The sequence below is a fragment of the Jaculus jaculus genome, chromosome 9, assembly GCF_020740685.1.
Source record: "Jaculus jaculus isolate mJacJac1 chromosome 9, mJacJac1.mat.Y.cur, whole genome shotgun sequence".
Classification (NCBI taxonomy): domain Eukaryota; kingdom Metazoa; phylum Chordata; class Mammalia; order Rodentia; family Dipodidae; genus Jaculus; species Jaculus jaculus.
Window position 1 is genome coordinate 114,847,410 of NC_059110.1, and position 131,997 is coordinate 114,979,406.

At 48.9% G+C, this 131,997-nt stretch overlaps 6 protein-coding genes and 1 non-coding gene across 12 annotated transcripts; 3 read left to right on the forward strand and 4 right to left on the reverse strand.

Annotated features, from left to right (window-relative positions):
- Window positions 1–670: 670 nt before the first annotated feature.
- On the reverse strand, window positions 671–778 carry LOC123463795. Its single transcript, XR_006639179.1, has one exon. It is a non-coding gene; the product is annotated as a U6 spliceosomal RNA (small nuclear RNA).
- Window positions 779–9,211: 8,433 nt separating this feature from the next.
- Window positions 9,212–18,123, forward strand: LOC101609560 (tubulin gamma-2 chain). 2 transcript variants are annotated; one of them, XM_004655352.2, is made up of 11 exons: window positions 9,212–9,323; window positions 9,641–9,753; window positions 9,940–10,107; window positions 10,757–10,825; window positions 11,173–11,252; window positions 11,901–12,027; window positions 15,200–15,286; window positions 15,374–15,523; window positions 16,185–16,337; window positions 16,418–16,579; window positions 17,741–18,123. In XM_004655352.2, the coding sequence occupies exons 1-11, from the start codon at window positions 9,275–9,277 to the stop codon at window positions 17,936–17,938; spliced, it is 1,356 nt and encodes a 451-aa protein (XP_004655409.1). In that variant the 5' UTR covers window positions 9,212–9,274; the 3' UTR covers window positions 17,939–18,123. The 2 variants fall into 2 exon arrangements, with proteins under 2 accessions (XP_004655409.1, XP_045014659.1); XM_045158724.1 differs by having other exon boundaries at window positions 17,725–17,857.
- A 1,180-nt stretch (window positions 18,124–19,303) lies between these two features.
- Window positions 19,304–29,250, reverse strand: Plekhh3 (pleckstrin homology, MyTH4 and FERM domain containing H3). Of its 2 annotated transcripts, none has more exons than XM_045159583.1 (13): window positions 28,657–29,250; window positions 26,214–26,269; window positions 25,789–25,868; window positions 25,485–25,676; window positions 25,241–25,398; window positions 25,012–25,132; window positions 23,911–24,217; window positions 22,704–22,911; window positions 21,862–21,989; window positions 21,444–21,576; window positions 20,818–21,264; window positions 20,167–20,358; window positions 19,304–19,669 (listed from the first exon to the last, which is right to left on the reverse strand). In XM_045159583.1, exons 1-13 carry the CDS (start codon window positions 28,816–28,818, stop codon window positions 19,493–19,495), a joined length of 2,361 nt encoding a protein of 786 aa, XP_045015518.1. In that variant the 5' UTR covers window positions 28,819–29,250; the 3' UTR covers window positions 19,304–19,492. The 2 variants fall into 2 exon arrangements, with proteins under 2 accessions (XP_045015518.1, XP_004655407.2); XM_004655350.2 differs by having other exon boundaries at window positions 21,853–21,989.
- A 2,649-nt stretch (window positions 29,251–31,899) lies between these two features.
- Window positions 31,900–33,731, reverse strand: Ccr10 (C-C motif chemokine receptor 10). The gene is made up of 2 exons (XM_004655349.2): window positions 33,708–33,731; window positions 31,900–32,975 (listed from the first exon to the last, which is right to left on the reverse strand). The coding sequence occupies exons 1-2, from the start codon at window positions 33,729–33,731 to the stop codon at window positions 31,908–31,910; spliced, it is 1,092 nt and encodes a 363-aa protein (XP_004655406.1). The 3' UTR covers window positions 31,900–31,907.
- Window positions 33,732–34,388: 657 nt separating this feature from the next.
- Cntnap1 (contactin associated protein 1) lies at window positions 34,389–51,692 on the forward strand. 2 transcript variants are annotated; one of them, XM_045159595.1, is made up of 24 exons: window positions 34,389–34,605; window positions 35,491–35,592; window positions 35,690–35,883; window positions 36,405–36,552; window positions 36,699–36,902; window positions 37,295–37,479; window positions 38,290–38,433; window positions 39,279–39,540; window positions 40,360–40,509; window positions 40,780–40,951; window positions 41,440–41,546; window positions 41,664–41,783; window positions 42,788–42,991; window positions 43,163–43,319; window positions 43,410–43,537; window positions 44,002–44,187; window positions 44,773–44,994; window positions 45,409–45,648; window positions 47,106–47,459; window positions 48,698–48,825; window positions 49,257–49,350; window positions 49,487–49,762; window positions 49,864–49,911; window positions 50,305–51,692. In XM_045159595.1, exons 1-24 carry the CDS (start codon window positions 34,539–34,541, stop codon window positions 50,607–50,609), a joined length of 4,197 nt encoding a protein of 1,398 aa, XP_045015530.1. In that variant the 5' UTR covers window positions 34,389–34,538; the 3' UTR covers window positions 50,610–51,692. The 2 variants fall into 2 exon arrangements, with proteins under 2 accessions (XP_045015530.1, XP_004655405.2); XM_004655348.2 differs by having other exon boundaries at window positions 49,517–49,762.
- Window positions 51,693–51,918: 226 nt separating this feature from the next.
- Window positions 51,919–110,137, reverse strand: Ezh1 (enhancer of zeste 1 polycomb repressive complex 2 subunit). 3 transcript variants are annotated; one of them, XM_045158610.1, is made up of 21 exons: window positions 110,120–110,137; window positions 88,735–88,825; window positions 86,725–86,852; window positions 86,434–86,562; window positions 84,587–84,706; window positions 80,856–80,976; window positions 79,316–79,492; window positions 78,085–78,187; window positions 77,380–77,543; window positions 76,756–76,847; window positions 68,764–68,944; window positions 65,825–66,021; window positions 63,246–63,337; window positions 61,970–62,010; window positions 61,169–61,294; window positions 57,297–57,475; window positions 56,412–56,507; window positions 55,943–56,024; window positions 55,285–55,365; window positions 54,145–54,229; window positions 51,919–53,877 (listed from the first exon to the last, which is right to left on the reverse strand). In XM_045158610.1, the coding sequence occupies exons 3-21, from the start codon at window positions 86,839–86,841 to the stop codon at window positions 53,817–53,819; spliced, it is 2,244 nt and encodes a 747-aa protein (XP_045014545.1). In that variant the 5' UTR covers window positions 86,842–86,852; window positions 88,735–88,825; window positions 110,120–110,137; the 3' UTR covers window positions 51,919–53,816. The 3 variants fall into 3 exon arrangements, with proteins under 3 accessions (XP_045014545.1, XP_045014546.1, XP_045014544.1); XM_045158611.1 differs by lacking the exon at window positions 110,120–110,137 and adding an exon at window positions 104,572–104,624 and having other exon boundaries at window positions 86,461–86,562; XM_045158609.1 differs by lacking the exon at window positions 110,120–110,137 and adding an exon at window positions 104,572–104,624.
- A 14,371-nt stretch (window positions 110,138–124,508) lies between these two features.
- Window positions 124,509–126,223, forward strand: Ramp2 (receptor activity modifying protein 2). Its single transcript, XM_045158984.1, has 4 exons — window positions 124,509–124,638; window positions 125,053–125,121; window positions 125,541–125,646; window positions 125,782–126,223. The coding sequence occupies exons 1-4, from the start codon at window positions 124,524–124,526 to the stop codon at window positions 126,035–126,037; spliced, it is 546 nt and encodes a 181-aa protein (XP_045014919.1). The 5' UTR covers window positions 124,509–124,523; the 3' UTR covers window positions 126,038–126,223.
- Window positions 126,224–131,997: the final 5,774 nt, after the last annotated feature.

Genomic DNA, 131,997 nt, shown 5'->3' on the forward strand with positions numbered 1-131,997 from the left:
GACCTGGAATCCACTATGGAGTCTCAGGGTGGCCTCAAACTCATGGCAATCCTACTACCTCTGCCTCCCAAGGGCTGGGATTAAAGGTGTGTGCCAGCATGTCCTGCTGTTCTATTTTATTTTCATTTTTTAAAATATTTTATTTTTATTTATTTATTTATTTGACAGAGAAAGAGGGAGAGAGAGACAGAGAGAATGGGGGCACCAGGGCTTCCAAGCACTGCAAATGAACTCCAGATGCTTGTATCTCCTTGTGCACCTGGCTAACGTGGGTCCTGGGGAACTGAACCTGGGTCCTTGGGCTTTGCAGGCAAGTGCCTTAACCACTAAGCCATACCTCCAGCCCCTTATTTTCATTTTTCAAGGTAGGGTCTCCCTCTATCCCAGGCTGACCTGGAATTCACTCTGTAGTCTCAGGGTGGCCTTGAACTCACAGTGATCCTCCTACCTCTGCTTCCTGAGTGCTGGGATTAAAGGCGTGTGCCACCTTGCTCTGCATTTTGTTTTGTTTTGTTTTTCTTTATTTATTTTTTATTAACATTTTCCATGATTTTAAGAAAATATTCCATGGTTTGTTTTGTTTTTAGACAAGGGCTCATGTAGCCCAGGCTGGCTTCAAATTCACTATGTAGCTGAGGATGACCTTGAATTTCTTCTTCTTCTTTAATACAGAACGCTTCACAAATTGGTGAATTGGCGTGTCATCCTTGCTCAGGGGTCTTGCTAATTTTCTCTGTTATCATTCCCATTTTAGTATATGTGCTGCTGAAGTGAGCAATGACCTTGAATTTCTGATCCTCCTGACAGGTATATGACAAAACACTTTGCAGAGGGGTTGTTTAGCATAAAATCAGGCTTCCTTTGATTTTGTTGTTTGTGTTTTGAGGTAGGGTTTCACTTTAGCCCAGGCTGACATGGAATTCACTATGCAGTCTCAGGCTAGCTTCGAACTCAGTGATCCTCCTACTTCTGTCTCCCAAATGCTGGGATTAAAGACATACATCACCATGCCTGGCCCCTTCATGTTTTTTCTTTTTTTTTCTTTTTTTTTTTTTTTTGGTTTTTCGAGGTAGGGTCTCACTCTGGTCCAGGCTGACCTGGAATTAACTCTGTAGTCTCAGGGTGGCCTTGAACCCATGGCGATCCTCCTACCTCTGCCTCCCGAGTGCTGGGATTAAAGGCGTCTCTTATTTTTCTTTTGAGGTAGAGTCTCACTCTAGACCAAGCTGACCTGTCATTCATTCTGTAGTCCCAGGCTGGCCTTGAACTCACAGCTATCCTCCTACCTCTGCTTCTTCTTTCTTTCTTTCTTTTTTTAAAATTAGTTTTATACAGTGTGTATACAACCATGTTGGTACCATCTTTAGCCTCCTCCTTGTCCTCCCCCCTCCGAAGGCACCCTCCTCGTTGGGGAATGTGGGTCATGCATTGTGGGGTTAGCCATCAGTTATGGGTTAGAGGCAATGTCTCTGTGCACAATGTCCCAACTTGTGGCTCCAACAATCTTCCTGCCCCCTCTTCCGCAAAATTCCTTGAGTCATATTGGGTTGATTTAGGTCTACTTTAGTGATGAGGTCTTGGGAGCCTCTGTGTCTCTCGATCTCTGGTTTGGTAGGAGTTGAGTGTTCTCTGTGTCTGCCTCCTTCACCCTTGTGCTGGTACCAGGTTCACCAAGAAAGCAGCACTTTTGCTCATTTCCCCAATTACTCTATGGTTTCAGCTGGGGCCCTGGTGAGGTACGATGGGCTGATACCTCTGACTCTTGAGTGCTGGGATTAAAGGCATGTACCACCATTCCCAACTATTTTAGTTATCTAGTTAATTTATAAATATTCCACTTATTTATTTGAGAGAGAGTTTGAGAGGCAGATGGACAAAGAGAATGGGTGCACCAGGGCTTAAGCCACTGCAAATGGACTTCAAATGCATGTACATCTTGTGCATCTGGCTTACATGGGTACTGGGGAATCCAACCTGGGTCCTTAGGCTTTGTAGGCAAGTGCCTTAACTGTTAAGCCATCTCTGCAGCCTCTTTTATGTTTTACATTTTATATTTTTTGTTCTTTCAAGTGGGGTTTTGCTCTAGCCCAGGCTGGCCTGGAATTAGTCTCAGGGTAGCCTTGAATTTATGGCAATCCTCCTACCTCTGCCTCTCAAGTGCTAGGATTAAAGGCATGCGCCACCTGTCCACTTTTTTGATGTTGTTCTTTTTTTTTTTTTAATTTATTATTATGTTGGTGGTGGTGGTGGTGTTTTGGTTTTTCGAGGTAGAGTCAGGGTTCCACTTTAGTCTAGGCTGACCTGGAATTCACTCTATATTCTCAGGGTGACCTTGAACTCACCACGATCCTCCTATCTCTGCCTCTCAAGGGCTGGGATTAAAGGCATGCACTACCACTCCTGGCTTTTTTTTTTTTTTAATTATTTATTTATTTGAGAGTGACAGACACAGAGAGAAAGACAGATAGAGGGAGAGAGAGAATGGGCGCGCCAGGGCCTCCAGCCTCTGCAAACGAACTCCAGACACGTGCGCCCCCTTGTGCATCTGGCTAACGTGGGACCTGGGGAACCGAGCCTCGAACCAGGGTCCTTAGGCTTCACAGGCAAGCGCTTAACCGCTAAGCCATCTCTCCAGCCCCACTCCTGGCTTTTTAAAACTTATTTTATTGCCAATTTTCTTTTCTTTTCTTTTCTTTTCTTTTTCTTTGGTTTTCTGAGGTAGGGTCTCACTCTAGCTCAGGCTGACCTGGAATTCACTATGTAGTCTCAGGGTGGCTTTGAGCTCACGGCGATCCTCCTACCTCTGTCTCCCCAGTGCTGGGATTAAAGGCGTGCGCCACCACGCCCAGCTTATTGATAATTTTCAAACATATACACACCATGTTTTGATCATAACTCCCTCCAATTACTTTCTTTTGTTCCCCCTTCCCTGTCCCATTTTTACTGAACCCCTTCTTCTATCTAGTCCCTCATGTATTTAGAGGTAATCTTTTTTTTTTTTTTTTAATCTCCTTCATCATTCATGACATGTTGATGGGCCCAATATTATGCAGGTCTTGGGAAGGTAACAGCTGCCACTGTGTGTCTGACAGTGTCCCCAAGCACTCCTCCCCATCCTTTGCCTCTTACATCCTTCCTGCCACCACTTCTGTTATGGTCCCTGAGCCTTGGGGGTTGAGAGAGATGTCTCACTTAGGGCTGAACATTTCACTGTCACTTCTCTTCAGAGTGTTGATGAATTCTGAATCTCTCTAGTAGTCAGCCGAAAACAGAAGCTTCTCTAACCAAAAGTAAGAGCAGCACTAATTAATAAATGTGCATAAATATAACTAGAGGACAATTTTGTGGGCATACCATAGCCATTTAGCCAAACAACAGTAGGAGCTTCCCCCTAAGGCTTTTGACCTTCATAACCATAGGCTTTCCAGGAGGCTTTCAGTACCAGACATGAATTCCCTCCCGTGGAACAGACCTCACATTGAATCAGTGAGCAGTTGCTTACTCCCATAATAGACATTCCCCTGTTGCAGTAGTGGGCACATCTTGCCTGGCTGGCCAGTTGTGCAGTTTGCAGTGGGGATCCAGGCTGTTAGGAGAGAAAGAATGGGCACACCATGACCTCTTGCCACTGCAAACCAACTCCCGATGCATGGAGCCACTTTGTGCAAATGACTTTACATGGGTACTGAGGAATCAAACCAAGGCCATCAGGCTTTGCAAGCAAGTGCATCAACTGCTGAGCTATCTCTCCAGTCTGGTCTTTGTTTTTTATGGGGGGGTGTATGCAGATGGCATGCCTCGTACACCCACATGTGGAGGCCAGAAAACTTCAGAGGTCCCCTTACATTACTAATCTGCATCTTACATTGAGATGATGTCTTACTGATTCTGGAGCCTTCCTTTCTTTTTCTTTCTTTTTCTTTTTCTTTCTTTCTTTTTTTTTTTTTTCTAGGTAAGATCTCATTGTAACCCAAGCAGACCTAGAACTCACTCTGTAGCTCCAGGCTGGCCTCACATTTTTACAGCAATCCTCCTATCTCAGCCTCCGGAACGCTGAGATCAAAGGTGTGTGCCACCACACCCTGCTGCTATTCATTTCTGTGAACCCTAGCAGTTGTCAGCTCTCTGCTCCCCATAGGACTTGGGTTTTTGCTGTGTGTGGCCATACCCAGCTGTTTAAGAGGGAGCTCAAGACTACCTCAGGGCAAATCAGGCCTCCTGACGCCCTCAAGCCTGTGTGGGATGCACTAAGCCATCTCCAGACCCATGAGGGACCTTTCTGAAATGCAAATCTGATTCTGGCTCTGCCTGGAAGACTCTTCAATAGCTTTTTACCCCCCAGGACCCACGTAAGCCAGATCCACAGGATGGTGCATGCATCTGGAGTACCTTTGCAGTGACTGGTGGCCCTAGTGGGCCAATTCCCTCTCTCTCTCTCTCTCTCTCTCTCTCTCTCTCTTTCTCTCTGTGCTTCTTTCTCTCTCTCTCAAATAAATAAATAGAATCTCATCCCAACACTTGGGAGGCAGAGGTCGGAGGATCACCATGAGTTCAAGGTCACCCTGAGGCTACATAGTAAATTCCAGGTCATCCTGGGCTAAAGCTAGACTCTATCCCGCAAAAAAAAAAAAATAATAAAATAAATAAATAAATAAATAGAGCTGGGCGTGGCCGTGCACACCTGTACCCCCAGTCCATGGAGGCAGAGACTAGAGAATTGCTGGGGCTCACTGATGGACTGCAGCTTCAGCTTAAGGGAAGGACCCTAATCTGTTTGTTTTGTTTTTTTGGTTCTCCGAGGTAGGTTCTCACTCTAGCCCAGAATGACCTGGAATTCACTATGTACTCTCAGGCTGGCCTCAAACTGATGGTGACCCTCCTACCTAGGCAGCCTCCCGAGTGTTGGGATTAAAGGCATGCACCACCACCTACGGCTCTGAAAAAAAATTTTTTTTAAATAAAACAAACAACGACAACAACAAATCTTTACTTGAGCTAGAATGTACAAAAAAGAAAGTCCTGAACATTTAATACCCTTGTTAGTTTATAAATTTCAGACATATATTATCAAAGGCAGACTAAGGCCTCAGACAAAGGAAGGCCACAACCTACTAATTACCATAACCTGGATCAGAGAACTTGGAGCCAAGAAAATGAAAATCAACACTCAATGAGCAAGTCATGGGTAAATAACCTTGGGATCCTGAATCTAAAACACATGAGAACCACCCTGAACCTAGGTTCTCTGCTCAACATTAATAGAAGTTAGATCTGCACCCCAATCTGCAGCACCATAAAGATTCCAGTGTGATTTTTCAAATGACTTAAGCGCTCATTTTGCTTCCCCTAAACAAGAGCTTTCATCTGTAGCAACAGCCAAGCAGTACGTCAATCCCGAGCTGCATCCTGGGAAGATAACAGGAGCAGCGATGCAAATGCACCCGAGGGTTTACTATGCACCAGGCAGGTGTTAAATGCTCACACATCATTTCATTTAACTGATACCCAGGCTCAGCTCTCAGCGTAGAAGCATAGCCGGCTAACGACTGGAGGCTGTTAGCTCTGCCAATGCACACCAGTCTCTCAGTTCCCACCCCATTTCCACTAGACTAAGAGGTGGCTTCTTGGCGGAAACTTACACTGTTATTTCTCCAAGTGTGCATGTGTATGGGGGGGGGGAGAATAGAGGAGGGAATCCACACGTTCTAACCTGCTTGCCTATAAACTGGGATTTGAAGAAAGTTTCTCCGCTTCTGGCAGGTTAGGAGTCGGAGTAAGGCACTGTTATTAATTACAAGAAAGGGTGAAATTTAACTCTGCCGTTTCCCAGGCATTCATAAAAGTGCTTAGAGCTTGTTTTAAAAGCAGTAAACCACCGAGCCCTGCCAGGCTCACACGGTGGGGAGGCAAGTTGACTCTCATCTCTGAAAGGCACCTGGGCAGAGGGCCTGGCCAAACCTCTGAAGGTCGCCAGCCCTGCGGGCGACGTTGTCATGTCAAGCGGGGAGGGTGCCTGGAGGCCAGCTCAGGGCCTCTGGCTCCACCCTTCGACTTCAAAGGGTGAAGCCAGGTCCCCCTGGGGTCGCCTGCTGAAGAGTGAGAGGGCCTGGGGGTCCGGTGGGGTGAGAGGCAGCACGGGGCAAGCCAGGACCTTCTGCAGAAGCCCAGGCATAGCAGCTGGAAGGCAGCCGAGTTCTCTTGTGAAAAAGAAGAGGAAAAAAAATAAAAATAAAAACTCGTCTGAGCATGACTTGGCTGTGGTGTTTTTGCCAGTTCCTCCACAGTGGCTCCCAGAGAAAGTCTGCCAGACAGTCAGGGGACAACCTGACCAAGCGACCTCAAGAGATGCCAGAAGCCGCCCCAGCCAGCATGCAGCAAGCAGGGGCTTGGAATGTTCCAGCGAGTTGGGGGAGGTTGCCCCAACTCCTCAATAATTGGTTCGGAGACAATTGGCCATCCATATGGAAAAAATAAAGTCGATCCCTATCTCACAGCAGGCCTCCAAATAAATTCCAGATGAACTGAAGACCTACAGGGAACATGCAAAACTACCTCGCAGCTTTTGGAAGGAAACATAGGATAGCTGCATGATGCTGGGGCGGAACGTGCAAAGCATTACAGGAAAAGATGGATGACTTTGTCTACATGACAGTCAACATGGTAGGCCACAGCTCAGTGGTGTGGCGTGTGTGTTTTGCCTTGAGTTTCCCCAGCATGAGGGAAAAGAATCAAATCGTTTCTGTTCTGGGAGTACAAGCATATACCTGGCTGTAGAACAGCTTTTGTTTGAAACGGGGGGTCTCATTCTGTACCCCTTTATTTTATGTGTTTACTTCTGTGTGTTTTGAGACAGGTCTGATGTCACCCTGGCTGTCCTGAACTCACTGTGTAGACCAGGCTGTGGGTTTCTGGAAGCCTAGTATGTACAGGCTGATGTTTGTAGGGACAGAGACAAGAGCATTTCTCAGAAGTTCAGGGCCCAGTCAAGAATAGCAGAACACGAATCCACAGTGAGAAATCCTGCCTCCAATGAAAAGGACAAGTGAGGACTAATCCAAAAGTTACCTTTGATCAACCCCACACGTGTGGTGACATGCAGGTGCACACACACACACACACACACACACACACACACGAAATAACTAAAAGAACTGGAAATTTCACCACACATCCCATTCAAAATGCATACAATTGAACAAAAAAAAAAGTTCGCACCTGAGAATCCAAGTGTAGACATAGGTGTGGGAAAATTAGACCTCAGTGGCTCACTGTCCAATATCAACACCTAGGAGAAAATACTCCAAGCTGAGGTGGAGGTGTTTCCAGAGGGACATCCTCCTTTGTGCTTGCTGTGGGCTAGGGCTGTCTTAGGAAAGAGAATAAACTGGTTTTACTTATCAAATGAAATACTATAAGGCAGTTAAAAAGAACGAAACAGCCAGGAATGGTGGCACAAGCCACCCAGCACTTGGGAGGCAGAGGCAGGAGGATTACTATGAGTTTGAGGCCACCCTGGGACTACAGAGTGAATTCCAGATCGGCCTGGGCTACAGTGAGACCCTACCTCAAAAAACAAAATAAATAAATAAAAAAGAGTGGAAGCAACCCAGTGGCCATCGGGAAATGAGTACATATAGAAAAAAACGGTATATATGTTCAAGCTAGATATGGTAGTACAAGCCTTTAATCCCAGCATTTGGGAAGCTGAGATAGGAAGATTGCTGTGAGTTCAAGGCCAGCTTGGAGCTATAGAGTGAGTTCCAGGTTAGCCTGGGCTACAGTGAGACCCTGCTTTGAAAACTACCACCCCACCCAACACATACCAAAAGATATATATATTCAATGGAAAATAGTTCAGACTTAAAAGGGAAAGAAGGGCTGGAGAAATGGCTAAGCAATGAAAGGTGCTTGCATAGCCTGCCAGCCCTGGTTCAGTTCCCCAGTACCCATGTAAAGCCATAAGCACAAAGTAGCCACATGCACCTGGAGTTTGGGCAGTAGCAAGAGGCCCTGTGTGTCTATGTTTTTTTTTTTTTAATTTTTTTTTGTTCATTTTTTATTTATTTGAGAGCGACAGACACAGAGAGAAAGGCAGATAGAGGGAGAGAGAGAGAATGGGCGCGCCAGGGCTTCCAGCCTCTGCAAACGAACTCCAGACGCGTGTGCCCCCTTGTGCATCTGGCTAACGTGGGACCTGGGGAACCGAGCCTCGAACCGGGGTCCTTAGGCTTCACAGGCAAGCGTTTAACCGCTAAGCCATCTCTCCAGCCCGTGTCTATGTTTTTTTTCTCTCTCTCTCCCCCTCTCCCTCCCTCCTTTTTTTTCTTTGCAAGTAGATAAATAAAAAATGTTTTTAAAAATAGAAGGGAGGGCTAAATGGCTCAGCTCTTAAGGCACTTGCCTGCAAACTATAACAACCCTGGTACAATTCCCCAGTACCCACACAAGCCAGATGCATAGAGTGGCACATACATCTGGAGTTTGTTTGCAGTGGCTAGAGGCCCGGGCACATTCATTCTTTCTCTCTCTCTTCCCGCCCCCCTTCTCAAATAAATACACAAAAATACAAGTACAAAAGAAAAGCCAGGCATGGTGGTGCACGCCTTTAATCCGGGCACTCAGGAGGCAGAGGTAAGAGGACTGCCATGAGTTTGAGGCCACCCTGAGACTGCATAGTGAATTCCAGGTCAGCCTGAGATAGAGTGAGACACTACCTCGGAAAAACAAAAAAAAAAAAAAAAAAAAAAAAAACGAAAAGAAAGAAAAAGAAATACAAAAGAAGAATGTTGCCTGGTTTGAGAGTATAAGAGCACTTGCCTAGCAAGGACCTAGGTTCGATTCCCCAACACTGAAGAACAAAAGAAAAAAGTAAATTGGCTTGAATCCAGTCCCTTGAGCTAGAGGATCAGAGCGGCTCACCTGCCAGTATGGGTAGGTGCCTCCACACATCTGGAGCATCCTGGCCGCTTCTCCCTCCCCTCCTCCACACCTATCAGATGCCAAAAGGTGTCCCCTGCGCAGGCGCACAACGGTGAGCAGAGGCGGGCGGGCCTCCCTCTGCGCCTGTGCTGGGTTCCAGCTGCGGCTGCGATGGTGAGAACGATGCCCGGGACGAGCTCCGCGGCCCGCCGCCTGGCTCCCGCACTGCACACGCGCAGACCGCGCGCCCTCCTGCAAACCCCCGGGGAGGGCGCTCTGCGCGGGCCCTGCGCGCCCGGCTGCCGGGCCTTCTGCCCCGCTGGGCCGGGACCGGCGAGCCCGCGTCTGGACCGCGATGCCCCGGGAGATCATCACCTTGCAGCTGGGCCAGTGCGGCAACCAGAGTGAGCAAGCGACCGCTGCCTCCCCTCCCCCGCCAGGCTCTGGGTCTACCCCATTGGGCTGCATTCAAGTGCCCGGTACCCACCAGCTCCCTGTCCTGCCCATGAACCACTGCCCCGCCCCCCCCCCACCGGCTGACTGCGCGTGATGATCCAAGCGAGAGTTGCCCCCTACCAACTGGGCTGGGATGACCCCCAGGCCCAGGTGTCCTGGTCCATCCTCTTGAGTGTGACAGCCCCTGAGACGATCACTGGGCTCCTCAGGCCTCAAGGCTTGAGCAGACCCGGGGGTCTCCCCTCTCCTCCCCCTCCCCCCGCAGTTGGGTTCGAGTTCTGGAAACAACTGTGCGCGGAGCATGGTATCAGCCCCGAGGGCATCGTGGAGGAGTTCGCCACCGAGGGCACTGACCGCAAGGACGTCTTTTTCTACCAGGTGCCCCTCAGCGACTTGGCCGGGGCTGGTAGTGGCCCAGGGGTCCTGAAGGGAGGGGCAGAGGCCTGGTACTGGAAACCCACTGAACAGATGGGACCAAAGTGGCTGGTTTGAGGAGGTGGGGGCGGGGCTCAGGGCTGTGCGTATCCCAGCTCATTGAGCCCATTCCTGGCCTCCCGTTGACAGGCGGACGATGAGCATTACATCCCCCGGGCGGTGCTGCTGGACCTGGAGCCCCGGGTGATCCACTCCATCCTCAACTCTTCTTATGCCAAGCTTTACAATCCCGAGAACATCTACCTGTCGGAGCATGGAGGAGGAGCCGGCAACAACTGGGCCAGGGGATTCTCCCAGGTGTTCATCCCAGAGTGCCTTGGTGGTACCAACGTGGGGGCAAGGTCAAGCACATCTGGGAATTTGGCCATGCACATCTGGGAATTTGGGAATGGCAATAAATAGGGGTTAAGATGCTTGTCTGTGAAGCCTAAGGGACCTAGGCTGGAAGCCCCAGAACCCAGATGCACATGGTGGCACAGTGCGTGCATGAGTCTGGAGTTTGTTTACAGTGGCAGGAGGTCCTGGAGCACCTATTCTCTCTCATAAAAAAATAAAAAAGAAAATATCTTTTAAAAAGAATGGCAATAAATAAAGAGATAGATTCACTGCCAACAGTGACAGCCAGGGAGTGGCTTATGCAAATTTTGTATTAAGTCATTCCCAAGGTAGCATTTCAACACTGAGGGCCGCTTTGAAGCTGTGTTTCAGGTTGGCAACAGTAATTCAAGGTAGAGTTCTTGGTGCTAAAAAGAGACCCTTTAATCTTGAACTCACCACAATTCTACTGTAGCCTCCTCCTCCTCCTCCTCTTTTTTTTTTTAATCTTGTTTTGTTTTGTTTTGAGACCGGATCTCACTCTGTAGCCCATGCTGGTTTGAAACTCACTATGTAGAGAGAGAGAGAGCCTTTGGCCTAACCCTCCCTCCCTTCTCACATCTCTATACAGGGTGAGAAAATCCATGAAGATATCTTTGACATCATAGACAGAGAAGCAGATGGAAGTGACAGTCTAGAGGTGAGGTGGTTATAGCACTGAAGTGTACCAGGGGGAAAGATCAGGCGGTGGCCTGAACACGTGAAGTCTTGGACACATTCAGTTCAACTTCCATGCTTGAGCATCAAATATGGGGTACCGAGGTAGATAAGGCACCATCTTTGTTCTCAAGGAAATCATAATCTCGCTGGCTTCAGCTCGTAGGTGTGAGTTCCTCAGTTCCTACCTGGTCTCTGAAGCTTCCGCGGGAGCCTCGGCCTGGATGGATAGGAGAGCCTCACCTGTGCATGTTGGGAGTGGGGAGTGAGACAAGCCGGAGGTCTCTCCCCCAGCTCCCTGGACACTACCTCTCGCTTTTTCTCCTTCAGGGATTCGTGCTATGTCACTCCATAGCTGGAGGAACGGGTTCTGGTCTGGGTTCTTACCTCCTAGAGCGGCTGAATGATAGGTAGGTAAGCCTGCGTTTAGGGAGAAGGCATTAGCTTTGGTTCCCTGAGCAATAGCTTTCCATGTTGCAAGCCCCTGCCCCCTTTTAATCTGGAGCTGGAAGGTCTGTTACCCCCAACCCCTGAGTCACTGGGACTACCCAGGAAATACCTTGGAAGCAATAACTGGTTGGGGAGATAGGAGGTTCCCCTAGGGAGTAAAGGGGACCTACAGAATATGATGTCTGTGGCTTGTGTTTTTTTTTAAGTTTTATTTTATTTACTTATGTATTTATTTGAGAGAAAGAGGAAGATAGAGAGGGAGAATGGGCACAGAGAAAGAGAGAGAGAATGGATGCATCAGGGCACAGAGAGAGGTCCCCAGCCACTGCGAATAAACTCCTGACACATATGCCACCTGGGGAATCCAAGCTGGGTCCTTAGGCTTCTCAAGCAAGTCCCTTAACCGCGGAGCCATCTCTCTAGCCTGTGGCTTGTGTTTTTGCCTGTGACGATTCAGATGTGCTCATACTCCTTTTGTACAAGAGCTCAGTGGCACTTGAAAAGGAATGGTCCCTCTTGTCCCTAGAGAAGAAAGAAATTGGTAGCCCATGGAGGCCCTTTCAATTCCTTATGTTATTCTCCCCCTTTCCCTTCTTCCTCACTCTCAGGTACCCCAAGAAATTGGTGCAGACGTATTCAGTGTTTCCCAACCAGGACGAGATGAGTGATGTGGTGGTCCAGCCCTACAACTCCCTCCTCACGCTCAAGAGGCTGACCCAGAACGCTGACTGTGTGGTGAGCAAAGGAAGACTGAGTCAGGGACTTTGCCCACCTTCCAAGGCCAGTCCTTGCCCTTCCCTGGCACTGACCCACACAGAACAAAAAACCCACAACGCCATTCATATCTTCTAGGCCAAATTATGAACTTAGGTTCCCAACTCTTTTGCAGCAAGTCTCTCAACAAAAGAATATACTCCCAGGTCTGGAGAGACAGCGTAGCGGTTAAGGCACATGTCTGTGAAGCCTAAGGACCCAGGTTTAGTTCTCCAGGCCCCACATAAGCCAGATGCACATGGTGGCTGGAAGCCCTGGTACGCCCATTCTCTCTCTCTGACTCTAATAAATAAATAAAAATAAAATCTTTAATTTTTTTAAAAAAAGAATATACTCCCAGCCCACCATGTGCCCCCTCTTTGCCTATGCAATGCCTCCTCATATATATATATTTTTTTGAGGTAGGGTCTCACTCTAGCCCAGGCTGACCTGGAACTCACTCTGTAGTTCCAGGTTGGCATTGAACTCACAGAGACCCCCCCAACCTCAGCTTCCTAAGTGCTAGGATTAAAGGTATGCCCCGCCACCCCCAGCCTCCTCCTATTTGAACTCAACTCAAGGGACATTTATTTATTTATTTGAGAGAGGGGGAGAGAGACAGGAAGAGAGAGAGACAGACAGACAGACAGAATGGACTCATCAGGGCCTCCAGCCACTACAAATGAACTCTAGATACATGCACCATCTGTTCATCTGGCTTATATAGGTCCTGAGGAATTAAACCTCTGTCCTTTGGCTTTGCAAGCAGGTGCCTTAACCACAATGCTCTCTCTCCAGACCAAGGGTCAAAGTCATATTCCTTTGTGTATATTTCAGATTATTGATTAAACTTTCAATTTAATTATTTAGAAACAGGGCCTTACTTGGTCATGGTGGCTTGTGCCTATGGTCTCAGTGCTCAAAAGGCTGAGGCAGGAGGGTCACTGGTAGGTTAAGGTCAACCTGGGCTACATAGTGAGTTTCAAACCAGCATGGGCTACAGAGTGAGATCTGGTCTCAAAAACAAAACAAAACAAGATTTAAAAAGAGAGAGAGAGAGAGAGAGAGAAAGAAGAAGAAGAAGGCTATGGTAGAATTGTGGTGAGTTCAAGGCTAGTCTGAGACTACATAGAGAATTCCAGGTAAGCCTGGGCTAGAGCAAGACTCTACCTAGGGGTAGAAAAAAAAAAAAAAAAAAAGAGGGGGCTGGAGAGATGGTTTAGTGGCTAAGGCAGTTGCCTGAGAAGCCTAAGGACCCAGGTTTGATTCCCCAGAACCCACATAAGCCAGATGCACATGGTGGTGCATGCATCTGGAGTTCATTTGCAGGGGCTAGAGGCCCTGGCATGCCCATTCTCTCTCTCTCATAAATAAATAAATGAAAATAAAATATTTTTTTTTTAATTTTTATTTATTTATTTGAGAGCGACAGACACAGAGAGAAAGACAGATAGAGGGAGAGAGAGAATGGGCGCGCCAGGGCTTCTAGCCTCTGCAAACGAACTCCAGACGCGTGCGCCCCCTTGTGCATCTGGCTAACGTGGGACCTGGGGAACCGAGCCTTGAACCGGGGTCCTTAGGCTTCACAGGCAAGCGCTTAACCGCTAAGCCATCTCTCCAGCCCGAAAATAAAATATTTTAAATGACAGGAAAAGAAAAAGAAACAAAACAGAATCTTGCCCAAGCTGGCCTCAAACTTGTGATCTTCCTGCTAGCTTGATTACAGGTGTGTGTCATTGTGCCTGGCTTCCTTCTTCCCTCCTCCCTTTCTTTCTTCTGTTTTTTTTTTTAAAATTATTATTTATTTAATTTATTTATTTGAGAAAGAGAGGGAGAGAGAATGGGCACACCAGGGCCTTCAGCCTCACTGCAAATGAACTCCAGATGTATGCGCCACCTTGTGTATCTGGCTTATGTGGATCCTGGGGAATTGAACGTGGGTCGTCTAGCTTTGCAAGCAAGTGCCTTAACCACTAAGTCATCTCTCCAGCTCTCCTTCCTTCTTTCTTTATTTTAATAGTAGAAATAAAACCCAAGGTTTCTTGCAGGCAGGGCACACTCTCCCACCACGGCATATCCCTAGTCTATTGTTTTAATACCTGTCGCCCTCCACTCAACTGCAGGCCCGATGAGGGCAACAGTGATGTTTGCTGTCTCAGAGCCAGAACACATGTGGGCACTCACGTATTTGTTTACTGTCATCATATGTTGCTTTCTTGTCCAAAAGTATCTCAGGACATGACAGAGACAGTACCTTCCATGGGTGTGTGTGCTCATATGCACGTACATGTGTGTATTCATATGTGTGTGCAAGACCAAGGACAAGCTAAAGTTGTATTGAGGTATCCCATCCACTTCTTCTTCTTCTTCTTCTTCTTCTTCTTCTTCTTCTTCTTCTTCTTGTTCTTTTTTTTTTTTTTTTATTTGTTTTCAAGGTAGGGTCTCATTCTAGTTCAGGCTGACCTGGAATTCACTCTGTAGTCTCAGGGTGACTTTGAACTCTGGGTGATCCTCTGACCTCTGCCTCTCAAGTGCTGGGATTAAAGGTGTGCACTACCACACCCAGCTCCATCTATTTCTTTAAAAAAATTTTTTTAAAATTTACTTATTTGTTTGTTTGTTTGACAAAGAGGGAGAGAGAGAGAATGGGTGCGCCAGGGCCTCCAACCACTGCAAACGGACTCCAGACGCATGCGCCCCCTTTGTGCATCTGGCTAACGTGGGTCCTGGGGAATCGAACCTGGGTCCGTTGGCTTTGGAAGCAAATGTCTTAAGCACTGAGCCATCCCTCCAGCCCTCCATCCACTTCTTTTTGAGAAAGGGCCTCTCACTGGCCGGAAACTCACCAATTAAGCTAGCTTGATGATCTGCCAGTGAGCTCCAGACATCCCCTTGTCTCTGCTTCCCCAGTGCTAGGATTACAAGCGTTCACTACCATGCCCAGTATTTACGAGAGTACTGGGGATCAAACTCAGGTCTTTATGTATGTGAGGCGAACACTTTACTGACTGGACTGTCTTCCCAACCTAGTACTTTCTTTTTAAGGTAACAAACCTATTTCTTGGTTTTGCAGTTTAGCAGAAGCTCAACTATATCTTATTTCAATGTCCGCTCTCTCCTCAGAAGGCATCATGACCCCCTTCTGTCCTTCCAGGTGGTGCTGGACAACACTGCCCTGAACCGGATCGCCACAGACCGCCTGCACATCCAGAACCCTTCCTTCTCCCAGATCAACCAGCTGGTGAGAACTCCTGTGGAGTAGAAGGACCACAGGGGAGCAAGGTCCCCACCTAGGCAGAGGCCGGTGACCCAGCATCCCTGTCTCCAGGTGTCCACTATCATGTCGGCCAGCACCACCACCCTCCGCTACCCTGGCTACATGAACAACGACCTCATTGGCCTCATCGCCTCCCTCATCCCCACCCCACGGCTGCACTTCCTCATGACCGGCTACACCCCCCTCACCACGGACCAGTCGGTAAGAGCAGCCCTCCGTGTCCCCGGACCGGTTGGGCCTGGCCTTACCTTTCTCATCTCCCCGCTGTCCCGGGAGCCGCCCCCTTGCAGCACGCTGCTATAACTACTGTGCCGTACTGCCTGTCAGCATGGAGACCGGACTGGCACACAGCTGGACACGTGCTTGCTCAAGCCTTGTCTCCTTTGGTCGGGGAGTTGGCCTGGGTGGGATCAGCTTCTGTGTCTACTAGAATACGATTTTGCTGAGCTGAGGAGGGAGGACCAAGATCCTAATCCACGACAGAGACACAGGGCAAATCTGATCTAAAGATGTTCCCTGGGGGACGGGATAGCTCAGCAGTTAAAGGTTCTTGCTTGCCAAGCCTGACGGACTGGGTTCAATTCCCCAGTACCCACATAAAGCCAGATGTACAAAGTGGCACATGTGTCTGGAGTTTGTTTGCAGTGGCAGGAGGTTCTGACGCATCCAGATTCTCTCTCCGTTTGCCTCTTTCTCTCTGTCTCTCAAATTTAAAATAAAATAAAATAAAAGACCTTTCCAAAGGTCTACACCACTCCCAATCTGATGGGAACATATATGACCAGCCCCTCCTGTCCGTGCATCTCTGGATTGTCCCCAGTGTCCTGATCTGGCCCTTGTGGATTTCCTCCCATCCCCTCAGGTGGCCAGTGTGAGGAAGACCACAGTACTGGACGTCATGAGGCGGCTGCTGCAGCCCAAGAACGTGATGGTGTCCACGGGCCGGGACCGCCAGACCAACCACTGCTACATCGCCATCCTGAACATCATCCAGGGAGAGGTGGACCCCACCCAGGTAGGTGAGGCCCCTTCACCCTACCATCTGGATCACGGGGTAGAGGAGAGGCAACCACCACCTCTCTGTGCCCATCCCAGGTCCACAAGAGCCTGCAGAGGATCCGGGAACGAAAGTTGGCCAACTTCATCCCCTGGGGCCCTGCCAGCATCCAGGTGGCCCTGTCGAGGAAGTCTCCCTACCTGCCCTCAGCCCACCGGGTCAGTGGGCTCATGATGGCCAACCACACCAGCATCTCCTCGGTGAGTACAGTCTCCTGGCCTGCCTTTTCTTTTCCTTTCTTTTTAAAAATTATTTATTTATTTGAGAAAGTGACAGAGACAGAAAATGGGCATGCCAGGGCCTGTAGCCACTGCAAACTGCATGTGCCATCTTGTGCATCTGGCTTTATATGAGTACTGGGGAAGGAAACTCAGGTCCTTAAGCTTTGCAGTCAAGTGCCTTGGCTACTGAGCCATCTCTCAGCCCTTATTTATTTATGTATTTTTGGGTCTTCATGGTAGGGTCTAACTGTAGACAAGGCTGACCTGGCATTCACTATGTAGTCTCACATTGGCCTTGAACTCATGTTGATCCTCCTACTTCTACCTTCAGAGTGCTGAGATTAAAGGCATGTGCCACCACACTGGCTTTCCATAACACCCCCCCCTTTTTTTTTTCGAGGTAGGGTCTCATTCTAGCTGAGGCTGACCTGGAATTCACTCTGTATTCTCAGGTTGGTCTCAAACTCACGGTGATTCTCCTACCTCTGCCTCCCAAGTGCTGGGATTAAAGGCGTGGGCCACCATGCCTGGCTCCCAACCCTGTTTTGAAATTTTTATACATGTATATATTATATTTTGATCGTATTCACTCCATTCCCTTCTCTTGTCACCCCCCACCACCACCACCACTGACCCTAGACCCAACTAGTCCCACTTTTATTTTTTGTTTTGAGGCAGGCTCTCACTCTAGCCTAGTCTAACCTGAAACTACCTCTGTTGTGCCGGGCTGGCCTTTAACTCATAGCGATCCTACCTCAGCCTCCTGAGTGCCTGGATTCCATTTCTACTTTGACTCCTTTGTCACTGTGACCCACTGCATTTAATTAAGGTTGCTTGCACGGGCATGGACAACTTACCAGTGGCCACACCACTGACGAAAATGTCTCTCCTTCCCCCACCCACCACTAACTGTCAATAATTCCCCAGGGAGAGGCAGGCTTCATGAGCTCCTCTGTCCTGACATGCTTTGGAAAATTTTTTTTTGGGGGGGGGCCACGCATCAAATTCAGGGGCTTATGCTACACACGCTCCTAGCTCCTGGTTTTGACCACTCTGTTCCACTGTATACCTTCCTCCCCTCCCCCTGGTCCACTCCATATCCTGCACTCAATCCCATCCTCAAGAGTTCCTTCTCTTCAGCTCTTTGAAAGTTCCTGCCAGCAGTATGACAAACTGTGGAAGCGAGGGGCCTTCCTGGAGCAGTTCCGCAAAGAGGACATCTTCAAGGAGAACTTTGAGGAGATGCACAGATCCAGGGAGGTCGTGCAGGAGCTCATTGATGAGTACCATGCAGCCACGAGGCCGGACTATATCTCCTGGGGTACGCACGAGCAGTGATCGCTCTCCCTGCTGCCCAGTGATAGGAAACACAGGCTGCCATGCTCAGCCTCCTGACCCGTCTTTACCTCCTCACACCTCTGTGTTCACCTCCAGCCCCAGACTTGGTCCCACTCCCTCCCTTCTATTTATGGCTCTTAATATGCTTGTTGAGTTCTAATAAAGTCTTAACGCTTGATAGTGAATCTGTTCAGGACTTCATCTGTAAATACGGAGGCTGGTGAGCAGATTTCCAGGCATGTGACAGTGGGCTGGTTTTCCACCTGTTTGAACTTCTTACCACTTCGTCCAGACCTTGGTGTGTGTAATGTTTCTCTCTTCCATTTCTAGGCATATGAAAGTGGGCTGGCTGTCATATGTTACAAATTCATTTTTTTTTCAGGGTAGGGTCTCACTCTAGCTCAGGCTGACCTGGAATTCACTATGTAGTCTTAGGGTGGCCTCGAACTCACTGCGATCCTCTTACCTCTGCCTCCTGAGTGCTGGGATTAAAGGTGTGCACCACCAAGCCTGGCACCTATTACAAATTCTTACTACTTGGTCTGGATCTCGGTGTGCCTGAGCCATTTTTGAACCAGGCTGTCTAATTGGGAGGTTGCCTCTTCTCTCAGAATTACTGAGAGTTCCTGATATCTGCTGTCTCCTCAGTTCCTGAGATCCTGCCTTCAGGTGTGCCAAGTTGCCTCAGCCTTCTTCAGAGAGGCAAAGAAACTCAGGGTCTAAGGAAAAAGAGCCCGTTGCGTGGTGAGGTCAGAAAAGTTGGGACTTTGGATTCCCTTTGCTCAGGACCATTGGGGCTTCAGGAACTCAGCTCCACTTAGCCCAACCTGCTAGGAAGAGAACTTGGGAGGAGGCCTGAGCACATCTTGTTATTTTTACGTGCCAGAGACATTCTTGGGTTTTGCACACTGTGCGCCCCCCTCACCCAACCATCTCTCCGTTCCAGTCCCAAAGCCGTGGGTAACTAAACTGGGCCCAGAAGCTGAACATCAAGGTAGGAACTGGGGAGTGCCAGTTCTGATGACTCATAGCCCTCGGGCCTCAGGCATGATAGGCGGCCATCCCTACAACAGTCAGTGGAGAAGACAGAGTGAGTAATTGCCAGCTTCTACTATTGCCTTGGGTGCCTGCCCCACCCACCATCCTATTGCAGCATACTGGTCAGGAGGAGGTTAAATCCAGAAGGTCAAGAAGGGTGGAGTTCTGTGGTATCCACACACTCCCCTCAGTGCCCAGTGTGTGGGCGTCCCCAGGGGCGGAGCTCTGAGCTGTGGAGTTCCAACTTATCCCACTGACAACACTCCCACAGGAAGGGTTTGTGTAAATAAGATTTTTTTCTCTTTTTTTTCTTCTTTTTTTTTTTTTTTTGTTTTTTGCTTCTGTTCTACAAATAAATTAAGAAACAAACTAGAAAACTGTCCACGCCCATTGCAGTCCTTGGGTGTGGGTATACCCTGTCCCTGCAGGGCCAAAAGGGTCCATGGTTTCCTCAAGTCTCGGAGCAGTCCTGGCCCAGGCTGGAGGCAGGAAAGAAGTCGTGACCTCTTGGCAGGCTCAGTCCTGCAGCTGCCCCAAGCAGCCGCACTGTCCCTGGGGCTCGTCCAGGTCTTGGTGCTGGCCGGGAGGGGAGGTGCCTGGCAGGTCTTGGCATGGAGGAACAGAGCTGCTGCAGGGCCTCTCTGGGGAGGGGTTGGCCAAGTAGGCATTCACCAGCTGCATGATCTCTTCCACCTACGAGAGTGCAGAGGGCAGTGCGACAGGGGCCACTGGGTTCTCCTCATTTTTTTCCCCCTCCTCCATCCAGGCTTCAGTTTCTCTACAGGGTTCTGCATGCGCTTCTGGTCCTAACAACTTTTCCTGCCTTATCCTCTTCCACTCATTGTGCGCCAGGCATTCTCCCTTCATTCTGCTCCCCTAACATTTGCAGTTCCCACTATCTCTACCTGTGTCCCGGATCTTCCTAAATGTCACCCTCTTTAGAGAATCCCTTGACTGTCCCGGTGCTGTGGGCCCCTCCAGTTAATTCCTGTCACATTACTCTTTCCTTTGTAGCCTTTATCTCTCTTAGTCTTTGAGTCTTTGTTTATGGTCTGACTTCCTCCACTCTGATGTTAGCTCCCTAGGTTTCTCTCTGACCATGTCTGGTTCCCTACTGTCTACTGCTAGACCTGCCTATGTTTCTTGACTTCTATTTTTCCCTTCTTCCCACCACCCTTCTTCTTACCCACCTGGGGACTCTGCAGGAGGAGCTGGCTTTCGCCCACCCTCAGTGCCAGGGTATGGGGTCCTATTAACTGGCAGGCGGCCACATGGCCATAGCTGACACTGTGGATGGGCTCTGTCTCACCAGGCCTGGAGAGGGACATGGCCTTGGCTCCCAGGCCCAGGCATAGCTTCTGTGGAGCACCTCCACCAGGCTCCTGTGGACAGAGCAGCAAAGTTAGGGTTGAAGGAGGGGACCCCCCCCCCTACAGCATCAATTTTTTTTTTTGAGGTAGGGTCTCGCTCTAGTCCAGGCTGACCTGGAATTCACTATGTAGTCTCAGGCTGGCCTCGAACTCACAGCGATCTTCCTACCTCATCCTCTTAAGTGCTGGGATTAAAGGTGTGTGCCACCTCACCAGGCAGCATCAATTTTTGGTAGGGGGAGATGGCTGTGAGTAGGAAGCTTTCTGATGCCCCTGTGAGTCACAGCACTTGGGCCCAGGCTCCAAGAGGGGGAGGCCCCAAGGGCTGGTGATTCTTGGGATTTGAGATGGGCAACTGTATTGGAGGAGGTGATCCTCAATTGTGTGGGTGTGGGTCGGGGGTTGCTGTGGCTCTGGTGCGAAGGTGTGGGGCTCGGGCCGCCAGAGTCCCTTCTCCCTTCTCCCCCTCACCGTGCTCAGCTCCAGAACGTCATACCGAGCAGCTCCGAACCCGGGACACTGCGCCGCCAGAGCCAGGTAGGTAGCCATGGCCTCAGCTCTGCCCATGCCCCGCAGCCGCTTCCAGCCGCCCAGCACCGCAGCCGCCGCCGTGCCACCTCCCGCTTCTTCGTGGGGTGCGCTTCCCGCCAAGCCTCCACGCCGGGACGCACGCTCCGCCCGCCTCTTGGCCAAGCCGGGACTCCAGAGCGCCCCAGCCAGCAGGGCGGTGGAGGCGGGCGGCCTGGGCGCAGGGTGAGCCGGGGGTTCCCGCGGGGGCGGCGGCAGCAGGCGGTCCAGGCGGGGCAGGGGCGCGCGCGGGGAGAAGTCCCGGTGCAGACTCTGCAGGCGCAGCGCCGCCAGGGCGCGCAGCGTGTCGTCGGGCGGGGGCGGCCGGCCTCGCAGGAGCAGAGCGTGGGCCTGCCGGGGAGGGGGTCTGCGTTAGCGAGGGAGGCGACACGGGACAGTGGGACAGTCACCTCTCGGAGCATATGGAATCTGAGGTCTGGATTGGGGAGAAGTGAGGGGGGGGGGAAGTCTCGGATTAGATGAGATAGCCCGGGGTAAACGGGGGAGGGGGAAGGGAAGGAGGTCCTCACCTGCTCAAAGAGGAAAGGCAATTCGTGACTATCTGGGGACAGCCCCTCAGGGTGCAGAGGTCCGTGAAGACGAAGACACAGTCTCCATCCGGAGTCCGATGAGTCCTCCGGCCCGGCTTCTTCGGAGGCCAGACTGCAGAAGAAAAGGATGAGATGTCACAGAGCCTCCAGGGCCATAGCATGAGATGGGCGGGGCACGTGTGTGGGGAGGGGGTGGGGGGACAGGGGTGTCCACGTGCCTGGGGGGCGGGGCCCTGGCCTGGACAGCCTTGAAGCTAGAATGCACACCGTAGGGTTCTGTCCATGAGCCAGCGAAGCCATGGCAAGCCTCCGTAAACCTTTTGCTTAGTGATTGACCGAAGCTAAGTAGATGGGCTAAGATGGAGCAGGGCTGGGGCTGGACATTTACTTCTCAAACCTGGTGAGCACGTCGGCTACGAGGGTCCCCCCAGCCAAGGCCCGCTCCTGGGTCCCTCTCTGCTCGTACAGTGCGAATGCATTCCGGCTCCGGGCCAAACCCAGACGTCCCACCAGCTCCCGAGCCACCTACTCGCGAGAGGGGAAAAAAAAAGGATCGAGGGGAAAAAAAGGATCGGTCAGGAGAGATGGCTTAGCGGTTAAGGCGTTTGCCTGTAAAGCCAAAGGATCCCGATTCAATTCTCTAGGATCCACATAAGGGGGTGCATGTGTCTGGAATTAGTTTGCAGTGGCTGGAGGCCCTGGTGTGCTCATTCTGTCCTTTTTCTCTCTGCCTCTTTCTCTAAAATAAATAAATAAATAAATAAATAAATAATAAATATTCTATATATATATTATATTAGATATATTTAAATATATATTTTATATATTTAAATATTTTTAAAATATTTTTAAATATATTTAAATATATTTATTTTATATATATATTTAAAAGATCGTTTAGGCTGGGTGTGGTGGCGCACGCCTTTAATTCCAGCACTCGGGAGGCAGAAGTAGGAGGATTGCAGTGAGTTCGAGGCCACCCTGAGACTCCATAGTGAATTCAGGTCAGCCTGAGCTAGAGTGAGACCCTACCTCGAAAAACCAAAAATGAATAAATAAAGATCGTTTTGGATTCTGAAAAGATCTAATACAGCTGTCGGGGTGTCTCTTCCTCTGGTCACTACCATGCACTCTTTTACCCAGGGAAGGAATCTGAGATTTGGGGCAAACCTAATGTCAGGAACCTGGAGAGCCGGGCATTGGGGTCAGGGGAGTTGGTGTTCTTTTGTCTGGCCTCACCTCTCCAGCTGTGGTGTGTGAGTCGATGGCCACCGGACAGGCGCCAGCTCCGGGGCAATGCACAGTGCACAGCAGCTCCTGCCTGCGGCTCAGCGCGGAAATCTCTGCCAACGATGGCACCAGCTCTCGTCCGCGCGTCCGGCCCAGCGCTTTCCGGATGAAGCGCGCGTACTCTGCCAGTTCGGAGTCCGGGAGTGCCTGCTCCGTCCTGAGTCAAAAAGAATCCAAGGACCGATACTCCAAGAGCGCTCGCTCTCTCCCTCTCTCCCCCACCCCACCTTCTTTTACTGTAGATTATTTCATGTGGTCAGAGCCAGAAACATAGAGCTCAGTGGTGTAGAGCACGTAAGTATGCTGGAGGGCTTGGGCTCAATTCCCCAGCCTGGAAACGGCAATGATCTCATTTGGTCAGTTTCCTCCCCTCCAATTCGAGTTCTTTGAGGGCAGCCTACACGTATCTCCAGTACTTTGCAAGGATCTGAATTACTGAGTTTTCTGTCAGCTCTCACAATTATCCTTCCCACTTCTGACTTCTTGGTGATCTAGCGATCTTGCCAAACCCTTTGCTAAAATCCGAAATTGAGCCACATTACTATCCTTTCCCTAAACCCTGTCTTTAAAAAAATTCCTGCCAGGTGTGGTGGCACATGCCTTTAATCCCAGTCCTTGGGAGGCAGAGGTAAGAGGATCACCGTGAGCTCGAGGCCACCCTGAGACTATAAAGTGAATTCCAGGTCAGTCTGTGCTAGAGTAAGATCCTAACTGGAAAAACAAAAACAAAACAAACAAACAAAAAACAGGGCTGGAGGGATGGCTTAGCCGTTAGGGCACTTGCCTGTGAAGCCTGAGGACCCAGATTCGATTATCCAGGTCCCATAAAAGCCAGATGGTAGCACATGCATCTGGAGTTCGTTTACAGTGGCTAGAGGCCCTGGTGTGCCCATTCTCTCTCTAATAAATAAATAATAATTTTTTTTAAATCTCTCTACGCAAAGGGCAGTCCCTTATTAGAATTCATCTGGTCACAAGTGGGATATGATCTTGTAATTCCCATAAAGGCATTGGATATATTATTAGCACCAGATTTGACTTTGGGAAAGTTTCTCTTCATCTCTGGATCTCTGTTCTTCATTTGCCAAACCCTTTGTTAAGATCTGCCCTTCGCCTTCCAGTCCTGTAGACCCTTGGCTGAAGCTACCTCTCTCACCTCTCCAAATGTCCCAGCAGGTGTCCTCGAACAGCTCCACCGGGCCTGAAGGTGCAGCTCATGCAAGTGAGGAGCTGCCAGTACCGCAGGGCCGCAGGGTCTTCAGCAGCAGGGAGCCCAGGGGGACCCGAAGGGCCAGAGGTCTGCTTAGCTAGTTGCAGGAAGAGCTCATCCCGGAGTGCAGGCAGGTCTCCGCAGGTTTGGAGCACACCCTGCATCAGGGGCCCAGGCCGCTGCGCCCCCTCCAGTGCCTGCAGTGCCAGGAACAGCCTAACCGCCTCCTCTCGTAAGGGTGCATAGCCTGGGCCTGTGGGAGGGTGGGGGCGGAGGGATGGTTTGGAGAAGGGACACAGTGCTGCGTCCTGGGAAGAAGGCATGAACCAGAGGAAGGTGGGAGGTTGTATAAGGACAGGGAGAGGGTGGCAAGGGAGGGAAGGGACGAATGACAGGAAGAGTGAAGGGAAAGGAATGGTCCCATCGGGCAAAACGCTCAACCCTTGCCTCCCAGGAATCCCCTCTCCCTATCCTGCTAGACGTTTGGTCAGTAAAGAAGAGAGTAAGACTCAATAAAGGATGTAGATTCAAACTACAGATTCTCTTACTGCGTACTGACAGCCAACACTATAGCAAATAAATAAATTGATTAATTAAAAATAAAGGCTGGTCTGGGCATCCAGGGGTCTTCTGTCTCCCATTGAGCTCTAGCCGTAGGAGAAGTAGAGCTGGATAAGGACAGCACGTTGCCACAAGTGGTGGCTTTTCCACCATGTATCAAGGTAATATGACCTGGTCTCAAGAGTGTAATGAAAATGAGAGGAGAGAGTGCACTCTATTGCGGGGCCATCAGTGATCAGCTGAGACCTTTAGAGGTGGCGGGATGGGGGGGGGTAGGAAGGGGGGAGGGGAAGGCTGTTTTCCTGTGTCCCTCTCCACCCTAGGGCAACTCCCATGTTCATCTACACCCTTCGAAAAGTCAGGACACGGGAAAATCCCTGGGGACTCTCAGGTCCATGCTAGTTTACAGCACTGCGATCCTAGGCTTCAGATCCACCCGATCTCACCCCACTGCACCCGAGAGACTGGGGCCTACGGTCTACTCACCTGGAGCACTGACTCCATAGGGCAGGGGCAGGAGTGGGGCGTACAAGGCACCACTGGTGTGCCTCAGGATCGGGTTCCGCCTGTAGATGAGGGCCACCGCCTCTGGGTCCCCACAGCTCTCCTAGAGGTCAGGGAGAGAGCGGTCATGATGGAGGAAGGGAGCTCTCATTGAGCCCATAAAGCTTTTAGGCCCGCCACCCTCCTGGTTCTCGCTGGAGACTTTTCTCACCTGTATGTCCCTGAGCAGTAGTTGAGTGGGGGTCTCCAGTGGAGCCTTGGAGGCGATCACTTCACGCAGTGCCGCCCCCCAGCGCTCGGCCTCTGCCTGGCGAGGAGAGCAGAGCCGCATGCTGTGTTTCCGGCCAGACACAGTCACCGACCACAGACCTGGTGGAAACAGAGGCCGTGGAAGGCAATCGGGGATGGAGAAGGCCCCAGCCCGGGAGGTTGGACGTCTCCCAAGAGGGTCTCACCGGTCTCCTTGGGCCTGCGCTCCGGGCCAGTTACCGAGCACAGGCTCGTGAGCACCAGGCTCCCGAGGCGCCTGGCCCCCTTCCCGCTGCTGCTGAACTGATCCAGAGAGTCTCTCGTGAGCACGAACCAGGCACGTCGAGGGGGCAGCCATGGTCGCGCCCCTCCTCCGCGAGGCTCGCGGTACAGCCAACCTGGGAGAAGACAGGAGGAAGGGAGACTTAACAGGTGGAGGGATGGTTTGGAGAAAGAACGTGGAGGAGAGGTGGGATTGGGCACCTCCAGATTGTGCGCAGGGATCCCCACCTTTCACAATGACGTCGGGGTCGTCCTCAGGCAACCCTTTTTCTGGGATGAGGCTCCAGGTCTCTTCCCAGCTCTGCAGCCTGGGCCAGAGAAGAAAAGTTGGGCGAAGCTGCTGGGCCTCCACTCTGCCTCCAGGGGGCTCCTTAGTAGGGGCTCCCCGGACTGCCAGGGGTGCCTGCTCCCAAGCTGGGCACACATCCTCCAGACTGTGGGAACCGCGGGGCCGTTCTGACCTTGCACCAGAAATAGCCAGGACCCCCCCCCCTTCCTCCCCGCGCCCCCGGCTGGACCGCCCCCCCCGGGACCCCAGCCAAACCACAGCGTCCGGCGGCACAGGGCCTCTCCCTTATTGCACAACCCCGCGAACGAAGATGGCAAAGATGGGGGTCCTGGGAACTGGCTGGGATGGCAGAGTCGAAACTCACCTGTCTGTGACCTGCCCGCTCCTCGCTGGCTGAGTCAGTGTCACGTCCAGGGGACCCTGGAGAGATGGGCAGGGAAACCCAGCTTAGAAACCCAGGCAACACCTAGGGCAGCATGCACCTAGGACAGCGCAGATCAATCAGGGGACCGAAGAAGCAGCTCAGAAGTTGGGGTCCTGACTACGCGGTGAAAAACCAGGGTTGCTCTGGAATGAATCTCCCCTCCTACGGGTCTCTATGGCACACACAACGTAGCTGCAGCCTAAGAAATTAAGAAATCGAAGCTCTCAGACTTGTCTCCTTTACCCTTTGGAAACGCACCGACGGGTGGGGTAGGGGGAAGGAATACAGGGCACGAAGTCAGACCTGGCTTCCAATACCAGCTGGATCACTAACGCACTACAGGACTTTGCCCAACTCCCCTCCCGTCTCCTGGCTTGAGTTTCCCCATCTTAGAAACTGGAGCGGTAACCAGGTCTTCTCCTCATTCTCCTCTCCTCTTCTTCTTCTTTTTTGGTTTTTCGAAGTAGGGTCTCACTCTAGCTCAGGCTGACCTGGAATTCATTCTCAGGGTGGCCTCAAACTCACGGAGATCCTCCTACCTTGGCCTCCCGAGGGCTGGGACTAAAGGCGTACGCCACCACGCCTAGCTACCCCCCCCCCCACTTCTTTTTTGAGGTAGGGTCTCACCCTAGCCCAAGCTGACCTGGAACTCTATAACTCCAGGCTGGCCTCAAACTCATGGCAATCCTCCTACCTCGGCCTCCCAAGTGCTGGGACTAAAAGCGTGTGCCACCACACCCAGCTTCCAAGTCCCTTCTTGATGTGGCGGTCTCCTGAGGTTTTCTTTACCCACACCCTGGCTGGCCAGGGCAGAGCACAGTGATGGATGAAGGGGAAACGGACCCTTTTCTCATAAGGCTTTCTCCAATATTTTTGTATATCCATTCTCCTTATGACAGCTCTGGGACTCCGGTGTGAGCAGACATACTACTTACTCCCTTGCGGGGGCTCTGGGAGGCCCAGCCAGGCTGAGCAGCATACACTGCGCAGGTGAGGGGTAGTTTGGGGATTTCTGCCACTCTTTTATACACAACCCACCCCAACCCTGCCCCACAACTTCAACTGTAGATAGCCTGGGGTCTAAGAGAGGCCTTAAACCCAACCAAGAGCCAAGCTAGGCAGGAACTATGCCATGGTCTTACTGCTTCCAGACTGCTAGAGCCTGGAGGTGGGGGGAGGAGGGAGACCAGGGACACCTGTCCCCAAGCTTGGAAGAGGGGGTGGAGGTGGAGCGCGAGGGAAGCCATGGCATGTTTCACGGAGCAGATCCTGTCCATGCTAAAAGTTTCGTGACACCTGGGTCCTGCATCTTCCCTAGGAGTCCACCCACCTCTCCCCCCCCCCCCATTCTTTTTGGTAAATTCTGAGCAGGACACCACCATGAGGCAGGTACTGATCACCCCTCAGACCAACTCCCCTAATCTCAGTGCCCTGCTTCCCTCCTCCTCCCCTCTATATTTATCTGCCCTCTGCCTCGCCAGGTGCTGGCGCCTGCGCTGGCGGCGGTACAGCCCGCCCCACCCGGGCACTGAGCCACCGGGTCTGCTGAGGACCCCTGGGCGGGGGATGGGAGCCTGACCGAGGGCACATAGCACACACAAGAGTTTGGTAGCCAGTGGTAAGGTAGGGGCATGAGGTAGGACTTGTTGGGAGATGGAGGTCTTCCACACCAATCGCACCTCAGTTTCCCCATGGAGAGATGTGTATGAATCCAGCAGCCAAGTGTCCTTCACCAACACCCCCCTTCCCCCAGGATTTCCCAAGAGCCTCACCAGAGAACACCGAGAGTTCTGTCCCAAGAGGCCAGATAATGAGGAGAGGTCCTCAGAGGGCCATAGTCCCCAGCTGTCTCTCCGTGGGGTTCCCGCAGCGGACCCCAGTTCTAGGAGACCTTTCCCCCCTCGCCCAGGTTCCCTGGGTGGGAGCTCCCGCATCTGGCCCCAGCGCCGATGAACTGGGAGCAGAGCGGACCCAGGCGTTCGAGCCGCCCAGCCGGCCTCGCCACATTCCTTGGCGCTGGCGGAGGCGGAAGGAGACGGGATGGGACGCGGGCCCGGCGGGGAAGGGAGAGGCAGGGCCAGGTCGGGCCACGCGTGACGCCTCCCCTGCCTCAGGGGCCCCAGCAGGTGGACAGCGCCCAGTGCGCGACGCGAGGCCCCCAGGCACATCCTGAGTAGGGTTGCTCTTGGGGTTCCCGGCGGCGCACGCGGGTGGGGGGGAGAGTTGGGGGGAAACCTCTGGTCTCCAGACTAGAATCTTTCCCCCACACTCCCAGTTCGCCAAGAGAACGGCGTTTGGCTGGAGTCTGGAGCGAGATCAGGCGTGACGGCCGGTTGTAGAGAAAGGGGACTGGACGGGGTTCCAAACCCCCCGGGGCACTTACCCTCCCGCCGCCCGCTGGACTCGGGGTCCGTAGCTCAAAGGTCTCCTCGTCCTCGTCTTCGTCCCCGTCCCCGCTAAGCTCGCCGTCCCCGTAGTCCCGGTGCAGAAGAGTGAAGCCTCGACGGCAGCAGAGAAGCCACCACAGCCCCCCGGGGAGAGGCATCCGGGCGAGCAGCCGGGGGATGGGGGCGCGGGCAGCTTCGGCCGAGCCGCGGGGGGATCCGAGAAACCGGCGGGGCTTCGACTTCCAGCAGGAGAAAGAAGAGGCGGGAGAGGTAGGAGGGGGTACAGGGAGGAGGCAATGTCCAGTATACTGGGGTGCAAGAGGATGTTAGCCAGAGCCTGCGGGGGGGGGGGGCGCTCAATGTCTGAGCCCCCGGAGGGGGTTGGGGGGGAGAGCTTCCAGGGCCGGGGGAAGGGAACAGGGAGCAATGTCCGGAGCTGGGAAGTAGTGTCCGTGGTAGTGTCCAGCCTTGTAGGGGGGCAGTGTCCGGTGCAGTGTCCGTGGTGGGCAGTTGTCCAAGCTCCAGGGAGGGTCGTGTCCGGTAGGGCGTCCGGTGGCCGGGGCCCGGGCGGCGCGCGCTGCGCTCCCTGCAGCCCCGGGACTGGCGCGCTGGGGGCGGGAGCACAGCTCCGGGGACCCCGCCTCCCGTGTCTCCCCCCCCACCTCCACCCCAGACACCCCCCTCCCTCCCCAAGTCCTCCGCCTTCTCTTTTCTCTCCTCCCTTCTTTACAGGGCAGGGTCCACGTTTCGTCACAGCCTCTTCCGCCCAATCGCTGGGCCTGGCGCTGGGCGCCGTCACCAATCACACGCAGGAAACCGCGGCGGGTTGCATCATGTGCCTCTGGCCGGGTGACAGCCGGGAGGGAGGGGGAGCCGTGAGAGGGTGGCCACACCCCAGCCTCTGAGGTCGGACGCGGGGTGCCGGTGACGTCACGGAAGCCCGCCTTCGGGCTCTGCTTTTAACTCTTGGCTCACCAACCAGAAAATTTTAAAAAATTAAATTATTCTTTTTTTTTTTTTAATCCCTTTGAGCAGGCGCTCTGGAGATGGAAGTGTGGCATGAGGCTGGAGGAGGAGAGCCCAGCTGCTGCCCGGGGAGTCTCCTGTCATATCTCGAGGTCCCCCGAGGAAAGGACCGAACCCTCGTCGCCGCGAGGACGCCCGTACCTGCGCGCGACACTCAGCCCCTCCACCTCTGGGGAGTTACGGGGTCCGGTAGGGACGCCAGGAAATGTCAGACCCAGTCTGGAAATAAAAATCGAATTTTTGGTGTACCCAACTGGACCGGGGAGAGTGGCCGAGCATTCCAGCGAATTCTGTGATTGCCACACAGAGTGTAGGGGGTTTAGGGATTGCGAGGACAGCTGGGGGAGGGGGGGTCCCTTCAGGGCAATGCTCTACAATGCTGGGCGACAAGGGGTTAACCAAGGCGACAGGCACGTAGGGCGGGGCCGGGGCCACCTCCGGAGACCGCGGGCGCGCGCACGCGCGGTGCTGACTCAGCGGCGATTCCCGCGGTCACTGGTGGAGAGGGTTCCAGGTCGTCTCCCGAGGGCTGGCGTGCAGCATCCTCTGAGGATCGGCCGCTGCTTCCGGGCCTTCCCTGGATCCTGGCCCCTAGAGGCCCGAGCTTTAGGTCTCTGGCTCCCAGAGGCCCTTTGGAAGGACGACCAACCCGGGCTGGGCGGGGCGGGACGGGGCGAGGACTTCAGACCAGCGCCTCCCCGGAGACTTCATCTGCACACCACGCCCTTCTCACCCCTAGACTCCAGACTGGAGCGGTGGGTCCGGCTCCGCGGACCGGATGTTAAACTGGGAGCACTGTTGCACGTGAGCAGCACCCTGGCTGTGACTACGCGAAACAAAGACCAGGAATTAGTGCACACCCTCTCTAGAGAATGCTGACGGTACCTGCGCTCCGGGTGAGAGGGGCCTTCAAGAGGTTCCCTAGGACTAGAGACGTCACGGTCATAAGCTCCTTTTTGAATCGTAGGCCCAGGTCTGTGGGAAAGTGCTTTCTGTTATCTAACCTACCTCTTTCCTGGGCAAGCGCAACCCATTTCCTCCACTCTCACCCCCAGGGAAAATTGAGAACAGCAAGACCTCCGTCACCAATTCTTCATGGCAATAAGAAAAGTGTCTTGAAAATTTGCAAGTTGCAATTCGCTCCTTGGGGTTTCCCAGGCTTAAAAAAAAAAAAAAAGACAGGGGCTGGAGAGATGGCTTAATGGTTAAGGCATTTGCCTGTGAAGCCAAAGGAACCAGGTTCAATTCCCCAGGCCCCACATAAGCCAGATGCACAAGGGGTACATGCGTCTGGAGTTCATTTACAGTGGCTGGAGGCCCTGGTGTGCCCATTCTCTCTGTCTGTCTCTCTTCTTTCTCTCTCTGCTTGCAAATAAATAAATAAAAGTTATATTTTTAAAAAGATAGAAAAAAACCCACTCCGACTCATTTCTTTCTTTTTGACAGGATTCTGGCTTGTAGCTCAGGCTGGTCTTGAACTCCTTTCAGCCTCTGGCATCTCAGGTTACAGGCATCTGACACCACACTAGCAAACTCAATTCTTTCCTCTTTTTTTTTTTCTTTTTATCACAGAATTTCAGAAAAAAATTGTGATCATGTAATCCAAACGCCCATCCCCAAAAAGGAATCTCCTGCCTCCCCCTCTCCCCATCCTAACCCTGGACCAGACCGCTACACACAGACCCAGATAGCTTCAGCTCACACATTCCAGTGGCGAGGACCTGGGTACTAGCTAAGGTAGCCATTACTGGATAGCGCTAGGGTTGTTAGAAAGCCCTTTCTTACTCTAGCTCCAGAGGAACCCCCGCCCCTCCTGGCCTGGCAGCTTTCCCATCTCACCTCGGTTGGCAGAGACCAAGTGAAGGCAGAGGGGAGTGTCCGGGCCCAAAGCTTTAACCGACTCAGCACCCCACCCCCCAGCGCCTCCCACTAAGGCCCAAGCACAGGAGTGGGGGTGGGGGGACGTAACCCACTGTCCCTGCCTGGCTATACAAATCGCGTCCAAGTCGGTGATTCAAAAATAGTAACAGTAGTTGGGTTGCATCTCATTTGCATGTTATCAATTTAATGAGGAGCAGAAGCAATCCCTTTAGGCCTTTACTTCTTTCTCAGCGTTCCCCTCCAACCCCCAGCCCACTACTCTTCTTTCTCACTCCCTTCCCTAGAATCATTTCCTTAGCCCCCCCCCCCCCCCACCAAGCCCTGCTCTGGATTCGTAGTCCTAGTCCCAGGAGAGACTGCGGGTCGTCTCCGTCGGGCCCGAGCAGGAAGAAAGGCGGGGCCGGCGGCGGGGACAGCGGCCGCGAGGGTTGGGCCTTGGGCTGCAGCCCCCACCTCGCAGCAATCTCCGCAGGTCCTGGCGGAATCTCAGGCCCAGGAAGGCGTACAGCACGGGATTGAGGCTGCAGCGGGCCAGGGCCAAGCCGCCGGTGACCAGCAGTGCCAGATCTTTGCGTTTGCTGGCAGGGCAGCTCCGCTCTCGGGCTGCCAGGAGATCGGCGGTGTCCAGCAGCAGGGTGAGGCTGTAGGGTAACTGCAGCACCACGAAGGCCGCCACCAGAGCCACCACCACGCGCAGCGCGCGCCGCCGCTCGGGCCCCCTGGCGGCCAGCAGCGTGCGGCCCAGGAGCGCATAGCAGGCTGCCATGACTCCCAGGGGCAGCGCGAAGCCCAGGACCACCTGCGCCACGGCGCTGGCCCCCTTCACCGTTTGCGTGAGGCCTTCGGGGAAGACGAGGCGACATCGGCGCTGGCCTTCTCGATGCCCATCCCGGCTGAAGAGGAGCGCAGGTAGTGCCAGGAGCAGGGACAACAGCCACACGAAGACTGAGACCAAGTGTGCACGGCCAGGGGTGGAAGGTCGCTGTCCGGTTGGCAGAGCCCGGGTGATGGCCACGTAGCGGTCAGCGCTGATACAGGCCAGGAAGAGGAAGCCGGCGTGGAACGAGGCCGAGTAGAGGCCCGAGATAGTGCGGCAGGTGGCACTTCCTAGACTCCAGCCCTGAAGTGCCCCCGCTGCGGCAAAGGGCAGTGTCAGGGCCAATAGGAGGTCGGCCAGGGCCAGCTGGAGCAGGTGAGCGGAGGTGGACGAGCGGGCAGTGCGCCGGGCTGTCAGATGGGTGGTCAGGACCAGGCCGTTGCCCGCCAGACCCAGCACAGCTACGGTCATAGAGACACTAGGTTGGAAGACCCTACTGAAAGCCTGGACATCTGCCTTGTAGCAGAGCTCTGGCAATGGCTCAGCCGAATATGCCTCCTCCTCATCCCCGGAGTAGGTGTCCCAGAAAACCTGGGGGCGTCAAAACGAAAGGAGGCACCATATAAGAGACATCTTCCTACACTATTCTCTTCCCTAATGCCTTTCACGCTGGGAGCCCTGATGTGCCCTGGGACAGCTACACCCAGAGGCTACAGAAACTCCTCCAGACTCTTCCTAACACGCCCTGAAAAGGCAGTGGTTTCTCTTACATTCCCCCTGGCTCTGATTCCAGTTTGCCCTGTGACCTTGAGCAAAACCACTTGCTCTCTGGGTACCTCAACTATTTAATATGTTAGGCTGAGACTAGAAGTCCTCTGCAGCTCACCTGGCAAGATTTGCAACGAGGACTGTTTAAAATGTGGGGAGAGGAGTGATAGACAATGGAAGCATCTGGCTGTTCATAAACCAAGCGTTTATATTATTAATAAATCTTTTTTAAAAAAAATCTTGGCGCCTCTTTTCCCTTTGCAGCGCCCTCTCCTGGAAGGACGGTCAAGCGCAGGCTTTCACAGACTTGGACCCTGCACTTCAAGCTTGGTCAGCAGAGGTTTCTGACTCCTTTTCCTTCTCTACTGATCACCCCAACTCTAGCTTCAGCCCAGACACACTGAAACACTCGTGCCAAGGGGCTCTCAAACAGGCTCTTGCGCTCCTTGGCAAGTCATAGGCTGGCTGAGGCCTGTGGTCAGGTGGGGAATCCCATCGTCCCTTTCCCTTCCCACCCTCTGTAACCCTTCTCCCCCTCCCTGCCTCCGCTCCCACCTGCTCTGTGGGCTCCGTCCCCATCTCTGGCTACAAAGGTTTCCGAGGTATAGCCAGCCACAGGGGGCAGAAGTTAAATAACTAATGGCACAGGAAGGAAGGGGCGTGGAGAGGCACCAAAAGGGCGGTGGAGATTAGGGTCTGTGGGTTCACCTTCCCATGTACCTTGCCTGAAGGATTTCGCTGCCAATGGAAAAACCAATGGCTGTGTGATCTTGAACAAGTTTCCTCCCCTCTCTGAGCCTCAGATTTTAAATTTGCAAAGTGAACTAAGGTGAAAATACCAAATTCATACTGTTAGGGAGGTTCCCAGCTGTGAGCCAGCACCATGTATGCCTTTAGAAAATATTATTTATTTAAATTTGACCTTCATCGCATCCCTAGGCAGCCCTTCCCCTCTTCCCTTTTCTTGGGTTTTTCAGGACCTGCCTGGCTCTGGCCTCCTTTTTGCCACCCTGCGGCCCCAGATCCTTCCAACCTGGGGTTACTTGTGGGTATTTCCCGGTGGCTAGAAGTTCTCTACCCCCGCCCTTTCGGGGCAGGGCTGAGGCATGCGCTTGCGCGGGGTCCGGGAAAACCGCGCGTGCCAGGAGAGGCTGGGGAAGGAGGGGGTGAGATAGGGTGGAAAGGAGAGACAGAGAGAACGAGAGAATCTGGGGTGGGGAGAAGGAAGGGGGGAAGAGAGAGAGGAGAGGGAGAAGTGGGTAAGGAGAAGAGACAGCTGTCTGCTGGGAAGCCCAGGAAGAAAGCTGGGAGCCTGAGCGAGAACTGGAGCCCTAGCGGGAGCCTGGCCCAGCGGGAGGGCCACCCGGGGCCGGTCAGCCTTCCAAGATGCATCTCCGGTTCATCTGCATCCTTCTCGCTGCGGTGGTCTCAGGAGCTCGGGGCTGGGGCTACTGTGAGTGCTGGGCTCAGAGCGCTGGCGGGGTTGGGTCCCCGGAGTCCTGGGCCTGCAGGGCGGGTCCCACACCGCATTGCGGCTGGGTGGTCGCTGGCTCTTCCCTGCCGGCGCGCGCTCGCTCGCTCCCATCTTTCCCAGCCTCTCCCCCGCGCTCCGCAATGCAGCTCTGAGACAGCTGCGCGCGCCCTGGGCTGGGCTCTGAGCGAAGGATCGTGTCAGCCCAGGCAGGGATTTGGGGCTGCTTATCCAAACGGGAGCCAGTGCCTAGGTTTGAGGTTAAGACACACCACATAAGTGTGGTGATGGTGACCTATGTTAGGGTTAAGGTTTTGCCCTGAGGGGCTGGCACCGATATTTGGAGCTGGTGGGGGTGGGGGGGGGTGATAAGCAGGTTTTGTGGCTGAGGCTGGGTTTTATGGCTCGTGTCCAAGTAGGAATTGGTGACCCTGGCTGAGGCTAAGTGATGGTGTTAGAAATTATATTGGGAGGTGCCTGGATGCTGGGATTGGATTGGGGGTTGGTGCCGGTGTGGGAGGGGGAACTGAAGGGTGGGATGGATGGTAATTATGTGGTTGAATTGGTGCTCTAGACCTTTTTCAGACTCCAAACGACGCTGAGAATTGTTTTGGGGACAGTACTGAGCCCAAGGCAGGTACTGGGCTGGGAAGGATCGGCAATAGATACACAGATGTAATTTAAAAGTGTTCCTAGGAGAAGGCAGCTTCCCCTAGCCAGCAGCTGTTGCTCAAGCCCAGGTTAAGTACATGGCTTTGAGGTAGGGCTGAGTCGGCCAGTCCGGGACATAGAAGAGGACTTTCAATTGCCCAGTGGGTCCAGCCTTTGGAAGAAGGGGACACTAATGAATTCATTTCCTCACTCCAGTTGGCTGTGATGAGGAGCTGGTGGGGCCCCTGTATGCCCGTTCCCTGGGTGCTTCTTCCTATTATGGGCTTTTCACCACTGCCCGCTTTGCCCGGTTGCACGGTGAGCTTGCCCAACCAGGGAAGGGTGTGTGTGGGGGGGACTCTACCAGGCTGGGGGAGAAGGGTAGTAGGTGGTAAGATTCTTGCCCTTTCCACAGGCATAAGTGGATGGTCACCCCGGATTGGGGATCCAAATCCCTGGCTCCAGATAGACTTAATGAAGAAACATCGGATCCGAGCTGTGGCCACACAGGGCTCCTTTAATTCTTGGGACTGGGTCACACGTTACATGCTGCTCTACGGTGACCGTGTGGACAGCTGGACGCCATTCTACCAGCAAGGGCACAACGCGGTACTCCCGGCGCCCAGGCGCGCTGCTCCGGGCCCCGGGCTGGGCACTAGCCTGAAGGGAAGGGGAGGGGACAGTGAGAGGCACAGGTGAGGAGTCGTGACTCCACTCTTGTGATTTAGTGCAGAGAGACTGTCCGCTCACCGTACGTGCAAGCTACTCTTCAGTCACAGGGTTTAACGTACTTCAGGGTTAAAAAAAAAAAAAAAAAAAAAAAAAAAAAAAAAAAAAAAAAAAAAAAAAAAAACCTAGGAGACCTTTCCGAAAAAGGTGACATTTGAGTTGAGCTTTGAGGAGATAGGATGGTGACAGAGGACACTGGACACTATAGATTAGAAAATCATGTGCGCTCACAGTCAAGGAAGCAGGGGAAATAGTAACACCACCCTCCCTCCTGCCCCCTCCCCCCGTCTCCCTAACCCAAGTCAAGATTGGCAAGGTATGAGAGCCATAGGCTGGGAAGCCGAAGACAAACGAAGCTGAGGGTTGGGGACGTGGTTACTACTTTCCCCCACCCCCTGCAGACCTTCTTCGGTAACGTGAATGAGTCGGCGGTGGTGCGCCACGACCTGCACTACCACTTCACGGCTCGCTACATCCGCATCGTGCCCCTGGCCTGGAACCCGCGGGGCAAGATCGGCCTGCGCTTGGGCCTCTACGGCTGCCCCTACAGTAAGGGTGGAGGGGGCGCTGTGTGTGTGTGTGTGTGTGTGTGTGTGTGTGTGTGTGTGTGTGTGTGTGTGTGATGGAGGGTTGATGGTTGATGGGGGGGGCGAAGAGCACCCAGGTCCTCCGCCCACCCATCGTCCTTCGCGCAGAGTCCGACATCCTCTATTTCGACGGGGACGATGCCATCTCCTACCGCTTCCCGCGAGGGGTCAGCCGGAGTCTGTGGGACGTGTTCGCTTTCAGCTTCAAGACGGAGGAGAAGGACGGGCTCCTGCTGCACGCGGAGGGCGCGCAGGGCGACTACGTGACGCTCGAGCTGCAGGGGGCGCACCTGCTGCTGCACATGAGCCTGGGTGAGCGCGGGGACCCCCGGCGCCCCGGCTCTCCTTCCTACCGCGCAGCCTGGCGCTGCGGGGACCAAACTGCCTGGTTCTCGTAGCCCTCTGGTGCTAGCCAAACAGTGGAACTGGATCCTCCCCTCGGCCATGCCACTTGCCAGCTATGTGACCTTGGGCGAGGCATTGTCAACACACGCGCACAGTTATTTTGCATCTCATTGACTTTTCATGACACCAGCATCTTGAGATGCAAGCGGCTTAGCAAACTCAGTAGCCTCCTACTGCTCAACTCCCTCCTGGCCCAATCATTCCCTCCCATGCTCTGGGATGCCCCGCCGGGAAGCTGGGCCCCTCCCCACCCTGGCAGCTTTGGCACCACCTCTCACTGGGTCCCGCCCCACCCTCAGGCAGCAGCCCCATCCAGCCCAGGCCTGGCCACACGACCGTGAGCGCTGGCGGTGTCCTCAACGACCAGCACTGGCATTACGTGCGCGTGGACCGGTTTGGCCGCGCGGCAAATCTCACCCTGGATGGTTACGTCCAGCGCTTTGTGCTCAACGGCGACTTCGAGAGGCTAAACCTGGACAACGAGGTGAGCAAAGGGGAGGGCGCCATTCGGATGGTTGTGAGGCTAGTTCAAGTGTGCGGAGGGGCGGCCTGCTCCCTCACTCTCTCCAGCTTAGGGCAAGCTGCCTTGTTCACCCTAGAAACTTTATTGTTGTGTTCCGGGAACCCCCCCCCCACCTTAGACTTACTAAGGTGGGGGAGGGTCTAGAAATCTAGATTTTAAAATATTTTATTTAGCCGGACGTGGTGACGCACGCCTTTAATCTCAGCACTCAGGAGGCAGAGGTAGGAGGATTGCCGTGAGTTCAAGGCCACCCTGAGATTACATAGTGAATTCCAGGTCAGCCTGGACTAGAGTGAGACCCTACCTTGAAAAGTCAAAAAAGAAAAAGTATATACTTTATTTATCAGAGGGAGAGAGAGAAAGAAAGAGAGAGAGAGAGAGTATGGGTGCTCCAGGGCCTCCTGACACTGCAAATGAGCTCCCCATGCCGTCACGCTGTGCAAGAAAGCGCCTTTAACCGCCGAGCCATCTCTCCAGCCCCTAGAAATCCAGATGTTGAGGATCAAAGTAGGAAAATTGTCCCTTTATCTGCTTCAGTTTTGTGGAGCTGATAAAGACCTTGTCCCCATCTGCAAAATGAAAGCTAATTGTCTCGCCCAAGGTGTGCGATCAACTTGTGGTTGAGTCAGGACTCAAACCCCAGCCTGGAGAGGCCCCGCAAGCTTGGGGGACACTTGTCTTGAAGTCTTTCAGAAAGTCAGGCCTGGAGCTCGCGGGAAAGGCATGCTCACTCCTGTGTCCAGAGACTCTCTTTTCCCACCCTTCCCGCAGATGTTCATTGGGGGTCTGGTGGGGGCGGCACAGAAGAACCTCGCCTATCGGCATAACTTCCGGGGCTGCATGGAAAACGTCATCTTCAACCGGGTCAACATCGCAGACCTGGCTGTTCGGCGCCATTCGCGGATCACCTTTGAGGCCAGTGGGCAGGGGGAACCGGGAGGAAGGGACTCCAAGGTGGTATCTGGAAAGCAAAGAGGCGGAGCAATGGGAGATCTGGAGTGGGAGAGCTCTCCTCTCCTCAGACAGATTCTCAATGCGGGTTGGGGGCGTTATCGTTATCACAGAATCACCCTAGCTCAGAAGCCGAGGCACAGAGGCAGTTTGGCCAGGGTTGTGCAATTGTGAAGTGGCTGAGTATGAACTTGAACCTTGGGCTCTTTTTTGAAAAAAAATTATTTATTCGAGAGAGATTGAGACAAAGAAGCAGATAAAGAGAAAGAGAGAGAATGGGTGCACAAGGACCTCTCTGCAGCCACTGCAAACTCCAGATGTATGCACCACCCTGTACAACTGGCTTATGTGGGTACTGGGGAATCGAACTTGGGGCCTTCAGCTTTGCAGGCAAGTGCCTTGACTGCTAAGCCATCTCTCCGGCCCCCTTGGGCTCCTTTGATAGGCTCGCTCCCACTGGTCTTCCACTCTGTAGCACCCAACCACGTTCTACAGCTGGGAAGCCAGAGTTGCACTAAGTGTGTGCCACCTTGGAGCACAATTGCCTCTCACACTCCAAGGGAGGGGACATCAGACTTATAGACAGTGTATAATCAGTGATTACAAAAGAAAAAGAAAAAAAAAGCGAGTGAATAGAGTCCCGCCAGCTGACAGATGACATATTTGGTGGGGCCGGAAGGTTCATGACTGGAGCTTTTGCTCCACTCCCAACCCCTAGGGAGTGACAGGACAGTCTTAACCCAGGATGAAAATTCAATTCCAGCAGGGCTTCGGTACTGACGCTTTCTCTTCCTCACTTTCACCCCTAGGGTAAAGTGGCTTTCCGCTGCCTGGACCCGGTTCCACACCCCATCAACTTTGGAGGCCCTCACAACTTCGTGCAAGTGCCTGGGTTCCCACGCCGCGGACGCTTCGCGGTCTCCTTTCGCTTCCGCACCTGGGACCTCACCGGGCTGCTCCTTTACTCCAGCATGGGGGATGGGCTGGGCCATGTGGAGCTGATGCTCAGTGAAGGGCAAGTCAACGTGTCCATCGCGCAGACGGGCCGGAAGAAGCTTCAGTTCGCTGCTGGTGAGACTGGGCGGGTCTCAGGGAGGCCCAAGCAGACTAGAGAAGGGTAGAGGAGTGCCAGGGAGGTTGCAGGCCTGGAGTGAGGTCTTTGCATAATGGAGAGAGTACTAGAAAGGTGGTAATGACTACAGGCAGAACTGAGGGAAAATAAGGGCTTTGGGAGCCTGCTAGCTTCTAGTTGTGGTTTTTTTTTTAATATTTTATTTTATTTGCAAGGCGGTTGGCCGGGGGTGGGGGGGAGGTGGGGGAGGATGGATATGCCAGGATCCCTGGTCACTGCAAACAGCCTCTCCAGATGTATGCACCAATTTGTGCATTTGGCTTTATGTGGTTACTGGGGAATCGAACCGGGGTTGTTCAGCATTGCAGGCAAGTACCTCAACTGCGATGAACCATCATCTCTCCAGACCTCTTGTAGTTTATTTTGGGGGGCGGGGGTGTCTGGAGATCTTTGCTATTTGTTTCCAACTTTGTAGAATATCAACAACTAGGGTTATGGATAGTGAAGAGATACAGGGGTGTCGCCCCTCAAGTGGAGAAGTGTGATAATGGGTTGCACATAGGCTGCTATTGGGACACAAAGTGGGGCTGCTGCCTCTTCTCTCAAGACTTTTTTTCCTTGGTGTGGCAAAGTCAGCACTAGGGAGGCTGAGGCAGGAGAATCACAAATTTGAAGCCAGTCTGGACTACATAGTGAATTGTTTGCTGGTCTGAGATAGCAAGACCTTGTCTGAAGAAAAAAAATTTATTTAAATTTAAAAAAACACCCTTCTATTGGATATTGCTTTTTCCCATCCACACCACTCCTTTCTTGTCTAGGGTACCGCCTGAATGATGGCTTCTGGCACGAGGTGAACTTTGTGGCACAGGAAAACCATGCGGTCATCAGCATCGACGATGTGGAGGGGGCAGAGGTCAGGGTCTCATACCCACTGCTGATTCGTACAGGGACCTCATACTTCTTTGGGGGTAAGTGGGTGTCAACCTGGCCAGACCCCTGTCTCTGGATGAGAAGGACTCATCTGGGTCCAGAAGGGGCCACAGCCACATGAAGAGTTTTATAGGGAATCAAGTCCTCTTTCACCTCTGGGGTCTTGGGAGGACAAGGCCATTGCTGTCATCTACACTTTGTTCTAGATTCCTTTCTTTGTTTATGTATGGCTTTCCTCTTGGCATCTCCCTGGGGGAGGGACTCTGGGGTCTCCCCTGGGGAGGGCCTCACAGGGGTGGTTGCTCCAGGTTGTCCCAAACCAGCCAGTCGATGGGGCTGCCACTCCAACCAGACGGCATTCCATGGCTGCATGGAGCTGCTCAAGGTAGATGGTCAACTGGTCAACCTGACTCTGGTGGAGTTCCGGCGGCTTGGATACTTTGCTGAGGTCCTCTTTGACACATGTGGCATCACCGATAGGTATCCAGAAGCCCTTCTTCCTCATAAGCGATCCCTCCTGAAGCCCTCTTCCATGCACTTGGAGTGGCCTTTTTTTAAATTTTTTTAATTTTTTTAAATAATCTCTCTTCTCCTTGTCTGAGCCTCTAAACCTCCCTGCCCAGGAAAAAATTTCCTCCTATAAAATGACAAATGCTCAGAATGGAAATGGAACTTCTGTTCTTGGTTCTATGTTTTGTTTTGTTTTGTTTTCCTCCCCAGGGGCTGGGGGGGGGTGGAATAAGGCATTTTTCATACTTCTCATTCTTTTGGAGAAGTGAGAACAGAAAAACTTGAGCCCTGAGGACTACCTACAGACCCCCCACATCTGGGTTTGGACCCGGCTAGTTGGGTGGGATGTGTGCTATGGGTCCTGGTGCTCTGGGGAGCCGGGAGTGAAGCTTGCAGGGAGCAGAACTCTTCTGAGACTCCCAGTGAGGCTCCATCCTCGGTGCCCACTGCTTGCCCAGGTGTAGCCCTAACATGTGTGAGCACGATGGGCGCTGCTACCAGTCTTGGGACGACTTCATCTGCTACTGTGAACTGACCGGCTACAAGGGGGAGACCTGCCACCAACGTAAGCCAGATGAGGTGGGGAGCCAGGGGAAGGTTGCTGGGGATCATGAGATGGTGGGGCTGGCCCCTCTTTTAGCTGTCGTCCTGCACAATTGCTCCCACTGCTTCCACCTGCCAGCTCTGTATAAGGAATCCTGTGAAGCTTACCGGCTCAGTGGAAAAACTTCTGGAAACTTCACCATTGATCCTGATGGGAGTGGCCCTCTGAAGCCATTTGTAGTGTATTGTGATATCCGAGGTAAGAGGCTTTGATGAACGGTGAAGGGAGGGTTGGCTAGGTAATATGGGAGATGTTGGGGGGGGGGGGCAAGGAAGCAGAGTAAGGTGAAGGATGAGCAAGATGAAATTGTGAAGGACTGGAGAGATGGCTTAGTGGTAAAGGCACTTGCCTGCAAAGCCTAAGGACTGGAGTTTGATTCCCCAATATCCATGTAAAGCCAGATGCACAAAGTGATGCATGCATCTGGGGTTCCTTCATAGTGGCTAGAGAGGCCCTGATGTGCTCATTCTCTGTCTGTCTGCTTGCAAATAAATAAATAGTAAAAATATATTTAAAAAGAATCTGTGAGCCAGACATGGTGATGCACACCTTTAATCCCAGCACTCAGGAGGCAGAGGTAGGAGGAACACCATGAGTTGGAGGCCAGCCTGAAACTACATAGTGAATTCCAGGTCAGCCTGGGCTAGAACCTACCTCCAAAAACAAACAAACAAACAAACAAAAAAAAAAAAAAGAAAAGAAATAAAGAAAGAAAAAGAAAAGGAAAAAAAAGAAAAACAAATTGTGGAGAAAGTAAAAGTCATAGGGGAAGGTGATATCTAGGGACTTTTATTTTATTTTATTTATTTGAGAGAGAGAATAGGCATGCCAGGACCTTCAGCCCTGCAAATGAACTCCAGGTGCATGAGCTATCTTGTACATCTGACTTACGTGGGTCCTGGGGAACCAAACCTGGGTCCTTTGGTTTTGCAGGCAAGCACCTTAACCACTAAGCCATTTCTCCAGCCCAACATCTAGGGATTTTTAATTTGGCACTTACTGTTCAATCCCAACTTCCTGGCCCATTTCATAAGCCTCATCTCCAGCCTCCAGTGTGGCAGGCCCAGGTCTGCTGGGCCGGAATGGAGCTGCTGGTCACTTTTATTGGCTCTGCATGGCAGTAGGGCCGATGGGCTGGGTGGGGAGATGGGTGGAGTAGGTGATATCCATATAAAGCTCTGTTCCCTCTCCTCCTCCTCCAGAGAACCGAGCATGGACAGTTGTGCGGCACGACAGGCTGTGGACAACTCGGGTGACGGGTTCCAGCATGGAGCGGCCCTTCCTGGGGGCTGTCCAGTACTGGAATGCCTCGTGGGAGGAAGTCAGTGCTTTGGCCAACGCTTCTCAGCATTGTGAGCAGTGGATCGAGTTCTCCTGCTACAATTCCCGGCTGCTCAACACTGCAGGTTGAGGCTGGCTGCAGGGAGGGCAAGGTGGAGAGCCTTGAGTGGGGTGGGGCTGCCGGAGGGGTCAGTTGAGGGATCAAGCAAGGTCTGGGCTAGTTGGATCCGGGTATGGGAGAAGTCCAAAAGCTAATGGAGGGGTAGGGCCTGGAAGCTGTGTGGCGTCTTCCCCAGGAGGCTACCCCTACAGCTTTTGGATTGGCCGAAATGAGGAGCAGCACTTCTACTGGGGAGGCTCACAACCTGGAATCCAGCGCTGTGCCTGTGGGCTGGACCGGAGCTGTGTGGACCCTGCCCTGCACTGTAACTGTGATGCTGACCAGCCACAGTGGTGAGGGCCGGGGGGCCAAAGGGACAGGGTTTTCAGAACTCCAGGGGAAGATGCATGGCAGCCTTGAGTCACTGCCTCCTGCTTCCACAGGAGAACGGATAAAGGGCTGCTGACTTTTGTGGACCATCTGCCTGTCACTCAGGTGGTGGTGGGAGATACAAACCGCTCCAGTTCAGAGGCCCAGTTCTTCCTGAGACCCCTGCGCTGTTACGGTGACCGTGAGTGGCAGACCCATTTTGTGCACTCTTCTAGGGTTGGCTCTCCATTTTCCAGAACCGAGGTCACCTGACCCACTTGTGGGGGGGTGCTCTCTAGTCCACATGGCCAGATACTCTCTTGTTCTGCTGTGATCTGCCCTTCATCTTCATCTTCATCATTCTTTTTCTTTCTTTCTTTTTTTTTCTGTCTTTTGAAGTAGAGTCTCACTCTAGCCCAGATTGACCTGGAATTCTCTATGTAGTCTCAGGGTGGTCTCGAACTCACGGCCTCTGCCTCCCAAGTGCTGGGATTAAAGGCATGTGCCACCATGCCCAGCTTGCCCTGCGTCTTTGTTACTACTTGTTCATTCTACTCTTCAGTCCCCATGGTCACTCCCTCCCTCGCCATCTGCCCTCCCCCACCCGCTGAGGCTCTGTTGCTCCTCTTGACCTTCTTGATAAGGCCTCCCCCGCTGGTTTTGTAGGTAATTCCTGGAACACCATCTCCTTCCACACTGGGGCTGCACTGCGCTTTCCCCCAATCCGTGCCAACCACAGCCTGGATGTCTCCTTTTACTTCAGGACCTCGGCTCCCTCAGGAGTCTTCCTAGAGAACATGGGAGGCCCTTTCTGCCAGTGGCGCCGACCCTATGTGCGGGTGGAACTCAACAGTGAGCAGTGACTCTGGGAGGGAGATGGGGCAGAGGAGGGTCTCTGGGTTAAGAGAACAGGGCAGTCAGATCTGTCTTGATGCAGGCTGTGACTCTGGGCACTCGTTTTGCCTCTGAGGGCCTGCAGGCCCTTACTTGTAAAGAAGGGACTCTAGCTGGGCGTGGTGGCGGTGGCACATGCCTTTAATCCCAGCACTCGGAGGCAGAGGTAGGAGGATCGCCCTGAGTTCAAGGCCAGCCTGGAAGTACAGTGTGAGTTCCAGGTCAGCCTGGGCTACAGTGAGACCTTGCATTGAAAATACTGAAAGCAAACAAAAAAGAAAAGGACTCTTGAGGTCTGTCTCTGCTGTTACTGTGGCTAGAGGACTGGTGTGAGGGAGGCAGGGGCTGAGGAACTCACTCCAGGAATCTGCAATTTTGGAAGGCTGAGGGGGTACAATTTTGTCACATGTTGTGGACAAAGTGGAGGGTACTCAAGGGGCTCCTGAAGGGTGAGGAAGAGAGACTGGGCTGGGCAAGGAAGTTATGAGGGATCTTGAGAACCTTAGTCCTTTTTCTCCCCCTACTTCATGGCACAATGTCCAGCATCCCGTGATGTGGTCTTTGCCTTTGACGTGGGGAATGGGGATGAGAACCTGACCGTCCACTCAGATGACTTTGAGTTCAATGATGATGAGTGGCATCTGGTTCGGGCTGAAATCAACGTGAAGCAGGCCCGACTGCGAGTGGATCACCGGCCCTGGGTGCTACGGCCCATGCCCCTACAGACCTACATCTGGCTGGAATACGATCAGCCCCTCTATGTTGGTGAGAAGCAACCCAGAGACAGGCGGAGAGCCTCCTTAACCGTCCCACCCACTCAGGGCAGACCACGTTCTGTGTTTGCAGGAAGCCCATGTCTTAGGTCTCAGTGCCGTGTCCCTCAGAATAGGCGCTTTCCCAGCCCTTGGTACCCTAGTCCGTTCCTTTGTCTCCCTGCTCACAGTATTCCTGTCTCTGGCTGTAACGATCACTTTTGTCTTTCCGTGCCTGGGACTGAACTCAGGGCTTTCTGCTTGCTAGGCAAGCATTCTATTACTGAGATAAATCCCCAACCCCTACAGTCACTATTTTTTGGGGGGATGAGGAAGGGAAGCTGAGGACCCAGGGCCTTGCACATGTAAAGCACGCGGCTCTACCTCTGAGCTACACCTCGAACCCCTTCCCTTATTTCTTGACCAGGATCCGCAGAGCTTAAGCGGCGTCCCTTTGTGGGCTGCCTGAGGGCCATGCGTCTGAATGGAGTGACTCTGAACCTAGAGGGCCGCGCCAATGCCTCTGAGGGCACCTCCCCCAACTGCACAGGCCACTGTGTCCACCCACGGTTCCCCTGTTTCCATGGAGGCCGCTGTGTGGAGCGGTACAGCTACTACACCTGTGACTGCGACCTCACAGCTTTTGACGGGCCATACTGCAACCACGGTGAGGACTGCTGGCTATGGGGAGCTAGAGGGCATAATGGGATGTGAGCAAGGAAGGGAGAGGGCTCAAGGTCAGCATCTGGGAAAACCAGAGTTGTCTGTCACAGGACTTCTGAGCTCTGAACTGGGAGAATTAGGCGGTTAAAGATGCTGGGTGAACCAGGCATGGAGACATAAACTTTTTTGTTTTGTTTGTTTGACGTAGGGTCTCATTCTAGCCCAGGCTGACCTGGAATTCACTATGTAGTCTCAGGGTGCCCTCGAACTCACCGTGATCCTCCTACCTCTGCCTCCTAAGTGCTGGGATTAAAGACGTGCACCACCATGGCCGGCCACACTTTTAATCCCAGCACCTGGGAGGCAGAGGTAGGAGGATCGATGTGAGTTCAAGGCCAGCCTGAGACTATGTAGTGAATTAAAGGTCAGCTTGGGCTAGAGTGAGACCCTACCTCAATAAGCCAAATAATAAATAAATGCCAATAGATGCTGCCAAAAGAAAACAAAGGCAGTAAGCGAATAACATCCTATCTTCCCACTGTCACCAACATAACCTAGGCTGTTGCCTCCCCCCTTGCATTATTGACTCAGTGCTGCACAATGCTCTTCTCTGCATTTTTGTTTGACCAGTCACTGCATTCCTAAAACATATCTACAACCTGGTCCATAGTTCAGGCGAGCCTTGACATCCAACATAACAAGATTGTGCACAGATAGGCAGACTGCATTTTCTCTAAGGCTGGCCCAGAGGGACGTGTAGGTAGGTGGGTTACTATACTGGAGTCTGGTGGACTGTAGAGATACAGGGCCCCGGGCACCACCAGGAGACTTGTGGTTGGCGATTTGGAAACGTACATAGTAGCACATGAGCTGGATGGAGTCACATCTCTCAGTTCTAATCTTGGCTCTTCACCATGTCCTTGGCATGTCCCAGCTGCTCTCCAAGGCTCAGTCCTCTCATTTGTAAAGTGCAGGGATGAGAGGAGATGATCTTCCAGGCTTCTCACAACTTTAAGATTCCATTCTGTGTTGGATGTGATGGTGCATGTTTATAAAACCAGCAACTGGGAAGCTGAGGCAGGAGGATTGCGAGTCTGGGCTACAGACAGTTTAGTAGGTATTTCAGGCCCTGTCTCAAAACAGCAGTAGTAACCAAAAAGATTCTACTCTATAGCCAGGCTTGGTGGTGCACGCCTTTAATCCCAGCACTTGGGAGGCAGAGGTAGGAGGACTGCCTTGACTTTGAAGCCACCCTGAAAATTCAGAGTGAATTCCAGGTCAGGATTTTACTCTATGCCAGAGCCCCCCCCCCCCAATGGGATCGAAAAGTAAACAGAGGGTTACAATAGTGGCAGAAAAGGAAGGGAATCTCAGGGTTGTGTGCGTAAGCGGGTGACGTAAGAACCCTCTGAACTTGTACATGAGCAATCCGGGTTCTCACCTCACTGCTTCGGTCTTCAGATATCGGCGGATACTTCGAGCCAGGCACCTGGATGCGCTACAACCTGCAGTCGGCGCTGCGCTCTGCGGCCCTGGAGTTCTCGCACATGCTGAGCCGGCCTGTGCCGGGCTACGAGCCAGGCTACGTCCCAGGCTACGACACCCCCGGCTATGTGCCAGGTTACCACGGCCCCGGGTACCGACTGCCTGACTACCCACGGCCTGGCAGGCCTGTGCCTGGCTACCGGGGGCCTGTCTACAACGTCACGGGCGAGGAGGTCTCCTTCAGCTTCAGCACCCACTCGGCCCCCGCCGTCCTGCTCTATGTCAGCTCCTTCGTGCGCGACTACATGGCTGTGCTCATCAAGGAAGACGGTAAGACCCTGGCTTTCTCCCCAGCTCCCCAAATCCCTGCACCTCTTTTTTAAATATTTTTGTTTATTATATATATATATATATATTTATTTATAATTTTTTTGGTTATTTTATTTATTTCAGAGCAATAGAGAAAGAGGCAGGTAGACAGAGAATGGGAGCGCCAGGGCCTTCAGCCACTGTAAACGAACTCCAGATGCGTGCGCCCCTTGTGCATCTGGCTTACGTGGGTCCTGGGGAATCAAGCCTCGAACCGAGGTCCTTAGCCTTCACAGGCAAGCGCTTAACCGCAAAGCTATCTCCCCAGCCCTATTTATTTATCTGAGAGCGACAGATAGAAAGAGGCAGATAGAGAAAGAGATTTAGAGAATGGGCGTGCCAAGGACCACCAGCCACTGCAAACGAACTCCAGACACCTACGCCCCCTTCTGCATCTGGCTGACTTGAGTCGTGGGAAATTGAGCCTCCAATTGGGATCCTTAGGCTTCACAGGCAAACGCTTAACCGCTGAGCTATCTCTCCAGCCCCCTGCACATATTTTTTAAAAATATATCTTTAGGGGCTGGAGGGATGGCTTAGCAGTCAAGGTGTTTGGCTGCAAAGCCAAAGGACCTTGGTTTGTTTCCGCAGGACCCACATAAGTCAGATGCACAAGGTAATGCACGCATCTGGAATTCGTGTGCAGTGGCTGGAGGCCCTGGCGTGCCCATTCTATCTCTCTCTCTCTCTCTCTCTGTGTGCCTCTTTCCCTCTATCGTTCTCTCAAATTAATAAATTAAATATATATATGTTTAATATATTTTTTTGGCTTTTTTGAGGTAGGGTCTTGCTCTAGCCCAGGCTGAACTGGAATTCACTGTGTAGTCTCAGGCTGGCTTTGAAGTCACGGAGATCCTCCTACCTCTGCCTCACAAGTGCTGGGATTGAAGGCATGTGCCATCATGCCCAGCCTAATATTTTATTTATTTATTTGAGAAAGGGAGAGAGAGAATGTGTGCACCAGAGCCTCCAGCCATTGCAAACGAACTCCAGACACATGCATCACCTTGTACATCTGGCCTACAAGGGTACTGGGGAATCAAACCTGGGTCCTTAGGCTTAGTAGGCAAGTGCTTTAACCACTAAACCATCTGTTCAGCTATTAACTATTAACTCACTAAGAGAAGGACTCAGTGCTTTGGGAACACGGGGGTTGTGGGAGTTGAAATAAGACCCCATGTTCCTCCTCCCTAACCCAGGGACGCTGCAGCTCCGGTATCAGCTGGGTACCAGTCCCTACGTGTACCAGCTCACCACCCGGCCAGTTACAGATGGCCAGCCCCACAGCGTCAACATCACCCGTGTCTACCGCAACCTCTTCATCCAGGTACGTGTGGAGAGAAATGGACCAAATGGAGTCTCGACCTCGTGATTTGGGCTGTGGCATCCATGAAAATGTCAAATGCTTAACATGTGTGGAACACATTTTGAGCTACAGGTTTTTACATGTTCCCTTTCATAACATGCACACCAGCTCAGTGAGGGCCTTGTGGCTGGTTGTCGTTCCCATCTCCATTTTACAGCCCAGTAAACAGGTTCCAAAAGAATGGTTTTTCTCAAAGTCAAGCCACTAGGAGCATGCTGCCAATACAGGGCTCAGAACCAGATTGTTTTAGACACATATCAAATCCTACTTCTAAACTCAGGGGTTGTTTACTTGAGATTGAGCAAGGGCTAACCCAGCTGGCAGCTCTGGTTTGAGTTCCTTCATGTCTTGGCTGTGTCACTTCCTCACCACGCTCCCCTCCCCTCACTCAGGTGGACTACTTCCCGCTGACTGAACAGAAGTTCTCTCTGCTGGTGGACAGCCAGCTGGACTCACCCAAGGCCTTGTATCTAGGGCGAGTGATGGGTAAGCTGTGGGTAAGGGAGAGTCTAGAGTGCAGCGCAAGGAACCGGGAATGGCAGTGAGGGTGATAAGAAACAGAAGTGGGAGATGGATGAAAAATATGGGTAACAAGAGGGGTAGGCCTTCTGGATGGCCCAAGCCCCTCTTTCTGGGCCTGCCTCTTCCTCAGAGACAGGAGTCATTGATCCGGAGATCCAGCGGTACAACACTCCAGGTTTCTCAGGCTGCCTGTCCGGTGTTCGATTCAACAATGTGGCTCCCCTCAAGACCCACTTCCGAACTCCTCGGCCCATGACTGCTGAGCTAGCCGAGGCCCTGCGAGTTCAGGGAGAACTGTCAGAGTCGAACTGTGGAGCTATGCCACGCCTTGTCTCAGAGGTGCCACCTGAACTTGATCCCTGGTATCTGCCCCCAGGTACATCCTTGGGACACAAAGGGAAGAGAGAGATGACAGGGATGGGAAATGACTCTGGACACAGGGTGTGCATCTCCTAACTAGTGCTCTCTTCTCTCCAGACTTCCCATACTACCACGACGATGGATGGGTTGCCATACTCTTAGGCTGTGAGTAGCACTGACCACTAACCTGAGCCCCCCAGGACCACCCTGTCAGTGTTCCCTCCCTGTTCCTGTCCCCAAGGGTGAAGGGTGGTGAAGGTGGTAGACAGGAAATGGTGCAAACAAGGGTGACAAGCTATGCTGAAGATACATAACTGGGACGGAGATTTTTCAATGTTTGAAGGAGATCTAAATTTGTAATTGAAATGAAATATTGCCACCATAGCTAAAGGATGAGGAAACAGGGATGCAGCAATGTCTACAGAAATGATAAACTGAAGTAACTACCAGGCATGCAAAAAGAGAATATACACAGTTGTATGTAAATGCCACAGGTGGGTGGGTGGGCGGGTGAACCCCCAAAGATCCTCCCTAAATTGTTCCTTTGGTTCCTTTCAGTGTTGGTGGCCTTCCTGCTGCTGGGGCTGGTGGGAATGTTGGTGCTCTTCTACCTGCAAAATCATCGCTACAAGGGCTCCTACCACACCAACGAGCCCAAGGCCACCCATGATTATCATCCTGGTGGCAAAACTCCCCTACCTCCTTCAGGCCCTGCCCAGGCTCCTGCCCCTGCCCCTGCCCCAGCTCCCACCCAAGTTCCAGCCCCAGCCCCAGCACCGGCCCCGGCCCCTGCTCCAGGCCCTGGCCCAGGCCCCAGGGACCAGAACCTCCCTCAGATCCTGGAGGAGTCCAGGTCTGAATGAGTCAGAAGGGCTTCAGGGACCAAGCCCAACTCCTCTGAATCCCCCAATTCCTGCCACCACCTCCCCCCTCCCTACAGGGACATTTGGCTCCTTTTAGCTGGCGCTGCTCATCCGGAGGATTCCCCTCCTGCCAAGTTTGATGGGCACAGCTACATATGGGACCAAAGGGAGTGGCTGAGCCTCACTGCCTAAACCAAATGCCCTGCTCATCCGTTTCCCCAGGCTCCTGGCTGTTTGCCTGCCCAACAGGAGAAGCCCTGTGGGGCTGAGATGGGCCCTTCCTGCCATCTCTGCCCCAGCTGCTGCCAGGGATTAACAACAGAATACTGGGGAGATGAGCTGCTTCCCCTCCTGTGTACATTATCAGCAGGGACAGATGTGGGGGTGTTGCAGGACTGCACAGGGCATGGGGGGAGGAGGCTGCTAAAAACCCCAAGCCTCCCCTCTGCCCCATAACCCACTGTCTTCCATCTGCTTCCTCTCAGTTGGGGGGCAAGGGAGGGCTTCACTGCCCTCCCCCTCTTTTGTTTTTGGAGACCGAGAGGTCTCGGTTAGCACTTTAGTACCTCCGCTGCTTTATACGCTTTAGCCAAAGCCATACAGAGCCTGCAAGTAGAGAAAAGAATGCAGACACCCTGCCTAGCCAGCCCTCCACTCCTCTCCCTTTTCCGAGATATGCAATCGCCTGGACGTCTGCCCACAGGCCCAGCCCCTCTCCAGTGCATGAGGATCCCCTTTCCTCCGCTCAGATGCTGCTGTTTGCCCAGGAGGTCATATTCTTTATATATATTTTTTGTTGCAAAGTCTCTCTCTAGAGAAAGTATATATTATTCTAATTTTTTTAATTATCTGTTTATACATAAAAGAACTCAGTGGGCTGTCCTGTGCCGTGCCGTGCCGAGTCTGTAGTGAGCTCCTTCCGTGTTGGGACATCTCATGAGTCCTGCCAGCCACTCACCCAGCTTGCTGGGCCTCCACTCTGAAGCAGGGCAGAGCCTGCTGTGCCCTGGACTCTGTGCAGGTTCAATAAAGCAGAGTGGCCGAGCCCAGTCTGTGTGTGGTGGCTGGCGCCGCGAGCAAGGAGATCGGTGGCATGACTTTAAAGGAACTAACCTGAGAGCGTGGGGATTTCGCGTTCTCAGAGCATTTGCACCACCTGCCAGAGGCCTCACCCTGGTGACCCTTGACCCCAGACCTCAGTGGACAGTAAGGACCAGAATGCTGACATGCTGCCCCCTCTCCCCATTGACCCTTCGGCTCCTGTCCACCATCCCCTTCCCAGCACCAAAGCACACAGAACTTGCCACAATGGGTTCTAACACTTTATTAGAGGTCACAAGCCACAGGACTTTAAAGTGCGTGAAATTCACTGGCAGGGAGGCCACATGTACGCCAGCTCCCCACCAGTCCCCACCACCTCACTCCATCTATCACAGCCACGCGGGGGGAGGGGATGAGACCCGTCATTCAAGGTAGGGGACAGCAAGGACAAAGGAGGGGGAAAGCTGGAAGAACAGGAGTGTTAGTGGTCTGCAACTGGACTGGAGGAGAGGACTAGTCAGTGATTCTGCTTCCCAAGGAAAGCCGGGGTCAATCTACACTCTCAAGGGCTGGAAAAGGATTGTTTGTAACTGCTCCTCCTGGCCAGCCCCTGGCTTTCAGACATCCTGGACTCCCTCCTCCATCTGTCTTTGGCTTTCCCCAAGAATTAACCAGTGAGGAATTCAGAGCCCAAATTCAGGCTTAAGGGGATCCCGATACAAACAAACAGGAGCAGAATCGTGGTGGGGGTCGGTCCAGTCAGGGGGAGGAGACTGGGGTCAGGAGCTGAATGGGCGTGTGCTTGCCAGTGTGGTGAGTGTGAGCTTTTGGAGTGTGTGTGCATGTTCCACACAAATCCCTAAGAGGCCGGTGGGCCACAGGGAGCCTACATGGTGGTAAGAAGGGGGCGGCCAGCAAAGACTGGGGCAGGAGAGGCTCTGGTTCTCCAGGGAGCAAAAAGCCTGCTCCCCAGACACTCCCTAGGCCAGTCTGTACCTGCCCCAGCCCTTTCCACCCAGCACAGTGCTCCTTGTTCCTGCTGGCTCAGCACACCAGCTACACACCCAGGGCAGCTCTGGCTGGCAGCAGCCTTGTCAATTCCTGTGCCAAACCAGCTCCTCGTGCCTTCTCCAGGAGATGAGATCGAACTGGACTTGGACAGGGACCCCAGACCTTGGCTCAAACTCTACTCCAGTCTACAGACCTTCTGAAAGAAAGTTAAAGTGCTTTGTTCTGCAAGAATCCCAGAGAGAGTGGCATTCCAGACTGGGACAGGTGGTCTGCCTGCTTCTTCCCAATGCTGCAAACACTGCCTGCCAGTCTGCCCTAGAATGGGATGCCCTTCTAAACACGTGCAATGGCACCCCTCACCCACGTGCAAACACATACCACCAGTCCACACTTCCCAAACAGCAGGTGCTACAGACAGGGAGTAAATCACACCAACAGGTTTTCCCTCTTAAGTCTAGAGCAGGCCCATCGACCCTGACGAGACAAGCAGGAGGATCCATGGGCCTAAGCTCTGGGAAATGGAAGGCCCGCGAGCAAGTGAAGGGTCAACGACCCAGAGTGCTCCCTCCCAGCCAGGCACGCCCCATGCTTCCACAGCAGCAGCAGCAGCAGCAGCAGCAGCAGCAGCAGCAGCAGCAGCAGCAGCAGCAGCAGGCCTGCCTACAGTCACTGAGCCAGACCCCTGATGCGTGCTCTGGGAGTCCAAAAACACCCAGTGTAACTTCCAGAATCGACAGGGAAAGCCTTCTCCAAGCCACCTGAGCCCAGGTTTTGCAGCTGAACTGTTGTCATGGGGCTGGCTATTCCTCTTTGTCCCAGTGACACAGGACCACTGATTGGGAAAGCTAAAGCCACAGTGCTGGTTGATTCCTGAGGCCTGCAGCCTGGGGAGCTGAGGGAAGATCAAGCGTCACCATCTACTTCAGCCTGCGGCTTTTCCTGAGGCCCGAGGTGAAGTCTCCCATGTCAGGCCCTCACTGCCTGTGTCCCTCTCACTGAGGCAGTTCGTCTCCGTGGGACATGGTGGCAGAGGCCTCGGTACAGAGGGAGTGGGTGGGGTTCTTGGCATGGAGGGACACAGTGCAGGAGCTCTAGCAGCAGTGGTGTGAGCATGAAGCTAAGACAGTGCCCCAGCGCTGGCGCAGGGCCAGGAGGCTAGAGGACGTCGGTCTCCCTCTCGATGCCCACATACTTGAGGGCGTCAGCTTGGCTGTACCTGGCCCAGAACAGGGAGGAGGAACCATGTTACTCTCAAGACTTCTCTGGCTGACAAGATAGGGTCCCCTCCTGTTTCACTTCCTCCCACTCCCTAGTAGCTGTTTGCAATGTTCCTGCTTCTGAGGCAAGACACTGGAGATCAGCACTGGCAGTCATGAGACCTTCTCCCTCAACCACTGTAGCCGGTATAAGGCCCCAGTCAGTTCCCAGAGCCGCCCACTCCACCTCCAACGGTGCCTCCTCGCCGTCATTCCTGACACCTTACCTATAATCGAAGAAGAGCTCTTCGCCAGCCTGAATTGCTCTCTTGGCAAAGATGCCAATCCGATGATCTCCATTCACCATGACCACTGCAAAAAGATAAGCCCAAGGTTAGCTTCCTAGTCACTACAAGTCAGGGGTGATTTTTTTTTTTCCCTAAATGCTCAGTGAGGTCAAATGGAAGTATAAAGTGCCCAGCGAAGGTAGTTGCCACCACACTTTCAGATCCCTTAAGGGGAAACAATGACCTCTTTACTTCTCTCTTTGCACGTATGTGCCTGTATGTGCAGTACATGTAGCTTGGGGGGGGGCGTGTGCATGTGTATGTCAGAGGCTGACATTAGGTATCTTCCTCATTTTCTTTTCACCTGATTTATTGAGGCAATGCCTCACATCATCTCGGAGCTCGCTGATTTAGCTGTCTAATCAGCCAGCCTGCCCTTGGGATCCTGTCTCTGCCCAGTGCTGGGATTATAGGCAGGCTGCCTTGCCCTTCTGGCATTACATGGGTTCTGGGGATCCAAGCTCAGGTGTTCATGCTTTTGTAGTGAGCAGTTTATCCACTGAGCTTTTTTAATCTTTAAATCGGGTTGTTGGAAAGTGTTTTTAATGTAGTCAGTGGAAAAAGCAGATTATAAAAGTGAGACAGAGGCCAAAAATGATGGCAGATATTACTCTTTTTTTTTTTTTTTGGTCCAAGGTAGGGTTTCACTCTATTCTAGGCTGACCTGGAATTCACTCTGTATTCTCAGGGTGGCCTCGAATTCACGGCGATCCTCCTACCTCTGCCTCCCAGGTGCTGGGATTAAAGACGTGCGCCACCACACCCGGCTCAGATATTAATCTTAAATATTGTTGAAGAACAACAACAACAAAAAATAGTTCAGGTAGCTGGGTGTGGTGGTGCATGCCTTCAATCCCAGCATTTGGGAGTCAGAGATAGGAGGATTGCTGTGAGTTTGAGGCCAGCCTGGACTACACAGTGAGTTTCAGGTCAGCCTGGGCTACAGTGAGACCTTACCTTGAAAAACAAAGCAAAATAAACAATCAAATATAAAATAATAAATTTTACTCAGTTATAAAAAAAGTTGGAACAACAGAAAGAAGTCATAGCTCAATCCTTCCTAGGTTCCTGGCTACTCACCTTTGGCATAACAGTTGGGGTTCACAGAATGGTTTGCAAATCGTATTTTGTTTCCTTTCCGGGTAGCATCCACTACAAAATCTACATGACAGAAATCAAAGAAGACAATGAGTGTGGGGGAACATCTTTTTTTTTTGACACAGGATCTCACTGTGTACTTCAGGCTGGCCTGGCAATCACTCTACAGTGCAGGTTGGCTTCGAACTTGTGGCAATTTTCCTGTTAGTCTACCAAGTGCTAGGATTGCAGGCATGAGCCACCATGCCCAGCTTCAGCTCCATATTTCTTTGGCCTGAGTCTAAAATCAATTCAACAATGACAGAAACGAACTAGTCCAATGGGAATGTGAAACCAGGGTAGTGACAGGAGATGGGGAATTCTGCCTGTGTGGAAGCACTCCCTTCTGGTCTCCCCTGTTTGAAGTGAGGATCTCCTCCCTTTTGTCCCATAAGGTTTCTGAAGTGGGAGTGCACAGTGCCCCCATTCTGAACACAATTCACGGCCTCCGAAAGTTAACCAGAGCCCATGGGCCTCTAAGTCCTACTTAACACTTTGTTTGATTGCGTCTGTTGGAAAAATCAGAGCTCTGGCAAAACTGGTAAGAAAAACCTGCACAAGATCACCAGAGAAAGAGAGCGAGCGAGCACGCACACCATACCATTGTTGAGGTTGAAGAGGAAGCTGGACATGTATTTATCATAGACCTTCCCTCGCCGATCAGCCTCATCCTGAGAGATGAGCTGGGGACATAGACAAAGAACCAAAAGGGTATCAGACTGCCTGCCTGAGGTATGACACTGCGCCTCCTGCAAAGACTGGAAAGGAGTTCTGTCGCAAAGAGGAGCAGGAAAGGGAGCCCGGGTGATGCTGCAGACACCAAGGCTGGCCAAGGCGAAGGCTGGAGAGAGCCAGCCCCTGCTGCCTTGTGTGGCCTGTTAGCTGCCACACAGCTGAACAACAGCGGTTGGTTTCAGGACTACAAACAGTCTGTGGGATCCCCTGGGAGGCCACAGGAGAACTAGGCTGAGGTATTTGGAGATTAATTCAAAGATGCCTAACCACAGAAAAATCAGTTTCTCATCAGTATCTCCCCAGTAAGAACACGGGCCAAACCCCACAGCACTCACCTCACCACAATATTCAGAAATGAATTCGTTTTTCTGCACAGACTCCTTAATGAAGGTGCCCCATCCGGCCACATCAGAAGGGGCCAGCAGCAGGTGCTGGGGGAGAAGAAGGCAAGCGTCAGACAGGGCTGGTAGGAGTGGGGGTGTTTCACGTGCACGGGTGTGATTGTGGGGGGACAACAGGCAACTGTTGCAGGAATCTGAAAATCAAAAAAGGTCTGGGGGTAAGAACCAAAAAGGTCATGGGGGTTAAAACAAGGAGAGGTGGTGAAAGGAAACAGGAAACATTCTTTGTTTTCCCCAAGGACTTCCTGGGGGGAGTCTGTAGACATTCCCGGATGCAGGGCTGGAGGCCCAGCTCAGTGATAAAATGTCCGCTCGCCATGTGCACAGCTCTGGGCTCTATCATCCCCAGCACCAGGGGGAACAAAAAGGCATCAATGGTACATTCCCCTCTACTCTTTTCAGCAGAGAATACTTTATGAATCTGGCAATGTGGTAAAAGGAACCCAATAATATATCAACATGGGGCTGGAGAGATGGCTTAGCAGTTTAAGGCTCTTGCCTGGGAAGCCTAAGAACCCAGGTTCGAGACCCCAGTATCCACATAACAGCCAGATGAACAAGGTGGCGCATGCATCTGGACTTTGTCTGCAGCGGCTAGAGGCCCTGGTGTGCCCATTCTCTCTATCTGCCTCTTTCTCTCTCTTTCAGGCAAATATTTTTTTAAAAAAGTATTAATAGGAACTAGTTTGGCAATGTGTACCTGAGAGGACTTATCAAGCACTCACATACACAGCCTCTAAGGAGTCAGAGGAAAAGGGGGACCTGGGACTGTTCCCTCCCTTCCCCACTCAGTTATCTTAACAGACACGAAGGCCTCACCTTCTTGAGGCCACGCTGGATGCTGCAGTTTTTGCAAGAGACCACCTTGCAATCCCAGTGCTCTGAGGCCCCACACGTGAGGCAAAGGTCAGGGTCGCACTCTCGCACGGCCAGATAGCAAGGACACTGCTTCGTGTTGCACTGGGTCTTACACCGACAACCAGGAAAGCGATTCTGACCTGGATGCAGAGACACAGTATACTTGGGAAACAGGCTGACGGTGGGCACAGGTCAGACTTGGGGACAGCAGGAAAAGTAAATGTGTTGTGCCCAGGGATATGTGGCAAGACAGGACAAGAGATTTCCACTCATTAAACATATACAGCTGAGTTTTTCCTTTTGAAAATGAAGTGCCTCCCAACACTCAGGCCTGAGAGTCGAAACAGCAAGCGTCAGTATTAAGAGATTTCCCATCAGTGTCCCCCCAGACCTTGTTAGAAGAATTTAGGAAGTTGAGAACCCCAGAGAAAATGAAATCAGCGCTTTTCACTGGTAAATCTCACTATCAAAACAGGCATCATTTTGAGAACAGAATGCCTATGCTGTCCTCCACCCACCACCTTCCCCAGCCCCAGAGCTTCTCTGCTGGGGGTTAAGATCATTATCTTGTTAGACAACCAATCGCAGTACAACTGCCTGGGCACTGCCTTCTGCAAACCCCAGGGGCTGCTCAGCCCCAGCGGGGAAAGTGGAGAAAGACAAGATGGATAAGAAGGGAGAGAACTGTTTGCTGCTAACATCCTGGCTGCTGTCTAGTACCAGTTATTGGGAGGCACAGGTAGGAGGATCATTGTGAGTTCAATGCCATCCTGAGGCTACATAATGAATTCCAGATCAGCCTGGGCTACAGCAGGACACTACCACAGAAAACCAAAACAAAACAAACAAAAAAATCCAGCTAATATGGAAATGTCTTAATTAAGCTCCTTACTTTGTACAAGAATATATGCTAACAAATGTGTACTGAAAATCCCAGGGTGGTGGCACTCACCCTTAATCCCAGCACTCAGGAGGCACAGACAGGAGGATTGCTATGAATCTGTGGCCAGCCTGGGGCTACAGAGGGAGTTTCAGGTCAGTCTGGGCTACAGTGAAACCCTACCTTGAAAAAAAGTATGTGGGGGCAGGGGGTGAGAGGAGGGGGAGTACTAAAAAAGTCCTAGCTGGACTGGGGATATGACTCAGTGGTGAGCACATGGATTCAATCCCAGTACCATTAAAACAAGCTGGGGGCCAGAGAGATGGCCTAGTGGTTAAAGGTGCTTGTACTCTTTCTTTCCCCTTCCCTCCTTCCCTCCCTCCCTCCCTCCCTCCCTCCTTCCCTCCTAAGTATGTAGCAAGACTATAGGTGTGTGTACCTCACCTATTAGAAAAGTTATTTTGAATTCTGATTCTAAAAGCAGCACTTAGGACTGGAGAGATTGCTCAGTGGTTAAAGGTACTTGCTTACAAAGTCTGCAAGTATGGTCACACATGCCTTTAATCCCACCACTTGGGAGACCGAGGTAGGAGGATCACTGTGAGTTTGAGGCCAGCTTGGGCTACAGAGTGAATTCCAGGTTAAAAAAAAAAAAAAAACTTTAGCAGGGCGTGGTGGTGCATCCCTTTAATCCCAACTCTTGGGAGGCAGGATCCTCTTAGGAGGATTGCTGAGAGTTCAAAGCCAGACTGGAACCACAGAGTGAGTTCTAGGTCAGCCTGGGCTAGAGTAAGACCTTACCTTGAAAAAAATAAAGAAAGAATTATGTGAGGTAGATGCAGTGGCACATGCCTATGTAATTCCTGCACTCTGGGAGGTGGAAGCAGGAGTTCAAGGTCATCTTTGGCTACATAGCAAGTTCAAGGCCAGCTTGTGATACATAAGACCCTGTCTCAAAAAGCTAAAGAACCTTGTTTATTTTTTCTCTCTTTCTTTATTTATTTTTTTTCTTTTTCTTTTTAAGGTATGGTCTCGCTGTAGCCCAGGCAACCTGGAATTCAGTATGTAGTCTCAGGGTAGTCTCAAATTCATGGTGATCCTTCTACCTCTGCCTCCAAGTGCTGGAACTAAAGGCGTGTGCCACCACACCTTGCTTATTTAAATTTTATTTTCTTTTTAAGGCAGGGTTTCAAGCTGATTTTCAACCCCTAGGCTCAACTGAGCTACCTGCTTCCTTCTCCCAAAAGCTGGATTATAGGTATGTGCCATTGTACCCAGCTAAAAAATAATTTCTGAAGGGGGTTGTTGAGACCAGATCTCAACCTGTAGTACAGGTTGGCCTGATTCAGACTCTACAGTACTGGCAATACAGATATGCACCACCTTCAGCTCAGCAAAATTTTTTTCCCCCCAAGATAGTGTCTTACTCTATCCCAGCTTGACCTGGAATTCATTCTGTAGTCCCAGGCTGTCCTTGAATTTATGATGATCCTCCTACATCTGCCTCCCAAGTGTTGGGATTAAAGGCACGCTTCACCACCCCTGGCTAAAGTCTTTTTTTTTGTTGTTGTTGTTTGTTTTTAATTTATTTCTTTGCAAGTAGAGAGAGATGGAGAGAGAGAGAGAGAGAGGAGATAATGGGCACACTAGGGCCTCTAGCTGCTGCAAACAAATTCCAGATGCATGTGCCACTTTGTGCACCTGGCTTTATGTGGTTATTAGGGAATCAAACCTAGGTTGTTAGGCTTTGCAGACAAGTGCCTTAATTGCTGAGCCATCTCTCTAGCCTTCTCAGCTAAATTTTTTTTTTTTTTTTTTAAATTTTTCGAGGTAGGGTCTCACTCTAGTCCAGGCTGACCTGGAACTAACTCACTGTGAAGTCTTAGGGTGGCCTCAGTCTCACGGTGAACCCCCCTACCTCTGCCTCCCGAGTGCTGGGATTAAAGGTGTGCACCACCACACCTGGCTTTCAGCTAAAAATTTTAAAAGTATTTTTATTTATTTCAGAGAGAGAGAGAGAGAGAGAGAGAGAGAGAGAGAGAGAGAGAGAGAAAGTAAGTTAGCTTCAGGACCTTTTACTACTGCAAACAAACTCCAGACTCATGTGTTACTTTGTGCGCCTGGCTTTAATGGGTACTGGGGAATTGAACCTGGGCCATCAAGCTTTACAAGCAAGCACCCTTAACAAGTGAGCCATTGCTCCAGCCCTAATTGCTGCTTTTAGAATCAAAATCCAAAGACTTCAAAGATGACTTTCTTGAGGTACACATACCTGTAATCTCACTAGATCCTTAAGAGGCAGAGGGAACAAGGGAGGATTGTTTAACCCAGGAATTTAGGACCAGCCTAGATAACATAGAAAAACTTTGTTTCTCTAAAAAAAATAGAGAGAGACAGCCAGGCATGGTGGTGCATGCCTATAATCCCAGCACTCGGGAGGCAGAGGTAGGAATATCGCCATGAGTTTGAGGTCAGCCTGAGACTACATAGTGAATTCCAGGTCAGCCTGAACTAGAGTGAAACCCTACCTCGAAAAAACAAAAAATAATTTTAAAAAATACAGAACAAAGGCTGAAGAGATGGCTTAGTGGTTAAGGTGCTTACCTGTGAAGCCTAAGACCCAGGTTCAATCCCCCGGTACCCACGTAAACCAGATGCACAAGGTGGCGCATGTGTCTGTAGTTTGTTTCCCATAGCTAAACGTTCTGGCTGCCCATCCTCTCTATCTGCTTCTTTCTCACTCACTCCAAGATAAATGAAAGAAAAAAGAAAAAAATAGAACCTATAAGGCAGCAGAACCCCGCAACTCTTCTAGTGGTCCACATCTTCCCTCCCTACAGAATGTCTGAAGCACAGCAAGGGAACTATCAGCGATCCACAGGTGGCTAAGGGGCAGGAAAGCTGGCCTGGGCACCGAGGCCCACTGCTTTGGTGGATGATGAGGAGCTCTTACAATCAGGATTGCACTGGCAGAACTTCTCACAGAAATTCTGAGTCATGATGCAGGGGCAGGTGCTGTCACAGGGGCGGTCTGGGTGGTCACAGGGCTGGTAGTTGTATACTTGTGTGGAAGAGTTATCTAGAAGAAAGAAGACCAGAGTACAACACTGCTGTGACTGGTGAGGTTCCCTCACTGTCTCCCCTTCAAATGTTCCAGGGCCCCAATCAAAGCAGGCTCACCCTACCCATGACCTCGGGCACATACTCGGCATGTGAAATGAGAAGAGAGCACAGGCTGACCTCTGTGCACGAATGACAATGGGAAGATCTGCTTTGTGGGCAGGGCGTGGAGATGGCCTGAGATAATGGGGCAGCTCTTCTAAGCACTTAGAGAGGTCTGGAACTGGCAAGCATTACATTAGGAAACTCAGAGACCACAAGGCCCTTAACTCTACCTCACGAGAGGTCTTGGGCTGCAGTAAGTGCTCAGCCCTTCTTAGATGCACAGAAATCTGCGGAAGCGGTTGGGGTCAACCAGTGCAGCTGTAAGTGGGGCAGGGTAATAGCCCTGGGGTAAGGCCTCAAACCGAACTTCTCTAGAACACCCTAGCAGAACTTCATTATTTATTTGTTTTTGTTTTTTATTTCATTTTAGTTTTTGGTTTTTCAGGTAGGGTCTCGCTCTAGCCCAGGTTGATCTAGAATTCACTATGTAGTCTCGGGATTGCCTCAAACTCACAGTAATCCTCCTACCTCAGCCTCCAGAGGGCTGGGATTAAAGGTGTGTGTCACCACACCTGACTCTGAAACTTACCTTTCTTCAGCTGAATTTTCCTACAGTGTGCAGCCCACAACCTGAAAACAATGAAACATAAAACAGAAGGGTTGAGTGTGGGTCATGGTCCTTTGGAGCTCTGCAGAGGCAAGGAAATGACGGTGTGGCCCACCTTGCAGGGCTCTCCGTACTGAGGAGTGCTCTTCTATACCTCCTTAACAGAGCTAGAGTCCACATGCTACAAGACTTTTTACTTATTTCTTTATTTTCCTGAGGTAGGGTCTCAGTCTGGCTCAGGCTCACCTGGAATTCACTATGTAATCTCATGGTGGCCTGAAACTCACAGCAATCCTCCTACCTCTGCCTCCCGAGTGCTGGGATTAAAGGCATGCACCACCACGTCCGGCTCCATATGCTACAAGACTTAAATTTACCACCACCTTCTCCCAAAACCAATATAAACAGGGAAAAACACAAAAAAAAGAACAAGGCCCAGGCCTGTATGTCTCTTAGAATGCTACACTACAGCTTTTTCCTTGCTTTCCCTCTTGTACCCAGGTGCAGATGTGGGCAGTTCCATGGGCAGGCTTATTGGGAAACCTCGCTAGGTGAGGAAGTGGGCAGAAGCCACAGGGACTGCCTTCTGCATGTACAACTCGTGGCACCTCTTTCCTTCAGTAGGGAACCCAGCCAGGCAGAGCACTGAATTCTTTTAAAAAAGTTCCACCCTGGGCTGGAGAGATGGCTTAGCGGTTAAGCACTTGCCTATGAAGCCTAAGGACCTCGGTTCAAGGCTCGATTCTCCAGGACCCATGTTAGCCAGATGCACAAAGGGGTGCACATGTCTGGAGTTCGTTTACAGTGGCTGTAGGCCCTGGTGCCCCCTTTCTCTCTCTCTCTCTCTCCTCTCTCTGTCACTCTCAAACAAATAAATAAAAATGAACAAAATTAAAAAAAAAAAAGTTCCACCCTAAATACAGTGTTACAAGACTCTGAAGAACACATGTGAATAAGGGAATAACATGGTTCGAGTTTTAAGTGAGTATGGTGGTTACTACCCAAAAGAGGGAAACAGTCTCAATGTGGAGCCATGGGCCAGCCTATGTCCTACTGGCCAGGAACTTAAATGGAAAAGTAGACAGCTGGCTCACAGTCCCCAGCATGTGGACGCATGGACGCTCAGAGAGCAATGACGACGCTGACCCCTGCTGTGTGCTGGATGGGTGGACCCACACGAGAGGCAGGTGTGAGCCTAAGGGGAGGTCAGGGCATGGACAAAAGCCTGGCCCTACAAAGTCCTTGGTCCACCCCTTGCCTGTGCTTTCTCTTCTTCTTCTGTGAGGGGTTCATGAGCTCATCTGTTGGCAGCTTCAGGATAAGCGATTCTTTGACTGCAAACTGAAAGACCTGGAAAAGAAACCCGACAGGACCTGTCAGACCTCTGGAACCAGGTGGACAGCCAAGTGGCCTGGCCAGGTACTGGGCTTGTGAGGGTTCTGGTGTCTGCAAGCAGCTGACTGGGTATCTTTTAGTCAGAAACATACAAAGTGCTGTTGGGATACGGGGTCACTGGTTCTGCCGTGAATTCCTGATCATGTACTCTGACTTGCTCTGGAGGGGGAGGACCTACTGAGCACAGCCGGCCTCCATCTACTGCTCTTCACGCCACAGCGGCTGCTTCTTCCCAGCAGGTCTGTCTCTAAACGCAGGGCAGCTGTGTGCTGAGTGAGGCCTCATGTGAAGACTCACTGCTGGGCTAGGCACCCAGCTCCCTCTGTTGGTAGGAAAACTTCAGTGCCCTGACCAGTTCAGTAGGACAGCATCTCAGGAAGGCTGGCTCCCCCTCCACGGAATTCTTCCTTTAAAGCACTCATTTTTAGCCTTTTCTTCTTCCTTCTTTCTTTTTTTCTTTTTTCTTTTTTTGAGGTAGGGTCTCACTCTAGCTCAGACTGACCTGCAATTCACTATGTACTCTCAGGGTGGCCTTGAACTCACAGCAAACCTCCTGCCTCTGCCTCTGCCTCTGCTGGGATTAAAGGCGTGCACCACCACACCAGCTTATTTTTAGCCTTATTTTTTCTTTGTTGGTTATGGGCCCTTTTGAGATCCTTTAAAACCTGTAAATCTTATCAAGAAAATATACAATATCTTTTTTTTTTTTTTTACTTATAAACTTAGTCTTTGAGGTTAAGAAGACATATTGGAAAGAAATAGGAATGGGCTCCGAAATGAAAGCACAGGCCTTTCCAGTCACAGTTCTCTTCGTTTTCTATGTGAAGAAGCATGATGAAGTTTCCCAACCTGGGTCCCGCAAATGCCAGGTTCAGCACTGCTTGGGGATATGCTCCAAGAAGAGGCCACAGAGATACCTCCAGAGCATCAGGGCTGCTGTCAAACTAGAAACTCCTTACTAGTGAGGGCATAAGTGAGGAGGCTGAGGTCTGGGCCCAGGTATGGGGCACGGCAGTTAGGAAATCTCGTGAGAGGCGGGAAATCTAGACTAAGCGTGTGAAGGAGTTGGTGAAGACAGCACAGGGGCAGAAACGTACCAGTGAGAAAGAGCCACAGGGAGTGGGGAGACTGCTCAGTTTGCAAAGTGCTTGGCGTATGAAGACCTGAGTTTGGGGCTCCAGCACCCACAAAAATGTCATGTGAAGGCAGTGTGTGCCTATCATCCCAGTGTTTGGGAAGTGGCCATGGACAGGTTCAATGGAGCAAACCGGCTAGCTAGACTGGCCGGGTCAGTAAGCTCCAGGTTCAGAGAGAAACCCTGGCTCAATGAATAAGGTGCAGAGGGACTGAAGAAGACATCTCCCATCAACCTCCGGCCTCCACATACACATGAACAGAGGCCCCCACACGTGCACATGCATATAGAAACACACACATGCAAGTACATACACATCAGGAGAGAGACAGACAGACAGACACACGTCTTTAATCCTAGTACTTAGGAGACATAAGTAGGAGGATTGTCGTGAGTTCAAGGCCAGCCTGGGACTACAAAGTTCCAGGTCAGCCTGGGCTAGAGTGAGACCCTGCCATGAAAAAAAGACACACACACAGTCTCTCACATACACACATGATCTGAATGTGGTGGCACACACCTATAATCCTAGTACTTGAAGAGGTAAAGGCAAGAAGATCAGGATTTCAAAGCTAGCTTCACTACACAGAGGGTTTGAGGCCAACCTACATAAGATCTTGCCTCAAACAAAAACAAAAACAAGAAAATCCCAGAACCACAAGGAGACTAAGACACCCTTCTAGGAGTAGGGTACATGTTGAGAAAGGAAGGCAGGAACCACAGAGTCAGATAAATAAATGTTATAGGACCATCTAGAAGAGTTGACTAGGGGTGAGACAGAAATTAGAATTGGACAAGAAGAGAGACGGGGCAGATTGCCAAGCAATGCTGGGCCTGGTGTGATGGACTACATTGACTGTCAACTTGACTGGACCTAGAATTACTGAAGAATTATCCTGACTAGGTGGTTAACTGAGGTGGGAAGAGACACCGAACTGTTGGCAGATCCTGAGCTGTATAAGATCTGCGCTCACTGTTTGCTCTTTACTTCCTCCTTGCCGATGTGATGATGTGGGCCAGCTTTCCCTGCCATGATGGATGTTCCCCTGTGGAACTGTCAGCAATAATAAGCCCTTTTCCTCCCAGAAGTTGATTCTGGTCAGGTATTTTGCCCCAACAACAAAAAGTAGCTGACACACCTGGTCTGCAGAAAAGCTCGTGTTCAAGAACCTGCTTCATGACCCACAAGCAGAGGCTCATGAGGACCTGAACAAAGACACTTTCTCTATAACCTGGTAAGATGGCAGAGGGAAAAAGCAAAGAATGAAAGGAGGGCTGGCATTGACCCTGCTACTCTCAGAGCTTACCTGCTTGCATGTCTTTGTCCCCAGAAGCCTGGCTATTGAACAGAAGTTGTTGAAGTAGGTGCCGTGGAAGACTCGAAAAAGAGACTCTTCAGCTCCAGTCCACTCCACAGGCTCTGAGGGGGTTTCTACAACACAGAGCTGAGAGGGGGCTGGACTGGCTTTCTGTTTTGTAGGGGTTTGACAGCGAGAGTTGGCCTCTGGGCATAGAAGAGAAACAGAAGAGTGGAATGCACTTGTCATTATTAGGCACAAACTCAGAAGTATGTCATACTACTTTATTTAAAAAAATTTTTTTGAGCTGGGTGTGGTGGCGCATGCCTTTAATCCCAGCACTTGGGAGGCAGAGGTAGGTGGATTGCCGTGAGTTTGAGGCTTCCCTGAGACTACATAGTGAATTCCAGGTCAGCCTGTACTAGAGTGAAACCCTACCTCAAAAATAAATAAATAAATAAATAAATAAAAATAAAGATAAACTTTTTGGAAGCCGGGCATGGTGGTGCACGCCTTTAATTCCAGCACTGAGGAGGCAGAGGTAGGAGGATCACCGTGAGTTTGAAGCTACCTTGAGACTACACAGTGAATTCCAGGTCAGCCTGAGCTAGAGTGAGACCCTACCTCGAAAAAAAAAAAAAAAAGGGAGGGGGTGCATTAACTGCTAAACCATCTTTCCATCCCTGAAAATATTTTTAGTTATGTGTGTGTGTATGGGCACACCAGATTCTCTTACCAGTGCAAATGAACACCAGATGCCTGTGCCACTTTTTGCATTTGTCTTTACTTGGGTACAGGGGACTTGAACCAGGGCTTTCAAGCTTGGCAGGTAAGTGCTTTTAACCACTGAGCCATCTACCCAGCCTCCATTACACTACTTTACAAGGGAGAACTGGGCTAGGGAGATGGCTTAGCAGGTAAAGGCACTTACTTGCAAAGCCTGATGGTCTGGTTTTGATTAGCCAGTACCCAAGTGAAGCCAGATGCACAAAGTGGTGCATGTATCTGGAGTTCATGTGCAGTGGCAAGAGGGCCTGGTGTGCCCATACACACAATCTCTCTCCCTGCTTGCAAATTGAAAAATAAAAATATTAAAAATAGGGCTGGTGAGGTGACTCAGTGGTTAAAGATGCTTGCTTGGCAAAGCCTGCTCACCTGGGTTCAATTTCCCAATACCCATGTAAAGCCAAATGCACAAATGGTGCATGCATCTGGAATTCATTTGCAGTAGCAGAAGGTGCTGGTAGGCCCATTTTCTCTCTCCCGATCTCCCTTCCCTCTCTCCTTGCAAATAAATTATTTTTTTTCAAGTTAGGGTCTTGTTCTAGCCCAGGTTGACCTAGACTTCACTGTGTAGTGTCAGGGTGCCTCAAACTCATGGGAATCATCCTACTTCTGCCTCCTAAGTGTTGGGATTAAAGGCATGTGCTACCATGCCTGGTTAAATAAAATTTTTTAAATATTAAAAATAAATAAAATAGGGCTGGAGAGATGGCTTAGTGGTTAAGGTGCTTGCCTGCAAAGCCTAAGGACCCATATTTGACTCCCCAGAACCCATGTAAACCAGATGCACAAGGTGACACAAGTGCAAGGTCACTCATGCACACAAGGTCGCACACGCACACAAGGTCGCACACGCACACAAGGCCGCACACGCACCCAAGGCCGCACACGCACCCAAGGCCGCACACGCACCCAAGGCCGCACACGCACCCAAGGCCGCACACGCACCCAAGGCCGCACACGCACCCAAGGCCGCACACGCACCCAAGGCCGCACACGCACCCAAGGCCGCACACGCACCCAAGGCCGCACACGCACACCAGGCCGCACACGCACACAAGGCCGCACACGCACACCAGGCCGCACACGCACACAAGGTCGCACACGCACACCAGGCCGCACACGCACACCAGGTTGCACACGCACACAAGGTCGCACACGCACACAAGGTCGCACACGCACACAAGGTCGCACACGCACACAAGGCCGCACACGCACACCAGGCCGCACACGCACACAAGGCCGCACACGCACACAAGGTCGCACACGCACACAAGGTCGCACACGCACACAAGGTCGCACATGCACACAAGGTCTCACATGCACACAAGGTCACTCATGCACACAAGGTCACACATGCACACAAGGTCACTCATGCACACAAGGTTACACATGCACACAAGGTGGCTCATGCATCTGGACCTCGACTGCAGTGGTTAGAGGCCCTGGTGTGCCAATTGTCTCTCTGATATATGTGCTCTCTCTCTCATTAAATAAATAAATAAAGCAGATGGCAGAACAATTAAGAATGAAAATATTAGCTAGTGTGGTGGGCACAACTATAATTAAGGTAGAGGCAAGAGGAGCTCTGCAAGCTTTTTTTGTTTTGTTTTGTTTTGTTTTGGGGGTAGAGTTTCACTCTAATCCAAGCTGACCTGGAATTCACTATGGAGTCTCAGGGTGGTTTTGAACTCATGGCACTCATCCTACCTCTGCCTCCTGAGTGCTGGGATTAAAGGCATGCGCCACCTGGCTGAGCTCTTCAAGTTTTAAGCCAGCCAGCATTACATAGCAAGATTCTACCTTGAAAGAATGAAGGAGAGGGAGTGGGAAAAGAAAGAGGAAGAAAGAAAAAAAGAAAATATTTCCCACTGTCAATATTTCCAGGTGAACTGGCAGAAGGAATTAACAATTATAAAAAGGTTGAAGCCAGTGTGATGGCGCACACCTTTAATCCCAGCACTCAAGAGGCAGAAGTAGGAGGATCACTGTGAGTTTGAGGCCACCTTGAGACTACAGAGTGAATTCCAGGTCAGCCTGGGCTAGAGTGAGACCCTACCTCGAAAAACCAACAACAAAAAATGGTGGAGATGTTGGGGTAACCCCCGACCCTGGGTTTATCAGAGCCCTTTCAGGAAAAGAATGCAGTTTCCTGCTCACTGTACCTGAAGAACTTGAAGCCCAGTCATTGCCTGTGTCCCTGTCACTGTCCCCTTCTTTAGTCTCAGCCACAGCAGAAGCTGAGGTGTTGGAGCAGGAAGCACTGACCACGTGGTGCCTTCGCCTGCGGCGCCCAGAGCACTTGGAGCGTGGGTTATGAAGCATGGCGTACTCTTTTGCTCCTTCCTATAGGTGGGAAACAGGGAGAGGCACAGTCACCATCTGATGCCATCATCGCATCCATCCATCTTCGTCAACATCCATGAAGGTGTGCAATGACACTTTTTTTTTAAAAATTTTTTTATTTTTTATCTATTTATTTGACAGCAACACACAGACAAAGAGGCAGATAGAAATAGAGAGAATGGGCGCGCCAGGGCCTCCAGCCACTGCAAAGGAACTCCAGACGCCTGGGCCCCCTTGGGCATCTGGTTAACGTGGGTCTTGGGCAAACGAGCCTCGAACCAGGGTCCTTAGGCTTCACAGGCAAGCGCTTAACCGCTAAGCCATCTCCCCAGCCCAAATGACACTTTTTATATTTATTTTGAATGGGCACATCAGGGTCTCCAGCCACTACAAACTCCAGATGCATGGGCCACCATGTGCATCTGGCTTATGTGGGTTCTGGGGAATCATACCCGAGTCCTTAGACTTCATAGGCAAGCACCCCAACCACCAAGCCATCTCTCCATCACCATTTTTTGTTTTTGTTCTTGTTTTTTTTTTTTTTTTTTTCAAGGCAGGGTGTCACTCTAGCCTGAGCTGGCTGACCTGGAACGCACACGTAGGTCCGGCCTTGAACTCAGGGCAATTCTCTTACCTAGGCCTCCAGTATGCTGGGACTAAAGGTATGAGCCACCATGCACAGCAACACTTTTATCTTTATACCAACTGTGATGGACTTTATTATAATGACAGTTGCTTTAAAATTTTTCTAAAACTTATAAACATCCTTTCTTCACATAAGAGGTGTCCTATAATCTTTTTTTTTTTTTTTTTAGTTTTTCGAGGTAGGGTCTCACTCTAGCTCAGGCTGACCTGGAATTCACTGTGTAGTCTCAGGGTGGCCTCGAACTCATGGCGATCCTCCTACCTCTGCCTCCCGAGTGTTGGGATTAAAGGTGTGCGCCACCACACCCCAGCTCATAATTTTAAAAACTATAATTATGTATCTTCGACTTCCATTGAGTTTATCTGAACTTCACCCACATGTCAGCAGTTTGGGATTTGAGAAGACATTCTCCTACAGATGAGGAAAAGAGGTTCTGAGAGGGGAAGAGATGGGCTTGACATAACGTAGCTCAACGTGGGCTGAGCGTCAGGACTCCTACCCCCAGGCCACTGCTCTGCACCTCCCACCACTCGGCTTCCCTTTCAGTAACACAAATGCAACCCTTGCATCATACACCAGTATTTAATTTAGGAACTTCCCCCGAGATCTGCATATAAGACTCAGAAGCATACTGTTTAATTTCATTACATCCATGCTTTAAAAAAAAAGTGACCATAGCCAGGTGTGGTGGCACATGCCTTTAATCCCAGCAATCAGGAGGCAGAGGTAGGAGGATCACTGTGAAGTCAAGGACAGCCTGGGACTACAGTGTAAATTCAAAGTCAGTCTGGGCTAGACTAAGACCCTACACTGAAAAATCAAAAAAAGACTACAACTCAGCTTGATGACTGATCTCTCCACACTAGGCCTGGTTTCCCTTCTAGCTGTTTCTGAAAAATAGATGTACTTTTCTGTTTATCTGTCTGTCTGTTTTGAAACAGGGGCTCACTGTGTAGCCAAGGCTAGCCTCACACTCACAATCTTTCTGCCTCAGTTTCTCAAGGGTTGGAATTACAGGTGTAAGCCACCATATACCTGACTGAAAACCAGTACAAGGGATAAAAGCTTACCATCACTAAGAACATTGAGAATGGTACACTGAAGGAGATAAAGGAACTTCCAAAAGAGAAGTCGTGACTTTGACAGGACATCCATGCCCTACATTGTGAGACAGACAGCACCACATGCAGGGCTCCTGTGTCCTTTTGTTTTTCTCTTTGCAGAGCTGGGATTTGAACCCCAGGCTTTGTAGACAGTACTCCTAAGTTATAGCTCAAGGTCTGTAAATATTAGCCCAACATATTGCTAACCAAAAGTTTTACTATAAATAAAATCAAGCTTCCCGAGATAAATTCTAAGTTATGAGAAATGTGGGATAAAGGAACAAGTTAAGTGACGCCCTTACAAAATAACAGAATATATGTCATTTTACAAAGACAACTACCCTGGAACTCTCAAAAATAAGAAACAGGGTCTGGGCATGGTAGCACACATCTTTAATCCCAGTACCTGGGAGACAGAAGTAGGAGGGCTGCTGTGAGTTCAAGGGTACTCTAAGACTACGTAGTGAATTATAGGTCAGTCTGGGATACAGTGAGACCCTACCTTGAAAAACAAACCAAAAAAAAAAAAAAAAGAAAAGAAAGAAACAGAAACAGATGGAGAGATGACTCAGCAGTTAAGGCATTTGCCTGTAAAGCCTAAGGACCTGGGTTCAGTTCCCCAGTACCCACAGAAGCTAGATGTGCAAAGTGGTGAATATATCTGGAGTTCATTTGCAATGGCTAGAGGCCCTGGAGTACCCATTCTCTCTCTCTTTCTCTGTCCACTATGCAGTCTCAGGTGGCCCCAAACTCATGCTGATCCTCCTACCTCTGCCTCCTGAGTGCTGGGATTAAAGGTTTGTGCCACCATGTTTGGATGTTCATTTTTTTGGGGGGGGCAGGTTTTGAGGTAGGGGCTCACTCTAGCTCAGGCTGACCTGGAACTCAGTGTGGAGTCTCAGGCTGGCCTCAAAATCTCGGCTATCCTCCTACCTCTGCCTCCCAAATGCTGGTATTAAAGGCATGTGCCGCCATGCCCAGCTGTTCATTTTTTTAAAACACTATTTTTATTGGGCTGGGGAGATGGCTTAGCAATTAAGGCACTTGCCTGCGAAGCCTAAGGACCTATGTTTGATTCTCCAGGTCCCATGTAAGCTACATGCACATGGTGGCACATGCATCTGTAGTTTGTTTAGTGGCCAGAGGCCCTGATGCACCCATCCTCTTTCTCTCTCTGTGTTTCTAATAAATAAATTAATTAATTAAAATATATTTTTATTTATTTGCAAACAGAGAGAGAAAGTGAGAAAGAGAATGGGTGAGCCAGGGCCTCTAACCACTGCAAATGAACACCAGATACATGTGCCACTTTGTGCATCTGGCTTTACAGGGGTACTGGGGAATTGAACCAGGGTCCCTAGGCTTTGCAGACAAGTGTCTCAATCGCTTAGCTCATTTTATGACAGCTTGCCTTGGCAAGACTAGACATCTTGTTATAATGAAAAACAATGTCTTTTCAAAGGAACTTAAGTTGGAGAAAGGGCTGGGGAGATGGCTTAGCAGTTAAGGTGCTTGCCTGCAAAGCCTAAGGACCCAGGTTCAACTCCCCAGATCCCACATAAGCCAGATGCACAAGGTGACACGTGCAAGGTTGCACATGCACACAAGGTGGCACAAGCATCTGGAGTTTGACTGAGAGGCCCTGGCATGCCAATTCGTTCTCTCTCCCTAATAAGAAGGTTTGAGAAAGCCAGTCCAGCATATCTGAATATGTACTCATAGCTAAACAGCAAGCAAAGCTGTGCTTCTATCTCTAACAGATACACACATGTTGTGTGCAGCCAGCAGCTCTGTAGCACACAGAGACTTCCACAGTGCTGATTCTGAGATGGACAATGCCCTTTTGAGTTATATAAATGCTGGAATGTCATAACATGGAAAAATAGCAGGCAATAATTAAAAAAACATGGACTCTGAATTTGGACCAGGGCTTAAATCTCATCACTGATGTGCCACTGACTTATAAATAAACACTGCAAAATATGTTACTTCTAAGCTGGGCGTGGTGGCACATGTCTTTAATCCCAGCACTTGGGAGGCAGAAATAAGAGGACTGCCATGAGTTTGAGGTCACCCTGAAGACTACATTGTGAATTCCAGGTCAGCCTGAGCTAGAGTGAGACCCTACCTCAAAAAAAGGGGGGGCTTGAGGGATGGCTTAGTGGGTAAGGTGCTTTCCTGCAAAGCCAGGACCCAGGTTCAATTCTCCAGGACCCATGTAAGCCAGAAGCATGAGGTGGCGCATGAGAGTCCATTTACAGCAGCTGGCGACCCTGGTGCACCCGTTCTCCCTGCCTCTCTCCCTCTCAAAAAACCAACTTTTTTAAAAATAGTAACTTCTGTAACCTGCAACTTGTTGCACCTTAGATTACTATGCATGTTAAGGGCATAACATGGCACTAGACACACAGGAAGAACTTAGTGCAAAAGACGGGGAAAGTGAGTTGCATGAAGTTGGTTTATTGTATTTATATGTTTGCTATTCCCAAACAGCCCATTTCCAGATGCGGACCAAATAACATTCCCCGTCCTTTTTCCTTCGGCTAGTCTGCTAACCATAAGGCACTCAGCTGTGCCATCTCATTGAAACTGATGGCAGAAATTGTACCAAAGTAGCATGCCCTTTACCTAAGCTCACCCTATTATATATTTTTGTTTTGATTTCTGGCTTTTTGAGGTAGGGTCTTGCTGTAGCCCAGGCTGACCTGGAATTCATTCTGTAGTCTCAGGGTGGCCTCAAACTCACAGTGATCCTCCTACCTCTGCCTCCTGAGTGCTGGGTTTAAAAGCATGCACCACCATGCCCAGCTCAACCTATTAGACAGAAAACCAAATTGCACCCCTAGCAAGTGTAACTGTAGCAATGGTCCCTCCTCTGTGCATTATTCTGAACAATATTTCCACTTCTCCCTTTGGCCTTTACAAGATTGGTCCCCCCCCCCTTTGTCCAGTAAATTCTATAGACAAGTCATATCTAAATGACTAAGATATAAATGCTAGGGCCTGACAGATGGCTCAGCAGTTAAGGAGCTTGCTTGTAAGGCCTGATGGCCCAGGATGTGCTTTCCCAGTACCCATGTAAAGTCAGATGTACCAAGTGGTACATGGATTTGGAGTTCATTTGTGGTGGCAAGAGGTCCTGACATACCCCTTCTCTCCCTCTCTCTTTCTCCTTGCAAATAAATAAATAATCTAGGCTGGAGAGATGGCTTAGCAGTTAAGGTGCTTGCCTGCAAATCCAAAGGACCCAGGTTCAATTCCCTAGGACCCATGTAAGCCAGATGCACAAGAGCGCACACATGTCTAGAGTTCATTTGCAGTAGCTGAAGGCCCTGGCATGCCCTCTCTCTCTCTCTCTCTCTCTCAAATAAATAAATAATAATAATATAATATATAGGGCTGGAGGAATGGCTTAAGAGGTTAAGGCATTTGCCTGCAAAGCCAAAGGACCCAGGTTTGATTCCCCAGGACCCACATTAGCCAGCTGCACAAGGCGGCGCACACGTTTGAAGTTTGTGTGCAGTGGCTGGAGGCTCTGGTGCACCCATTCTCTCTCTCTGTCAAATAAATATATTATATATGTATATACATATATATACACACACATACACTAAACAATCTTTAGACTTACAGAACTCAGACCCTATGGTGACTCTGAGATCATATCAGAATGGAAAGACAGTAATTTATTTATTTATTTTCAAGAAGGGAGGGGGAGAGAAAGACAGGGAAAAGGAAGACAGATACCTTAGATGGCCAACATCTCAGCCTATAGCTCTTCTGCTTACTGTCCACTGCTCCTCCTTTCTATCCCTATAAAAGCCCCTTTGGGGCTGGACAGATGGCTTAGCGGTTAAGGTGTTTGCCTTTGAAGCCTAAGGACCTATATTTGACTCTCCAGGTCCCACATAAGCCAGACATACAAGGTGACGCAAGCACACAAGGCCACACATGCACACAAGGTGGCACATGTGTCTGGAGTTTGATGGCAGTGATTACAGGCCCTGGCATGCCAAAAAGAAAAGAAAAGCAGTGCCAGGCATGGTGGCACATGCCTTTAATCCCAGCCATCGGGAGGCAGAGGTAGGAGGATCTCCATGAGTTCAAGGCCTCCCTGAGACTATGTAATTATTCTAGGTCAGTACTTCAGAAAAAAAAGCAAGCAAGACCCTTTGTGCCTCTGAGTGCCCTGAGATGGTGCTCTGAGCAAGTAACCCTACTCCCACTGTGGTCATTTGAGTGTGAAATGCCCCACAGCCTCATGTGTTCATAATAAAGCCTCACACTCAATCCCCTGCTGGTGGTAATTTGGAGCTTTGGAGTGTCAGAGCCCAAGCTCCCCCTTACTAGGGGGCTGGCTCCTTCCTGCTGATACCTTCCAGCTGACTTGCAAGATGTGATGCCCAACCTCCGCTCTGCCATGCAACGATGAAACTTCCCCTTCAGACTAAGTCAATAAACCCTTGCCTTCCACATGCTGCTATGCTGCTTTCAGGTCAGGTATTTGGTCCCAGCAACAAGAAGGTAACTGCTATGCCCATCTTCCTGGAAGCTGGCCCTTAAATAAAACCTATTTCCTCGCTAATTTTCTTAGAAGTTGGCCCTTAAATAAAACTTATTTCCTTCCCTCCAACTCTTGTCTCTCAAGTATTGGCTTTCTTATGGTGAGCAGCACACCTGAGCCTGGTTAAAACAACAATAAACTGGCAAGCCAGCCAGAAGCAGTGTGTGACCTCTGGGCCACAGAACCCTGTTTCTACCACTAGCAATGACTGTGAAGTGGTGGCTGTTTGTGACAAGCTGATCCCATGGTTGACACTGGTTGAGAGCCCATGAGGGAGTGGGAAGACTTCAGTCTGGGTTAGTTACACTGTAGTGTATCCTGGGAGCCTTCAATCTACTTCACTTGGAGCTCACACTGCCATTTGGACCATGATTAGGTTACCTGTGGTTCCAGTTGGTATGACCTAGGAGTCTGGGGATTAGCATTCCCACATCCTCCTTCAGGTTGGGAGAGTACTGCTTGTTGGGTTTGGATTTCTTCTTATAATACGTTTGTTTCTAAAAGGGGTACCACCCAGGAGTCCTTTAATCTATACACCAGCTGACGGAATGTGAACAGGACTCCAGGCCAAGCATGTGCCACTCAATACAAATGTTGTCTGGCAAACCACCCCAATCCCAAGTTGGGCCAATAATGGAGACAGACTGATTCTGGACATAATGCTTAAAGCGTTTTGATGCAGTCCACCCCAGCAACTGGATCTGTCAGCTCCACTGTGGGCAGCTCCAAGCTGGCAGCTCTGCGCTGACGCTCCAGAGCAGCGCAGATGGGGTGCAAGGCTGGTGCCGAGCTGGACAGGCTATGTAGATGCTTCCACCTCCACAAAAGACCTGTGTGTCCCCGAGTTCTCCTGTATGGAGTCCTCAGGTACCCTCTATCTTCGCAGGATGCTAGCTGCTGAATAAAAGAGGTCAGTAGCCAGACCTCACGTGGTAATACAGCTAACTTGTTCCTGGTAAATTGCAGGACACTTCACATGGCCGTGTGAGTTGTCTATAAGGTTGGTAACAACAGGACATTAGTGCTCTCAAGTGTTCCTCTATGGTCGTATTTATTTACAGAGAGAAATGAAAATGGTGCATACACCTCCCCACTCCACTATCAGCTCCTCCTCCTCTTCTTTTTTCTCCTGTGTGTGTGTGTGTGTGTGTGTGTGTGTGTGTGTGTGTGTGTGGTGCTGGGGGTCAAGTGCATAGTCCTGGACATGTTAGACAAGTACTCCACTGCTGACATAAACAAATAGAACAATACGGCTGCACACTCAAACCTATGTCAGACAACTAAGCAGATGGTATTTATAACCGAACACCTCAAATCTTGCTCCACTGCTCTAGCAGAAAAACTTTTAGTTGATACAGTATCTGGGAAGCTCTTTAAGGTCCTTGGAGTGCTGTGTTCTGGCTCACATGACTTGTTCCCAGAGGCAGGAAGTCTAAGGACCATTTCCTGCTCAATTTTAAACACAGCCAACAATGCCAAGATGGCTTTAAGAACCTACCAGCAGGAGGAAGCAGTCTGTGCCACAGGGTTCTGGCTCAATCTTGATTTCTTTGTTCTTGCGTTTATATACATTAGGGGTGGCATGAAAAGCTGGAAAGCAAACATTGTTTCCACTGGTCAATCTACTTGGCAAGAGAGGGAGGAAGAAAGCTAAGGTGGAGGCTATTGTAGGAATTAGAATTTCATATAAAAAGTCACTATTAACATACACAAAATTGTGTTGGAGAGATAGCTTATTGGTTAAGGCATTTGCCTGCAAAGGCTGAGGACCCAGGTTCAAAACCAGATACATACACATGGTAGCACACAAGTCTAGAGATTGTTTGCAGTAGCTAGAGGCCCTGGTGTACCTATTCTCTCTCACTCTTAAATAAAAAACAAAATTTAGCCATTCTAATACCAACACAATCCTTGGAAAGCTAGGCAGTACCAAGGGACAATTATGCTACTGATTAGGATGTCCACCCATCTAAACCACACTGCACTTATACCCAAACAAATGAAAACAGCCCTATCAAACAACAGGGCCTGGGAATACCACACGATAATGCAGAACTAAGGGGAGAGGAATGATGGTGGGTGAGGAAGAGGAGAGCCTGCCAAACCGAGCAGCCCCACTCACGGTGAAGGAAACAGTCGTATTTGAAGCAGCGCCGGCAGAAGAGCGTGTGGAAGGAGTGCAGAGACTGCTCCCGCTGCACAGACTTGGCATGGGGGCCGTCGATGTTGGGCGTGCACTGCGGGGGAAGCGCATTGGGGTCCGACATCTCTGTCAGCTCCCGGTACCTGCGTGAGAGAAAGAGAGAAGGAATGTCTCTGCCGCGACAAGGGGGAAGGAGCCCTGACAGCCATCCGGGCATGGTTTCTATGACCTGTAGGTGAGGAAATGGTGTATGACTAAGTGTGTACAGATCTGTAATTTTTCTGGGCTGAGCTTAGGTATGAAAGTAAGAGAGAGGAAAACATCATAAATATAATGCTGGTAGAACTATCCAGAAGGATCGGCAGAGTGAAAGTTTTCTGCCCACTTACTCAAAAGAGAGCCCAGCTGGGCATGGTGGCACACGTCTTTAATCCCAGCACTCGGGAGGCAGAGGTAGGAGGATCACCATGAGTTCAAGGTCACCCTAGGCTAGAGTGAGACCCTACCTCAAAAAAAAAAAAAAAAAAGATAGCACCTCCAACCCTTAACGTGGCAGGGGCATTTATAGGTAAGCAAGCATGAAATAACCGGAAGTGCAGGCAAGTTATAATGCACTTACCGTCAACAGGGGTTTTATTAACCAAAGAACACTCTGCATGGTCCCAGTGGGACAGCTTTCCCTACCTCTCCTTCATGTCATCTGGGACACCATTCTCAGGGAACATGGAGGCAATGGCACTGAAGATCATGTCATTCGGGAACTGTTTCTTGGAAGTCTTCTTGTTGCCTGGAATTGGAAGGGGTGACAGACCTGTGTTGTCATCAGACTCTGACCACAAACGTGGGTGACCTTCTTCCCTTCGTCACAGCACTGTGATTTAGTGCTGCTTTGTTAACCTAAACAATGACTGTCTTCGTATTTGTTATAAAGCCCATGGTCCCTGCTAGGAGCTAGGGAGAGCTCTCATGAGAGCTGAAGAGAGAATTATCCTATTGTAATGCTGACGTTAAAGAACAAGGCTGACACACACTGGACCTGTTTCATAGAGCTCAAGGTTCATGGAAATAAATTTTCCATCTGCCAATTAGAATGTGATGAAGACAGGAACTTTTTTGTTTTGCGACACTGGGGATGGAACCCAGCACCTTACACATGTTAAGGCAAGTGCAATACCACTGAGCTATATATACAGACATCTGGTGGAACTAGTTTTTCCCCCTTTGGTTTTCCAAGGTCCCACCCTGGACCTCGGGAACATGGGTCTAAGGGACCCTGCCTAGGAGGCTGACCTGGAATTCACTATGGAGTCTCAGGGTGGCCTCCTGCCTCTCCCTCCCAAGTGCTGGGATTAAAGGCGTGCGCCACCATGCCTGGCTGATGGAACTATTTTTCTAAAATATTTTTATTTATTGGGCTCAAGAGAGATGGCTCAGTGGCTAAGACACTTGCCTACAAAGCCTAATGCCATGAGTCTAATTCCTCAGTACCCATATAAGGCCAGATTCATAGTGGTGCAAGCATCAGGAGTCCATTTTCAGAGGCTGGAGGCCCTGGTGCACCCATTCTTTATCTCTCTGTCTCTCCTCTTTCTTTCTCTGCTTGCAAATAAATAAAAAATATGCTCAAAATTTATTTATTTATTTATTGGTTTTTCAAGGTACAGCCTTGCTCTAGTCCAGGCTGACCTGGAATTCATTATGTAGTCTCAGGGTAACCTCGAATTCACAGCACTCCTACTTCTGCCTTCCTAGTGCTGGGATTAAAGGAGTGCATCACCATGCCTTGTCCTCTTTTGTTTTTTTAGTGACCAATGAGAAGCAGGAGTGGCCTTTAACAAACAATACATCTTTCCAGTGTTCCCTTCCTTCCCATCCCCGTCAATTTTAAGTGGAATAGGGAAGCAATGCTCTGCACCTTCCATAGCAAGTCGTTTCCTTTTCCTGGTTACGGGCAGGTCTTCTTTGCTGTCCTCGGGCTTTCCGTCTGCAGTGTCGTTGTGCCCTTCCTCCTCCTCATCTGAGTACTGATTCAGGGCATCCACCAACTCCAGAAACACAGCATCACTAATGAGGACAGATCCGGGGATCATCTCTGCAACACAAGGATTAGAAGGCTGAGCAGCAGTAACTTCACACGCCGTTATCCTCCTAGGCAGGGTCCCTTACACCCATGTTCCTGAGGTCCAGGGTGGTAACAAATGCACGTCTTCATATGGACAATCAAATTTACAAATACGTGATTGGCTCAAACAACTGCCCCTAGGTTTAAAGGCGTGTACCAGGCCCAGCTTATTTACTCATTTTTTTTTTTTTGAGGCAGGGTCTCACTGTAGCCTAGGCTAACCTGGAACAGACTCTATGGCCCAGGCTGGCTTCACACTTAAGGGTGCTGGGATTATTGGTATGTGCCACCACGCTCAGCTTTAGGCCTTATTCTTGGAATATTTCACATCTGCAGACTCACATCAACAATACACTAATTTCAAAAAAGTGTGCCATCAATCACAAGCAAGGTAGAGAAAGAATAATAGAGTAAAACCTCAACTGGTTTTGCTGCTGATGAATCAATAGTGACTTCCCTCAACTGTGATAATCATACATTATGAGGTTATGCCAGTTCTTCACAGTATGTCTTTGAACGCTAGGTGGTGCTGTGGATAAATAATGTATTTGAACAGTATCACACTCAAGTTTACAATTGTCAGAATAGGTGGGGTTTGTAATTAGGCTGGCTAATCTCTCCTCCTCTTCCTATTCTTTTTTTTTCCCCCTTCAACTGAACATCCCATGCAGCAGTGCCAACCCTAGTCTAGAAGATTTTTTTGCTTTTCAAATCCGTAGTGAGGATTAAACCCAGGGATTCATGCATGTTATGGAAGCCCTCTACCACTGAGTTACATCCCCAGACATTTTTCTCTTCTTTATTCTGAAACAAGGGCTCACTAGGTTGCCCAGGTTCACTCTGCTGCCCAAGCAGGCCTTGAACTTGGGGCCATCCAGCTTACCTGGGATTACAGGCCTGTACCACCAGGCCAGCATCGTTTCTTTCTTCTACCTTTTCTCAAGTTCCAACTACGTCCAAATGCTTTGTTTGGGGAAATAAGGACATTTAAGCCAATTTCTGAGAGATCAGAGGATACTTGAATTAAGGTAGTGTGACAGACATTATATTCATTTTTGTTCTTTTAAAAAAAAAACATATTTTTTAGGGCTGGAGAGATGGTTTAGCAGTGAAGGTGCATGCCTGCAAATCCTAATGACTTGAGTTTGATTCCCCAGCACCCACGTAAAGCCAGATGCACAAAGTGGTGCATGCATCTGGAGTTCATTTGCAGTCGCTAGAGGCCCTGGCACACCTGAAATATTCTTCAGTGTGTCCTTGGCAGAGCTAATGATCTTGTAAAGATGAGACATTTCTCTAACAAAGCTTCTTCCCACAGAGCCCAGCCTGCTACCTTCCTCGCCGTGGACTTTCCCATCGTAGTTATTGATCAGCTCCTCAATGAAGGTTTCATCTTCTTCTTTCACCTCATCTCCCATGTATGGAATATTGCACAAAACCGTCTCATCTTCAACCTGAAATAAAACCACATGTGATTCATTGCATGGGCCACTTTTCCATCTTCCATTCCTATTCAATGGAACCTTTGCTGAGCTAGAAATTTTTTTTTCTTTATTTTTATTATTTGCAAGGAGAGAGAGAGAGAGAATGAATGAGAATGTCACACCAGCGCCTCTTGTCTCTGTCAATGAACTTCAAATGCATGTGCCATGCTGTGCATCTGGCTTTATGTGAGTGTTGGAGAACTAAACCTGGGCCCTCAGGCTTTGCTTTTAACCGCTAAACCATCTCTCCAGAATCTAGAACGTTCGTTCTTTCTTTCTTTCTTTCTTTCTTTCTTTCTTTCTTTCTTTCTTTGAGAGCAACAGACACAGAGAGAAAGACAGATAGAGGAAGAGAGAGAGAATGGGCACGCCAGGGCTTCCAGCCTCTGCAAACGAACTCCAGACGCGTGCGCCCCCTTGTGCATCTGGCTAACGTGGGACCTGGGGAACCGAGTCTCGAACCGGGGTCCTTAGGCTTCACAGGCAAGCGCCTAACCGCTAAGCCACCTCTCCAGCCCTGAGCTAGAAATTTACTAATTTATTTCCCTTCTGAGTCTCCTGAAAAAAAAAAAAAATCCCCTGGTCACAGACTTCCTGCATTTTAAAGACTGAACATTTTATTTTGCCAACAAAATCCTAAATGGAAGATGCAATGCTACTCGTAGGAGAGAAAAGTATTCAGTTTAGCTGACATCAACTATTGTGATGATTTATGTTGACTGACAACTTGACAGGGTCTAGAATCCCATAGGAAATGAACCCCTTGACGTGCCTGTGAGGGATTATCTTGATTAGGTAAAATGAGGTGGGAAGACCCATCTTAGCCGTGAGTGACACCATTCCACAGGCTGGGGCCCTGGGCTGGATCAAAAGGGGGAAGCTGGCTGAGCACTAGTACCCATCACTCTCTGCTTCTTCACTGGGAACCAGAGGTGACCAGCTCTGCTTCATGCTTCTACCACCATGCCTTCACTGTCATGACGGACCGTGGCCTTACACTGTAAACAGAAATAAACCCTTCCTTAAACGGATTTTTTTTTTTTTTTTGGAGATAGGATCTTATTTATGCAAGGCTGGCCTTGAGCTGTATAGTTGAGGGTGACCTTGGACTTGTGATCCTCTTGCCTCTACTTCTTGGGTGCTGGGCTTATGAGAGTGCACCTAGTTTTATGTGGTGCTGGAAATCAAATGCAGGGTTTTGTCTGTTTGTTTTGTTTTGTTTTTCAAGGTAGGGTTTCACTCTAGCCCAGGCTGACCTGGAATTCACCATGTAGTTTCAGGGTGGCCTTGAACACAGTGATCCTCCTACCTTGACCTCCCAAATCCTAGGATTAAAAGCGTGTGCCACCATGACCAGTTTTTTGTTTTATTTCGAAGTAGGGTTTTACTCTAGCCCAGGCTGACCTGGACTATATAGTCTCAGGGTGGCCTTAAACTCATGGCGATCTTCCTACCTCTGCCTCCGGAGGGCTGAGATTAAAGGCGCACACCACCATGCCCGGCTGTTTTTTGTTTTCTTTTGAGACTGGGTCTCATTCTAGTCCAGACTGACCTGAACTCAGTCTGGAGCCTCAAGGTGTTCTTGAACTCAAGGTTCTCTTTGTACTTTAGCCTCCCAAGTGCTGCTGTGCCATGGCCCAAACACAGTACTTCTCAACTCCCCAACTATCAAATAAAATTACTTTGGGAGTGGCAAGGCATGGTGGCTCACACCTTTAATCCCAACACTTGGGAGGCAGAGGTAGGAGGACTGCTGTGAGTTTGAGCCTAACCTGAAGCTACAGAGTGAGTTTCAGGTCAGCCTGGACTATATATAGGCTTTGCCTCAATAAATAAATAAATAAATAAAAATAAATTACTCTGGGGGATGGAGAGGTGGCTCATCAGTTAACTGTGCCTGCTTGCAAAGCCTACCAGACTGAATTCAATTCCCCAGGCCATGTGAAGCCAGACAGACATTCATTTGTGGTGTCAAGAGACTCTGGTGTATGCATGCATACAGACACACAAATACACACATGCAAATAAATAAAAGTTAAAAAAAAATTTCTGGGCTGGATGGTTTAGTGGTTTAGGCAATTGCCTAGGAAGCCTGAGGACCCAGGTTAGATTCCTCAGTATTCATGTAAGCCAGATGCACAGGTGGCACATGCGTCTGGAGGCCCTGGCACATTCATTCTCTGTCTGCCTCTTTCTCTCCCTCTCTCACAAATAAATAAAATATTAAAAAACTTTGCCGGGATTGGTGGTGCATGCCTTTAATCCCAGCATTTGGGAGGCAGAGATAGGAGGATTGCCATGAGTTCGAGGCCACCCTGAGACTACATAGTGAATTCCAGGTCAGCCTGGTCTAGAACAAAACCCTACCTCAAAAAACAAACAAACAAAAATTAAACTTTTTTCTTCCTATCTCAAAAAAACAAAAAAAAATTGTTTTTTTCTTTGAGCAGGGCATGATGGTACACACCTTTAATCCCAGCACTCAGGGGACAGAGTTAGGAATATCACCATGAGTTCAAGGCTACCCTGAGACTACAGAGTGAATTCCAGGTCAGCCTGAGCTAGAATGAGACCCTATCGCGAGAAAAGAAAGAAAGAAAGAAAGAAAAAAAAAAAAGAGCCAGGTATGGTGGCACATGCCTTTAATCCCAGCACTTGGGAGGCAGAGGTAGGAGAACTGCCATGAGTACAAAGTCACTCTGAGACTACACAGTGAATTCCAGGTCAACCTGGGCTAGAATGAGACCCTACTTCAAAAATTCTTTTTCTCTGTAGTTTTACTCCAGGAGGTGGCTCCTCTCTGCGAATCTATACTCTATTCCACTCAGCAGCACTGGTACCTGTCACCAAGCAGATGATGAGTGACAGCCATGTTAGAGAGGATTGGTTACCAGAACAATCATCCCAGCAGGCTAAGAATAAATGCTTGGATGTAAGGACTGTGTATCCACATGTACCTTTGTTATAGAAGTTGATGTCACTGTACCATGTCATTAGAGGAAACAGAAAGAATGGCTTCATCAACACAGAGCTGACAACCTGCTTAAGCTTCAAGGGTTTGACTTACACATACTTAACTGTGAACAGTATCACAAAGTTGGACTAAAGGAGTAAGAAAACTGGACTCCTGTCCTATCTCATTAATTCAAAACATAGAACAAACATCAACTCAGAAACACATTTTAGAGATCATCAAAGTCTAATGGGGACTGGAGAGATGACTCAGCGGTTAAGGCACTTGCCTGCAAAGCCTAATGACCCAGGTTCAAATCCCCAGTACCCACATAAAGCTAGATGCACAAGGTATGTGTATGTCTGGAGTTTGCTGTGGCTAGAGGCCATGGTGTGCCCATTCTCTCTCTCCATTTCTCTCTCTGCTTGCCAATAAATAAATAAAAATATTTAATAAAAAAAATCTAGCGGGTTAGAACAACTTGTATGCATTTGAGTCAGTAAATTACAATAATGTTATTGCGTGTTTGTCCAAATTTTGCTAAGTACGCTGACCATCTTTACCCTGAGAGAAGCTCCCCCATAACTCCACAGCTTAGACAACCTCCACTGTGCGTTCAATCCTTACCATGAAGTTCTGCTGGAGAGGAGACCAGGAATACATGATTGGAACCAATGCAACAGTGTTCAAAGACCTCATCAACATATGCTGGCTTGCAAATCCTGGGAAAATGCTCTCTATGGTACACTGTAAAGCAAGCAGTGACACAGTGAGGGGAAAAATCAGAGAGGATTAGTCACAAATCTGGTATAATGGCTCATGCCTGCAATCCTAGCACTAAGAAGTCTGAAGCCAGAGAACTGCCATGGGTTCAAGGACAGCCTGGATTATATAGCAAGAGCCTATCTCAAAAAAGACACACACACAAAAAAAAAAAAAAAAAAAAGAGACACAGTGGGGCTGGAGAGATGGCTTAGCAGTTAATGTACCTTCCTGTGAAGTCCAAGGACCCAGGTTCAATTCCCCAATAACCATATAAACCAGATACCCTAGGTGGCACATGCATTTGAAGTTCTTTTGCAGTGGCTGCAGTCCCTGTGCTCTCATTCTTTCTGTCTGCCTCTCTCTCTAAAAAATTAAATATAAATAAAAACAAAATATATATTTAAAAATGAGAGATAGGGCTGTGGGGGGTGACTCAGCAATTAAAGGTGCTTGCTTGCAAAACCTCACAGCCAGGGTTCAATTCCTAGTACCTATGTAAAGCCAGATACACAAAGTGGTACATGGGTCTGGAGTTCATTTGCAGTGGCAGAAGGCACTGATATGCCCATACTTACTTTCTCTCCTTGCAAATAAATAATCAATAAAAATTTTAAAATAGAGAGCTATAGATCCCAGCATTTCTGTAATTCTTACAGACTAATAAATTTAGGGTTTAAAAAAAATCTTTTATTGCTGAGTGTGGTGATGCATGCCTTTAATCCCAGCACTTGGGAGGCAGAGGTAGGAGGATCACTGTGGGTTCGAAGCCCCTCTGAGACTACAGAGCGAATTCCAGGTCAGCCTGGGCTAAAGTAAGACCCTACCTCAAAAAATGAAAACAAACAAAAAACACTTTTATTGACAACTTCCATAAATATAAACAACATACAATGAGTATAATCCCCTCCCAAATCTTCCCTCCACTGAATCCTTCCTTCCTTCCTTCCTTCCTTCCTTCCTTCCTTCCTTCCTTCCTTCCTTCCTTCCTTCCTTCCTTCCTTTCTTTTTGTTTTTTTCAGGTCAGGTCAGTCTCAGGGTGGCCTCAAACTCAAGACGATCCCCCTACCTCTGCCTCCTGAGCCCTGCTTTGGAAAGACTATTGATTGCATCACACTCTCTGTGCTTTGTATTTTATTTTGTTAATTAATTAATTTTTTTTAAGTAGATTCTCACTCCTGCCCAGGCTGACCTGACACTCACTCTGCAGTCCAAAACTGACCTTTAAGTCACAGCACTGCCTCCCAAGTGCTGGGATTAAAGGCATGTGCCACCATGCCTGGCTCACATATATATATTTCTTTGAGAGAGAGCAAGTATAGATGTGCAAGGGCTTCATGTCACTGCAAACAAACTCCAGATGCATGAGCCATGCATCTGGTTTTCTGTGGGTACTGGGGAATTGAACCCAGGCCATCAGGTTTTATAAGGAAGTTCCTTTAGCCACTGAGCCGTCATTCTAATATATAAAAATATTACCTCTTTAAGAAGCTAGAGTACTCCCCCCCCCCCTTTCTTTTTGGTTTTTCGAGGTAGGGTCTCACTCTAGCCCAGGCTGACCTGGAATTCACTCTGCAGTTTCAGAGTGGCCTCGAACTCATGGCAACCCTCCTACCTCTGCCTCTCATCGACACCATGTCTAGCTTTCATTTTCTAACAGGACACAAAACATAGAAAACATTTCCTGCCCCAGGAAGAGCACCCGGAAGTACCTTTTTGAGAAAAGGATGCCCACTCACAGGCTTCATTGACTGGACAGGTTGCACACGAAGTTTCTTCCATTCTTCATTGAGGATTTGGTTTTTTTCTTGAACCTTTGCAAAATTTGCCACATAGAGAGCCTAGCAAAGCCAAGAAAAAAAAGATTGTTAGGAGTCAAGATGAAAAACCAAAATAAGCAAAACAAAAAGATTTGATATGAATTGAAAAGGAAAAATCCCAACCCTTCCACACTGGAGAAATATCCACGTAGCTGACCTTTTACTTGGGAACACTGTTCTTACCTTTGCACCCATGTTCGCCTGCAGCCGTTTGAGCTGCCGGAGTCGCATGTACTCAGATTTCACTTTCCTTTTCCAGTAGGTGATACACTTGGAGGTCGGCGGATTTGCTATGTCCATGTTGCTGTACTCTAATGAGAGAGGCAAGTAGAAGAAATAGCATTTTATTATCTGCAAATGAAGAGTTACTCAGATTCAAATAAACACAGTCAATTATACTATCATTTATTATTCATAAAATACACATTTAAAAAGCCCAAATATAATTACAAGCAGATCTTTACAAATATTTATTTATTTGCACACAGGGGGGTGGGAGAGAGAAGGAGAGCATGGGAGAATGGGCATGCCATGGCTTCTAAACAGTAAACAGAACTCCAAATGCATATGCCACTTAGGGAATTGAACCTAGGTCCTTAGGCTTTACAGGCAAGTGCCTTAACTCCTGAGCTGTCTCTCCAACCCTAAAAGCAGATTTTATTTTTGTGTGTGTATTGTGTGGTCTATGCACAAGTATGTGCCCTTGCAGTGCCCCATGCACTTACCATAGGGCAGAGGGGTAGAGGAGGTGTTCTGCAGAGACGGAGCAGAAGGAAGGGTGTACATTGGCTCCATCATTTTTATAACTGTTCCCATTTTGAGCTGGAGTCTCTTACTACTGCTACGGCATATTGCTGGGGTTTTTTTGTTTGTTTGTTTTGTTTTTGTTTGTTTGGTTGGTTGGTTGGATTTTTTTTGTTTCCTCAACCCTGGGCAAGTCCTACCTTTGTGGGACTAAAGTTGCAGGTATGCATGGCCACACCCAGCTATTTAAGTGGGATCTGAAGATTCAAACTCAGGTGGCTTCAGGCCTCCTCAGACCTCATGTTTTTGCAGGAAACACACTTAACAGCTGGGATATCTCTCTAGCCCCAAAGAGATTTTTGTTTTTCAAGGTAGGATCTCACTCTAGCCCAGGCTGACCTGGAATTCACTATGTAGTCTCTGGCTGGCCTCTAACTCACAGAGATCCTCCTACTTCTACCTCCAAAGTGCTGGAATTAAAGGCATGCGACACCACAACCAGCTTCCAAGAGAGATTTTTGAAGCAGAAATTTCTAGTCTCATTATAAAAACATTTAGGTTCTATCATCCTATGGTGACTTGCTTTAAATTTAGCACTCATGCAGTGCCACGTGGCTCAGTGGTAGAGGTTTTGCTTAGCAAATGTGAACCCTGCCATTGCACCAGAACCAAAAAAAAAAAAAAAAAGGCTGTCAGGCAAGATGGCATACTCTTGTAATTCCAGCACTTGGGAGGCACAGGTGGAAGATCAGAAGTTTAAGGGCAGCCTAGGCTACGTAACAAATTAAAGACGCGCTTGACCTACACAGCAAGACCCTACCTCAAAATAAAATGACTGGGGATGTAGCTCAGTGGTAAAGTGTTTACCTAGCATGCACAAGGCCCTGAGCTCAATTCCCAGCCAATCTCTTCTACTGCCCCCACAGAAAGTTTCACACAGATACTTGAAACTTGATTTCTTAGACACATGGAAGCCTATTCACTATTTTGATTAAAAGAAATGTTTAATTTAGCCAGAATCAAGTTCATATACAAGGATCCACCCACAATACAAATTATCTAAATTACTACATGCTTAGTAATAAAAGCAGAACATGACAACAGCATCATCTCATCTCCATATTGGCAACAAGACATAGAGAAACTAGGGCTGGAGTGATGGCTCAGCGGTTAAAGGTGCTTGCTTGCAAAGCCTAACAGCCCGCATTCAATTTCCCAGTACCCACTAAAAGCCAGATGCACAAAGTGGTGCGTACATCTAGAGTCTGATGCAGCAGCAGGAGGCCCTGGTATACCCATTCTCTATGCCTATCTCCTTTCTCTCTCTCTCTCTCTCTTTTTCAATAAATAAATTTAAAAAAGAAATATGGAAATTGACAATATTTGGGGGAGGGGTATTTGAATTACGGTTCAAAACTTTAAACAATTAATTGTAATGTGTTTACCTACCTCATAGAATGCAACTGAAAATGTTGGATTTTATAATTTGCCTCTGTTCTTCAGATGAATGGCAAGACATACAGATAAGAGAAGTATTCAGCTTTGCAAAAGAAAACAGAAAATGGTTTTATTAAATCAGTGAGGCACACTTAGACCCCGACACTGAGAACGATGCTTTCTGGAACCAGGAGGATTTTGAGGTCTCTGCTCTCATTACTTTCGCATGTAATTCAGGGTGCAAAGACACTTGCTGCCATTTGGGAAGAAGCTTGTATTTTATAAAATTCTATCCTTCTGTGCACATATACTAATATGTTCTCATGATCACTAAGTGTCTAAGTGCTTTTCTCATCCAATTTCTAGGCTTAGCCAACAGATAGGCCTAAAACATTAAATGCATGTAAAAACTTGGGAAATCTACAACATGACATGTTTACTATATATTAACTAGTTGTTTGTTAGAGAAATAGTTCTATTCACTTCATCTAATATTTTAAGTTTAAAAATACATTTCAGAGCTGGAGATGGTTTAGTGGCTAAAGTGCTTGCCTAAGAAGTCTAATGACCCAGGTTTAATTCCCCAGTACCCATGTAAGCCAGATGCACGAGGTGGTGCATGTGTCTGGAGTCCATTTCCAGGGGCTAGAGGCCCTGGTGTGCCCACTCTCTCTGTCTCTCTTCTCTCTCTCTCTGCTTGCAAATAAACATTTCAAGGGCTGGAAAGATGGTTCACTGGTTAAGTGCACTTCCAATGCAAGCATAAAGGCCTGAGGGGGCCTGAGAGAGCCACAGTTTGAAGCTCCAAATCCATGTATACACAGCTGGGTGTGACCTGTACCTGTAACCCCAGTTATGCAGGGGAGTAAAGACCAGAGAATCTCTGGAGTCCCCTAGCCCCAAGCTCCAGGATCAGTAAAGAGACTCCAGCTCAAAACAAGACCAGGTGGAAAAGCGGAGGAGCAGACACCCCAAGCTACCAGATAGCTAGCTCCTCCTCCTACCACAGGTGAGTATTTGGAGTGTCACAAGCGCACTTAATGTGCATATACCACACATACACAAGCCAAAAAAAAACCACCTTTCTGGAAACTATAAAGAGCTAAAATTCAAGACAGAAACTAGAATTTCAGAACTTCTGTTGGTTGGTTTTGTTGTTATTATTGTTGTTTTGCTTGTTTTGAGGTGGGGTCTCACTCTAGCCCAGGCTGACCTGGAATTCACTACATAGTCTCAGGCTGCCCTTGAACTCATAGCAATCTTACTACCTCTGCCTCCCAAGTGCAGGGATTAAAGGCATATGCTACCATGACCAGTTTTGTTGGTTGGTTTTTAAAAAATATTTTTATGTATTTATTTTTGAGCAGAGAAAAGTTGGGGAGGGGAGAGGAAAGGAGAGAAGTATGGGTGTGCTAGGGTACCTTACCACTGCAAATGAACTCCAGATGCATGTGCCACTTTGTGCACCTGGAGATCATTTGCAGTGACTAGGAACTCTGGCACAACCATTCTCTGGTTATCTGCCCCTTTCTCTGTCTCTCTCTCTCTATTTCCTATTAATCCAACTCTAGTGACTCAAACCTTTAAAACAGAATTTCAGAGTTAAATATTATCTTCCTGAAGAAGGGAATAAAACAAATAGCAAAAGCTAAGAATGTGACTTCCCAGCATTTAAACTGTAGTCCCAGCTACTCAGGAAACTGAGGTAACAGGATCACTTGAGCCCATGAGTTCTGGGCCTGCCTGGGTTGGGAAACAGAGGTAGTTTGAATTTCAAAGTGTTTGTTTGCACGAGAAAGAAAAGTAGAGTGAGGGAAAGAGTGAATATGTATGTGTGTGTGTTTGCAGGCAGGTCAGGGTCTCTTGCAACTGCACGCCTTTAATCCCAGCACTTGCAAGGCAGAGGTAGGAGGACTGCCATGAGTTTGAGGCTAGCCTGAGACGACATACTAAATTCCAGGTCAGCCTGGGCTAAACAAGACTGATCTCAAAGAAAAGAAAAAAAAAAAAAAAAACAAAAAAACAGGCCAGAGGGATGGCCTAGCAGTTAAGGCATTTGCCTGCAAAGCCAAAGGACCCAGGTTCGATTCCCCAGCACTCATGTTAGCCAGATGCACAAGGGGACACATGCATCTGGAGTTCATCTACTGTGGCTGGAGGCCCTGGCATGCCCATTCTCTCTCTCCCTCTTTCTCTGTCAAATAAATTAATTTAATTTTTTTTTTAAAAGAAGAACTTCAAATGCATATGCCATGTTGTGTACCTGGCTTTACATGGGAGTGAATCCAGGCCATCAGGCTTTGCAAGCAAATGTCTTTAATCAGAGCCACTGCCCAGCCCTCAAACACTATTTCCTTGAGATGGAGTCTCTCAGTGATTCAGGAGCTTGCCATTTTCGCATGCCCCAGAGATTCTCTGGTCTCTGCTCCCCACAGGACTGGGGTTACAGACATCTGTGGCCATGCCCCACCCATCTGGGGAAGTGAGCTCAGTTGAACTCAGGAAGGCTCCGGTCCTCATGCTTATGGAAGGAGCACTGTGACATGCTAAGCCTTCTCTCCAGCCCCTGAAGTCAATAAATAGTAAAGGATATTTTTGTTTACTTGTGAACAGAGGAAGCATATGGGCATGCTAGGACTTCTTACCACTGTAAATGAACAGCAGACACGTGTGCCAGGTTGTGCATCTGGCCTTACATGTGTACTGGGAAATCAAACCCAGACAGCAGGCTTTGCAAGCAAGTACCTGGGTCCTTTGGCTTTGCAGACAAATGCCTTAACCACTAAGCTATCCCTCAAGGCCAGTGAAAATATTTTTAAAAAATGAAAAGTGAAAGAGGTGACAGTAGACACAATGATTCAACAATTAATGGCACCACTTCTAATTTTTCTCCATTGTTTTATTTGGCCAGAGGAATGCACAGATATACATGAAAATGCCATTGAGCTGTTTTTGTTGTTGTTGTTGTTGTTTTGTTTTTTTGGTTTTTCAAGGTAGGGTCTCTCTCTGGTCCAGGCTGACCTGGAATTCACTAGATAGTCTCAGGGTGGCCTCAAACTCATGGAATCTACCTACCTCTGCCTCCTGAGTGCTGAGATTAAAGGTGTGCGCCACCATACCCAGCTTGCCATTGAGCTTTTAAACCAGAAAAATAAGCCACACTTCCTCCTTTCATAATTAAAGTGATATCTGAATCTTGTGTGTCCATGAGCCAATATTTATTTCACTTGGCTTCTGAGTGGGGCTTCAATGTCTAAGAGTATATGAGGAGAAAGATGAAACATATTGTAAGGACAGACAGATAAGATTAAAATAAACACCTGAAGTACAGCTATATGATACCATAGCAGCTGGATTCTAACCAATAACTATCAAAACAAAATAAAGAACAAAGTAAAAAAAAAAAAAAGCAAATAAAAACTTCAGCACTCGCTAGAACAGGTTTGGAAAATGGGGTCATTTATCTTGGGCAAAAGAAGTAGCATGCAAAAAGTCCTTCAGGGACCAAGGATGGTGGCACACGCCTTTAATCCCAGCACTTGGGAAGCAGAGGTAGGAGGATTGCCATAATCTTGAGGCCACCCTGAGACTACATAGTGAATTCCAGGTCAGCCTGAGCTAGAGCGAGACTCTACCTGGGAGCGGGGGCGGGGGAGGGGGACCTTCAGATGTCTATTAGATTTTCTTTAGTTATTGACACAAGTAAAATGGCACATCTATTCCAGCCAGGTACTCAGGAGCCTTTAATTATGCTCATTTGTACATTTGTACATTAAAGACAAACTTCAAAACACAAGCTATTTGGGGCTTTAGTCTTTATATAATTAATTCCAATAATGTTATATAAAATGTGCACAAAATTCTCTCGCTAAAAAGTTTTAAAAAGGGGGGGGGGTGTGGAGAGATGGCTTAGTGGTTAAGTCGCTTGCCTGTGAAGCCTAAGGACCCATGTTCAACTCTCCAGATCCCATGTAAGCCAGATGCACAAAGGTAAGGCAAGCACAAGGTCACAAATGCTCACTAGGTGGCACAAACGTCTGCAGTTCAACTACAGTGGCTGAGGCCCTGGTGTACCAATTCTCTTTCTCTCTCCCTCCCTCTCTCCCGCTGTCTCTAAAAAACAAAAATAAAAAGTCCACAAAAGCCAGGTGTGGTGGTGCATGCTTTTAATCCCAGCACTTGGGAAGCAGACAGGTAGGAGGATCGCTGTGAGTTCGAGGCTACCCTGAGACTACAGAGTGAATTCTAGGTCAGCATGGGCTAGAAGGAGACCCTACCTTGAAAAGCCAAAAAAAAAAAAAAAAAAGTAAATAGATACCAAAAAAAGGTAACAGAAATAAATGAGAGCCACATGTGCTGGCACTCACCATTAATTCCGGCACTCAGAAAGCAGAGGTAGGAGGACTGCCATGAATTCGAGGCTACCCTGAGACTACATAGTGAATTCCAGGTCAGCCTGGCTTGAGAGAGACCTTGCCTTGAAAAAAAAAATAAAACAAAACAACCCAAAGATACAGAAATGAGCTGGGTGTGGTGGCTCAAGCCTATAATCCGAGGCACATAGGAGGCTGAGGAAGAAAGAGTTCCAGGACAGCCTGGGCTGTAGAGCGAGAACCTACTTCAGAAACAACAGCAACAACAACAACAAAAAAGATAAAAGAATAGTGCGTGTGTGTGTGTGTGTGTGTGTGTGTGTGCGCGCGCGCACACACACACACACAATTTGACATCATTAGTCATTGGAGAAATGCAAATTAAAATCTCAATGAGACACTCACTAGAATGGCTAAAACAGAAAAGGTTGGTAACACCAATGGTGGGGGGGGAGTATGTGAAGTAACTATAATCCTCACATACTACAGGTGGGGATGCAAAATGCTATAGCCGGGCTGGAGAGATGGCTTAGCGGTTAAGCGCTTGCCTGTGAAGCCTAAGGACCCCGGTTCGAGGCTTGATTCCCCAGGACCCACGTTAGCCAGATGCACAAGGGGGCGCACGCATTTGGAGTTTGTCTGCAGTGGCTGGAGGCCCTGGCGCTCCCATTCTCTCTCTCTATCTGCCTCTTTCTCTGTCACTCTCAAATAAATAAATAAAAATAAACAAAAAATGGTTTAAAAAATGCTATAGCCACTGGGAAAAAAACAGTGTGACAGTTTTCTCCCTCCCCCCACCTTTACTTTATTTAGTGGGGGGGCATATGTATGAGTTTGTATCAGAAATTCTTATCACTGCAAATGGACTCCAGATGCATGTACCACTTGTCTTCGCTGGGAATGGCAGTGCACTCTAATCCCAGCAGTAAGGAGGCAGAGGTATGATCACTGTGAGTTTGAGGGCACCCCAAGATTACATCATAAATCCCAAGTTAGCCTGTGCTAGAGGGAAACCTTACCTCAAAAAAGCAATTATTTATTTGTAAGAGAGAATGTGGGGGGGGGTGTATGGGAACTCCAGACACATGTGCCACTTTGTGCACCTGGCTTTATGTGGGTGCTGAACAACTGACCTGAGCTAGCATGCTTTGCATTCACGCTCCTTTAGCCTCTGGGCCGTCTCTACAGCACACATGCACCATTTTTTTTACATCTGGCTTTACATGGGTACTAGGGAACTGAGCCTGGGCCAGCAGGCTTTGCAAGCAAGTGCCTTTAGTCATTCCTCAGCCCACAGTATTCTTTTTTTAAAAAACGAAGTGAGGCTGGAAAAATGGCTTTGCGGTTAGCACTTGCCTGTGAAGCCCAAGGACCCAGTTTTGATTCTCCGCATCCCACATAAGCCAGATGCACATGGTGGCACATGCATCTGGAGTTCGTTTGTAGCAGCTAGAGGCCCTGGTGCACCCATTCTCTCTCTCTTTCTCTCTCCCTCCCACCCATCTCTTTCTCTCAAATAAATAAATAAAAATAAATCTTTTTTTAAAAAATGAAGTGAGGGCTGGTTTAGCAGTTAAGGCACTTGTCTGTAAAGCCAAAGGACCCAAGTAAGCCATATGCACAAGGTGGCTCGTTTGCAGGAGCTGGAGGCCCTGGCATACCCATTCTATCTCTCTCTCAAATAAATAAAACGAATAATATTAAAGCAAAAAGCAAAACAAAACAAAACAAAAAACGAAGTGAGCCTGGCATGTTGGCACACACCATTAATCCCAGTACATGGGAGGTGGAGGTAGGCCAGCCTGGGTATATACAGTGAATTTCAAGTCAGCCTGTGCTACAGTGCGACACTATGTGGAAAAAAAATAACTAGTACACAACCTGCTACACAGTTTCTAATTATGCAAACAAATATCCCTGACCAAGACTTCCACACAAATGTTGGCAGCAACATCTTGGTCTATAACAGCCAACAATGGAAAAGAAACAAAGACCCACGGGCTGAGGCCAGGTGTGGCAGCTTCCATCTGTAATTCCAGCACTCAGAAAGCTGAGGCAGGAGGATCACTGTGACTTGAAGTTTGGGATGCATAGTGACTTACAGGCCAGCTGAGGCTAGAGTGAGACACTGTCTCAATAAAAAGGCATGGCTGAGCAAGACATGGTGGCGTATGCCTTTAATCCAGGCACTCGGGAGGAAGAGGTAGGAGGATTGCTGTGAGTTCAAGGCCACCCCGAGACTCCATAGTGAATTCCAGGTCAACCTGGACTAGAGTGAAATCCTACCTTGAAAAAAAAAAAAAAGGCATGGTTGAGTTCCAGGCTAACACGGGCTACGTAGCAAGATTTCCTGGACCCCTCAGTTCTGTAGGCAGTTCCACCTTTTTTTTTTTAAAAAAATTATTTATTTATTTGTTTGAGGGAGCAAGGAAGAGGGGGAGAGAGAGAGATAGAGAATGGGCATGCCAGGGCCTCCAGCCACTACAAACAAACTCCAGATGCAGGCACCACCTTGTGCATCTGGCTTACATGGGTCCTGAGGAACTGAACCAAGGTCCTTTGGCTTTGAAGGCAAATACCTTAATCGCTAAGGCATCTCTCCAGCCCCAATTCCTCCTTTTTATAAGTTTTTTAGTGACATCAGAGGGAACACTAATAATAGAATGATTGTCCACTAACTGTGACAAACTTTACATGTATGCTAATGTAAGATGTTAACATGGGAAACTGAAATGTGAGGTTTATAACAACTTCCTACACTAGATCGAAATGGACAGACAGGGCTGGCGAGATTGTGTAGTGGTTAGGGTGCATGCCTGCAAAGCCTAAGAACCCAGGTTCGATTCTCCAGGTCCCACGTAAGCCAGAGGCACATGGTGGTGCATGCATCTGGAGTTCATCTGCAGTGGCTAGAGGCCCAGGCATGCCCATTCTCTCTCACTTTCTCTCTGTTCCCCCCCGCCGCTGTCTCTAACAAATAAATAAATAATTTTTTAAAATACAGGGAGAGAATTTAAAGATTTCAACTCAGTTTGTAAAGCAGGTCACCTGCCTGGACTAAGTTTAGTCATCTACTCACTTGTTGACTCTGGTCTTGGTTTGTAAAAAAAAAAAAAAGACAAAAGAAGTGGATAGACATTTCTATCAATCCAAAGTTACTCTTAAAGTTTATTTTAAAAAGAGTAGTGGGCTGGAGAGATGGCTTAGCAGTTAAGCCATTTGCCTACAAAGACAAAGGACCCAGATTCAATTTCCTAGGACCCACATAAGCCAGATGTACAAGGTGGCGCATGTGTCTGCACTTCGTTTACAATGGCTGAAGGACCCAGTGTGCCCATTCTCACTGCCTCTATCTCTCAAATAAATGAAATTAAATTAAAAATCTTAAGCTGGGCGCGGAGGTGCACGTCTTTAATCCCAGCACTCAGGAGGCAAAGGTAGGATGATCACCATGAGTTCGAGGCCACCATGAGACTACATTGTGAATTCCAGGTCAGCTTGGGCTAGAGCGAGACCCTACCTCAAAAATAAAAAGAATTTTAAAAAAAGTAACTACTGATAGTAGTAACTACCCTATTTATATGTCTACAGGAAAAGAAAGCTATAAAAACTTTGAAATCTTTCCCAGAAATTTAGGGACCAATTTATTTCAAAGGCTAAAACTGGAATGTGGTTTGTCAATAGTTGAAAATAGAAAAACTCAATAGTTGAAAATAGAAAAACTTTCTTTTTTTTTTTTAAGTCCGGGTCTCATGTAGCCCAGGCTGGCAGTGAACTCAATTTGTGACTGAAGCTGACCTTGAAATCCTGACCCTCTTGTCTCCTCTTCTCCAGTGCTCGGTTTATAGAGGTGAACTACTACACCTGACTGGGAAAATATTGTGGAAAAGGAATAAAACATTTAAGAAGGGCTAGAGAGATGGCTTAGCAGTTAAGGCACTTTGCTGCGAAGCCTAAGGACCCAGGTTCGATTCCCTAGTACCCTAGTACCCATGTAAGCCAGATGTATATGATGGCATGCCTTTAATTCCAATACTTGGGAGACAGAGGTAGGAGGATCATTGTAAGTTCGAGGCCAGCCCAAGACTACATAGTGAGTCCCACGCCAGCCAGGGATAGAACAAGACCCTACCTCAAAAACAAAACAAACAAACAAACAAAAAAACTATGATTTTTTTTTCATTTAATAAAGGCTTCCACAGAAATGGCGTGTTTTAGAATTTAACATATTGACTTTTTTTTTTCAAGGTACCGTCTCACTCTAGCCCAGGCTGACCTGGAACTCACTCTGTAGTCCCAGGCTGGTCTTGAACTCACAGTGATCCTCCTACCTCTGTTTCCCAAGTGCTGGGATTAAAGGCGTGCACAACCATGCCTGGCTCATTTAATAATAATTTTATTAATAAACTGAGTAAGAAAGGCTTTAGAGTGAGATGGCACTATAGAATTTTTAAGTTTCCATCTTGTTTGGTTATTTTCAATTCATAGTGGAAATGGCAAGGTAGAGTTACACCTATTGCCTACCCCTGTCCAGAGCACTAGCAATACATGTAGCAACTGTCCAGTTCATCAACATTCCCATCAAAATCAGCTCCGTGGCAAGGCGCACAGTGGGACAGAACCTCAGTCAGGATATTAAGCACATCTCTGATATACTCAGGGGTGCCTATGGGCTGCATTTGACCCAGAAAAGCTATGAATATGGCCCCACATGTCTGTAGATGACATCACCAGGTCACGATGTCAAAAGACTGACAGTCCTACCACCTTCCTACTTCTCTAAGATATTTACCTATGTCGTAAATTCTAGTTTCTGGCCACTAAACACACAGAAACACCCTAACAGGAATTTGTGACCCTGATTTTTTTTAAATATTTTACTTTTATTTATTTATTTGAGAGAGAGAATGGGCGTGCCAGGGCCTCCAAGCCACTGCAAACTCCAGATGTGTGTGCCCCCTTGTGTATCTGGCTTATGTGGATCCTGGGGAGTCAAAACTGGGTCCTTTGACTGCAGACAAGTGCCTTAACCACTAAACCATCTCTCCAGCCCTGACTTTTTTTTTTAAGCCAGGGTCTTAGGTATCCCAACTGGCCTTCAACTTGGTGAGTAGCCCAAGGATGATGAACTTGAACTTTCTGATCCTTACAGTCATGCGACACCATGTCCAGTTTATCAAGATCTTGAATTATAACTTACAAATTATAACATTAGTACTCTGTAGTCTTCATTAGGACTGAACTGGAGGCAATAACAAGGACAAACAAAAACAAAGCAGGATTTGTTTCTTAGAGGCCGGGAGGAGAAGGCCGGCTCTTGGCATGTCCAGTGCTGACTGAGAAGAGTTAGCGCAACCTCCTCCTCCAGTGGGAGCCCTGCTCTGGCTGGTTTTGCAGTACATCAGCACATCAGCATAAAGCTTAATGTTTAGCGACTGCTCATGTCATTCAATAAAAACAAGACTCTTCGGTTAGTCAACAGCAAATCAAAGTATCAGAGTAAATGGGTCACAGAATAGAACGTACCAGAGGCACCAAATTCCAAGTACTAATTAAGTAAAGTGACTTTTCAGGGCTTGGAGTACCAGAGTCCTAACAGATGATCTACTTCTGATAAAGGAAGGAACCCAGCACAGATGCAGACAAAAGAAAACAAAATAAACTGGGACTTTCCAGAAAGCAAGTATTCCCTAAGAGCAGGGTTGGTTGGTTTGTTTTTGGCGGTGCTAGAGACCAAAGCCACAGCCCTATACCACTAGAGCTACATCCCAGCCACTTTTTCTTTTTCTTTTCTTTTCTTTTCTTTTTTAATATATTTTTAATTTTATTTATTTATTTGACAGAGCAAGAGGTAAAGAAAGAGAGAGAAAATGGGCATGCCAGGGCTCCAGCCACTGCAAACGAACTCCAGACACATGCACCCCCTTGTGCATCTGGCTTATGTGGTTCCTGGGGAGTTGTACCTGCTTTGCTTTGCAGGCAAGGGCCTTAACTGTTAAACCATCTCTCCAGCCCTTTCTTTTCTATTCTATTCTATTTTTGTTTTTCAAGTTAGGGTCTCACTCGAGTGCAGACTGACCTGGAATTCACTATGTAGTCTCTGGGTGGCCTCGAACTCACAGCAATCCTCTTACCTCTGTTTCTCAAGTGCTAGAATTACTATGCCATCACTACGCACGACTTAGTTTTTGGTTTTTTTAAGGCAGGGTCTTGCTCCTGCCCAGACTGACCTGGAATTCACTATGTAGTCTCAGGGTGGCCTTGAACTCATGGCAGTCCTCTTACCTCTACCTCCCTGAGTGCTGTGATTAAAGGCATGCACCAACACACCAGGCTCACCCGGCTCAGTTTTCCTTTTTTTTTTTTTTTGAGGTAGGGTCTCACTCTAGCACAGGCTGACCTGGAATTCACTATGTAGTCTCAGGGTGGCCTCGAACTCAAGGCGATCCTCCTACCTCTGCCTCCTGAATGCTGGGATTAAAGACATGCACCACCATGCTCCGGTGGTTTTCCTTTTTTAAAAAATTTATTTATTTGAGAGAAACAGAGAAAGAAAGAGGCAGATAGATAGATAGATAGAGAATGGGCACACCAGGGCCTCTAGTCACTGCAAATGAACTCCAGACACATGCACCCCTTATGCATCTGGCTAACGTGGGTCCTGGGGAATCGAACCTCGAACCGGGGTCCTTACTGCTAAGCCATCTCTCCAGCCCTTCTCTCTCTCTCTCTCTCTCTCTCTCTCTCTCTCTCTCTCTCTCTCTCTTTTTGTAATATTCTGAGTTAATCTTGAACTATCTGGTATAATTACCTTTACCTTTTCCCACTCCTTTCTCTTTTCAGGTTAATTATCCTATACAGAATGTTAGGGTTGCTGCCTCCAACTATTCTGAGAAGTTGCAAGTAAACAAAGTAGAAACTTTAAAAAATTTAATCCAAAACTCGGCGTGGTGGCACACACCTTTAATCCTAGCACTCTGGAGGTAGAGGTAGGAGGATTGCCCTGAGTTTGAGGCCACCCTGAGACTACATAGTGAATTCCAGGTCAGCTTGGGCTAGAGTGAAACCCTACCTTGAAAAAAAAAATTAATCCAAATCCACAAAAAAGATACACTTAATGAGTAAGTGAGGCTTGGTGGCTCACTGCTGTAATCCCAGCACTCAGAAGGGTTAGTCAGGAGTTCAAGATTAGCCTTGGCTACATGAGACCTTGTCTCATCCCCCAAACTACATAAAATGAATTGTTGTATATTTTATAATTAAGATACAAATCAAGCCAGGCGTGGTGGCGCACGCCTTTAATCCCAGCACTCGGAGGCAGAGGTAGGAGGATCGTCATGAATTTGAGGCCACCCTGAGAATACAAAGTGAATTCCAGGTCAGCCTGGGCTAGAGTGAAACCCTACCTTGAAAGAAAAAAAAAAAAAAAAAGATACAAATCAAGGGCAGGGACAATTACCTAATGGACTAAGGAAGCCACGTTTTAATTTTCAATAATTAAACAGGTGAAATATATGTACAAATATTTTTTTTTGTTTTTAAGGTAGGGTCTCACTCTAGCCCACAGTGACCTAAAACTCACTCTGTAGCCCCTGGAGGCCTCAAGCTCATGGTGATCCTCCTACTTTAGCCTCTCATGTGCTGGGACTAAAAGCATGTCTGGCTAAAATGTTAAACTAACATTTTTTAAATATATATATATTTTTATTTATTTTGAGAAAGAGAGCGATAGGGAAGGAGGGAAGGAGAGAAAGAGGCAGATAGATAAAAACAGGTGGGTCAGGGCCTCCAGCTGCTGTATAAACGAACTCCAGATGCATGTGCCACCTGTGCATCTGGATTACGGGGGTCCTGAACTGAACCTAGGTCCTTTGGCTTTGCAAGCAGGCACCTTAACTACTAAGCCATCTCTCAGCCTAAACTAACATTTTTAAAAAGTATTTTTTTAATTTATTTGAGACAGAGAGAAAAAGGCAGATAGAGAATGGGAGAGAGAGAATGGGTGTGCCAGGGCCTCCTGCCACTGTAAACAAACTCCAGACACAGGCACCATTTTGTGCATCTGGTTTTACGTAAGAAACGGTGACTCAAACCTGGGCTGTCAGGCTTTGCAACCAAGCACCTTTAACGGTTGAGCCATCTCTCCAGCCCATCTAAATCCCCCCCCCAAAGTATGGTCTTGCTCTAGCCCAGGCTGAACTGGAATTCACTGTGTAGTCTTAGGGTGGTCTCAAACTCACGGTGATCTTCCTACCTCTGCCTCCCAAGTGCTGGGATTAAAGGTATGCGAAGTCACATCTGGCTCCCCTTAATTTTTTTTTTTAAAGACTCTTTAAAGGTGTACTAATTCAAAATCAAGTGTAAGACAAACAAGTTTGACTACATTTTCTCATGGCATCCCTTTTTCCTTCTTATTTGTGTATATATATGGGTGTGTGTGCATGTGCACCCAGGACCTCACATTGGCTAGGCAAGTAAGCACACTACCACTGGGCTCCTTCCCAAGCCTCATTTTTTCCTTTTTACAAGTCTTAAAAGTACAATTTCAGTTTTAATACCAGGCTACTGTTCTAGAGCTGTTTCCCAAGGCTCTAATGTAACTATCAGAATGTAGAGGTACTTTACACTTCAGCAGGTGAGGTGTGCTGTGTCAGGTAAGGGAGGCCAAACATCCATGTATCTTCACACAGAGCTAAGGTTTCCCTAGCCCCTGAGCTGCTTCTGCCTCTGTTCCCCACAGGATTGGGGTTACAGGCCTGTGCCTGGCTGTCTATGTGGGTCCTGGGGAATTACATACACTCAGGCAGTCTCAGAGCCTTGTGCTGTGGCAAGGGCTCTGACCCTCTAAGCCATATGACTGGTCTGCAAGTTCTCTGTTAGTGATAGAATCAGGGTCCAGACCTACTGACAGCCAGTCTACTACATTTACAATATTGATTTACTTCACACGTGTGTACACTGCATCAACACACATCCCAGTCTTGGAGAGCTGATTCATACTGTGAGTGATGGATGAACACACAAAACATAATTCTTGACAATATCATTATTGAATTTACATAGATGGCTCTTTCAGGTTTGTCTTTTGTTGTTGCTATTTGCTGTGTTTTGTTGAGAGACAGGGTCTCGTCTAGGCCAGGCTGATGAGGTTGGCCCTTGAACTCCTGATTTTCCTGATTCCACATTTCAATTACAGGCCAATCCACCACCATAAACAGGTTCCATAAATGTGTGTGTGTGTGTGTGTGTGTGTGTGTAGCTTACTTATTTGCACAAGTGTGTGCAGAGGCACTCCAGGACTTATTGCCACTATAAGCAAATGTCAGATGCTTGTACCACTTTTTGTGTCCAGCTCCCATAGGTGGCTTGGGAATTGAACCTGGAGACTGCAGGCCTTGTAAGCAAGCACCTTAGACCACTCACTGACCCATCTTCCCAAATATATATATAACCTCCTATACACACGCACACTTGGCTTTTCAAGGTAGGGTCTCACTCTGGCCCAAGCTGACCTGGAATTCACTATGTAGTCTCAGGGTGGCCTCAAATTCATGGAGATCCTTCTACCTCTGCCTCCCACGTGCCACGTGCTAGGTTTAAAGGTGTGTGCCACTACATTCAGCAGGGTTTGTTTGTTTGTTTGTTTTTTGAGGTTGGTCTTGCTCTAGCCCAAGCTGACCTGGAATTAGTCTCAGGTTGGCCTAAAACTTACAGTGATCCTCCTACTTCAGCTTCCCTAGTGCTAGGATTAAAGGTGTGTGCCACCATGCCCAGTGTTTTTTTTTTTTCTTGAATATTTATATTTATTAATAAGGAGAGAGATGCCATGTGCCACTGTGTGCATCTGGCTTTACATGGGTACTGGGGAACTGAAGCCATATCATTAGGCTTTGCAGGTAAGTGTCTTAACTGCTGAGCCATCTCTCTAGCATATATATAAGCTAATTACTTATCTCCTGATCAGGGCTCTCTACAACCCAAGTCCATCATCTCTTTTGTCAATGCCACACATCTGGTATTCCAAAGCTGAAAATGGATTTCTCAAAGAAACCTCTGATAGCTGCCTTCTCAGGCTGAAAATGTCATTCAATACATCTTATCTTTTTATTTTTTTAATTTGCAAGTATAGATAGTGTATGGGTGGGGGAGTTAGACCTGGTGCACCAGGGCCTCGAGCCACTTTAAACAAACTCCAGATGCATGTGCCTCTTAGATGTTCATTTGGCTTTCCCTGGGCATGGGGAACCAAATCTGGGTCGTTAAGCTTTGCAGGCAAGTGCCTTAACCAATGAGCCATCTCTCCATCCCCACATCTTCCTTATCTTAAAATCACTGGGGGGCCGGACATGTCAATCCCAGCACTCGGGAGGCCGAGGTAGGAGGACTGCTGAGAGTTTGAGGCCAACCTGAGACTGCATAGTAAATTCCAAGTCAGCCTGAGCTAGAGCGAGACCCTACCTTGAAAAAACAAAACAAAAAAAATTAAAAATGAAAATAAATCACTGGGCAAGGACCTTTCTATTCAGAGGCATCATGGTAGCAAATGAACAAATAGGAACCTGTGCTTTTAACACCATCAGTGTGCATACCCAACTGTGTTCTTTGGCTGTTTTCCCAGGCCAAGTCTTAGGCTCCATATCAGGCTCCTCCATTTATAACTGTGAGATTTCCGCAAAAGTCATCCCCAGCACTAACACCCTTCCACATCCATTCCCTTCCCTGCCCCGTCGGAGCAACTTCTGAGTCATCACTTTTGACAGAAATAAAGTTTGCCCCATATTTATTTCCTGACAGCTCTGTCCCAAACACAAACCCCATGGTCGTTTGCTTTGGGGCCCTTTCACTTAAAAAGAAAAAAAAAAAAAATCACTTGATCCTCTAGAAAATTCTGGGGCTAACCCCAAGGTGAAACAAGAGGGAAAGGATGCAAAATGTGAGGAGGAGCTCGCAGAGCGCTTGCAAGACCCCAAGTCTCTGTGCCCCAGACATACTGTGTGAGTTCCCTCACCTCGCCCAGGTTCTTAGGGCCACCACCCCTTCCTCAATGTCCCCCAAAGTCGTGACAAGCTCAGTCGCGGGTCCCCGGGAGTCCCCTAGGGCACTGAGGGGCCCCACGGGTGCCACCGCCCACCCACGCCCTCCCGGGTGCCGCGGCTCCCGCCCACCGGCCCACCCCTCCCTCCAACCCGCAGCCCCGGCCCGGGCCCGCCCCCGCCGCTCCTCCCCCAGGACGCAGCCCCGCACGCGGTCCTCGCCCGCCCACCCGCGGCTCCCTCGCCCCGTCGCCCCCCAGTCCCTTCCACACTCCGACGGGGACGGGCGCCTCCCTGACCCGGAACAGGCAGGCTGGGCGTCTCCCATCGAGCTCTCAGTTCCCCGATCCCCTTGCCTCTCCCCGGCCGGGGATTGAGGCCTGGGTTGCGATGTGCCCGAGGCCCGGCCCCATCGCCCGGCCGGGGCTTGTTTACTCACTCACCCTCCATCCTGAGCCGCAGGGACCCGCCGTCAGGACGCCTGCGCGCGGAGGCCACGCCCCCTGGCGCCGCGGCCACGCCCAGTACCTCCTCCGCGCGCCTGCGCACTGAGCCAGTGGACCACCTGGCCTGGCTTCCTCGCAGCTCGGCCGTGTGACGCCCTTAGCCCGCGCTCCGGAGACTGAGATGCTGCAGTCCCGGTTTCAAGGAGGCTGTGTTAAGGGAGAGGGCGGCCTTCGGGGGAGATCTTCGAGTCACTCGTATCTTTTATTTTATTTTATGATTTTGAGATAGGGTCTCCCTCTCGTCCAGGCTGACCTGGAATTCACTGTGTAGTCTCAGGGTGGCCTTGAACGACGACCCTCCTACCTCAGCCTCCTCTGTGCTGGTGTTAAAGGCCTGAGCCACCACACCCGGCTACAAATACCTTCTTAAAGACATTTTATTCAGTGGCCAGTGGTGCACCAACCTCACGTGTTGACACGTTCTTCATACCCATGCTTCACTCCTTTCCAGTACCCCAAACATCTGTGTGTGGGCTAAATCCTTGCCTTGTTTACACCTATTTATCTTACTTGTGTCAGTAGTTCTAACAGTTTTTTTTGTACTAAAATATCTCCACACAAGAACGTCTTAGTTGCAATTTAACAGGCAAGACATATCACCAGGGATGAGAAACAGTCTTTCAAGCCAGGCAGAGGTAGGAGGATAGCCATGAGTTCAAGGCCAACATGAGACTGCATAGTGAATTCCAGGCCAGGTCAACCTGAGCTAGAGTGAGACCCTACCTCAAAAAAAAAAATAAAAGAAAGAAAGAAAAGTCTTTAATCCATGGTACTAGGGATGCTGAGGTAGGAGGATCACTGTGAGTTTGAGGCCAACCTGAGACTACATAGTGAGTTCCAGGTCAGCCTGGGCTAGAGTGAGACAAAACGAAACAAAACAAAAAGAAGGAAGGAAAGAAAAACTTAAGTTACTACTAAACATGATGCAATGAGAAGGGCACAAAATCATTACTATGTCACTGATAAAAATGCATTAGCTATGCCGGGTGTGGTGGCGCACGCCTTTAATCCCAGCACTCGGGAGGCAGAGGTAGGAGGATTGCCGTGAGTTTGAGACTACATAGTGAATTCCAGGTCAGCCTGAGCTAGAGTGAGACCCTACCTTGAAAAAAAAAAAAAGTTGGCTTTGGGATGGAGAAATAGCTTAGCAGTTTTATAAAGATACTTGCTTGAGAGCCTGCAGTCCTGGGTTTGATTCCCCAGTACCCATGTAAAGCCAGATGTAAAAAGTGGTGTATGCATTTGGAATTCTTTGCAGGAGAACCAGGATACCCATTTTCTCCTTTCCTCTGTCTGTCTGTCTGTCTCTCTCTCTCTCGCAAATAAATAAAAGTAGTTTAAAAACAAGAACTGTTGGGCTGCAAGGCCACTGAGAAATCCTGCTGGAACTGAGCTGATAACCTCCTCCATGTAGATCAGCTGACAGAAAGCTAGAAGAAGCCATTCTACATGTAGTTCAATGGGAAAGAGATAATCACCAGTGAAGATACTCAACAGCGGACACTGCAAGCCTTATAATTGGCCAGCCAGGCCAAATGAGCCAACGGGTGCAATAGTGACACGTCTGTCACAGTGGAAACCAACTGCCCTCCAATTGGGCTGGAGGCCCATTCCATGGGGGGGAACACATCCCTGATACTGAAAACTTAAAACAGGGGTGGTCATAAGCCCTAGGGGTGTAACATCTGCTGATGTCTGGAAAAATGTATATACTATGCTTATCAAACTGCCCAGTAAGCACTTCTCTTAATATTTATACCCTATATTAATGCTACTCTCACTTTGGGTAGAGAATCTTCTCTTTTCAGATGGCACACCACGCACACACACACACAAACACACACATACGAGAAGAAGAAGAAAAGGATAGAAATGAGCTTGACCATAGACAAGGCTTCCTTCAACTTTAGTTTACTTCTTATTTGGGGGGGTGGGGGAGGGCGCATAGGGGCCTCTTGCAACTTCAAACAAACTCCATCTGTCTTTACATGGGTTCTGGGGAATTAAACCCAGGCCAAAGGGCTTTGCAAGGAAATGTCTTTCCCCACTGAGCCACCTCCCCAGCCCTGGGCTTTGGTTCTTGAGCAGAAGCAAGCCAGCGCTGACCCAAGAGAACAGACTTCTCCCTGACAACGAGAGGGACGCGCCTGTACGGTTTGCTGGGGTGGGCTGAGAGCAGGCCTCCTCTTGCCTAGAGGACTTCAGGTGCTTCAGCTGTTGCATCTGCTGAGGAAGCATCAAGACGGGATCAAAGAAAACGTATGCAAGCTTGTCACAGGAAAGAAGCTAAGGGCCCAGGAGTGTATTTGCCTTCTGTCATCCTCTGGTGGTTCCGAACTTTCTCAGAACAATGTGGGCTATGTCTGCTTCAGTTCAAATGAGACGCTTGGTAGCCTATGCTTAAGTAACACTCTAAATGTTTGTTTTATTGATTTGACATTGGAGATTGGTATTGTTTATTAATTCCAAGGATTCTTTTGGACAGACTAGGTGAATAAATATTACTTAGAATGATACAACACTCAAAGAAAGAAAGAAAGAACAATAGACCGAGAGAGAGAGAGAAAAAAGAGAGAGGGGCTGGAGAGGTGGCTCATTGGTTAAGACACTTGCCTGCAAAGCCAAATACTCCCTCCCCAGGGTTAATTCCCCAGTACCCATGTAAAGCAGGATGCACAAAGTGGCGCATGCATTTGGAGTTCATTTCCAGCAGTGGCTGGAGGCCCTGGCCCACCCATTCATTCCCCCCCCCTCTTCTGCTTGCAAATAAATAAATAACTAATTTTTTTTAAAAATAGAAGAAGGCCAGGTATGATGGCACAGGGCTTTAATCCCAGCACTCCAGAGGCTGAGGTAGAAAAAGAAAGATCATTTTTAGTTCAAGGTCACCCAGAAACTACGTAGTGAATTCCAGGACAGCCTGGGCTAGAGCAAGACCCTAACTTCAAAAACCAAAGAAAGAAGAAGAGATAAGCTGGGGGAGATGGTTCAGCAGTTAAAGGCACTTGCTTGCAGAACCTGCCAGCCTGGGTTTGATTCCCCAACACCCACGTGAAGCCAGATGCATACACCAAGTGGTAGACTTTGCAGCAGCAAAATGCCCTAGCCGACCCATACTCTGCTTCTCTCGCTTTCTAGTAAATAAATAAGTAAAATATTAAAAAAAGAGAGAGCAAGAGAGACAGACCGGGCATGGTGCTCCACGCCTTTAATCCCAGCTCTCCAGAGACAGAGGTAGGAGGATCGCCATGAGTTCGAGGCCAGCCTGAGACTACATAGTGAATTCCAGGTCAGCCTAGGCTAGAGCGAGAGCCTACCTCAAAACCCACAACCACCACCCTCAAAAAAAAATTTTTTTTCACATCATCAGTAAGTGTGGGATCCTGGGGGAGAAATTTGTTGCTGGTTTGTTTCTCCTCATTGTGATGGGAAAGGGATTCCCCACTCCCACTAGGCTCTTTCTTAGCTGACCATGCTCCATGAGACACCATCAGCCAGTCTTTGCTGAACCCTTCCTACACCTTTTTCTCTTCCAAACCTTGAAGTTTTTATCCTATAAATTTGTAGAAAAGAGCAACTGTTGGCTAGTGGTCAGCAGATGGACCTTTGAAACACAGAATCAGCACCCTGCCCTCCTCCTCCCGGCCCCACCCCCCAGGAAGCTAATGAGAGACAGGAATGACTGTGTCACTCTTGGCTCCTCATGGTTCATCTTGCTCCTTAATTGGTGGCCTCTAGGGCTGAAAGAAACTGGACAAAGTGTGCTGAGTAGTCTAACAGGGCTGGTTCTTTTTTTCTGAAAGTCCCTTATTGCAGAAAAATAAAATTATGTGTTTAATTTCTGAAACCTAATGCCTGATTTGCCTTGGCAGCCATTCTGCAGGCTTGGCTGAGGGTCTGGCACTAGAAGTAGACTGATTAATACCAGCTCAAGTGGCTCCCCGGAGAAGAGCGTTATTTACTCAACTGTTTTCTTGATCCTTTGTCATTTGTTTGTAGTTCAGTGTAATTGCATTGGCTTTAACATGCTGTAGCTCTGACCACCGGCCCTGCGGACGCCTGCGGGAAGACTCTGCTCTGTGAGCTCCTGCCCTCATCACAAAGCAAGACTTTGTCCAACCTAGTGATTAGAAACGTCACATGTCCCAGCCCCTTGGGGATGGGCGAGTTCCGAGTGGACTTTGGTCCTCAGGCCACTGGTGGAAGGGAAGGAGATGCTACTTCTCTGAATTCAAGCCCAGCTTTTTGTTCTATTTCTTTATCCCTTCCAACCTGAGTGTCCTCCTGATGGTTGCCCTCCCGTAGTCCTTCCTGCCCCTCCTTTGTAAAGCCCACAGGGATATCAAATAGCAATGGAGGGGGCCACAGAGGACTGTGGAAATATTGGGCCCCAGACATCCCTGACAAGGACGTGTAAACACAGCTGTGGAGATGGGAGCAGACCATCTTCCCTCCCCCCAGTTCCCACCCAGAAGCAGGGGGGGAAAGGCCACCCTGCCTTGGGGAAACAGACAAGAAACAAAAGCAGAGAGCAACCTAAACGCCAACACGAAGGTCACCCGAAACTGGGGCTGCTGCCCAGCGCTCGGTGGGGCCAGGGGAAGGGCCAGATCCCTCCCTGAACCCCGAGAGGTCCATGCAGTTCCAAAGCAAGTCGAGTTTCTGGACATCATGGAGCCTGGGAGACATGGCTCGATTTTCGAAGCCTGTGTCTACTGCTGGACACTCTGTCCTCTGAACTCTGAAAACCCACTTTCTGCCTTGGGTACTTAGCCTCTGGCCCCTAAATTGCTCAGGGATTATAATAACACATTTGATTCAGCGAGTAAGAACAAGGCCACAATAAAACCCTTGTCCATGGATGTTAGAAGTTGAAACTCAGAGCCTCCAAGCCAAAACATTAAACAGGGCTTCCTTAGCTTTTGTTAATTACAAAATAAATAATTCCTACAGGAAGGGACTTCCGCTACAGGAGATTGCTTGGGTGGGATTCGTGTCTTGATTTGTACGTCCTCCCGAAGCTGCCACCCCACAGCCAGGGTGGGTGCTGTCCACCTCACTCCCTGATTTCAGCACAGTTAACGCAGGGCCCCGGTCCCTTGGGACATGCCTTTGGCACAGCCCTGCCTGGGAAGTATCCCTGGTTAGCTGGACAACTGATGAGCTGTGCTTCCTTTCTGGCCACCAGGATCCTCAACCATAAAAGTGAAATGGCAGAACTAGGGGGAAAAAAAAAAGATGTTAGCAGCTTACAAAGATGGAGAGTCCACTATATGTCTGGCCTTATGCTAAGTGCATGACAGGAACTATCTCATTTCATATGAGGTTAGGAATATTCTTACCCTACTTTTACAGCTGAGAAAACTAGGGCTTTTACAAGATTCTAGAACTTTCCCCAAGTCATGCAGCTGGGAAGTGGTATGGCTAGGGTTTGTGCCCAGTCATCCTGACTCCTCAGCCCATGCTCTGAACTACTCTCGCGTACCTCCTCCTTCTCTGAGGTCTTCCAGCTCTGACATCATGATGCTGGATGCACTCCATGGCTTTCCGCTCTCACCAGTGGCGCCAGAAAGCGAATGTATTTGGGATTGCAGTCTGCAAGTTCAGAGGGAAAACAGCTCCTGAGAGTTAAGAGGCTCCTGACTTCCTCTGTACTGAAGATGCCAATCAAAGCTGGACACCACAGACCCACATATCAGCAGGGAACAGTGTCTGTAGAAAACAAACAAATCCTAGCCAGACAGGAAAGGGGAGTTCCCCTTGGCTCAGTGACTTCCCCTTCTCTCTTTCCTGGTTTATCAGACCATGCGGCCAATGCTATGGTCCTTTGTACCCTGCTGTGGTTAGGATGGGACACCGAGCTAAGGATGCTCTTCCGCTTTCAGAGCGTCTAAGTGACCACTGTACTCACAGTGCGTATGGGTATAGACAATATCCATGATATTAGATGTGAAGGAACAAAAATAAAACGCATTAAGCCAGGCTTAGTTAGAGCTGCATCCTAGCACACAGAAGGTAGGAGAATCACGACTTGGAGATCAGCCTGGTTATGTAGCAAATTTTATTCTCAAAAATCTTTATTTAGGGGCTGAAGAGATGGTCTAGCGGTTAAGGCACGTCCCTGCAAAGACTAAGGACCCAGGTTTGATTTTCCAGGTCCCACATAAGCCAGATTCACATGGTGGCACACGCTTCTGGAGTTCATTTGCAGTGGCTAGAGGCCCTGGTGGGCCCATTCTCTCACTCTCTATTTCTCTCTCCCTCTCTGTCTCTAATAAATAAATAAAAATAAATCTTTAAAAAGATTGACAATCATGGAAAATGCTAATAAAAATTTTAAAAAAGCTGGGCGTGGTGGCGCACGCCTTTAATCCCAGCACTCGGGAGGCAGAGGTAGGAGGATCACTGTAAGTTCGAGGCCACCCTGAGACTACATAGTGAATTCCAGGTCAGCCTGAGCCAGAGTGAGACCCTACCTCGAAAAGCCAAAAAAAAAAAAAAAAAAAATTAAAAAAGAAGATTGACAAAAAAATAAAATATTTAAAAATAAAAGAAAAAAAATAAAATAAAATATTTAAAAAAAACTTTAGGGGGCTAGAGAGATGGCTTAGCAATTAAGCACTTGCCTACGAAGCCTAAGGACCCCAGTTTGAGGCTCGGTTCCCCAGGACCCACTTTAGCCAGATGCACAAGGGGGCTCACGCGTCTAGAATTTGTTTGCAGTGGCAGGAGGCCCTGGCACGCCCATATTCTTTCTCTCTCTCTCTCTACCTCTTTCTCTCACACTCGAATAAATAAATAAAAATAGGTAAATTAAAAAAAAAAACTTTAGGGGATGGAGAGATGGCTTAGCGGTTAAGGCATTTGCCTGCAAAGCCAAAAGATCCCAGTTCGATTCTCCAGGACCCATGTAAGCCAGATGCACAAGGGGGCATATGCATCTGGAGTTCATTTGCCACTGCTGGAGGCCCTGGAGCACCCATTCTCTTCCTCTCTCTCTCTCTCTCTCTCTCTCTCTCTCTCTCTCTCTCTCCTCTTTCTGTCTCACTGCCTCTTTCTGTCTCACAAGTAAATAAAATATACTAAAGAAAAGAAAACTTTATTTAGGGCTGGAAGGATGGCTTAGTGATTAAGGCACTTTCCTGCAAAGCCAGAGGACCCAGGTTCAATTCCCCAGTACCCATGTAGAGCCAGATGTACAAAGTGGCACATGTGTCTGGAGTTTGTTTTCAGTGGCTAGAAGTCCTAGCGTGCCAGTTCTCTCCAACTCTCTCTCCTCTCTAACTCTCTATGCTTGCAAATAAATAAAATAAAAATAAAAACAAATTTGAAAAAAAAAACACTTTGTACATTCAATGGATTGCCTTTAGTAGTTGCATAATCAATAAATGGTGTAGTGAATGTGAATTCATGTAATTTTTTTTTTTTTTTTGAGATAGGGTTTCACTCTAGCTCAGGCTGACCTGGAATTCACTATGTAGTCTCAGGATGGCCTCAAACTCATGGTGATCCTCCTACCTCTGCCTCCTGAGTGCTGAGATTAAAGGCGTGCAACACCACATCCGGCAAATTCATGTAACTTTTATAAAGTGCCTGGAAAATGGATACTACTATGTGCATTTTACAGAGAACACTGAACCCAGTGAAATTGGACACATTGTCAGTGGTCTTGGTGGTAAGAAGGAGAGCTGGAATTCAAACCTAGACTAGATCTGGCTGACTCCAAACTCTGCATTCTTTTCAATAAAAGTGAATAAAAGGAGTGTTATATAATGAAAACATGAGACTGAAAAGATATCTTGGAAAGCATATATGATACACATTATAATAGTACAGTAATATATAATATAATAATACATATATATAATATTATATATGTTATATTATATAATATTAATTAATTAATATTATATAATATTAATATTATATATTATATTATATATAATATATATAATATAATAATACAGTAGTAACTTTTATATTGCATGCTTACTAAATGCAGGCCATGGGCTGTTTTACAGGCATGATCTAGACTGCTCAATGAGATATATGCTAGTAATCCCATTGTGAAGCTTTCTTAAGAAACAAGCTTAGAGGAGTTAGGTAATTTGCACAAAGTCAGATACAGCTAAATAATCAAGGAATCTTGGATCCAAACCCAAATTTGCTTAATTCCAAAGTATGTACTCTTGACCAGGAAGGCTATAATAAATATATATTGTCTATAGCTTATAACTTATCAATGTTATCATTTCCAATATCACAAGCATTGAATATTTTTACATCACTGTGACCAGTATCTGAAAGAAACAATTTAAAGGAGTAAATATTTATTTTTAGCTCATAGCTTCACTCATCATGGCCTAAAGGAAGGGCTCAGTTCATGGTGGCAGGAGCATGTGACAGAGGCTGTTCACATCAGAATGGACCAGGAAGCAGAGTGTATCACAGAGTCCAGGGACTGGGTATAACCTTCAAGACCCCTCCCCTGGTGACTCATTGTGCAAGCATGCACCTTTAACCACTGTGACATCTGCCCAGCACCTGGGACCTACTTCTGTGAAGGTGTCTCTAGAGAGATTTAACTGAGGAGAAAAGACTCACCCTGGATGTGGGTGACACCATCCAATGGGCTGTGGTCCTCAACTGAATCAAAAGAGAAAAGGGCTCTGGGGAATCAAACCTAGGTCATTAGGCCTTGTAGGCAACTGCCGTAACTGCTGAGCCCCCCCCCCCCCGCCCTCTCTCTCTCTCTCTCTCTCTCTGCTTGAAAATAAATAAAAATGTATATATATATCTATATAATGTTTTTCAAGGTAGGGTGTCACTGTAGCCCAGGCTGACCCTCCAGTTCTGCCACCTGCAGCATACGTAGCCTCTTCCTTTGGCCAATTCCATTTCATGCCAGAAGCTCTTTTCAGTGGACATCTTGTGGTCCTGGCATCTCTAACATCCTGGGCTCTGTGCTGAAATTTAGGCTTCTCCTTCACAACTTTATGAAATGGTCTCTCAGGGCCTCCTTGCAGGGAATCCAGCCTGGGGAAACACATCACCTTGCCTCAAGAGCTTTCTGGAACCATGGTGCAAGCCTCCATGACCTCATAACAATTTCATTTCCAGCTGATAGATGTAGTCTTGACCCCTTCTAGCACAGCCATGATGGCCTCTGTGCGCCTTGGTGTCTGAACCTGAGAAACACATTCCTAAGTGGTTGTCTTCAAGTAGATACAACCTTTGAGGGCATTCTCAGTTCAATCTCTCCCCTTGCAAATGAATTTGTATTTCTCCAAGCTGGAGGGTCTCATGGGTGTGGTCCTGCCGTCAGGACACCTTTCCTATTGCCAGGGTAGACCTTGAGGTTTCTTCACAATGTTGCTAATCTTTTTAACAATTACAGCTGCTTTCTCCACACCTTCCTTTTCTGCAAGTTTTTAAAACATTCTTATTTTTAGCACTTGGGAGGCAGAGGTAGGAAGATGGGTGTGTGTTCAAAGCCAGCCTGAGACTACCTAGTGCATTTCAGATAAGCCTGGGCTAGAGCGAGACCCTACCTCAAAACAACAACAATGAAAAGAACATAATACAAGTGGCCTCTAGTCCACCTTCTAAAAGAGTACTTGTTCCCTTCTGAAACCTCATAATCAGTTTTTTACTGTCCACATTTCTGTCAGCATTCTGGTCCTCTGAACTCCTACCAGAATGTCCCACAAAGGCTCTGCTGATAGCATCCTAGGGCTTCTGTAATTGGCAGCTCCATGTTCTTCCACTTTTTTTTTTTTCTTTTCTGTTTTGTTTTTCAAGGTAGCATCTCTCTCTAGCCCAGGCTGACCTGGAATTCACTATGTAGTCTCAGGGTGGCTTTGAACTCATGGTGATCCTCCTACCTCTGCCTCTGAGTGCTGGGATTAAAGGCGTGCGCCACCACGCCTGGCTCTTCTACATTCTTACCACAGACCAGTTCCAAAGGTCTACAAACTGTGCAATCATCTTTGTCACAGTAACAGCCCTACTTACTGGTACCAATTTTCCTTTTTCTTTCTTTCTTTCTTTTTTTTTTTGTTCCTTCGAGGCAGGGTCTCATTCTAACCGAGGCTGACCTGAACTTACTCTGTAGCCCCAGGCTGGCCTGAAACATCACAGCAATCCTCCTACCTCAACCCCCCAAATGCTGGGGTTAAAGGCATGTGCCACCAAACTTGGCTTCCAGATTAAAAAAAAAAAAAATCTTATTTGAGCTGGAGAGATGGCTTAACAGTTATGGTGTTTGCCTGAGAAGCCCAAGGACTCAGGTTTGATTCACCAGTACTCAGGTGACGCATGCATTTGGAGTTCATTTGCAGCAGTTGGAGGCCCTGGAGCGCCAATCTCTTTCCCTCCCTCCCTTTCTCTCTCTCTCTCAAATAAATAAAAAATAAATAAATCTTTTAAAAAATAATATTTTATTTACATGCAAAGAAGGAGGGAGAGAGAGACCAGAGCCTCTTGCCACTCAAATGAACTCTAGATGCACACACCACTTTGTGAATGTGACTTTTCATGGGTACTGTGGAATTGAATCCAGGTTGGCAAGCAAGTGCCTTTAGCCACTGAGCAATCTCCCCAGCCGCTGGTTGCTAATGTTCTATATTACTTTTGTCTTTGTTGCTGACAAAAACCACTTTGGGAGAATTTACTTTGGCTCACAATCGACAGCACAATCGATCATGGCTGGGAAGGCAGTAGCAAGAGTGATTCTGGATGTGATGGCACAAGTGTGAGGCAGCTGGTCCCATTGCATCTACAGTTAGGAAACAGAGAGAATGATAAAGGCTAGTGCTCGGCTTCCTTCCTCCTTTTATCCTGTTTATTCAGTTCAGGACCCCAGCCCATGGGATGGTGCATTTGGAGCAGGTCTTCCCTCCTCAGTTAAACCTTTTTGGAAAAGTCCTCACAAAAACATCCAGAGATGCATCTCTTAGGTATTTCAAAATTCAGCCAAATTAGGCCATGCGTGACCTTTAATTCCAGCACTTGGGAGGCCAAGGTAGGAGGATTGCTATGAGTTTGAGGCCACCCTGAGACTATATAATGAATTCCAGGTCAGCCTGGGCTACAGCAATACCCTACCTTGAAAAAAATAAAAATCAATTTACTGGGCTGGAGAGAGAGCTCAGCAGTTACAAGGGCTTACTTGCAAAGTCTGACAGCCCAAGCACCCATGTAAAGCCAAACACACAAAGTGGTGCATGCATCTGGAGTTTGTTCACAGTGGCTAGAAACCTTGGCATGCTCATTGCTCATTCATTCTCTCTCTCTCTCTCTCAGCTAAAAACAAATAAATAAGTAAATGTGCATATTTCTATATCTCCCTGAATTTATAAAACAATTTATTTATTTGAGTGTGTGTATGGGTGCACCAAGATCTCTTGTGGCTGTGAGTGAATGTTCATTCAGCTTCATGTGGGTGCTAAGGAATTAAAACCAGGTCAGCAGGCTTGTCTAAGCAAGTGCCTGGAACTACTCATCTCCTATATTTTTAAAAAAAATTAATTTGGACTGGAGAGATGGCTTAATGGTTAAGGCTTTTGCCTAGGAAGCCTAAGGACCCAGGTTCAATTCCCCAGGACCCACATAAGCCAGATGCACAAGGTGGCGCATCTGTCTGAAGTTTGTTTGCAGTGGCTAGAAGCCCTGGTGTACCCATTCATTCTATCTGCCCCTTTCTCTCTCTCTCCCTCTCCTCTCAAATAAATAAATATAAAAAAATTAAATTTAACTTTGTTTTATTTTTACATACTTATTTTTTGAGAGCGAGAAAGACAAAGAATGTGCATGCTAGGGCCTCCTGCCACTGCAAATGATCTCCATATACATGTATCACTTTGTGCATCTGACTCTGTATAGGTACTAGAGAATCAAACCAGGGCAGTCAAGCTTTGCAAGCCAATGCTTTTAACCTCTGAAGCAGCTTTCCAGCCCTCCCACTTTTTTTCAAGGTAGGGTCCTGCTCTAGCCCAAGCTGACCTGGAATTCATGATGTAGTCTCAGGGTGGCCTTGAATTCATGGTGACCCTCCTACCTCTACCTCCTAAGTACTATAATTTTGTTTTTGTTTTTGCTTTTGTCTTTCGAGGTGGGGTCTCACTCTAGCCCAGTCTGGCCTGGAATTAGTCTTAGGGTGGCCTTGAACTCATAGTGAACTCAGGGCAATCCTCCTACCTTTGCCTTCCAAGTGCTGGGATTAAAGACATGCACCACCATACTCCCTAGTTACGATGTTTTAAATGAAGTAGGGACTGGAGAGATGGTTCAGTGGTTAAAGGCACTTGCTTGTAAATGAAGCAATTTGAACATCCTGCATGGCATTCTTGCTGCTTGGTAAATTAACATGGTATACGCCACGTCAGATGACATTCAAGCTCCTGAGATGCTAGGGTGGAACAGAAGTATTCCTGGAGATGGCTTCGTAGGAGAACCCCGAGGAGCAGAGCAAGGGAAACAGCCCTCTTTGCTTCTGGCATTGGGTCCCGGCGCAGCCATGAGTCAGCCCCAGGTGCTGAGGGACTAGATGTGTTCTCAGTATTGCTGGGCGTGGGCTGTGGTCATTTGGCCATGGTCCTCCTCAGTCACGCTGTCTGAGTGTCATTCTTGTGAATCTGGCCTGGGTTCTTTTTCAGAAAAACAGCCTCTACTATGTGATGTAATGGTCCAGCCTGGGTCAGGGAAGGAAGGGAGAGGAGGCTTGCACATATGTTTGGGATTCTCATTTCTGGAAGAGTCCATCTAGCCCTGGAAGAAATTATCATTCTGTCTTCCTCTCACAACCCAGTAAGATTGGGGACTGACTTAGCATTTAAGGCACTTGCCTACAAAGCCAAAGGACCTCAGCTCAATTCCCCAGGACCCACGTAAGCCAGATGTACAAGGTGGGAAATACATCTGGAGTTCATTTGCAGTGTCTGGAAGCCCTGGTGCGCCCATTCTCTCCCTCCCTCCCTCTGCCTCTTTCCCTCTCTCAAATAAATAAAATATTTTTTAAAAAAGAACCAGTAAGATTCACTCCCCAGTACTTGCCCCCCATCACTACAGAAAAAAAAAAAGAGCAAATAAGGAATCAATGTTCTGATCTGATCTGAGTGAGAGAAGGTAAGGATGATAAGCCTATTGTGAAGATGTGACCCTCAGCACATGGAGCTATTCTGGATTCAAATCCTGATTCTGTCATGACTCTCTGGGACTTTAAATTCTTCTCACTTACCCACTGAGACAAAAATTTGAGGTTACAGGGGTGAGATTTTAAGAATGTGTACGAGGGAGGGGGGCTGCTTGTTTGCAAAGCTCGCTGGCCCACATTTGGTTCCCAAACTGCCCACATGAGCTGGATGCAAAAAGTGGAGCAAGTGTCTGGCATTCATCTGCAGCTGCAAGAGGCCCTGACACATACACACACACACACACGAATGTGTGTGAAGGGTCTGGGAGTATAGTTCAATGATAGAGCATTTACTTAGCATACATGAGGCCCTAGGTTCAATTCCTAGCACCACAAGCACACCCATAAAAAGTGTCAAAGAACATCTTGTTTGTTTGTTTATTTTTATTTATTCATTTGAGAGCAACAGACAGAGAGAGAAAGAGGCAGAGAGAGAGACAGAGAGAGAGAATGGGCGCGCCAGGGCCTCCAGCCACTGCAAACGAACTCCAGACACGTGCACCCCCCCTTGTGCATCTGGTTAACGTGGGTCCTGGGGAATTGAGCCTCGAACTGGGGTCCTCAGGCTTCACAGGCGAGCGCTCAACTGCTAAGCCATCTCTCCAGCCCTCAAAGAACATTTTAATACAACACACAGTAAGTATTCAATAAGTGGTAGCTACTATCCAGTTCCCAGAAGTTGATGAACAGAGCTGGCAGTGCTGAGAATAGCTAGGCCCCGGCACCTGGCGCTGACTTCATAGCTCCTGTGAAAACTCAATGGTAGATACCAGGATTGCTGTCTTCCTTCCTCTGTTCCTCAGGGCTGCCATCCCCAGGAACGTGGTTATCTTGTCCCAACATTCCAGGAGCCTAGATGTTATATAATGAAGAAGAGAACATGCTCATGCCCTGAGGATGCTGTGCAGAATGCTCAGTGCTACAACAACCAAATTGTTTCATTTCAAACTATGAAATTGGCCTGGGGAGATGGGGAGATGGGTGCTTGTTCGACCAGGTGTGGTGGCGCACACCTTTAGTCCCAACAACTTAGGAAGCAGAGGTAGGAGAATTTCTGTGAGTATAAGGCCAGCCTGAGACTAAGAGAATTTCAGGTCAGTCTGGGCTAGAGCAAGGCCCCACCTGGAAAAACCAACAACAACAAAAAGTGCTTGTTTGCAAAGCCCGCCTTCCTGGGTTCAATTCCTCAGTACCTGCATAAAGCCAGGTGGTACATGTGTCTGGAGTTTGTTTGCAGTGGCTAGAGGCCCTGCCTGGCCCTTTCTTTCTTTCTTTCTTTCTTTCTTTCTTTCTTTCTTTCTCTCTCTCTCTCTCTCTCTCTCTCTCTCTCTCTCTCTCTCTTCCTCTTTCTCTCTCCCTCTTTCCCTCTCTCTCAAAATATTCTTCAATGGAAAAGTAACTATGAAATTACAAAGCTGGGCATGGTAAAACATGCCTTTAACCCTAGCATTTGGGAGGCTGAGGCAAGAGGATTATTGTGAGTTCAAGGCAAGGCCAGCCTGGAACTACAAAGTGAATTCCAGGTCAGCCTGAGCTAGAGTGAGACCCTACCTCAAAACAGCAACAGCTGGGCATGGTAGTGCAGGCCTTTAATTCCAGCACCAAAAAAAAAAAAAAAAAAAAAAAAGAATTACAGGCTTGATGGTTTTCTTTGCTTTTCACCAACTCGGGAGCCAAAGTTTTCTCCAATAGCCATACTTTTCTCCAAGAGACAGCCAAGTGTCATACCAGCTGTGCAAGCATTCCGGAGATGGGAGGCTGGGAAGAGATGGGGTAATTGGGCCCTTCATCTTCCCTCCATTAGCTAGCTGGCTCCAGGCCCGTAGCTCCTCTGCCTGCCTTCTGTCTCCTCTCCCTGCTGGGGAAGGCTCAACCCCTCCTAGCCAGGACTTCTGTTTTCTCTGACCCTACATCTCCTCCCAGCTCCTATTATGCTCTGCTTTTTATTCTGCAGACAGCTGGGGGAAGAGGCCAGCTTGTGTGAATAACTGCAAGATGCTCTACATAGAATTTCACGGTGTAGGAGGCCTCTGGTTCTTTTTAATCCCTGCTGTGTTGTTCTGGGTTTGTGGGTGTAGGGGGAGGTTAAGGATTAGAAATGGCAGTCCTTCAAAGAGTTGAGTCACCTCTTCCCCTGCTCCAGGCAAGATGGCCCTTGGCCTATAACATGAAGGGGGAAACCTACATGCCAGTAAGATCCCTGCCCCACTCAAGGGGAATCAGTCTACTCTGGGGCAGGAAACCTCAGGACGACGTCCAGCTGGGCCTGTACCAGATTCCGCCGTTGGCAAGCACTGTGGCATAGGGGTGGGGTGAGCTGAAACACAGAGTGAAGGACAGTGTAAGAGCCTTAAAGACTAGACTCTACTGAACATGAGGGGGAAACAAAAGACTAAAATTAATACAATGCCATAGTTCCAAGGAAAGCCAGGTGTGGTGGCTTTCACGTTCCAGGAAAGAGGAATACCTATATGCAGTCTCAGGAAAAGATATCCAAGACAGAAGCCGGGCGTCGTGGCGCACGCCTTTAATCCTAGTACTTGGGAGGCAGAGGTAGGAGGATCGCCGTGAGTTTGAGGCCAGCCTGAGACTATATAGTGAATTCCAGGTCAGCCCGGGCTAGAGTAAAACCCTACCTCAAAAAAAAAACAACAAAAAAAAATAGCAGAAGATATCCAAGACATTAGGTGTAAAAAAAGTTACTGAATAATATGAATATGAAATCTCATGTGTGTCTTTTTAAATCTAAAACATGTGGGAAAGTGAGACCAGAGTAGGGGTATACCACGTTCTGTATTAACTATTTTATAACTAGTATATTCTCATGTATTATTTTCTTTTTAAATTTTTTTTTTCTGATTTATTATTTATTTATGTAGTTAGTTAGTTTTGGTTTTTCTAGGTAGGGTCTGACTCTAGCTCAGGCTGACCTGGAATTCACTATGTAGTCTCATGGTGGTCTTGAACTCACGGCAATTCTCCTACCTCTGCCTCCCGAGTGCCTCCCAACACACCCGGCTTCTGATTTATTTTCTGTTTATTTATCAGAGACAGAGAGAATGGATGTGCCAGGGCCTCTAGCCACTGCAAACAAACGCCAGACGCATGCACCACCATGTACATTTGGCTTATGTGGGACCTGGAGAACTGAACCTGGGTCCTTAGGCTTTGCAGGCCTTAACTGCTAAGCCATCTCTCCAGCCCTCATTTTATTTTCACTAAAATACCTTTGTCAGGGGTGGTACCTCATACCTGTAATACTCGCACTTGGGAGGCTGAGACAGGAGGAGTGCTATAAATTTGAGGCTAATCTGGATTACATAGTGAACTCTACACTAGCCTAGGGCTACAGAGAGAGAGAGAGACTGAGAAAGAACTTTGTCTCATAAAGAAAAAAGAAAAAAAAAACTCCAAAGTATATTTTTAGTAGCAGAAACAGAAATGCACTTGGAATGGGAAGGCAAGAGCCCTTAAGGTGGAAAACAAAAACCTTCTCTAGACACAAATAGCATAGACCCCTACCTACAGACATCCTTCCCTTCCAGTTCCTGCGTATCATCAGGCTGTCTCCTACGGCTACTCGGAAGGGGAAGATGAGATCTCCAGTCCTCACCAGCCTCAAAGGACCTGCAAAACAGGTCCTCCGTTATCAACCAGCACCTAGAGGTCAGTGGAAACATCCAAATATCCAACAGATATGGATATATTGGAAGAGAAACTCCGCAGATTCGCCAGCTTGAGGGTTAGGACTCCCGAGTTCAGAAACATCCTCAGCACGCTGTTCTTGGTGGAAGTCAGTATGGAGAGTCCTCACAACAAGCAAAAACAAGCCAGGCTTGGTGGCTGGCTTACACCTTTAGTCCAGGCACTCAGGAGGCTGAAGTAAGAAGACTGATGTCACTTCAAGGCCACACTGGGGCTACATAGTGAATGCCAAGTCAGCCTGGGCTAGAGTGAGACCCTGCCTCAAACATACACACACACACACACACACACGAGCTGGAGAGATGGTTCAGTGGCTAAAGGCACTTGCTTGTAAAGCCGATAGCCAGGTTCAATTTCCCAATACCTACGTAAAGTCAGATGCACAAAGTGGTGCAGGTGTCTGAAGTTCATTTGCAGTGGCAAGAGGCCCTGGCACACCCATACTCATTCATTCTTTCTCACTCTCTCTCATAAATAAATAAAAATATTTAAAAGGCTGGAAAGATGGCTCAGCAGTGAAGGCCCTGGTTTGATTCCCTAGAACCCATGTAAAGCCAGATGCACAAAGTAGCACATACATCTGGAGTTTGCTGGCAGTGGCTAGAGGGCCTGGTGTGTCCATTCTCTCCCCCACTGCTTGCAAATAAATAAATAATTAATTAAAAAAATATATTTAAGACACACACACAAAGAACAAAAATAGTACTATTGCCAGGCGTGATGGTGCACGCCTTTAATCTCAGCACTTGGCAGGCAGAGGCAGGAGAATCACCATGAGTTCGAGGCCACCCTGAAACTACATAGTGAGTTCCAGTTCAGCCTAGGCTAGAGGGAGACCCCACCTCAAAAAAAAAAAAAAACCTAACGGGCTTTAGAGATGACTTAGTGGTCAAGGTGCATGCCTGCAAAGCCAAAGGACTCATTCCCCAGGACCTATATAAGCCAGATACGCAAGGGGGCGCATGCATCTGGAGGTCGTTGGTGGTGGCTGGAGGCCCTGGCACACCTATTCTCTCTCTGTGTGTCAAATAAATAAATAAAATTAAAATATTTTTTAACCCAATCTTCCTGCTGCCCCCCGTCCTAACCCACACGGTTCCTATGCATCTGGTCCTGCCCAGTGGAAATGGCTTGTTTTGCTTTCTGTCCCTCATGGTTCATTTCTCACAACTTTTCCTCCAGAAATCTCCCTCTGGACCATGCTTCCTTTTTGCAAATAACAGTCCTGGGGAGGAGGGAAGAGAGAGATTTGGACCCTTAGTTTGGTGTGGTTCTGAGGGCTGTTTGGCTCTTTTCTGCACCACTGAAGTAAGACATGGGCCTTACTACAGGGCTCAGAGGCATGCCCATGCAGGGCGCTACCTCCCAGCTCCCACCTTGCTAAGGCAGGCTCCACTCCAGCATGGACAACAGGCTATCTGCAGCTAGGATGCATGAGGTTCTGCGATGACAATTTTAAGAGAGATCGTGAAAGATAATTTGTGGTGGGTGGGAATCAGTAAAGTGGGGCAACAGCAGCCGCTGAGTCAAGGGTCAGTGTCTGAGAGTAATTGGGAAAGTTTAGTGTTGACAGCTGTGTGTCTGGAGCTGAACATCACGGTCAAACCAGCTCCTGGGCTGCTTTCAGGCTAATAAACTGCTGGCCCTGGATACATGTGACAGGAGTCAGGGTCCCTAGGGGCCCCAGCTCTGCCTTGGGGCTTTCCAACAATGTGATCTGAGTTAAGGCACTCAGGAAAGGAGAAGAGGAAAGCCAGTTTCCCGTGGAGGGCAATGTCCTTCCACAGATGGTGTCCCTCACAGCCGGTTAGCTCTGATGGCAAGTGCGTCCTTCAAGGCTGGGGACGGGAAGACAGGGTCAAGCTTCTGAACTCAAGTCCTGAGCTAGTTTCTTAAGATTTACCTTCTTCTTCCTACTCTGTAGAACCCTGATCACCACATCCCCACCTGGTGGCTGGGGCTGTAGCTCAGCAGGGCAGCGCTTCCATCCCGCTCCTGGTTCCATCCACAGCACTAATAATAATCAACCCACCTTGTGGCACATGGAAGGTTCTAATCCTTTCTAGCAAACTGGACCCTGAAGAGCGTGGCTACCTTCTCCTGGGAGTGCAAGACGTCTTACTTTAAACCTTATGCTTATCAGGTTTGTGAGCGTAGGACTCAGGGTGTTTTGTTTTTCTAGCCCAGGCTGACCTGGAATTCAGTATATAGTCTCAGGGTAGCCTCGAACTCACGGCCATCCTACCTCTGCCTCCCGAGTGCTGGGATTAAAGGCGTGCGCCACCCCGGCTCGGGGGTGTATCTTGAAAGGAGGGTCTTTGAATTTGGTTCTCTCTCTGTCTCGGTTTTGTCCCCTTCTCCTGACTTCTCCTGAGCGAGCTCCCTTCTCCTCCGCCCCGGTTTTGGCAGCCGGTCTGACATCAGTGGGTGTTCCCTGGGAAAAGGAACTCGGAGCAGCGGGCTCCACTCCAGGCGCCCCTTCCCCCACGACCCAGCCCCCAATCCCCTGCCTCAGACACAGCGGCCAGGGGAGGCCCTGGGAGCCCCCAGCCCACCCACCCCCATCCCTTCCCGCTTCCCCAGGCCTGCGCGAGAGAGACGGGGCGACCTCCATCCAGGGAGACCTGAGCGAGTCCCCCCCACCCACCCCGGGGCGCCACACAGTGGGGGGGGGGCAGGAGGTCTGGACCCGGGTTCTGGGGGGCGGAGGGGAGCTGTCCAGCCCCGCGGCGCGCGCTTGCTGGCCGCCGGGGCGCAGGGAGGGACTTGGGGAGGAGGAGGGGAGGGAGCGAGGCGGCGGCCACTGTCCCTGTCCAGCCCGCGGGCCCCGGGCGTCGCCCCCGCCCCCCACGTGGCCGCCGCCGTCCCAGCCCCTCCGAGGAAGCGGCGCGGCTTCCTGCGGCTCGGGCCGGGGATATAGGCGCCCCCGCCCCGGGCCGGCGCAGCTCCACCGCCCTCAATCACCATCCCCGCTCGCTCGGCCGGCCTCGCGATGGCCCCGCTCCGGGCGGAGCATGCCCCGGGGGTACCGCGGCTCCCCGGGACCCGCGCCCGGCCGCCCGCAGCGCCCCGCCTCCTCCTCCTCCTCCTCTGGCTGCTGCTGGCCGGTGAGCGCATCGCCCCGGGGCCCGGGCGGGAGGCTTGGGAGACTCCCCAAGCTTGGGAGACCTTGCACCGCGCAGGAGGACCGACGTCCTTTACACGGCCCCCGGCCCCAGCTCCACAGGGGCGCAGGCCACCGGCTTCCCTCTTCAGGAAAGCTGGGGTGCCGGCTGGGGCCCCGGTGGAGAGGTCTTGGGAAGTCCCCCCGGCTACTGAGAAAGGTGGGATGCGAATGGGATGCAGCTGGTACCACCCCCTCCCTCCCAGCGCTGACATCTCCTGGGGAAGTAGATTACTCCTCCATTTCCAGTATAGCCCAGACTTCCCAGGGTCTTCGCCTCCTATCTCTCTCAAACGGGGGCCTCTCCGTAGACCCCCCCCCACATCATCCCATTCTTCTCGCCCCTCTCTTCCTCCAGCCATCCTAAGTCCCCAGGAGTCCCTGGCTCAGCCTCAGCCCACCGTGGACGGCTGGAAGTCAGAAGAAGGTGGGTGATCAAGGCTGTGGGCGGGCCCGTCTAGGACAAGAGATAGCTCAGTGGGAGGATCTCGTCCCCACAAGGCAAGCGTAATCCCAGTTGGGTCTCTCTTAAGGTTCTTTGTGATCTTTCTCCTTGTCGCCCCACAAGGCCACTTCCAGGCTTAGAGAGGTGGCCCGCCGCACACGTGCGTGAGAAAGCGCGGACCAGGTGTATTTGGAAGTGTGTGCGAGGCTGGAAAGGAAGCTCTGGGAGCATGGAAGTCGTGACGGCGCGTTCTAGAGCCAGGACGCGCCCCTCAGCCAGAAGGGTCTTTTGCTAGGGAAATTTTTGAAGAGGTTCCTCTTTGAGGGAGGGGCTGCACCTTGGGCCAGAGGTTTGCAGGGTGGGCTAGGGGTGTGGCCCCTGGGCAGCATCTGTACCCACAGGGAAGATGGAGGAAAACTATGAGATGAATGTCCTACCTTGCTGGGATTATTATAAGCATCACATGGACTCTGTCGAAGATTGGTGCAACTGGACCGCAATCAGCAGGTAGGAGCAGGGGCTGGAAGGTGGCTCAGGCCAGGGGCCCGGGCTGTTCTCTGTGGGTGGACCTTGAGTGAATATGGGACACTCCTATTTCTGGGCTCAACCCTTTCCTTACTCAAGTCCTCTACTGTCCCCCAGGTTTTATAGTGACCTGCAATATTGCTTGGAGTACAAGGCGGACCAGTTTGGCCTGGGCTTCCCCAACCCCTTGGCAGAGAGGATCATCTTTGAGGCACACCTGATCCACTTTGCCAACTGTTCCTTGGTGCAGCCCACCTTCTCGGACCCCCCAGAGGACGTGCTCTTGGCCATGATTATAGCCCCTATCTGCCTCATCCCTTTCCTTGTCACCCTTGTGGTGTGGAGGAGTAAAGACGGCGAGGCCCAGGCCTAGGGCGGCATGAACTTTCTCAAGAAACAGCTTCCTCCGCTCTCCTGCGGGACCAGGACTTTAATCTCCTTCGCGCCCTTTTCTCTCACTCTCATCCCCAACACAGATCCTTGAATTGGTGGAAATGGAAACCAGGTGGGATCATGGCGCAATTTCTGTAATCTGCAAAATAAATCTTTTTTTTTTTTTCTGTACAATGTCCTCTTCATAGCGGGGCCTACGTCCTACCTACAGTCGAAGCTAATTCTACAGGTCCTCATAACTGAGTAGCAGAGCTGGAAGAATCTAGACGGCCTTGCTGCTCTATTCCCTTCACCTGGCCCCCACCCCTTCATGAAAGCCATTCTCCTTCCTCCCAGGGAGAGGCCTTTCCTGCCTACATTCAAACCCAGCTCCAGGAAACAAGCAGGAAAAGACTCCCTTCCGGTCCGGACAGCAGCTGGGGGCCTGTGATTGGGGTGGTGTGGGGGGAGGGGCTAGGAACCTCAGCTGGGACTGCTGCAAGGAAGAAGAAAGGCTACCCAGGACCCTTGCTCTGCCCCTCCTTCGCGCTTCAGTTTACGCCCAGGGCCTGGGAAGAGGAAATCTGAATAGCACCAGGAACCTGTCTCTAATGCCTTCAGGATTCAGACCAAAGGCAGGGGTGGGGGGGCTTCCTTTGCTAGGTTCCACAATCCCACTCCAGGTTCCTGGCTTTCATCCCACATTATCCTAGATAGGATGTGGCCCACAGCCCGGCCATATACTGCCCCCTGGTGTCCACTAAAGCCAGCAATCAGACCATGTATGTGACCTGGAAGAAACCAGACCATGAGATTGGGAGGAGTACCATTATATCCTTAAAAATACAAGTTCTAGCTGGATGTGGTGGCATATGCCTTTAATCCCAGCACTCGGGAGACAGAGACAGACAGAGGATCACCATGAGTGTGAGGCCAGCCAGGGACCAGGACTACAGAGTGAATTCCAGAGGGAGCCCACCTGGGCAGGGGGGGGGGGAGTTCTTAAGAGGTTGGAGAGGCGGTTCAACGATTAAAGGCACTTTCTTGCAAAGCCTAATGGCCCAGGTTCAGTTACCCAGTACCCATGTAAAGCCAAATGCACAAAGTAGCACATGTGTCTGAAGTTCATTTGCAGTTGCAGAAGACCCTGGCACCCCCATATTCATTCTCTCTCTCCCTCTTTATTTTTATTTTTATTTATTTGAGAGATAAAAGGAGGTGGGGAGGGAGATAATGGGAGTTCCAGGTCCTCCAGCCACTACAAATGACCTCCAGATGCATGTGCCACCTTGTGCATCTGGCTTACATGGGTCCTGGGGAATCAAACCTGGGTCCTCTAGCTTCTCAGGCATGCACCTTAACCACTAATCCATCCCTCCAGCCCTATCTCTCTCTCTTTCTGTCTCCTCTTTCTTAAGTAAATAAGTAAATATATTAAAACCTCAGTTTCTAAGCTGAACCCTTCTATCTGCTCCCTGGGACATATTGATACAATGCTCCTTTAACACACAGACTCTGACTGGGCAAGTCACCATTTTCTACATATGAACAATGTTTCCCCAACAACGAGGCACTTCCCACCAGGGCACACTAATTTCCAATCATCCCTGGAACACACTTGCCAGATTACCAAAAACAGGTACAAAACAACTTGGTTTCTTCATGGAGACACTGGTTTATTTATTTATTTGCTTTTATTTTGGGGCACCCTTTACCTTTTTAGAGGTTTTATTTTTGTTGAAATATCTGCCTCCCTGAATAAATGCATGTCTACTTGTTGGTACATGCCTATCTACTCCATAGATACACAGCTGTGCTTATTGGAACATAGCTGTTCATTCTCAAAGATATGTGTCTGTTATCTGTCTTTTATCTGCTACCTAAGGAGATTCTGAATATCCTTGAAGGATATATTTCAGCTGAGATAGTACTTGTCCTACTCCCATGAAGACATCCGTCTTCCCCAAGGATACATCTCTCAGCACATATTTGTCGTCAAATATTCTATTAATATGCTTCAAGGGTCTGATGGTATAAAACACTGAGTGGTGTGTCATGGTGGAAAGGCAGGTTAGATATGGTCTGGTTTCTGCCTTCAATGGCTTTCATTGGGTGGGAAAGTTGACATGCACATAAACAAAAGGAGCTGGAGAGATGGCTTAGGGGTTAAGGCGTTTGCCTGCGAAGGCAAAGTATCCAGATTCAATTCCCCAAGACAAACATAAGCCAGATGCACAAGGTAGCAAATGCATCTGGGGTTCGTTTTACGGTGGCTGAAGGCCCTGGCATAACCATTGTCTCTATTTACCTCTCTCTCTCTGAAATAAATAAAATAAAAAATTACAAATGTTTAAAAAAATAAAAATCATAGACTATGTGATGACAGTATTCAAGGGTTACAACCCCAATTATTCAACTGCAAAGAAAGGAGTAATTAGACCGGGGAGATGGCTCTGAAATTAAAGGCACTTGCTTGCAAAGCCTGGTAATGGAGGCTTGATTCCCTAGCATCCTCAGAAAGTCAGATGCAAAATGTGGCACAAGCATTTGCACTCTTTTGCAGTGGCAAGAGATCTTGGAGCATATGCACACAGGCACACAAATAAATAGCTGGGCATGGTGGCACATGCCTTTGATCCCAGCACTCAGGAGGCAAAGGTTGGAGTATCACTGTGAGTTCGAGGCCAGCCTGGAACTACAGTGAATGCTAGGCCAGTCTGGGCTAGAGTGAAACTATATTAAAAAAAAAAAAAAAAAAAGCTGGGCATGGTGGCACACACCTTTAATCCTAGCACTTGGGAGACAAAAGTAAAATCACCACGAATTCGAGGCCACTCTCGAACATACATAGAGAATTCCAGGTCAGCCTGAACTAAAGCCAAGACCCTACCTTGACAAACAACAACAACGGAAAAAAAAGGGCTGGAGAGATGGCTTAGCAGTTAAGGCACTTGCCTGTGAAGCCTAAGGACCCCTGTTCAACTCTCCAGGTTATAACTAAGTAAGCCGGGCACACAAGGGGGCACACACACACAAGGTTGCACATGCGCATAAGGTGCCGCACGCATCTGGAGTTGGATTACAGTGGCTGAAGGCCCTGGTGCACCAATACCCTCTTGCATAAAAAAAAGCCAGTCTGAAGCCGAACGTGGTGGCGCATGCCTTTAATTCCAGCGCTGGGGAGGCAGAGGTAGGAGGATCACCATGAGTTTGGGGTCACCCTGAGACTACATAGTGAATTCCAGGTTAGCCTAGGCTAGAGTGAGACCCTACCTCGAAAAAAAAAAAAAAAAGAAAAGAAAAAGAAAAAGAAAGAAAGAGAGAGAAAAGAAAAAAATACAAATACAAATATATATATTAAGTATTTATTTCTTTTATATTCTTTTTAAAAAATTATTTAATTTAGAGAGAGAGAGAGAGGCAGATAGTGACAGAGAGAATGGGCACAACAGAGCTTCTAGCCACTGCAAATGAACTCCAGAAACATGGGTCACTTTGTGCACCTGGCTTCACATGGGTATTGGGGAATTGAACCTGGGTCCTCTGGCTTTGTCAGCAAATGCTCTAACTGCTAAGCCATCTCTCCAGCCTTCCATTCTCTTTTTTATATTCTTTCTCTTCCCCCTTCAGATAAATGAACAAATAAATAAAATTTTAAAGTGGCACGTGTGTCTGGACTTTGTTTGTAGTGGCAAGAGGCTCTGGCACACCCATAAACACACAAATATAAGCAGAGGATATGATGTAAAACAGTGAAGGTGGTTTTTCAGGGTTCTTCACAAAGGTACCTGAGGCGCTGGGTGTGCTGACATATGCCTTTAATCCCAACACTTGGGAGGCAGTGGTAGGAGGATTGGCATGAGTTTGAGACCACCCTGAGACTACACAGTGAATTCCGGGTCAGCCTGAGCTAGAGTGTGACCCTACCTCGAAAAACTAAGAGAGAGAGGAAGCACAAGAGAAAACAGAAGGATGTATAACATGAAGTAATATTGGAAAACACTACTGACAAGAGAGATCAATGTTTGCCCAGAAATGCAATATTAACCTATAGCGGAGCTGAGAGCTGCAAAACAGAAGGTATATTGAGGAAAGTTAAGGTTTAACACCTAGAAAAATGCTCACCTCTAAATAACAAAGGGAAGCCAGATGTGGTGGCTGATTTTACAGATGGATAGTTACCCAATCCTGAGTGGGCTGAAGCAGGAAGATGGAGAGTTTAAGGCCACATAGTGAGGCTCTGTCTCGAAAAACAAACAAGACCATAGCCAGATGGAGTGGCATCCCTTTATAATCCCAACACTCGAGAGGTTGAGGCAGGAGGATAGCAAGTTTGAGGTCAACCTGGGCTACAAAAGAAGATTCTGTCTTAAAACAAAAAAGAATTAGGGTGCTGGACATGGTGGCACACACCTTTAATCCCAGCACTCAGGAGACAGAGGTAGGAGAATTGCTGTGAGTTCAAAGCCACCCTGACACAACAAATTAAATTTCCAGGTCAAGCCCGGGCTAGAGTGAGACCCTACCACAAAAAAAAAAAAAAAGAATTAGGGAAAAATATACAGAGGGAAAGGTCAACGTGCTAGAAGGAGAATGAATAAAGCTATGAATCTGGTGGTTTTTGAATAGCTTTACCAATTAAATGATTCATTCACTCAACAAATAACTTGCTGGTCACACTGTGAATCAGAAACTGCACAATGAAGCATAGACTTGAATGAGGAAAGGTTAGAGCTCAGACAGGATATTGAGAAGGCAGGGTCAAGGGCTACACATTACTTCCTTACTTTCTTTCTTTTTTTGGTTTTTCAAGGTAAGGTCTTGCTTTAGTCCATGGTGACATGACCTGGAATTCACTATGTAACTTCAGGGTGGCCTCAAACTCACAGTGGCTTTCCTACCTCTGCCTCCTGAGTGCTGGGATTAAAGGTGTGCACCACCACACCTGGCTGACATACTTTTATGTTTTATTTTTTATTTATATTTGAGCGAGAGAGAGAATGAAAGAGGCAGATGGAGAGAGAGAACGGGTGTGCCAGAGTCTTTTAGGCTGCACACTAACTCCAGAAGCATGTGCCATCTTGTGCATCTGGCTTACGTGGGTCCTGGGGAATCAAACCTGGTTCTCTTAGCTTTGCAGGCTAGCGCCTTAACCGTTAAGCCATCCCACAACCTCTGACATTACTTTTAGATAAGGGTAATCTGAGCATGTTTGTAGTATAAGGACAAGGAGCCAGGGCGAAGAGAGAAGTAAAATGACAGAAAATTCCTGGAGAAATTTTGATCGAAGAGGCAAGAATACATAGCTAATTGTTGACCTTGTAAAGGACGAGTGATGACTTCTCCCTTTGAATCCGAAAGGAAAGAGTAAAATGCGAAGGGAGGGAAATTTTTGAGGTATGAGTCAAATATGGTGACAGAAAAAGATTAGGAGCTTGCATGCCTATGGTCAAGCTCATAAAACAGGAGTAAAAATTATTCTGCAGAGAACAGAAAAACGGGGGAGGGTGGAATGTCTTGATGGATGTGGAAAAGTTTTGAATAGTTTTACTGAGGGAGCCGATGAAAACAAACAAAGGGTCATCGCTGCGCGCCCCATGAGAGGGAGATTAGTCGGAGAGTCTAGGGCTCAGAAAACATGCTCCGGTGATCCCACCCCCAGGCCCCCACACCTTCCCAGCAATTCTCCATAGCTCTCCATAGTAGGTGGAGGGTGGGGGAGAGATGGGATGGGTCGAAATGGAGCAATAATAATAATAATAATCCTGGGTTGAAGGCTGACTAGTAGTTTAGACAGGGAAGAGGAGAGAACTGAATAGTATTGGGTGGGTAAGGAGTCAGCTAAGGCCAGAAGGTTCCAGAAGGACTTGAGACTAGAAAAGTAGGAGAGGTGAGAGCTGGATGTCAGCTCTGAATTTTTGGAGGAATCAGAGCCTGCTCTAGTGACACGAGCCACAGAAT

What these genes read in the sequence shown, in the direction of transcription:
- LOC101609560 (XM_004655352.2), top strand. Translation starts at nt 9,275, where the DNA reads ATGCCCCGGGAGATCATCACCTTGCAGCTGGGCCAGTGCGGCAACCAG. An exon ending in CCCTCACCACGGACCAGTCG is followed by an intron (nt 15,524 to 16,184) that starts GTAAGAGCAGCC and finishes CCATCCCCTCAG; the next exon opens with GTGGCCAGTGTGAGGAAGAC. An exon ending in ACCACACCAGCATCTCCTCG is followed by an intron (nt 16,580 to 17,740) that starts GTGAGTACAGTC and finishes CCTTCTCTTCAG; the next exon opens with CTCTTTGAAAGTTCCTGCCA.
- Plekhh3 (XM_004655350.2), bottom strand. Translation starts at nt 28,818, where the DNA reads ATGCCTCTCCCCGGGGGGCTGTGGTGGCTTCTCTGCTGCCGTCGAGGC. An exon ending in GCGCAGGCCCAAGGAGACCG is followed by an intron (nt 25,399 to 25,484) that starts GTGAGACCCTCT and finishes TGTTTCCACCAG; the next exon opens with GTCTGTGGTCGGTGACTGTG. An exon ending in ACGTTCTGGAGCTGAGCACG is followed by an intron (nt 20,359 to 20,817) that starts GTGAGGGGGAGA and finishes CTCTGTCCACAG; the next exon opens with GAGCCTGGTGGAGGTGCTCC.
- Ccr10 (XM_004655349.2), bottom strand. Translation starts at nt 33,731, where the DNA reads ATGGGGACGGAGCCCACAGAGCAG. An exon ending in GGACGGAGCCCACAGAGCAG is followed by an intron (nt 32,976 to 33,707) that starts GTGGGAGCGGAG and finishes TGACGCCCCCAG; the next exon opens with GTTTTCTGGGACACCTACTC.
- Cntnap1 (XM_045159595.1), top strand. Translation starts at nt 34,539, where the DNA reads ATGCATCTCCGGTTCATCTGCATCCTTCTCGCTGCGGTGGTCTCAGGA. An exon ending in GCTGCTGCACATGAGCCTGG is followed by an intron (nt 36,903 to 37,294) that starts GTGAGCGCGGGG and finishes CCCCACCCTCAG; the next exon opens with GCAGCAGCCCCATCCAGCCC. An exon ending in GGCTAAACCTGGACAACGAG is followed by an intron (nt 37,480 to 38,289) that starts GTGAGCAAAGGG and finishes CCCTTCCCGCAG; the next exon opens with ATGTTCATTGGGGGTCTGGT.
- Ezh1 (XM_045158610.1), bottom strand. Translation starts at nt 86,841, where the DNA reads ATGGACATAGCAAATCCGCCGACCTCCAAGTGTATCACCTACTGGAAA. An exon ending in AGGCGAACATGGGTGCAAAG is followed by an intron (nt 86,563 to 86,724) that starts GTAAGAACAGTG and finishes TGGCTTTGCTAG; the next exon opens with GCTCTCTATGTGGCAAATTT. An exon ending in AAGAAGAAGAGAAAGCACAG is followed by an intron (nt 62,011 to 63,245) that starts GCAAGGGGTGGA and finishes CATTGTTTTCAG; the next exon opens with GTTGTGGGCTGCACACTGTA.
- Ramp2 (XM_045158984.1), top strand. Translation starts at nt 124,524, where the DNA reads ATGGCCCCGCTCCGGGCGGAGCATGCCCCGGGGGTACCGCGGCTCCCC. An exon ending in CGGCTGGAAGTCAGAAGAAG is followed by an intron (nt 125,122 to 125,540) that starts GTGGGTGATCAA and finishes CTGTACCCACAG; the next exon opens with GGAAGATGGAGGAAAACTAT. An exon ending in AACTGGACCGCAATCAGCAG is followed by an intron (nt 125,647 to 125,781) that starts GTAGGAGCAGGG and finishes ACTGTCCCCCAG; the next exon opens with GTTTTATAGTGACCTGCAAT.